Here is a 144,179-nt window from a genome sequence, read left to right on the forward strand (position 1 = left end):
GACTAGATGGAGCATAGGGCACATCAGGTGAGGTTTTAGATTTCTGGCTAAACTGCTTGACTTTAGTTAAGTTGTACTCAGTTGCATTAACTATGGGGGGCTAGTAAAAGTACTGGTCATAACCGCTGGTTATTGTCTCAGCTTTAATTAAGTTGTACGTAGTTATATAACTGTCGGGGGCTAGACAGGTAGTGCTAGCATAACGCTGATTATTGTTTTGAGCTTTAACTAAGTTGTACATGGGTAACTGAGGAGGACTACTAGTCATAACCTCTGGCTACTGTTTAGACTGGCGAGTTTGTGATCGTGGGGCACACGTAGAAGAACGGCCGTCGTGGGGCACCCTGAGCGACATAGATTCCTAATGAACGAGTAAAATAAAGTTAAGAGTTAAATTAGAATAATCAAATGTCAGAGAATAACAATAATAATTAGAGACCAACAAACAACCAATTTGCCTTTTAACCTAAATTCGAGGTCATACTAAAATGGAGTCAGATTAGATAAGAAAATGGAGTCAGATTAAATAATTAAATGGAGTCAGATTTGAGTTTAACCTAAACTGAATAACTTTACGCGCTGAAAGACCGAACACGCAGGAAACCTTCATCCAGCACCGGATACTGCCTGGACCTTACAGGGTAACCATACTTGGCTGTATGTCACATCACTAACTATTCACCAACTAACCAACAATGAAACGACTTCTGGACACACTGAAAATGTTTATGCTCTCTCAAAGTGCAGTCTTTGTGCAGGTACAACAGTAGGTGGGCGATTACAGGGTATATGCAAAGAGTTTCTATGTAACCACACGTCTTTCATATATATGCACAAATATATAGTGTTTCCCATGTACACGCAAGTGTTTCACATGTACTGTATGCGCAAGTGTTTCAATGGGTTTCGTCTCAAACGGCTTCCCATTATAATATATTTTGCTTTTAGAAGAAACAATAGACCTAATTCAGAACTTTTAAATTTTTTTTTTAATCCACTCCATGTTGCAGTCCCACATCTCACCTCACCTCAGCGTGTCTCTGGTGAAGCAGCGGTTCATATCCGTGTCAATGTATCTTCTGCACTCTTTCACAGCCATTGGGTTTGACAGCACAGTTGTTACAGGAATCGGCCACACACCCTCTCCCTTCTCTTTCCGCTGTCGCTCCATCTCCTGCACAACATACACACCGGACAGCTCGTTCCCATGGGTGCCGCCACACACGGCCATACGAGCCAATGCTGGCAGGAACACTAACGCCATCTACAACAGAAAAGTACACTTTGAGTTTTCAAATGGTATGGCAATATTTTAATGTCTGTCTAATTCAGATTAACCCATAATATAATAAAGTTATGTACTTTACTTATGATTTGTAGTTGTAGATGATATGTAGAACTGATGAGAGAGTAACCCAAAAAAAAAAAAAAAAAAAAAAAAAAAAAAAATTATAATACCATGGAGGAGGTCAACAGAACATACGCTGACTATTTTGCATGGTTGGCACAACAGACTGGAAACTGCACTCTTAACAATAACAAAAGTGAATTGTTGCATTTGAGAAAAACAATTATTTAATGAAAATGACTGAAAATGAAAATAAAGCAATGGACAAAGGGTTATTATTGTTTACTACAATTTACTAGAGAGAGAGAGAGAGAGAGAGAGAGAGAAGATAGCTTTCATACATCACACTTCACGAATTCCATTCAAACTTTGTAATGTGGTTTCTAATAAAGTTATGCCTGCAGCCTGACTAGTGGGTAACTTTATTATGTCTGTGTTTACGCTCATTTGTTGAGTGTTTATCCATGCGTGTACACCTTTAAGAACATGTGATCATGGTATTAGTTTAAGATCTGCTGTTAGAGGGAGTTTTGCTGTTTTCCTTTAGAAGGAAGTGTTCTGTAGCTTTCTTAAATAATATGCATTTATTGAAGACCATTATTACCAGCTGTCTCACATTTTACAACAACATGCAACATATCAGAGCAACAGCTCTAAAAATGAAAGGTAATCCTACTGCTATTTTTAATACAGAAGTAATGCTGTTTCACTTCTTCTTCCGGCTGCTTTCCCTCTAATCGTCTTACTGAGTGAAGCTGCACAAGGGACAGCAGACCTTTGGACACATACGTGTGACAGAGTATGCATGCAGACACACATTCAGTCGGTACAGGCCTAATCTAACCTCAGGGGCCACAACACAGCAGGAGCCGCATCTGCACATACCCCCCCCACACACATTAATAGTTTAAGACATTCTTCCCCAGCTGCTCAAACACAGTAACGTATATGCAATGATTTACCGCGACCTTCTCTGTCTGCTTCAGTCACCAGCCCTGGATCATCTTCCACACATGACTCTTACTTCCACTGAAGCTCCAGTATGAAGCAAGCATTTGCTGACTCATACATGCACTAAAAAGAAAGGGTGTGTGGAATAAAATCAATGGGGGAAGGATAAACATGACAAATGAGAGGACCGCAGAACTGGCTCCTGCCCGACTTTCATAACAAACCGGTATTTCCTGTCACAGTTTCCTACTACTTCCGATCTCAGTGCATAAACACCCGCTGTTAAAAAACAGCCAATTAAAAAAAAAAAAACTTCTTTGGTTGTAATCACTGTTTGTGCTAACTTATGATACCTCTATAAGCATTGAAAATTCAGTAAACTTAACAAACTTCCTTATAATGTCCTGTTGCCCTGTATAGATCTGCTAGAGGGTGTAGCAGTCTCTAATCTATCTGTGTATGTTCATGTGTTTGGGAGGAGGCGTGGCTTTGGAGAGTGATTTATAGGGAGGATGGGATCTTATGTTTTTAAAGCTAGCTTGCTATTGCTAACCTCTCCGAAATGCCTACTCTACCTGTAAAGATAAACTGTTAAGGGCAACTTAAAGCAAGGGTTCTGAAGTTGCTTAATATGGAGCCACCTTGTGATCAAGTTTCACAAACTTTTCTATGCACACTTGTTTTTACATGATGTACGAATCTTTCCATTTTTGTAATGGTAGGAGATTTAGATTTGACATTATTAGGTGCTGAAATTTGATTGGATGCTGGCAGACTTGTTTTTTTATGTATTGGAGTCATATTACAGAATAGGACTGTTCGACTTGAAGCAGTGCTTCGCAGACTGATTGTTGTATGACATCAAAATACAGTAAGAGCTATACAGAGAAGACAGCCCTTCATGCTTTTGAATCACTCTTGCAGTACTTGAATGTCATACAGTCGAACACACTTAATATAATAGGACATCCACCAAATACATTCATGCGGTTGCGATGTCATTAAGGATTTTCAGTTGTAGTGCCCTCAATTGGTGCAATTCCCAAATAACTTGCCGTGCGTCCTCAGTATTTTCTGGAGTTTGTGTATCAAGTTTTAATATATTTGGACGTGCATGCTTATACATACACACACCACTTTAACAAATAAACAATATTTTAGTAACTTTTTAGGGATAAAAAAAATTGTTTCTAAACTTAATATAGCACCACCTAGTTTCCACAAGACATGTGTTAGCTTGCCTGATTAGCAGGTGTTATAATGAACTTTCCTCTTAAGTTTTGTGTCTCTGTGATGTAAGGCTCTGACGGCCAGACATGTTTTCACACTATCACTTTGATTTGTGGTTCTCAGCTGGTTTTGCTTCAAGGCCGAATGAAACGAAATGTCTTTAAAAAGAAGCAATAATATTTATTATAACCATAAACTGCAAAGGCCCAACAATATAAAAAATTAATAACATGACATAGGCTGGGAAATTCACAATTTTGTAAATGCCTAAACAGCAGAAGTTACAGCCTTACATGTATAAGACATGTGGGACTAAATATTGAATTTCATTTTTAATAATGTGTAATATGTGACTGAACGCATTGATTTTGACAACTTAATTAGCTTTGAATTTTCATATAACTACAAATATGTATGTACATGATGTCTACCTGAGTTATAAGTGATTGCAAAATTGTTAAAATCATTTAAGTGGCATTCGGTCTTCTTAAAATCATCTGATTGATGTTAGATTTTTTGGGTTTTATATCCTTTCCTCTCCAATCCTTCAGTCTTTCTGCACTTGCACTGTTGGAATTGTCAGTGTCAACTTCTTAGCCAAGTGAAAAGCAATTCCTTTTTCATAATAGGCAGCCTCATTGATAAAGAAAGGATGAAGCATCTCTTCTTCATCATACTTCACGGTTTCTCCAGAAAATGTAAGAAACAAAGGGTCTCCCTGCTTGAGGAGACAGAAGTCTTTGTCCTAGGGAAACAAAAAACATTTTAGATGAGATCTTTTTTCTCCATCACTAATATAAATGGTCCTAAAGCGAGCTTGAGCTCAGGCATGAAATATGATCTGGACATGTGGTTCATAGCATCATCATTGCCGATTCTGTGTGTAAATATCATAAATAGCAGAATGACTGGCACCTGCAGCTGAGGATGAATGGCAGCAGTGAGACCCCGAGTCTTTGGATCTCTGGGATAATCAACAGTTTTGATAAACTTGAAGGCTTCTACATCCCCGCCTTCAAACACCGTTCCTGAAAACAACATAGTTTGAAATAAGTCACAATTACAACAGTCAAATATAAACCAAAATGGTTTATATCTTACAGTACCTGAGTTGAATTTGTGGATCCAGTCTATTGTCAAGTCGACGGCCTCTTTCATAATGATATAGATGTCAGCTCTGATGACCCCATGCGGCTGCGGCCCGACCTCTAGAGCTACAGAAGCACAGCTCATCTGAATGTGCATTTGTGGTTGAGTACACAAACAAATGCACTGAGATGATCACCATCACTTACTAAAGCCATGCTTGGATACCGACTCCAAGTTATAAGCGTCACAAATAGGGAAATCCAGTACCAGAACTCTCACAGGCACATTGGTTATCTTAGTCTTAAATGTGTACATGACAACACAAAGCATCAAAACACACATGCATAGGCACAAAAAACAAAACAAAACATGTTCTACTCATGGAATGGTCAACGCAGTTAAAATGGAACATTTACAAAAACACAGGTGTGTGGTTCTTCACTGGTTTTGCTTCAGGAACCAGATTCTACACTGAATATTAAGTACAACTGTTTGTGACGTGTACAACTTGCTGTCTGTTCAATTTTGGGTCAAACCTCCTACCAGTTGAGAACGACTGCCCTTAGTTTCTAGTACGGCATTTATTGAAGCACACTAGAAATGTTCTTGCCTGTAGGTATTTGCAGATGTGCAGGGTTACACAGTCACTAGTCGTGTAATGGATGAGTGTGAGACCCATGTTGGATGTGGTGTTATGAAGGTCACAGATCATGTCTGTTGCATCGGTTGATCCTTTCAGCCCCAGCAGATTGTTCAGTTCCTGAGCACGCCGGACTTCATACGGGCTGCTGTCTGTAATAGGAGAACTGCAAGAGAGAGGTGATATTAGATTCACATCAATTCACATTTTTACATATATAAATACAGTTAGGCCCATATATATATATAACACAAATGTGAACCTTTCATTACCCATAATGGGGCACTTTAATATACTATTTGTTCGAATAATAAAATCAATTTCTTTATGGTGGTGTTGACTTCTTTCTGTAAGTTAGTAAAATGAAGATGGCAGCATCGCGGAAAGTTATCAGGAAAGCCTCGTCTGCGTTTAAATCAGATGGAAGACAATGGTTTATTTACTTTAAATTTAACACTAATTTACTTTCAAATGACCCAATTGCTGAAATGTCTGCACAACTTTTTTGTACAAGTTCAGGTTACATTGTTCCAAATACCTGTAGCAGCACAGCAGTGCATACCTGTTCACATTTAATTAAGGTGGACTAGAATAGACTGTAATGCAAATAGTTGAGTTTGCCAGGTGCATACAAGATTTATGACAGGTTTTCAGGTCAGTTTGTCTGCTTGACAATCCCATTTTGCACTGCAGCAATAAAACTGAAGTGAGATGTTTCTTTTTAGTTAAAACAGCTATTTCCAAAGTTTTCCTTTGGGGACATAATTTGAAGTTGGAAAAAAGTATAAATTGCGATATAAATCGCAGAGCATCGCAATATATTTAAAATTGCAATATTATTGTATTAGGATGTGATAATATCGCGATAATACCGTATCGTGGGGCCTCTGGTGATTCTTACCTCTACTCAGCAACATCTATCCTGCTGACAGCATCCATAGTATTTCTTTCCACACAATTAATTTCAGTGGCTACTGTCAAGTATTTGGTTACCAAAATTCTTCCAAATAATTCTTAGATTGACTAACTGATGATAGAACTTTCATTTCTGGATTTCCTTTTAAAAACTGGGGAAGTCTGATGCATTCAAGTGAATTGGTTTGTCCTAAAGGGATTTCTTTCTCATTTTGTAAAGTCAGATTCATTCTAGTGAATAAGCTTGTTCTAAACAGAGCCTGCTTTTTATTTCTTTATCCATTACTACTGTATATAATTATCTAACTATCTTTTTTTAAATAAATAATTCACTCACACAACTACACTCCATGTTGCAGTCCCACATCTCATCTCACCTCAGCGTGTCTCTGGTGAAGCAGCGGTTCATATCCGTGTCAATGTATCTTCTGCACTCTTTCACAGCCATTGGGTTTGACAGCACAGTTGTTACAGGAATCGGCCACACACCCTCTCCCTTCTCTTTCCGCTGTCGCTCCATCTCCTGCACAACATACACACCGGACAGCTCGTTCCCATGGGTGCCGCCACACACGGCCATACGAGCCAATGCTGGCAGGAACACTAACGCCATCTACAACAGAAAAGTAATTACACTCTTATTTTGTTTTCAGAGGTTTTGTGCATAATAGATTGCATCCCTTATAACAGATTGATACATCTCAGTATTCAGAGTTCAGGAGGGGAAAAACCAACACAATCTAGATAAACTTATCTAATGAGAACAAAAAACCTAACCTGCCTTTATTAGTAGACTGTTAGTATGTATTTGGCTTTCATACATCACATTCTAGAATTCCAAACTGTGTAATGCACTTTCTAATAAAGTTATGGCCAAATAGTGGGTAACAATTACACCAGTATACTCCCATTTGGCAGGTATTTACCCATGTGTGTATACCTTTAAGAACATGTGACCATGGTATTTAGTTTAGCTCTGTTGCTAGTAGAAGTTTCGCTGTTTTACTTCGATTTTGAAACTAAGTATTATGTTGCTGTTAAACTGTGTTCATTTATTGAAGAATATTACAGAGTAGTAGTCTCTGTACTAGAGTAAAGGCTACAAATGTGAAAGGAAAAGCTCCTACTGTTGTTTCTAATGTCGTTATATGCTCCTTCTTCCAACTGCTTTTCCTCTAATAGTCTCACTGAGTGAAGTTTGGACACATGAGGTGTGACAGGGCATGCAAAACACGAGACAATGATTTACCACGTCCTTCTTCTTCTTCTCTGTCTGCTTCAGTCACCAGCCCTGGATCATCTTTCAGACATGACTCTCACTTTCATTGGAGCTCCAGCAAGAAGCGAGCGTTTTGCTGACTGGAATATGCACTAAAAAGAGAGCGGTGTGTGATTATTTTTACCTAAACATAACGACTCTTAACGTTACATAATGACAGAGAAAGCGGGGAAGCGTTTCAGTATTTCCTGTTACTGTTCCCTCGCACTTCCTCAGGAGGAGATGAACGGATGCTGTTTAATTATGTCTCAACAAAATGAGAATAGTAATTATTAATATTATAAATTATATAAGCTGATATTCATACATGTTTTCCATGTCCCCTGAGTGCACTGCGCATGTCTAAGTCTCAGTTCTGCGGCGATAGAGAAAGGGGGCGGGTCTATGTAGCAGTTTAGCCAATGGCTGATTGAAGACATAAACATATTCAAGATATAACATAAAATCTAGCCAATCAGCGTCCTCAAATCTTATGTCTACAGTAGAATGATTTAAGATTATTTTATTTTTCCTCACAGTTTTTGTTATTGCACTGTAAATTATGAATTTTGACCAATAAAAATATTTTTTTATCTTACCCTGGAAAAAGCTTGCAGAGAAATACTGTTTTTAGGAATCATTCTCAAACGTAATCCTGAATTTAGTAAAACAATGATCATTATTTAAAATATGTTGCTAAAATTGTTGGATGAGCACAGCCCTAATTTGAAAATGTCCCACAAGCCCCCACTGGCCAATGTGGCCATGATATGATCTGTTGTTGTGTGGAACTATTGGAAGAAATGCATTAAGATTGTTCCACGGGGTAAATAAATACATATAAAAGCATATGGTCTTGAAATGCACGATGGTGAAAAATGATGGTTGCTGGTTTATATGGTTAAACTATTTCAAGGTATGCTGCAAATGTTTAAGTTTGCATACTCTTCTTGAAAGTAAATTACACTATATGACGTTATTCTGAATTCTCATACACAATTTTAGTATTAAGTATTTTCTCCAAATTCACACAGCACTTGTATTTTTCGATTCTTATTGTTTATAGATTCTGAAACAACTAGTTTATATAATGAATATTTCCCAATCATCTCCCATAATTGGTATAAATGGGTGTCGACTCAAACTATGAAATTACCAAAAATAATACAGCTCTTGTTCAATCAGCTTGATGGCACAATGCCACATGAGAGCACAGGAGCGGCTGGTTTTCCCATCCATTTTCTCTTTCAAACTCAGCAGCTGTACCACTCAAACTGGCAATTGCACTCAATCAATATGATTGAAAGGAGTAATTTAACCTAACCTAGAGTTGATTTAAAAAAAAAAAACAGAAATTAAAGATGTAAGACTGCAGAGATCTTGAATGAAATCAGGTTGTTCTTTTGAGAACTGGGTCTTCTCTCGTTGTAGCAGCAGAAAGCAATCTTTAAACTAGCTGTGTGCACAATGGATGTAATCAGTGACAGAAGGCAATCTCTGTTCTGAAGTGCTAGAAACATGGGAAGTAGAAACCCACCTGAGAGCTTTAGCAACAAGAGTGTTGTGAAGACAGACAGTGCTTAATGTGGCCCGGTATGCAGTACCAGCACTTCTATATTTTGTCTTTAGAGTACCTGCACTTTTTGTGCATACCGCCACTTCTAACATGTCGCTGGTACTCTGAGTAAAACATCAGTGTCTGGGTGATTAGAAATGACACTATATAAATCACACTACCCAGACGGGATCACCTCTCATTTCGACTAAACATGTTGCACTCCAAAATGCACATTAAGCGGATGCAGAGACAAACTTGTTTGCTATTTTGAGTAATCGTGCAGCCCTAACTGCATCCCTACGCATGAGAATCCACGTTTTACAACATTCACCTGTTGACTGGTGATTCCCTGCTCAAGAGTCCACTTGCAAAACAAGCTCACCTCAATACACAGCCACACACTTACATTGTGCCATTAGTCATTATTCCCCCTTGTGAAGTAGAGGAAGTAATTGATGATCTGATTCATTAAGTGTGCTTCAATCAGAGTTTAATCCCTTTTAATTGGAAGAGCTTCTCACCAGGCACTAAAAGCGATGTGATAGCAGGACTCCTCCAACAGGCATTAGTGGAGGTTGCCAGATCTGCATGATAAAAGGGCAGCGTCTTCTCGGAGAGCTCAAACACCTATGGAAGCATCAAAGGATAAATGGTCGAAGATGAAAGGTACAAAACCACCTGAACCGTGAGTGCGTGGTGAGATGTGTAACATGGCCTTTCTGTGGTTAGAACACACACAGGTAAACAGGCATGAGCGTAAATGCACAAACATGTACACACTCCCACTAGTGAAACTGTGTAGGTACAAACTGATAAAAACATCACAATAATACACACGACTTTAGTCCATCAATTGTCTTGTGAAGCCAAAAGTTGTGCGTTTATTAGAAACAAATCCTGTATTAATCATCAGACTGATGTTGTTTTCACCTAAAATAGAAATTCTCTATTGCTTTCTCCAGTGAAAAAGTTGTCTTGCCTGCATCAAGAGCGAAAGGACACAAATCAAGCAGTGTTTACAAGCAAAAACAGTAGACAACAGCTCGAAACAAATATGTTGGTATATTGTGATGTACTTGTGTATAGACTCGTATTTTGGTCAGAAGTGATGGTTTGGTTTCAGGGTTGGTGTTTTTTTTTTTTTTTTTTTTTTTAAACATGCAGCTTGTCACTTCACTAAACATGAATTGATGGACTGGAGTGGTGTGGATTATTGTGATGTTTTTATCAGCTGTTTGGACTCTCATTCTGATGGCACCCATTCACTGCAGAGGATCCCCTGTTGAGCAAGTGATGCTATTCACAAGGCTTTGAATTGCTATTTTAAGGTTCTTTCATTGTGTTTTTATATATCTTGACAGATCTGTTCTTGTATTGAAAATATCTATATGAATATTCCTCTAATCTTGCTGTAAATGTTAGTAAATAATAACTTTTTTTATGTCTTTTTGACATCCAAATAGTTTGACCATTATATAAAATTGTTGCACTATTGCTGGACAAGATGTTCTTCTCGCACTGAATATAAATTCTCGTCACACAAGCTGTTTTGCGTCATCTGTCAGCTCAGAGAGAAAGATGTGGAAAATGTTAAAGAATGTTGTGAAAGTCATTCGCAGACAGTGAATATTGCTCATTTGAGAAGTACCAGAGACCCCAAGTTCAGGCTTTTTAAAAAGTTCCAAACTACTGACACTTCACATGCCTTGTTCAAAGACTGTGAATTAATGCAGGGTGGCATTACAAAGCAACTCTATTGCCAATTACAGTTTATACCAGCTAGACAGCGACACACACTTGCCTCACCATTGCCTGCATCCTTTCAGTCAGATTAAGATGAACCTCAAAGGACTTTAAATCACTCATTGTCCATGCTATTTAATCACTGTCTGTACAAATGTAACATTGGCTTAATAACATTTTAAATATCATAATGTCTTCAGTGAATGCTTGAGTGCTATAAGACATATTTTGTAACTAGATAATAGTTAGCATATGCAAATTTATTGTAATGAGGAGGATGGGCTTCCTGAACCAAGTCTGGTTCCATTAAGGAAGATCTTAATACTTAGCAAAAAAGGGGTTCGTGTAAATTACATGTGGAATTAAGAAACCCAAATGTAGTCTATACTTACAAAGACATTTTGAATTGCAGATAACATCGTCATTCGTAATTATGCTCACCATATTTTGCACAAAAATACCCTTACTAGCTGTTTTTACTACAATACAAATGTGGTGAGGGGTACTGACATGATATCATGGTATATATGTTACTTTTATAATAACAGCTGGTTTTCCATGGTTTAAAGCTGATCGTTTATACTTAAATGAATAGTTCACCCAAAAATGAAAAATCTGGCATCGTTTACTAAGCCTCAAGCTGTTCCTATGAGTTTTTATTTTCTTCTTTTTAGCACAAAAGAAGATATCAGCCATTGAGTTCCATTATATGATTATATTCCTGAACCCATAACGAAATGTCTAATGGACACATAAATTGAACAAATATAACTTTTTATCACCTTTTCAAAAAAGAAAATGATTAATGATCTAACTAAATTGCGTTAAACTCACATAAATGCACATTTTATATAAATTCGACGCATAAGTGAAATGAAACGCCTCGTTCAGAAGTCGCATCACACTGAAATTGTTTTGTAAGGCTATATTTAGGTCGAAATTATAAAGCATTTGTCATTCCTCCATCGCAAATCTACTAAAATCATACCACATTTGCCTGTTTCTCTATTCATTGAGCAGCAACACGTGGCAGGGGCAGCAGCATCTCCAGACGTCTGTCATATGAAGCATGACTGCACGTCACCGCTATTTGGACACTTTGGATGGAGCGCATGAGGATGCGCAGATCTATACTTAACACTAGAGGAGTAAAAATATATGTCTGAGATCGTATCCTAGCTTTTGTAGAGGGATATCACAGTAAGGTTATCATGGCTGGTCCTCAGAGCGGCTCAAACGTAACGCGCAATTTCACAAATCAGTTCGTGCAGCCGCCGTGGCGCGTCGCGATCTGGTCGGTCGCGTACAGCTCCGTTCTGGCGGTCGCCGTGTTCGGAAACCTCATCGTTATTTGGATCATTTTGGCCCATAAACGAATGCGCACCGTGACCAACTATTTCTTGCTCAACCTGGCGTTCTCCGACGCCTCGATGGCCGCCTTCAACACGCTCATCAACTTCATTTACGCCACGCACGGAGAGTGGTACTTTGGAGAGGTTTACTGCAAGTTCCACAACTTCTTTCCCGTGACCGCCGTGTTTGCCAGCATCTACTCCATGACTGCGATTGCAGTCGACAGGTGAGGCTGTTTACGATTAATTATAGACTAATATTTTAATCGTGCAGTAGCCTATTCACCATTCAGCCTACGATGGAACACTGGATTTGTTCTCGTGGGAATTTTACACATCTGGAAAAGTGGTCATAAGTCTATAAAATATAGGCTGATCTAGCTTATAAAAAAATGTCACTGTAAATTATCCGGCAGCAATACTTATTTCAATACCCAAATATATAACAAATATGAATAATATAAATTCTTTGTGGAATTTTATGAATTCCAAATGTGTTTACATATGGGCTACGTGTGTTTGAATTCCTTATTGACCTCGAAATAACGTCACGCTTCATGGATCTAACGGGAATTGTACAATTTTGAATTCTTGACCTGGTAAAGTGTAGAAGATAAAATATATATATAAAGACTATAAATATCTAAGAACTAAAATGAGTTTGTAAATTAATAGGAAGCACCTCGCTCTTTCTGTCTTTTCTATCATTTTATCTTATATCAGAATGTCCAGTCAATGCATGTGTACCGCAAAATTTATAATTTAATAAATGTGTTAACATTTTTATGTTGATGAGTCAATATACATTTCAAGGCTTGAAAATGTCTTTAAAAGTCATAACTTGGTCGGTCTACTTTTAGTTGATAAACTTTGCTCTATAATTAATTTAGTTATTTTGTATCTCTTAAACCGAAATAATCAACATTTAATTCATTTTACCTTATTTTTTTTTATGTTTAGTAGCTGCATGTGAATATAAAAACCAACCAGCCTCTGTAAAATGATTTGCTCTGCCCACACATAAATTATAACAAGACAAATCAAATCATTTACATGTCAAACGTTGTTTTTGAGAGTAGTTACAATGATTGGATTTTGAATCTATGGCAGAACTATGGCAACCCAACCTTGTCTTGCCCCGTTTCACCTGACATCACCCTGCTTTCTGAGTGTCTGTAATTGGAATCTGAATGAAGTCATCATTAAATACTAGCAAGTCATGGGAATTCATTGCTCAGAAGGTGTGAGAATCCTGTTGATGTACTGATGAAAAATTGTCCTGCGGGGATTGAACAGCACTTTGAGAGCAACAGGCTTTTAGTACCACCAGCGAGGCGTCTTTCTTCCTCTTCCATATTCGTCAGTAATCTCCTCAGGGAGCTCATAAATTGAACGTCTTCCGTTTGACCCCTCTGTCATTTAACTGCAATGAAAAAGATGAAACTTCATTTCCTGCCCATGAACTTGGGACACACAGCACAGACTGCTTATAATTTTACACAAATTAAGATATTTTTTATTAAATCTTAGAGCTGTCTGACCCAGCAATGCAACTGCAATGTTCCCAGGTCTAGTCCATGTGACATCAGGGATTCAACCATAATCTTACAAAGCTACAAGGATACTTTTTGTGTGCAAAGAAAAGTTTTTAATATGGATATTTATTAAACCCCTGGAGCCTGTGGAGGACTTTTTTATGATGGTTGGATGTGCATTACTGGGCATCAAAATCTCGAGCCCTATTCACTGCAATTATACATTTTGGAAGAGCCAGGACATTTATAACTCCGATTGTGACAACTGGATATTTCTTTCAAATAAAAAACACAAAAATTTCATCTGTTAAAGTTTCCTTTCAGAGGTAGAAGTCTACCCAAACTTGATGACTTCCCTTTCCAAGAGCTCTGGAAATGCTAAAAGGTTTTATTAAAACCATGTTTTTTATGCAGGTACATGGCTATCATTCACCCTCTGAAGCCCCGTCTGTCAGCTACCGCTACTAAAGTGGTGATTGTCTGTATTTGGGCCCTGGCGGTGATTTTGGCCTTCCCGCTGTGTTTCTACTCAACCACGAGAACTATGCCTCGCAGAACCGTCTGCTACGTCGCCTGGCCGAGACCTTCTGAGGATTCGTTCATGTAAGAGATCCATGTGTTACCAACAGTCCCAGATCAGTCACTAATGAGGTGATTTCATTTTCGAAACCAGATGCGTGTGCAGAAACCAAGACAGCAAGCTTTTCTCTGATGAGTTCACACTGGCTGATTGGTTTTTCTTCTGCTTGATTGTAATTTCTGTGCTTCTCAGGCTTTGCTTCCACTGTTCAAATATTGGTAATGCTCTTAGTAGCTTTACATTGCCTGCTATCTTCACACTAAGTGCCTTCTGCAGTGAGGTGAGAAGACCAAACACATTTACTATTTACCAGTGGACAAATGGTGTGTAAGAAGTACAAACAGTCTTCCGAACTCACAATCCAAATTTATTGTCTAAACACCCAAGCAAACTTGGGTTTATCATTTGACGAGGCACATAAAACCACTTGTTTTTTTTTTACAGTGGCTTCCTATCCTCTCACCTGTGCAGGTATCACATCATCGTAACGGTGCTGGTGTACATGCTGCCCCTAGTGGTCATGGGTATCACCTACACTATAGTCGGGGTGATACTTTGGGGAGGAGAGATTCCCGGAGACTCATCTGACAATTATGTTGGACAACTGCGAGCCAAAAGGAAGGTGAGAGGACATACTAACATATTTTGTACATATTTTAAAACTGAAACAAAAGTAAAATAAGCTAAATAGAAATATATAATCCATTGCATGGATCAGGGGCGTCAGACTGGGGGTAAAACCAGTACTGATTACCAGGGCCCCAAAGGAAGAGAGGGCCCTTGAAAAGTCTGGAATATATATTTTCAAAGGGAGGGGGGCCCATTAGGACTGCCTATGCATAGGGCCCGGGTTCTTGTGCAGCGCCCCTGGCATGGATAAAGTCTTTTAAAGAAAACTTTACATTAAAACTTAACGTTCTGTCAAGGTTCCCTTAAAGGGGTCATATGACGTTGCTAGAAAGAACATTATTCTGTGTATTTTGGTGTAATGCAATGTGTTTATGCAATTTAAAGCCTCGTTCACACATGGGACGTTTATTGCGCTTGCTTATCGGCAGCATTTTTCGGTGCGTCTTCTGGGTTCATACCAAAAGTGATTTTCACTAGCGATGAGCTGAGTGAAGGTCCAAATTCACTCCCTGACTTTAGATGGTGCTTAATGAAAAATAAAAGTACCCCAGTACACATTGACTCCTATTTGATCTGCAATTCCTCTCCATAACAACTCCATAACAAAATATGGAGATTTTTGTAGTCGCTGTCACGTTTATCATAAAGCCTTTTCTGTTCAGACACCAATGAGACCAGCAGCTTTACATTCAACTTGCCTTGATGCATCTTCTTTGTATACTTAATTACTCTAAATTCTTCGTTAGGTATCAATGTGTGCGCGGCAAGACCATTTTGTGCTTGAGCACCACAAAGTCATGTTCTACTGTAACTTCAGCAGCTCCAGGCACATGAACAAAAGTGCCAATCTCATTGGTCAGCCAGTTTTTTTAATGCGGTGCATCGAACCAAATAAATGACACTTTTACACCTGGCAATTTGCTCGTCGGTGTGCACACTCACAATGGCTTTTCTGAAAAGTGTCAATTTTTACAAAGCTTATCGTTCAGAAAAAGCGAGGTGTATGTTGATTGGCCAGCTATCCAGTGCATTGTGATTGGCCAGATGCCTCTAGCATGTGACGGAAATGTTATGCCTCTTACCATCCTGTGATGCCGTGTCCCGGCGTGATGAGATAAAACCCATAAAACCCGAGCATTCCGGAATGCTTCTGCATACAACAATCAGCAGAAGTGAGAGAAAAGTGTTTATTACGTTTGAAATATGGATATTTTTCTTGCAAAAATGCATGGATTCGCTACAGGAGGCCTTTATTCGTGCCCAAGAGCCATGTGAGGTGCGTTTTATCATGGATGCACACACTTTATTAAACTTTTTTGGACTGTTGAACAGAAACACCCGCACACTGCAATGATAAAGCTTAGAAGTGCCAGGACAATTTTAAATATAAATCCGATTGGTTTCATCTGAAAGAGGAAAGTTATACACATAGGATGCTTCGAGGGTGAGTAAAACACAGCCTTTTCATTTTTGGGTGAACTAACCTTTTAATGTTTTCACTAATGATCGTATAAACATGATTTTTTAAAAACTATATTTTGAATGTTCAGTGAACATTCTGAAATAATGTTTTCTTAATGTAAACAGTATGAAACTGTTAATGGAAAATATGTTTTTTAAGAATTGACTAATTTCGTATAACCTCTGTCTTAGGAGCGTCAGAATGAGGTGACTAAAGGACAGAGTTTAAGAAATGAGCGCATGCATTTGTAAATCAAAGAAATTAATCTATGTATTTACTCTTACCTGTGCTGAGGGAATCTCACTGTATTGCTATATCTACTTGATATTTTTCCACAGATTAAGGTCATGTCTGGTTTATCTGGCACGTCAGCTCTGAGCTTTTTGTGAGCTGCAGCGTTCAGACACACTCGCACATGTGGGACAGTGATAGTTCCCTCTCAAGGATGATTCTAGGACAATTCATCTCATATTGTGATCGTTCTATGTAATCCAGTACTTTTGAGATTATGGGATTGTTTCAAATAGGACTGTATGCTTACGCTGGATAAAAGCACTCGTTAGTTCACCTCTACACAACCTCACTTCCCAAAGCCCCTTCGTTGTTTTTAAGAATCTGCTTATTGGCTAGAAAGCTTGCAGAAAGCATTTCAGTATGTCTCGTAAGGTGTATGAACTCTTTCTCAGACTCCTGATGAGAAAGAAATATAGAAATGTGCACATGTTAATTATAAACATTTCTGTCACTGTTCCATAAAACTAAAAGGAAAAATTAACTTTTTATTCATTAATAAAATGTTCATTAAAAGTTATCTGGTAGAGCTGTGAATCTTTGGCAAGGCAGCGATTCGATTCGATTACGATTCATAGGTTTTCGATTCGATTCAAGAACGATTTTTGCAAATTTAGAACGATTAAATTCGATTCGATTCACAATTAAATTCGATTCGATTCGATTATAACGATTCGATTCTGCATTCTTTAAGTGCATTCATGGGATTATTTAAATGCTTCTACTAAATTCTTTAAACACTTAGTCAGGGGGCAAATTACAGTAGCATTTATGGTTAGAGAACCATAGGTTAAAAAAAAAAAAAAAAACTTTTGTCCATTGTTAAATGCTAGTTTAATGATGCGACATGGCATACGTAAAAATGTATGTAAGCCAAGTTTTTAAAAAAGAGGTTAAAGAGTATTATGTATAAGCTAACATTTTGTCACACCAGGGGCGTAGCCATAATTTCAGAAGTGACAGAAATGTCAAATACAATCATTTTATGTATGTAGCCTATATAATAATAATAATAATAATAATAATTATTATTATTATTATATATATATATATTTTTTTTTTTTACAAGGAATTATCTTCTTTTTTAATTACTTTTATTTAGCTGTAATAAATCAGATACACTGCTGGACAATAATCAATCATTTGTAATCGATATTTTTTTCCTAATGGCAATTTTATGATTGTTTTATATACTAGGCTACATTTAATTAGCAATTATTTACATTTTCTGCACAGAATAAGGTAGAAAATATACTTTATAGTTTCTGTACTGTAATAAATGTCAATTAACACTGCATCATTCATAAATTGTTTGTGTTTTTTTTTTAGTTTCATCAGTTCATTCTGCTTTTATTCAGTTTAGCTGCAGATATAGCCTGGCACGTCTATGAGAGCGAGATCGCTTCTCTTTCAGTGTGAAAACGTCTTCATCCCTATTTAACTTTTCCTCTCCATCAGTAGAGGTGGGTAGAGTACCCAAAATCTGTACTCAAGTAAAAGTAAAAGTACTTCTAGAAATATTTACTCAAGTAAAAGTAAAAGTGCTAGTCTTGAATAGTTACTTGAGTAAGAGTAAAAGAGTATCGGATAAAAAATCTACTCAAGTAGTTAGTTACTAGTTACTTTGGGTCATATAAACTGAGCCTATTTTTATTTAGATATATAGATAAAATGTATGTAATGTATGTGTGCGTGTATAAATGTATATATTTCATCAGCCTTTACTCCAATTTATGTAATTTATTATAAAACCCAGTCTGTTTACTTAAGTAACAGATATAGGTGTCATGTCATAACATATTTTTAATACGACTGACTTTATATTAAATGTGATTTTAACATTGAAAGTTAATGTGATATAAATATTGCTACTAATCTTTCATTGTTCAGAAAGAGAGCAAATAACATTTACATTATTAAAGATAATTTTCACTGACAGTCTAGATTTCAATCACTCTCAGAAACTCCCATTAAAATCACTGAAACTGTTAACACTATGAAATCAATATCTTAATTAAAGATTCGTACACACATCTGCACTTTGTTGTTTCTGACGAGAGAATTCGCCAGAAAGAGGTATTCAGTCAGGAGCGAGTGAAGGAAGCACCGGCATTTCAGCGATGACTCATCGGAACACCTCTGATTGGCCAATGCTTTAATAAGCTCAAAAGAATCATGTGTGATTTGTTATAATGCGCAGCGCTGTATAAACGCATCTATCTCTGGCTAAGCCCCAGCAAGCGATCACAGATCTGAATTTAGCAGCTGATAATATGACTCGCTGAACGTACTTGCACCAGTGTGATTGTATTAAAATTAATAAAATCTTAATCGGCTATTTTTTGTCTTTTGGAAGCTGCATTCAACTTGACTCCCCTCTGTTATAAGCCACACACGTACAACAAACTAATGTCACAGTGGTATCGTGTACTGTAATCGAATGTAGCCCAAGTTATTACCTGTTAAACAGTAGACAGCACACGCGGTGTTCATCTAATAAGGATCTCCATCGCTAGCAAATAATAACCTTTGCAGATTTCAATTCAGTGCAGTTCCAGCCACGTTTTCAACGCTCTTTCTGTTCTTAAACGTTACAACTCCGAGTGAACCACTTCAGACGCTCAGCGCGTGCGGCAGGGAACTGAACGACTCATTCAAACTGATTCATGAACCAATTCACTCGTTTGCCAATTGGTTTGATCAAGCCTTTGAACAGAATTGACTCAAAAGAATGAATCATTCGCGAATGGGCATCGCTCATTGCCCAGAGAAAAGTAGACGGCGCGTTTGGAATAAACTGAAGCATTATAACATTTATTGCATTAAGATAAAGTAACGAGAGGAGCGTCGCCCACAGTAACGAAGTAAAAGTACAGATTTTTCCCCAAAAATTTACTCAAGTAAGAGTATAAAGTACCCATCTTTAAATATACTCCGAAAAGTATTCGTTACCCCAAAAATTACTCAAGTAAATGTAACGAAGTAAATGTAACTCGTTACTACCCACCTCTGTCCATCAGCGAAATGATTCAGAGAGAAAACGTTTGCTAATGAAACAAACGCTACTTTCATGCATCTGATTAACAGATAAATCTCGCGCTCTTATTTCAAGGTTGACGTTGTTAATGCTGTGGTTAATTTTAAAGTTTCCTTCGTATATTCGGTTCATCCGCAATGTTTAAAAACATTTATCATTCAATGGATCTGTGTGTATGATTTAGACACTTACATTTCTGCTCCGTCCATGCAATAAATAGCTGTCGACGGCTCCGGTAACTCCGGAATCATTTGATTCTTAGCATTTTGAATCGATTACTGTCCAAGATCTGTGATTCATGATTTCCAAAATCATGTTTCAAGATCGATGCATATGAATCGTCAGGGTTTGTAATCGATGCATCGAGAAAACGAGTGAATCGTTACACCCCTATTATCTGGGCTTTTATAGTGTTGTGAAAAATTTTACACAAAAAACATTATTTGTAGGGATTTATTGAAGGGTCTTTTTCTCTAAAAAAGTGTGTGTTCAAATGTTTTTTTTTTTAAAGACAAATCAATTAATATAGAATTGATTTTAAATAAATATATATAACATGATGTGCTAATTTTCATTATTGCAAATTCAGTGCATCCTTGCTTAAAAGTTACATTTCTTATTATTTATTTTTTAACTAACTAACTAATAGTGTAACTCAAACAGCAGAATATAATAAGAAATTAATAATAAGAAATTCAACTTAATTGTATCAGCCCAATTTCGGAATAAAACTGTTTCTACACTAATTTATTTTCTGTGTTTTTTGGATGGTGGTTAAGGTTTTCTATGCAATATGCATCAGATGGTAAAGAACAGTCTGTGAATGTGACGTCACAGCACAAAGATCTGCACTTCATATCTTTCCCCATTGCTTTTGAAAACTAAACAGTTTATAAACTGGGATCTCTGTTGTTAATTTTCAAGCCATTAATCTAACGCTTCTGAAAACACTATACAACCAACCTTTCCTCAGTATCCTTTGCTCACTGTAGTGCATCCTTTGAAAAGCCACTCACAACGTCTTAAATTGCCTCATTAATTTGCACATAATTTGACACAGACCTTTCGGAAAAGAAAAAGAAATGCCGTCCGTCATCAATCAGTGAACACTTTCAGTGTCTTTCAGAGTCTTGTACCCTGAAGAGACCTGCTGTTAATGAGACGCAATGGAGCACTGCGAATAATTGCTGATCGACAGTTACACAAAGCAGAAAAAGGTTAGGTATGACGTAACCCTAGCAGTGGATACGATGAGCCACTTTGTGACTTGTACTTTCTAGAATGTGCTGAAGCGAGGGTCAGATGCTGCTGTTCAGAAGTCAGGCGGTGTGGACGTGAGGCTGTTCAGTGTAACAAGAACAAATGACTCCTGGACCCCTGAACAGTCTGCTCCATTCTCTCCACCTGATGCCAGTAACAACAAACCAAAACACAGTATCGTCCTTTGGTGCATATGAAATATGCAATTATGTGCTTTTCAGCACACTGCAGTTTCCTCCGGTGTTGCTCCTGCTGCTCTTTCATGATAAAACCTACCATTAAATTGAGGTTGACTCGAATGTCTGATGACCGGTGCAAAAGCTTTCAGTGTGGTGCCAAATCAGCACCCGACAGGTTTCCTCTCATCATTCATTATCAGTTTTCAGGTTTGAGTTTTTGTTCCCTAAACAATGGCAGCAGATGGCTTTGAGTCGGCAGATCGAGACTTCAAACAGAGAGCGAACTGAGCCATGACTTTCCCTGATGCTTTTTTCTTCCACAACACAAGAAGCCAAAACTCATGTGTTGCTGGCATATGCTTCACGTTGTGGCTCTAAATGATCTCTTGCTTCCTCCTCAGGTGGTGAAGATGATGATCGTGGTGGTGGTCACCTTTGCCCTCTGCTGGTTGCCCTATCATGTCTATTTCATCGTGACGGGCGTAAACAAGCGTCTGAACAAGTGGAAGTCCATCCAGCAGGTGTATCTGTCTGTGCTGTGGTTGGCCATGAGCTCCACCATGTACAACCCCATCATTTACTGCTGTCTGAATGGCAGGTAATGAAACAGTCATATACTAATATTCAATCAATGTCCAAGATTAATCTACCAATGGAGAAAATGTTATGGCCAGAAAAATTTGGAAAAGTATTATTTGCATATAAAAAGTGCTGTTCTTTTGAACATAAAATATAAAAAATTGTTCTAAAAGTAGTAGTTACTCACGAGCATGTTGGTCTTACTTAATATAACACACACACACACACACACACACACACACACACACACACACACACACACACACACACACACATATATATATATATACTGTATGTGTATATATATATATATATATATATATATATATATGTATATATGTATATTGAATTTGTAATCTTTATTATTTGAATATTAAAAAGTATCCTTCATAGAGTCCTGCTTTAAATATTCTTGCAGCTCCATGGCGAGTAACTTGGTCTTGTTTACTTGCCAAACATTTTTACTTACTGTACTTACAGGTGCTGACAAATATTAATTTGGGACCATCTAGATAATTCACATACATACAATATCTATTATCCTAGGTCATAAGAAGTCATTATGAAGAATTACAGTTATATTAATTCAAATATTTTGAGATGAACATGTAATGCATTTCAAGGAGAAGATCATTTTTTCCAAACCTCCAGATTTAGGGCAGGTTTCAAACGGGCCTTCAGGTGGTGTCCCTTCATCCAGGTATCCAGCTACGATGAACTGGAGCTCCGTCCCACCCGTCTCCACCCACACAACCAGAGCAGCATGTGCACACTGTCCCGCTTTGACACCAGCCTCCACGGCGAGGACCCGCGATGCAGCGACCGCAAGAGCACCAGGTCCCTGCAGTGTCAGGTGGAGGTCAGAGACGAAAGCAGTGCAGCGACTAAACTCTGTCTTCATAGAGAGTCCACATTCGCAACCGAGCAGCTCAGCTGAAGGGCCATACCAGACGTACATCGGATTGTGGTTCTGTTAGAAGTGCTCCATTACATTCCTAAAAAAAAGTAAATACATCCACAGGTTTTGTATAAACTAGATACTGTACATTTCAGAGCATGCATTGAGACTAAATGCACTCAAACCTGCAGCATGATGAAGTAATACTGCCTCCAAGTGGAGAACTGTGAATGTTTTCAGTGTGGTCTAGCATGCTACTTAATGCATTCTTTTTTCTTGAAATACAACACAGCATAGTACATATTATGAAATGATATTTAAAACATGAAAACACGGTATGCTACACTACAGATTAATCACTTCATTATGTTGCTTGATTATCTAAGAAATACACATTTGGTACATTTGATTCAGTTTTGTTACTTTTTTTGTGCTAAAGTCTGTCAGATAATGCTAAAATGATGCTAAAATTCATGCTTGTGATTCATTTATTTCAGTAGAATTGGTCTGTCAAGGGTGTCCTGCACATTTTGACAGCTATTTTCTTTGTTTTACAGTCACATGTGCATTCTGTGCATTTTGAACATAGCCAGCACTTCTCCTTATGAATGAAAGTTTGAACTTTTGTAAGGGAGACTTCAAAAGTTGAACTGAATGTAAATTTTACTGTAATAACACATCTGGGTCAACAATCATATGGCCAGATTTTAAACATGTGCTGTCAGATGAATCAGTGTCATGAAACAACGTCAGGAAATAAGGAGATAAATTATTTTAAATAATAGTGACAGAAATAATTGTTTGAAACTTGTAAAAGCTTTCTGGTGCACAAAGCTCTGGCTGTTTGATCTAATGAATGTATATAAAAGACTACAATAACTTAACTATACAGTTAACATTTGTGTCTTGTTCATGTTTGATATATTACAGTTTTTGCTGTATTTATAATGTGCTGTAAATGTTAAAACCACAATAATGTGCTTATGGTTTGGATTGTTCATAATGTGCAAAGTGGACCTTTTATTATCTAAAATCACAAATGTATAGTCTACAGTGGATGTGGTAAAATGCATTTTACGTTTAAATGCATTGATATTGTTTTTCCAGCTTTTAAGCCTGCTTTGATATAAACTAAAGATATTTGTTAAAACGAATCATGTTGGTATGGCAACATTGTTTTGATATTGAACATGAACATATTTATTAAAGTGAACGTCAAAAATGTGCAAAACATCAATGTTAGAACCATGTTCTTTGCAAAAACAACATTTGACTTGTTTAAAGCAATGAACTAGCATGGCGGATGGCGGTTTCAAAGCTTTAGCACAAACTTCACCAGACAGAAGTAAGTTGAAATCAAATACGAGTGACTTATTTGGACTGTAAGTAATAGGCATAGATCTTTCTTTTCAGCTCAGCATGCATAGCTTATATGGTTGCAATGCTTAGTGTTAACGATAATGATTGTGCAGTTACTGTCACGTGTCTACTCTGCACTATGTCGAACTCAAAATGAATTATTATTTCCTTTATTTTAGACTGAACAAGCGTGCGATGGTTTGGAAAACTGCTAAATGCACGTTAAGTTTAGGCATTTATGGCATGTTGTTTTAGTTCATGGCAACCACTAGACAGCGCAATTGTCTGTTTTTTTTAGGTTAAAAAACATTTCGACCAGGAACACATTGTTCCTGCAGCAACTTAAGTCCAGTGTCAAGATGTCGTAATTTTACCTTTAAACCCTAAAAGCATACAGCAATATGCAACAGATAAGAAGTTCAACGTCATGCTTAACGTTAGACTGTTAAAATGTATTCTCATATCTCTTTTTTAGTATAATGCGAAAGGCATGTTTCACATGACTTCCCGTTTATCTTCGGTACATCCCCTTCTCAAAATATCTTCCAAAATCTCCCTTCCTATTCCCTGTTGAATGAACCACTGCCCATCTATTGACTTCTGATCTGGTGAACACAGGAAAAACGAGCCTTACTGCTACCGGGCATATATATATATATATATATATATATATATATATATATATATATATATATATATATATATATATATATATATATATATATATATATATATATATATGCATGCATTAAATCTATGTTTGACTTACGGAAACATTAAAAATAATAATTATTGTAAAATATGTTCGTTTTGGTAGGACCCTCACAAATGCATCGTTGTATGCACCAACTGCCTTCAATTAAGATTTGTTGAGTTTTTAAGAGAAATGGGAAGATGCCAAATTTGGGTGTCTGAAGGGGATGCTGAGTTCAGTCTGTCACGTGTGCACATGTACTGTATGAACCAACCCCTCTTATACATCCATCCAAACACAGCTCACAAATAGTGCAGCGTCACACCAGTGTCTGCTCACACAGACCATCTGGGAGGGTATCGATTAATGTGTTATTTTGGTCTCCTCTCACTAACCTTCAAGGCCTTTGTACGGTCAGTAAATTGCTCTGATGGGTCAACAGCTCCCACTTCAATCTGAACAACAATGCCAGGTCTAATAATTGTATGATCCTGTAATCTCAGACCTTTTGGTGAAAAGTCTGAGTCACTTCCTGGACTTTATAAAGAATATATAATAATATCCAAGGCTCTTTTACTGCATTCTGTCTATGTGCTGAAAACTCTTCACATTGTAAGACTCTAACATACTAATTTAGTTTTTTATTACTATTATTATTTATTAATATATGTAATAATAATAATTAATGACCACTGTTATTACTATCATGAATACCAACAACAATAATAATATATATGTATTTATTTTATTTTACTTTATTTTTTTAGTTTATTTATCTATTAATTTATTAGGATCATTTAAAGCTTTTCAAGGCCAATTAGTATTCAATTAATTATAATATCAATAATCATTGTTATTATTACTATTATTAATTAGTATAATAATAACTGTTATAATAACTTCAGCCTTATGTCTCTCATGGGACAAAGAGGATTAAGTAAGTAAGTAATTATTATAAATATTATTGGTTGCATAATAATACTTAATTATTTTATAAGTATTTATATTTTATAAAGCCCTGGCATGAATGTTAAGCTCTAATAGTTTATGGGATGATTTATGGGGACAAAAAGCTTGAATTTCATGTTCCTGTGACAGTAAATAGTCACTACTGTGCATGTTAAAAAAGGTACATAAAAAACAAATATGCACAAACTTAGGCACACTATGTATTGAATTGACATTGCGTATCTGAGCAAACATAAGCTCATCATATTGTCTCTTAATCATCAACAGTGTATTTCAGAGATGATTATATAATTATTGTTTTTAATAAATGTGTGATAAAGTTAAGCTCTAAGGGACCCACAATCATGACACAATTTAGAAAAACTGTAATGACACAATAGCTGGCTTGTATCACAGAAAGCCTTTGTGAGAACTCATATTAGATCTCAGCTGGAGTTTGGCCCAACACATGGGAGACTCTCAATGTTATTATCTGATCAGCCCAAAACTGAACTTTTGAGCTTCAGTTCTGTGAGTTCAAATCTAATAGAGCATATGACTGTAGAAACATCATCCCTACAGTCATGCAATAGCACTGACAGCATCATGTTTCTGGAATTTCTTCTCTGAGGAAAGAAGAAGGATGTTAGGAGAAATGTTTGAGTACAAAACGTACAAAAAAAAAAAACACTCCCTGAAAAGATTATGCGTCAATCTGCATGAGCTCTGGGACTGAATATGAGTTTTATTCATATCTCAACAGGATGATGACCACAGAAACGCCTTCAGTCCTAAAAGTGGAATGTCCTGGAGCGACCCAGTCAAAGTCCAGACTATGATCCAACCTAGCATCTGTGGAATGACGTAAAAGCTATGGTTCACATTCAGTTCCCATTTAGTCTAATTGAGCTTGAGCAATGCTGGAACAAAATGGACAAATATTCCAGTGTCAAGATGTGCAATGCCGATAGAGACTTGAGCAAGGGAAATGCAACTTCTGGCAAAGGTAGCCCTACTGACTACTGAGGGTTTTAAAATTGTATTAAATTATGTATACATCTTATATACTTTTAAAGTATTCTGATTTCTTATTGTTCTTATACATTTATTTAAAAAAGTATAATTAAATAGTATAATTTTTAAATAATACACATAAATAATTTCTTCCAGTCAACTTTGCATTTAAAATGCTTTGATACAGCACTCTGTGAATAGCCACTTCTTTCAGTAATGACCTTCTGTGACTTACCCTCTTTGTGGAGGGTGTCAGTCATTTGTCTTTGAGGAACATTTTCATTAATCAAAATATGATCTAATCAAGTATAATCAATCTAGACATTTATGTATCAAGTTATTCTACTTTTACAACCATGTATCTGTCTGTGTGTGTAAAGGCCTGCATGGGAATGGAATGTGCAGACAGTGCAGGGGTACAGTGGTGGAGCTGCACACTCTACTTGGACATTAGACAAAATATATTAGGAGTTCTCATGGTGCAGATATTACAAAAATACAGTATATGGTAAAGTTGCACGTCCTGTTTAGACATTGGACAAAATATATGATTAGGCCTCCTCGTTTCACTTAAAATAAATTCTACTGCTGGGTGGCAGGCTGGAGACACAGCCAAAAGAGGTAAAAGAGTTAATAAACAATTACCATATGTATAAAATGTATTGAACATGAACACGCCTTCAGGAAAAACTGTATAAAAGACTGCATACATAGACTCTGGAGATTGTTCTGCAGAGCTTTCTAGGTTTTATTGTCTCTTGATAATACAATTTAATTCTGGAATCAAAACCCCAAGACTCTGAGAATGATTCTTCACAGCAGTGGCAGAAGCCACCACATCTTCTGGACCATTGCCAAGTCAGCAGTCTTCCCTGTTATTGTGGTTTCACAGAACAGAAGATACCCGGGATTTATACTGTAGGGATGGCCATTCAATGAAACTTAAACTTAAATCTTCTAATAATTTGAGATACTGCATTTTTGACTTTCATAAGCTGTAAAATATTTTGAAATCTTTTACTTTACATGTAATGAATCTAGAATATATGAAAGTTTCACCTTTTGAAATGTTACCAAAAAAAAAAAAAATTCTAGAAAAAATCAAGGGCTGATCTACTGGGATTTTCATGCACAACCATCTCTAGGGTTTACAGAGAATGGTCCAAAAAAGAGAAAATATCCAGTGAGGGGCAGTTGTGTGGGTGAAAATGCCTTGTTGATGTCAGAGGTCGGAGGAGAATGGGCAGACTGGTTAGAGATGATAGAAAGGCAACAGTAACTCAAATAACCACTCATTGCAATGCAGAATACCATCTCTGAACGCACAACAGGTCGAACCCTGAAACAGATGAGCTACAACAGAAGAAGACCACACCAGGTGTTGCTCCTGTCAGCTAAGAACATGAGACAGAGGCTACAATTCACACAGGATCACCAAAATTGGATATATACACACACACACACACACACACACACACACACACACACACACACACACATATATATATATATATATATATATATATATATATATACACACACACTCTTAAAAATAAAGATATGTCACGATGCCATAGAAGAACCTTCTTGTCTAAATGGTGCAATAAAGAACCTTTAACATCTGAAGAACCTTTCTGTTAAACAAAACGTTCTTTGTGGTGACATAAGGTTCTCCTGATTATAAAAAGGTATGAAATAGATGGTTCTTTAAAGAAACTTTACCTGACTGAATGATTCTTAGTGGAACCAAAAATGGTTCTTATGTCATCGCTTAAAGAAGCTTTTGAAGCACCTTTTTTTAAAGAGTATATATATATATATATATATATATGTGTGTGTGTGTGTGTGTGTGTGTGTGTGTGTGTGTGTAATGACCTACTGGTTTTGAACATCCAGCTGAATTTTTTAAAGACTATTCACCAGTATAATACATCATAAATGTTAGTGTCTCTATATGTTTGACTTCAGTGTAAAACACAGATCCACACAAACAGATGGTGAACTTTGCGGCATCATTTCAGCTGGATGTTCAAAACCTGTACACAAGGGAATCAAAGGTTCAAGCAGTAATGTATGTTCAGGTATGTTCAGCGATGTTTGTCTGGTTTGAGCAATACTCAGATTCACATGAAGTCGATGAGGTTCAAGTGAAGTGACACTTACACATACATTTTATCCAAATGCATCACATGGAACTGTAGGAACTGCATCTATTAACCTTAAATGCCATGTGGCAAAATTTGTATAACCATATACCGAACAATCCACAGTCCAAGATTTTAATAGTTTATATTTTCCAAATAAACTCATTAAGAACCCATAAAATCAGAATGGCTGTGTGGCTTTTATAATAATTTTTTTTTCTGTGAACATCAATCTAATGCATATTAGGTTTGGTTAAGAGAATGAAGCCTATTTTAAATGCTAAAAATGACACACTTGGAGGTTCCTGCTTGCATGCATACTTTAGATAGAATTGCATGACTAGCCCATTTTTGAAGGACAGAATAATGTTCTTATTCATAAATCAAAAGCAATGCTGACCATTGCTCATAAGCTACACTGTATCTCTCTCTAAACAATAAGTTGGAATCCAGGAAAGGCTGCAGTTGATGTGTGCATGCAGTCAGCATATTTGTGCCCTGTTGAGGGGCCCTTCACCAGCCCTCCAGCCTCAAAACCCACACTGATGAGGTAGGCAAAAGGCAGAGCAGGGAAACCATATGCATTGTGAGCGGGGTGTTCATGACAGCTGTTTTCCCTATGAATGTCTCTCTCTGTCTGACCCCAGCTGCTAGGCCTTCAGAGAGCACATATGTCACACAGAGGCTGTCAGACTTCACTTCTGTCAGTTTAGCCACTGTTTTAAAGTCACTCTCTGTTATCATCTGAAATGAGGCTTAAATGTGGTGCAGAGATAAGAGGGAATGTGGTGTTATGAGTCAAAAATGGAAGGTTTGCAAGGGGGGAAAAAAGAAAATAATAACCTCCAGATTGCATAAGACTTGTCAAACTGTGTTGTTATTATTAAAAAAGTATTTTACATAGTAGTAATCTCTTAATTCATATTTGTATTGCTAAAATATTCACATGATAAAATTATAGTACATTAAGGCCAGATTTAGCTAGAAAGAAAGTAAACCAACCTAAACAATAAGGTATCGCAACATGAAATAAATCATCAGTCATTCTCATTATTTATTTGCCTTAATTTAATCACATTACTTTATTTTATAAACAAAAAATAAACAAAAAACCTTGCTATGTGTACCGCATTAAACTAACCCAGACTTCTCAAAACATTGCTCTTGTGTTTGTTTTGATTGTTTCTGTTGTCCTCATTGTCCTCAAATCGATTTGGAAAAAAAAGCGTCTGCTAAATGACGAAATGTAAATGTAAATGCAAATTTTATAGAAAGCACAATCACTTTTCACAGCAAAACATTTCAAAATACATTTAAAATTACAAAAAAATAAATTTTAACATTTTAGTAACCTTTTTTTCCATGTTACAACAAACTGTTTTGTGACAACGTAACACTTTCAATTTTGATTTTATATTAATTTAATGACAATCTGACTCTGAAGTCTGACTTAAACAGGGTTATTATTATTAAAATCATACTTGAAATAAACATTTAAAAACGAATTTTACTACAGCTAGTTGCAACATTTCTCATTTTCTTTTAGTTTTAGTCGATACTAAAATAAATAAAACTAAAATTAAAACTTAATAAAAACTATTGTTTAAAAAATAATAAACAAACACACAACATAATTACAAAAAAAATTGCAATGATAACATTTCATTGAAAAAAATTATAATAGTTTATCTGAACTTAAGTGTTGAAAAGAATCTAAATACTTGTTTAGTGTTAATGTTTTAAGGATGCACAAATGTGACCCTGGACCACAAAACCAGTCTTAAATGTCAATTTTTAGAAATTGAGATTTATACATCATCGGAAAGCTGAATAAATAAGCTTTCTATTGATGTATGGTTTATTAGGATCTGACAATATTTGGCCGAGCACACAACTATTTGAAAATCTTGAATCTGAGGGAGCAAAAAAATCCAAATACTGAGAAAGTTGTCCAAATGAATTCTTAGAAATGCATATTACTAATCAAAAAATTTAATTTTGACATATTTATTATAGGAAATTTACAAAATATATTCATGGAACATGATCTTTACTTAATATCCTAATGATTTTTGGCATAAAAGAAAAATCTAAAATGTTGACCCATACAATGTTTTTTTGGCTATTGCTACTTAGGACTGTTTTTGTGCTCCAGGGACACAAATCTATTTTTAACAAATATCCCTAGACCTCCTGAAGGCCATGCAACATGACAGATCTGATCGATGCTACTCAGAATCAGTAGGCCCTATGTGGCAGATAGTTCAGCCGGGACTGTAACTTTGAGAATAATAATACCATGAAATCTTCCCTCTGTGAGCAGGTCATGGACACAAATGCTGTTTTGCTCCACAAATATAGCCTGCTGATCACTGACAAAAGATTCCAGCATAAAATGATAAAATAAAATGAAATATTTTGAATGGCATTTCATGTTTTTGTGTGTGCTTCTATCATGACGTAATATTTTCAGCATCACCTTCAGCTGACCAATCAGCGCTCTTCCTCCAGCTACCTGTGTTAACTGGCCTGAATTCAATACAGAGGCACACCAGGAACTAGCTACTTGTATTTGGTGAATGCATAGCTGTAAAGAGCATCACATGCCTCACGGCTAATGAGCATGTAAACGCCGCAGTCGAGAAGGTTCGTCACGAGTGACGTCACGTGCCCTTTCCCCCAGTTTCTGGCTGCTGCTCGCGCTCTGAGGCGAGGTTACTATCGGTCATTGCAGCACTGCCGTGCTTCCCTTTAAACCTGCGTCTTTCTACGCGTTCCTCCAATAACAACGCCATTACACGAGCGTTTAATACATTTCATGCACTTAATTAACTTGACAGATAGACACTCATACACTAAGTTTAATAGCCTATGTAGCTACATATAGCCTATGGAATGAGTTGCTATCGCGCAATGGCAAGTCAAAGAATGAATAGATTTCGGGAAAGAAACGTCGAATAAAACGTATAATGCATGAATATGTGCTTTCAAAAGCAAGATGTTATGATGACCGAGTATACAGAACTATATTTATCCATCCAGCCCCCCTCCCGTCTCCTCCCTTCTCCCATCGCGGGGTTACTATCGGACAAATCGGGTCTTTGTGTTCAGCTGCTGCAGGAGCCTGAAAACAAGTGATGGGATTTGCTTCCCCTGAAAAAATATTGTTTAAATTCGCATAATTCTTTCATTTTAAAGCATTTTAGACTGTTGCATTTGGGAAAATCTCGCAGCGAATGTGTTTATATATATATATATATATGACGCGCGACTTTGAGAAGATCGCGCCTTTTAAAAGAAGATCGCGCCTTTGTTTGACTCGCTTTTTACGAATTTTAACGGAGATACTGTGATTTAGCAAGTGTGTCATATAGTGGCTCTGTGTTTTAATAGACCCCCAATTGCATCTCACGTGTCATAACAGACATGTAGCCTATAGGCTATTAATGATGCCACAATAAATCGTTTTTTTTTCTTAGCATGCTGTAGACAACAGAAAAGCACGATTTTTATGTCTAACGTTATTAGAAATGGATCTGTTCGCATGCAAAGGCAACGTTTGCTACTGTGCAATTTAAGACTCATCGGAACCGAGGCGCGTGCTCTTAAAAGGGCGACAGATTATGCAGGTCATGCTGGGAAGTTTTGCAGTTATGTGTGTCAGTGGCCATATAAAGCAACTCAAGCAGTTAAACAGTTCATCCTCCCGTGACATATCAGTTGATAAGTGACTTAACACCAGAAACTTGTGTTGAGTGTGCTGACATTGCTTTATACAACCAGGTGATGTGATGATGACCCTTTAAAAACACTTTGCTATAGTACAATGGTATTGGATGGTAATACTGAATTATTAACCTATTTGTGTGTATAGTTCAGAAAATCACCATGGTTTTTCTCTATAACAAGAGGATGAGTAAATAATGACAAACCTTTTAATTTTTTGGATGAACTGCTCCTTTAAGTCTCATAAACTGATCTCACATGTCTGCTGTGTTTACCATGCAGTCTGAATATTAAACTTCCTCTCTCAGCGCTCAGGACCATATTGTGGTTTCTTCTGCAAATGTCACGCTCGGGTGCTTTGTTTATCTCTCTCTCATTCCTCGCTCTCGTTCTCTGTGTCATCAGTACAGTGTCGCCCCTGAGGCTCAACTCCACAAACCTGGCAGAGATACTGGGGCAGGAGGACAGCAGCAGTATTCACTTGGCAGCCTCATGGCCTGTGCGAACACAAAGAGGTGAACGGCATGAAAAACAGGATGAGAGTGCTGATCATATGACCAAAAATACAAAAGGCACAATGTTACCTTTCCTCGGTCAAATCAGAGTCACAGTGTTCTTTTGGACTGTGGTTAGAAACTGACCGGACAGATTCTGCTTCATGGATTCACAATATATATAATGTCACAATGTCACTGGATATAGTGAAAATATATAACAATTATCAATATAGATATATCTTATCTATATTATATATCTATATGTGAGCATGGACCACAAAACCAGTCTTAAGTGTAAATCTTTTTGAACTTGAGATTTATACATAATCTGAAAGCTGAATATAAAAGCTTCTATTGATGTATGGTTTGTTAGGATGGGACAATATTTGGCCGAGATACAACTATTTGAAAATCTGGAATCTGAGGGTGCAAAAAAATCTAAATACTGAGAAAATCGCCTTTGAAGTTGTCCAAATGAATTCTTAATAATACATATTACTAAGTTTTGATATATTTACGGTAGGAAATTTACAAAATATGTTCATGGAACATGATCTTTACTTAATATCCTACTGATTTCGGCATAAAAGAAAAATCTAATAATTTTGACCCATACTATGTTTTTTGTTTATTTTTTGGCTATTGCTAAACATATACCCCAGCGACTTAAGACTGGTTTTGTGCTCCAGGGTAACATATTATCTTATTAAAATGATTAATTCAACAAGAATTAATTCACTTAGTTTAGCCAATACTAATACTAATTACTTTATAAATTTATTCAACAAAATGCTTAGTTTAAACATTTAAACGTTTGTTGGGCTCAGTAATTTTATGTTGTATCAACTTGGATTTAGTTTGGCACAACTTTCTTGTCTTTTCTTGTTGGGGTAACTAAAGACGTAATGGTTAGACAAAGTATAAAGTTGATTCAGCTTCACTCTTGTTGCCCTGAATATTAATTATAGGTTTAAGGAACTCCAACATATGTTTACACTTACATTTAATCATTTAGCAGACACTTTTATCTAAAGCAACTTACAAATGAGGGCAATGGAAGCAATCAAAATCAACAAAAGAGCAATGTTATGCAAGTCTTATAACAAGTCTCAGTTAGCTAAACACAGTACAAGTTAGTTTTTTTTAATTCTAAAATAAAGTAAAAGAAAACAGATAGAATAGAAAAAGAATGAAGCAAGCTATAGTTAGAGGCCTTTTTGCATTTGTTAATTGTATAATAAATAAAAAGAAAACAGAATAGAAAAAGATTATGGGAATATATATCATATGCAGAAATGTATGTAGTTGCATGATATTTCATGAAATACTTTTGGTAGATGACATGCTATATTCCATTTAACACTATTTTAAAGTGAATTTTGCAATAAATTTATAATGCATTAACTTTTTTATGACTTAATATTAAAAACTAAATGGAATATTTGTACTTTTATTAATTCCTTTATCATATTGCAAGGAATAATGCCCCCCCCCCCCCCAAAAAAAAGAAAGAAAGAAATATGAATCAGTTATTAGTAGGCTACTTATGCATCCTAAAGTATCTTAACATCTAAAAGATTAAAAAAATGATATGTGATGTGTGGTTCAACTACACAAATGCATTTCATTAATGGATGACTTTTCATGGTTATCCAGACCAGTGATGCAGAAAGTCCAGGCAATAGGTAAACAGAATACATTTCCTGTATCTGTAAGTTTAAGAATAGACAATCCAAACATCACTTAAGATAAAAAAAAAGAAAAAAAGAAAAAAAAAACCTTGGCTATTGCAGAAAATGTGTTTTAAAATGCATACTTTACTCACCTGTGCTGCATGTTTTAGTACTATACATTTTATTTTGAGTGATTTCTAGGGGCAGTTATCAATTAAATTCCTAAACTCGAGCTATATATCTGTCTTGCTGACTATCTTCCCTCAAGGTCAGTCCTGGGTTCTGTCTAAGTGTTTTACAGCCAGCCTTCATTTTTCCAGAGGTCCTGATGACCTGGACAGAAGTTTTTTTCTTTCTCTCTCTCTCTCTCTCTCTCTCTCTCTCCATTCCTTTCATTCCAGGTGGAAATCAGTGTGGGTAGATGTTGATATATTTACAGAAGAAAACAGAAAACACTTAAGTTATTTGCTTGACATGGCTGTTTTACTTAGTTTATTTTGGATTTATTAATATAAAAAAATGCATGATTTTCTTTGTTTAGATTTGGTTTATGCTGAAAGAAAAACAGCGTAATATATTTTGCAAACTAGCTGAACATCAGCTAGACTGTAAGACCATCTTAAACCAGCAAACCATCTTTCTTTTCTTTTTCATGAAATACACCTATTTTACACTCACTTTAACATTTTTAAACATCTATACATGTCTGAAAATCAGTTAGGCTGAACACACCAAACACTTGTATCTTTGTAGCAACTATGAACCAGTTAACCTTGTGCCATCCAATCACTGCACACCCATGTTTCATTCAGATTATACAATTACTATTAAATACATAATATGTGCAGTATAAACTTACAAAAAGCTCAAAACAAAGTAAAATAACGCATTTTGAGTGAATCCGCGTTGCCCTTTTAAGAGCTGTTTTGGGTCCGCACGTGCTTTCCATATATGGAGGCTCGAAGACAAACAGCAGCGTTTGACCGACAGTAACCTCGCTCGCGCATCGCTATAAAAGCTCGGAGGAGAGGAAAAAGGTCCGTCCATAAGAGCACAAAGCACCACCGTTAAAATATCGCTTTGAGAGAGTTAGAACAGCTGTTTTTCTCTCGTCTCAAAAGGAATTACAGTTTATATGAAGTAAGGAATAATTATTTCAGAGCAATAACGGTGAGTAACGTAGAGGTTTTTTTTTTGAGCAGTGAGCTCTTTGCCAAGTTTAATTTTATACTAATTCATGGATACATCATTTTGCATAAACCTACAAATTTTGTGACAAGATGCACGCTGTTGTTTTTCCACAAATTATACGCGAGCGACGCATTTGCGTCTTTTTTAATTTTATCGTAAACACTTGCTGAGTTGCGATGTTCTGAAAGCTTTGTGGCATTCTGTTATGTTGTAATTTTATTACAAATTGTCACGTATTATCGTTTAGTAATTGTGCTAGATAAGTAGGCTATATGAATATTTTAACTTGCCAGTTCCTTAATCCGGAACGCGCTGTTGTCGATCGGGTATTTTATCGAAAACACTTGATGAGTTATTTTGAATGCTTCGTGGCAGATGTGTATGTTGAAAAGTTGTGGATTATTGACTGTTATTTGCATTCGTACGCTACTGAGAAAATGACAACTTAAAAAACAGAGGAACAAAGAAGACTTAAGTGCTGCGTGTCGCTTCAGCATCTGCTCGTCACCGAGTCTGCGCGAGATGACCGAGAGTAACCTAACCTCTCCTCTGCAGAACAATGACAAAGAACTCTCCAACTCTTCTTCATCTGTAAAACATCATGATTATAAACACGTTTCATGGTTAAAACAAAAGCTTAGATCTATAGTTCAGTGTCTGAGTCGGTGTCATTTCGTATTGTGCTCCATATGTAGGCTAAATCGTGGCAAAGATTGTGTAGTATAGTAAACAAATGTATGGGGGACTCTTCTTATCATGTCTTTCTTGGACAAATTTTATGTCAGTCTTGATGGACAGGTTTATTTTTCGTGCTTTAAGTGCACAGTAAGCCTAAAATAAACTGATCTTTGATGTATGTGTAAGAAATGATAGAGTAGGCTACGACGCGAGAGAAGCGATATGATGAAGAAAATGGTAAACAAGACGAAAAATAAGAAAATGGAAACGTCCGCAAGGGACGCTCTTTTTAATGTTGTGTATGAAAATCAAAAGCATGAGTATCAGATTACCTAGCAGAGTGCCATATCTGCATAAACTGTACAAAAATGACAGAGGCAAAACACATTGGCTGCTAATGAATGATCAGAGACTTTATGGTTCAGCGATAAATAAATAAAAGGAGAAATATTTTATAGTTCAAAGCACATCCACATTTCCACTCACTCCTTGTTGTCTCCTCTACAAGATAAGATGAATGGCTTGAATACACTATATCAATGCCAAAACATTGTGTTTAAAATAATATTTTACCTTGCTATATTGAATGAATCCCCAAGCCAAAATCCTTATGTAGCCATTGTAATACACTACTTAATTATCTGCCTTAATTATATAAAATACACAAGAAAATCCGCTGAAATGTTAATGGGAAATTCTCACCATACATTCAGTGTTTACTCATCCAAATGTCTTGTTTACTGAATTGCAACACTGTATATTATAAAGTCCCATCTGGATAAAGGTGGCATGGGATAATTGATCAAAAACAGCTTGCTGTCATTAGCTTTATCTTTTTTGCTTGCTTCTTATTGTCTTGCAGAGAGGAGCCACGGACAGTTGGGATCCGTGGCAAGATGGCTGTCTCCACTCAGTTGGGTTTGCTGTTGTGGAAGAACTTCACTTACCGACGGAGACAAACTGTAAGTTCATATCACATGCATTGAGCAACTGAGTAATCAGTCATATACCAAAAATAACAATGTAAACAAAAATGCAACAAAATGAATGCCTTTTAAAACATACATTTTATTATTTTGGTGGTGATGCTTATGCATGCTTATGTTTAAAGCAATGAATAAATACATAAATAAAAAGACCAGTTGCTTAGGATTTGTGATCATTCAGTGTGTTTTATTGTGAAGTGATTTTAATATATATTTTTTTCACTTACCATACTTAATGTAAAATGATAGCAAACCAAACAGAGTTCTGTTTCAGCCTTTGCTTAAAGCAACAATGTCCTGTAAGTGAATGTACTTCAAAAAGCTGATTAAATGATGATGACAAAATACATGCTCTTGGCATTGAACATATGAACAGCAGGTTTAGCAACGGGAAAGCAATTAACCGTCATGATAAACTGGATTTTCTGGACTTCGCTAGAATAGTTCATTCAGGATATGTGAGCAGCAGATATGTTGTGCTGTTGAGTTCAGATTCAAGTTCATAAGGGAGAAACCAAAACAATTCAGGATGATGAACAACTGTATACACACACAATTATACACACCTTTTTTTTCCAGATTCAGTTGCTGATCGAGATCATATGGCCACTCTTCATCTTTTTCATCTTGATATCTGTCAGACTCCACTATCCTCCATTCGAGCAACATGAATGTAAGTGGCCTAAGATGGTTTTTCCCCAAAACACGAGCATAAATTGAATGCAAATGTGATTTGAGCTTAGTTTAGATGGTGTCTTTTGTGCCCCAAGAGTTCAATATAAATCGGATTAAATTAGAATAATAAAACACCCATTGGTCTGATTTATATAATTTTGATTGTATTTTTCTAAAGCCTATTTTGGCAAAATGTTTGCACTAAAAAAGATCCTGAATGCATTGTGTCACCACATCTTACTTAAATCAAGCGTCAATATTTGCTCCTCTTTGGAAATCACACAGTCAACAGGGGAGGTCAAGGACAGCAAAACAGCTCCAAGAACAGCATGACATTTTATATATCACAAGATCTCAGTTCCTGTACTTTGAACTGATATAACTAAATGTTAACTATTTTTGATTTAGTTCCAAATGATAAAATGAGGACCAGACGAATAGGAATAAGAAAACAGTATTACTGTAAAAACATACACTCTTTAAACAAGCAGAATCTATTTAAGGGAAAGAATTTCTCCAAGGATGTTTCCAGGAATTGTGTGTGCAACCTGTCATTTTGATGTGTAAAATGCATGACATTTGCCTAAATATAAAATAAACTTAATTTCATTACATTCAATGCATTAGATTGCTGAAATATGGTTGCAATGGGCATTTTTTGTTGTTGAAGATTTAATATCACACATTTGTTCTAAATCTGATTCCTTTTCCAGGCCACTTTCCCAACAAGGCCATGCCCTCTGCAGGGACTTTACCATGGGTACAGGGCATCATCTGCAATGCCAACAACCCCTGCTTTCGCTACCCCACCCCTGGAGAGACCCCCGGGGTGGTGGGCAACTTCAATGACTCCATGTGTGTATTTCATGTTTTGGGCATTAGATTTTACAGACTATATATGGAAGTTTCCCTCATATATGTTTCACTTTCATCATTTACAGCATCTCCCGACTGTTCATCGATGCCAAGAAAATTCTCCTCTATAGCCAACATGACAAGAGCTTTGACGGTTTCAAAGGACTTGTCTGGGCCTTGAGAGAACTGCAGAGACACACTAAAGGTACGTCAAACACCTTTGTATCTTCAACATATACTATAGTTCAAACAATTTGGAATGAAGACTTTTAGGCTGCATTTACTTGATTTAAAATACTGTAAAATCATTAATAATGTGTAATATTATTATAAATGGAAATAACTGTTTTCTACTCGAATATATGTTAAAATGTAATTTATTCCTGAATTTTCTCCAGTCTTCGTTGTCAAATGATCCTTCAGAAATCACTCTAAAATGCTGATCTAGAGCTCAATAAACATTTCTTTTTATTATTAATATTAAAAATCGTAGCACAGCTTGGAAACCATTATACAATGTATTTCAAGATTTGTGTTGATGAATATAAAGTTTAAAAGAACAGCATTTGTTTGAAAAAGAAATCTTTTTGGAAAGTGATGAAAGGCTTTGAATCTTTGCTGATAAGAAATCTTATTAACCCAAAACCTTTGAACAGTAGTGTGTGTTCATTTTATGTAACTTTAGGTTTGATACTTTTATTGTATGTTGCACTAAAAGTAATAAAAGGATAATTTATGGTCTCATTAATGAACCAGAATCAATACATGGAATTATAATCTCTAGGGTTCCCTTCATTTATGTTGAGATTTTTTTGAGTAATATGCATTATGTCTTTATTGAGTAATATGCATTAAAAGGTCATACGTTCTTCTCTTGGTTTCAGTTTTTAAAGTCACTCTACTACTTTAGCACTGTTTACTCTCACATTGGTCTCGGTTTAACTAGTTGGTTCAGTGTGCAATTAAGTTGAAGTAGTGAGTCCGTACACCCTAATTTCAATAAGCCTCAGTGTATTCAATAAAAGACAAACACCAGGGGGGTTTGTCTGTCTTGTCTGTTTCCTGTCTGATAATCAGATTAGGTCTGGTTCCTCATTTGAGATTCAGTGTTGAAGGTCAAAAAGGAAACATACTGTATTAGTTATTTTTTGACTGTTGAAGACTACAAAAGCGGTCATTAGTATCTGCTCATCTTTTTCTCTTGCCTAGAAGATTTTCATTATAGCATTATATATAGATCTATGATCTTTTAGATACATTGCTATGCAGTTGACAAGTGGTTGCATTTCTGCACTGCATAAATCTGTATTATATTGTGGTCTTTAGATCCTTTTTTGATAACCTCAAGGACCACTTGCAGAAGTGTTTCTTGCAAAAACCACTAACAGTCACAATACACTTGCTTATAAATGGATAACTTTGTGACCTTTATTTAGACAGACAGCTCACCGTAATGGTTGTTGAAAGAGGCTTGCGGGAGTTGCATGTACTCACAGTTGACAGCATTTAATTAATGTTCCCGGAGGGGCTGCTGTTGGCACCTGGGGCATGAGAAATAGGATGCTCGCTTTGTCCACTTGGATTAGAAAGCCTCAAAAGTCACAATGGTTAAACATGTTCATTTCATCCCACAGAGATGCTTACGATTCATATGTGTTAATGCACAAATGAGGAGGGGCTTGTGTCATGAAACTGATGATTGCATTGCTGCTGCAATTGTTTTTTTTTTTTTTTGCCATTTTGGAACCTTCAAGAGTGTGTAGCAAATGAGATGTCTTTGATATCCTAATTGTTACTTCTTGAAGAGAAATGCATTCAATGGAGATGTGATGTGATTCTGATCTAAAGATCTGTCAGATTTGTCTTCAGAGGAAAAGTGTTAGTAATCCTACGTGTCTCAATGAGTTTCGTAAAAGTTTCAAAACTGCTTCTCAGACATGACTCAAATGATCTGAGCTATATTTTGAGCTTTTCTTTTATAGCCCTATACTCTTTTTATTGGCAACTATGGTTCCATGTAGAATTTTGAACATTATTCTTTTAAGAAGGTTCTTTTATGGAATCCCTATGAAAACCCTTGTGTGGAACCTCTTTTTCAAGCGTGTGTTTGCAGATGGATTTGTGGGTGTTTGCACTGTGTTTGCACAAATTCTGGACTCTGTGTCCTCTGAAATCTTGTATAGCTCATTTCCCCAAGTCTTCCTGAATAGTTAAACAACAATAAGTGTTCTCTGGTGGTTTCAGAGAAGCGGCCTGGGAATGACCTGTAGTAACCCCAGAGGAAAAAGACTGACTCAAACCAGTTCATACCGATAACTCTTCTGGAATGTTCTGACACGCAACACAAAGAGCTTTGTGAGGAACACTGCTGTAGTTGCGTTCTGGCTTTTGTTGTTCCTCCGTCCTTTCCCATGGACATCTTGCATGATGAACTCAGAATTGAGAGCTAAATGAGCAGTTCTCTCATGACTGCAGCAGTAACCGAACACGATAGTTCAGCTGCATTACCTCACTCCCTTTATCATTGAGTTGGAAATTGCGTTGGAGTCATACTCATCACAATGTTCTGAACGACACCCTTTGTTAAAAAATAATATTATTCACGGCTGCTGATGAGTTCAATCAAAATGAAAATTTGACCTGTGTTACTCAGCATTATTCTGACATGATACTATCAAGTATATACATTATATAAATTGCTTGTATAATTTATGCATATATATTTAAATAATAACTTACAATTTATATTATTATTTGTTTATATTATTTCTAAGTAATGTAATTATGTATGTAAATACAATATTTATTATAATATTAATATTATGATTAATATTTATTATTATTTATATAACATTTATTTATTTGTCAGCAGTATTCTGATGTGATGTTATCAAACTCAAATATTTAAATTAGTAGTTATATACACAATTTATAAATATTTACATAAATTCTAGTATTATAGATACTATGTACTTTATAGTATTTTTATTTATATATGTATACATATATATAGAGAGATAGATAGATAGATAGATAGATAGATAGATAGATAGATAGATAGATAGATAGATAGATAGACTATTTATTAGTGTATTTAAATTATTATAAAAACAATATAAATATTATATATAAATAAATAAATATGGTATTTCATGTTTATATCTTAAGTCTTAAAGGTTTTTTTTTCTTTTCTCCTAGGGTTCAAGCTGAAGGACTTCCTCCGTGATAATGAAACGTTGTCTGAGTTCCTTGAGAAAAATGCTACCCTGCCCAAGCATGCTGTGAGACAGATAGTGGAGGCTAACGTCAACTTGGAGAAGGTAAATGAACTGCACAACACGAGCTGTTTAAAAACCTTTGAACGACCAAATCATCAGACATCAGGAACTTTTTTTTTCATAAATGTATGTTGTTTCCCCTCCCGGTGTTGTTTTTAATTACCTTCACACATGTATAGACAGCACTTAAAATATGCCACACACCATCTGGCATAGTCATTAAATTGCAGCCTGTCATCTATCTTGGGACCGTTATGTAATGCACTGGTTCGTGCAGATATGAAGCGATCTGTTTTTCAAAGCCCTGTACATGCATCCGTATGCTCTCACATGCGGATGACCTTGGTGTGGAGGGGTGCGAGATCAGGGCCAGAGGCTGCGGATGATGCATGTGCTGCTGTGTTCTGGGGCGGAGTCACATGACTGTTGCAGAACAACAGCCACAGGACAATTCCTGGAAAACTGACACAGGCCGACCGATTCCCAGCAAGATAGAGACAGCTTTTATAACACTTCAGTTCAGCTGATTGAAAATATGCCCAGCATTTCATTCTTCACATAGCGTAAGTCTAAAAATAGATCCATCCCATGTTGCCCAGCTAAAACCAAAACAATGGCTCAAAAAATAGTTGGATACATAAGCTGCAATGATTCATATGCATTAGAAACATTCCTCTAACATTTGGCTACCAGAAAGTGTTAAAATAGTTTTAATCTTAATAATGAATATCATATCTATTGTTGTATAATTTAAGTGATACGTTTTTTTTATTCTCTTACTTTAAAAATGATAGGTATGGTAAGATAAGATTTTGTTTAAAAATAATTATACTTTAATTTAGCAAGGACCAATTCAGTTGATCAAAAGTGACACTAAAGACAATTTTCTTCAACATTGATATTAAAGATAAATGTTTCTTGAGCAGCAAATCAGCATATTGGAATGATTTCTGAAGGATCATGTGACACTGAAGACGCTGAAAATTCAGCTTTGCATTTCTGGGATACTGATTTTTACAACATATCCATATTTTAAAAGGCAATAATATTTCACAATATTGCTGTTTTTTTATTTATTTATTGCATTTTTGAACCACATAGTATATGCATATATTATGTGCATATAAGAAGGTAGTCTTAAATCATATCTTAACCACATCAACTCTGGGGACCCACCGGTGGGTCCAATATTGCATATGCCTAATTCTCAAAAAATCAAAATAACAGCTGAAGTGGTTAAGTGTTTCCCAAATTAGCCTTAACATCCTGTTCATAATAACTGAATGGTGGATTGTGCAGAGTCTCTGAGTGAGTAACGGAGCTGATAGAGAGTCACGATCTTACAAATAAAGTATACAACAAGCCTTCTTTTTTTGGACAGGCTGTGTTTTAACCTGTCTTTTGGGCAAAGGCTGTCCATTGTCTCGTTCACAAAAGTAAGAGCGTGTAATTACGTGATCACGTAATGTTCCTTCAAGCATTCATTTGCACCCATTCTCTGGAGATCTGCAGGCTTAAATGCATCATTAGAATACAAGATCCTCACTGAGAGTCTCACAAATGTGATTGACTTGTATTTAATAGTCACGTGGCATTTATAGCTCAGATGATAGGCTTAAAAAGTGCTTCCAGGTTTTGTACTTAAAAAAAATGATTGCAGAGAGTTTGTTTAGTTGGTTTCAACTGCTATTTGTGATCCACAGGTTCTTATTAAAGGCTTCGGTGTTCATCTCAGAGACCTGTGCAATACCACCTCTCTAGAGGATTTCGTGACTATAGCCGATAAGAACGTGTCTCAGCTGACGCAAAACATCATCTGTCAGTCATCTGCTGAATGGCTGAACAACGCAGAGAGCCACTTCCAGTCCAACCTGGACTTCCTGAAGCCAATACGGGTACGTAAATACAAGTGTTAAATAATAAATCCCTTCCATAGGACTTCATTATTAACCAACATCACAGGAACTAAAATACAACAATGAAAATTACCATGTTAACTATTGCTTGTGAAGATGTGTTTTATGGCCCTTATATTTCACATAGAAGTTGCTTACTGGACTATAATAATGCAATAAATGCTACGATAAACAAAGGAATCCACCAGTTCAGTAAACCAATTACACACAAACTAGGACAAGTGTCTATTTTTGTATTTTAGACCCGGTGAACTTTGCAATCTTCAAGCATAACAGAATAACATTGTGGTCACATAATGGTCACTTTTACATAATATGTTTTTGCCAATCAGAATAATTATTTCAGCATATTTGTGCATGAAAAGGGAACTGTGATGGCCATCAGCCAGGAGTCTTCACATATTGATGTCTTTGTGTATGTTCGCTTTAGACTCAGTGTTTTCTTTGTCTTTGAATAATGAGATTTCAAGATGCCAGGTCACTGCTATCTTTGCACCGTGATTTAGTTACGAAAGCAAGGGGACATTGAGGGCTTTGACATTTTTTCCTGAATCGCAACGTTATAGTCCACTCCAGAGTTAGTGTATGTGACTTGCATGCATTAACATTGCCTCACTAGCAGCTCACGACTTAAAAAGGATGCTTAATGCATGTTAACACAAATGTGTATCCTCCTACATTGTAAAAAGATGTTTGTCATTTTCACAGCTAAAGTAAAAACCTGATAATTGGTTAAACTGTAAGTTACCAATTGTGTATACAAGTATTGTTCATGTTGTATGGACAGAAACTTACAATGTACTGTAATTCATCATGTTGCTTTACTGTATTGGTACTGTCATATTAACATTATATCAACATTATGTCTATAAATGATAAAGTATACAGTATTTTTGTCACAGTATTTCTACAATGAGTTTCTGGCAACAACAGTTGCTATTTTTGCAGTAAATTTCTCAGCATAATGTTGACAGTAAAATGTGTAATTCAATATGATTACTTTGATTAGCTAATAATGTTTTTTTTTATATTTTGGTCATGCAGAAAGATGTCAAGTCTGACCTGAAGATTATCCAAGATGTGTCTATAGCAACAGACAGTCTTCTGGAGAGTTTGGGAGCGTTAGCGATGGAGGTAAGAGCCCCGGGAAATATCTCTCACCCTGATTTTAGGGACTGAACTGGACACCACCAGAGTGAAGGGTTTCATTCCCACCCCCATCTTCCCAAATCTCCTTATCCCGTATTAGACCAGTGGATTTGGCTAATCAGAAAAAAAAACAGATTCATTAAAATGCAATAAGCATCAATGACTGTTTAACGACTGTTTTTTGATGTGCAATGTTCCATTATGCTAGTCCTGAAAATGTTAATATTTTGTGCTTTGGTCTAACGAGTCATTAAGATGTGTTGCCCCAACATTCTTAAAAAGAAAGGATCTTTAATGATGGTTCCATGAAGAACTTAAAAAAATCCATGGAATCTTCTCACTCCACAAAAGATTCTTTATAGATTCTATAAATGATTCAAATGTTCTTCACATTAATAATAATAATAAAAAAGTCCTTTTAAAAAATGTTCACTGAAAGGTTCTTTGGGTTTAACACCAAACTTGTTTTGCTTAAAGAGACAGAAAGTTCAGAGCTGTTAATAGCTATTTCGGTTAGCATCCCACACGTCTGTGTCCCTTAGAAAAACCACAGAGCTGACGCTTGACATTTCAGCCGTACACTCAGTGTTGCCGCTCGCATGTATTTGGTGTCCAGCGTTTAGAAACCAAACCTGGGTGTTAAGTGAGTTAGCAGCAGTAGTTCGGCCCATCATAAGACTCCCAGTTCCCGTCAGCGCTGGGCAAAAAGTGCAGAGCTCGGCAAATGTGTAAGTTACTTGCTCTAGAAATGAAACAGGGACACACTTACTGTTTCCACATCATTTCACAGGGCATTTGTTCATGGGGAATGTGCCTCACAAGCAATCTCTTCCCGGTTTTATCTCTTGAAACAGAAACAGAAATCGAGTCGACGCCAACCCTGCCCTGACCGGCATTAGTTCCTCTTTGTTCTCACATAAGCGTTGCAGACATGCGAGCTGAACTCCAGTAACCCTCGCTAAAGCCAGCGGCAGAGAGGTTACTCCAGGTCGTGCTTTATTCTTGTTTGCATGTCTGTGTGGCCTCCAGGGCTTCCTCAGACACCTCATGATAGCTTACAGTGAGACAGCTATAACAATAGATCTCTTCTATGACTAGCAGTCGCCTGTGCAAGAGAGGGAACAGATGAATCCTTTTCTAATGAGACCCCTGGATGAAGTGGGCAAACTCATCTCATTCTTCTAGCAAAAATACACATTAGCTTTGGATTAAAGGATGGATGTATTGCAGTATTGTTTACTTTTGCAGATTTGAACTAGTTTTTTTGTATTTATTTCCATTTTCATTTTAATATTAGTTAAAGTTCTAGTATTTTTTCTTTTAGGTTTTTGAAACGTATTTATTTTATTTGAGATATTTTAGTACTTAAAGCTAAACTGCATTTTTTTAAAAGTTAAAAAAAAAAAAATTCAGTTAACATTTAATTTATCACAAATAATATAATATTATTTTACAAAATAATATAACAAATATTATATAAATATGTATAGTAAAATATAAATAAAATACAATTTTAATATAATTTTTAATGGTTATCTGCTCATGTGAATCCTATAGGCTATACATTTGTGGTTAAGTGAATTAACCGGGCAGTAAAACTCTTTGTTTGCTTCTCAGATGTGTTGATGGTGATTTTGGAAATTGCACATGACAAAAGCGTTTACAGCCCTGTGAATCATATTGACTCATCTTTTACAAACCTGACCGACTATAACCCGATCACACAAATGCTTATGTAGCACCACGTAAAGCCATCCATTTATCTCATAAAATGGAAACGCTTTCATTATCATCATGCCATAATTCTCATAGCTTTTTCAGCATGCATCCATTAATCCAGCATGCATGCACTTTTTCAGTGTGCATCCATTAATGTGCTGGAAATGTTAGAAAGTAGGATATCTTTTGTGCTCTTGAGGTCTCTTTCGGTTTCATCAGGAGCATGACCGATAGTAACCTCGTCCTCAGCAGGTATGTGTGAGCGTGTCACAGCAGCGCCTCTGTTCTTGCTGTCGGGCGAGCGACATAAGATACGGTTTATCATAAACTCCCTTTCATTCCTCTCCACGCTGGGGATTGCCCTGGAGACACTTATATTCATCGTCTATTTTTATACTTTTGCTCGGTTTTTCTCTCAGTACTTAAAAATAATTAACCATCCTTATTTATTTAGCCTCATTTCCAAACCTGTGTAGGCCGTTTTGTCCATTTAGAATGCGAAATGAGGCTTTTTGATTGATTTTAAAATGAAAGCATCATGACGGCAGTCCATGTGCTATTAGTAGTAATTATGATGCACTTTATGTCATGATGATTTATGACTTTGACCTTTGACCTTTTGACAGGTTGAACTTCCGGTGACCTTATGATGGATGGGTTGAACTTCCGGAATGAGTTCATGGGTTAACCTATGACCGTTTCCCACGCATCGATCATGTGGTTTTGACAGAAAGTTTTACCCTATTGACCTAGTTAGTTCTAAATTATATATTTTGACGGGTAGTTTAAAAGGTATAGGAAACACTCCCCACGCATCGATCATGTGGTTTTGACAGAAAGTTTTACCCTATTGACCTAGTTAGTACTAAATTATAGTTTTTGACGGCTAGTTTTAAAGGTATAGGAAACACTCCCCACGCATCGATCATGTGGTTTTGACAGAAAGTTTTACCCTATTGACCTAGTTAGTTCTAAATCATGGTTTTAGGAAACCCTCCCCTACGCTGTTTGAAGTTTGTGTCAGTTATACGGTTATGTGTGTGTGTGTGTGTATGTGTGTGTGTGTGTGTCCCCCTCCCATTACATTCCTGAGCAGTGTATAAATGGGATCGGTGTGTTCTACGTTTATATATAAAACATCCTATAATTTATGTAATATTTATATAATTTATAAAATATAATTAATTATCATGCTAAGGTTGAAAAACATTTAAGTTATTTCACATTCATATATAAAACCTTATATCATTTATATAATATAGTAATTATCATGCTAAAGTTGAAAACATTTTAGTTATTTCACATTTATATATATATATATATATATAACATTATATAATTTATATATAAAACATTATATAATTTACTAAAACAATTAAAGGTTTAAAACACATTTTAGTTATTTCATATATGAGACATTCATTTCACATTTATATATAAAACATTCTATAATTTATATAATATAATTATCATGCTAAAGTTGAAAAAAGAAAAACATTTAAGTTAATTCACATTTATATATAAAACATTCTATAATTTATATAATATAATAATTATCATGCTAAAGTTGAAAACATTTTAGTTATTTCATATATGTGACATTCAGTTATTTCACATTCACATTTCAGTTATTTCACATTTATATATAAAACAGCCTATAATTTATATAATATAATAATCATCATGCTAAAGTTGAAAACATTTTAGTTATTTCACATTTATACATAAAACATTCTATAATTTATATAATATTTATATAATTTATATAATATAATTAATTATCATGCTAAAGTTGAAAAACATGCCGTTCTTTATATTCTATCTTTTATATAATATACATAATCTAAAAGCAATTTAACTAAGGTTGAAAAACATTGTGTTCTTTTAAAAAGGTTATAAATGAAATGTTTATAAAAAATATACTGAAACCGACTGTTTCAGATAAAACAAGATCCATTTTTTTAGGGGGCAGAAGAAGCTGTTTTCACATCAGCTTTGATCCTGACCCTCTGTCTCCCACTGTCTACGTGCACACTCGTCCGAATTTACTACAAAATCACAATATCTTCAAAGCCATTGCTAATTAAAACTAACGTATCTCACGCAGGAGTACCGTGTTTTGACAGTTTTCTGACGGTTCACCTATGAATTACAGTTGGTGCGCGGCTAGCATCTCTTGTAACCCTCTCTCTCTCTCCCTCTCATACATTCATTCGTCTCCAAGTCTTATTTTCTTCTTTTAATGAATATAAACACATTATACATTCACAAACAATCTAAAACAAAACATTTACATTAGTTTTAGTCATCACTAAAAATATACATTTTACCAGGATCGGGGAAAAAATATATAATTAAACAGAACAAAGAATATGGTCTATTGAGGAACCCGGATGTGTCGTTGACACAATTCAGTTAAATTCATTTCACATTAATCGTTGCAAAACATTTTCTATATTATATTTAAAACCTTTTATATCCATCTTTATATCATATCTTTTTCAAAAAGCTGTTTAATTATTTATTTTAACCGTACACCTACAGTACCACCACACACTAAAATGCTGCATGCACGTACATTTTTTTAATTAAATTTAGTTTTTAAGCGATCTGAATTATGACTACCCTATACATTTAATCATAAACCACACGAACCCTGATATATCACTATAATATCCATTCCACTATACAATTTTGTATTCTGATAAACCAAATAAACAAGCGGACATACGCATGAACATATCAAGTTAAAAAGAGACTTATCTCTATTTTAAAAAATATGAAAAAATAAATAAATACAATTATATATGACAACGTGTTACTAAACCAGAACACACGTTTTAAACAAGTATTCATCATGTTTATAAAACACATCGCAGTAACAGACATGTTACTAAACCAAACCAAATCATTTATCATACATTTTTAATCATGTATTCAACATATACTTATAACACCAATGTCTGGGGGAGGGCAAAATACCTCCAGTCACCCCAAAACCCACTCAGACTTCAGGGGTTAAAGAATATGGAAATAAATAATTATATAATGACATCATCATCCTAAAGCAATTCATTAAACAAAAAAAGTATAACTTAAAAAAAATATCACTTATTTTAAATGTGATAGTATATAAAATAAACATTTCTGATGATACATATAAAAAATATCCCTTACATTTTTTTAGACCGGGGAGAGATGTCCAAACATGAATGAAATATCCCAAAATAAAATAATACGACTTAAAAAAATAAAGTAAAATGTTTAAATCATAAACAGAATCTCACAGGTCCAAGTTGGGGTATTCTCCTGTATGTGAGACCTGAGGGGGTGCTTCACACACCCCGCGCGCGGCGAGGGTGGGGTTCCAGACCGCATGATCTAAGCCAGAGGGGTACATTATTTCAAAGATAACATTAATGTAATGTTTGAATAATCAGTACCCTCACTACATCTGATGTAATTCATTACATCTGTTTAAATGTTTCTTAATTCAACAAAATGATGATATATATTACCTAAAATATTTAGATTTTTATATAATATTATATAATAATTATTTATATCATATCATATATATAATTATATTATATTAGATGCGTTATGCATTAATCACTTTATATTCTTTAAAGTTCTTATTTTTTGCATGATCTTCAAAGTTTTTAATACCATCTTTCTGTCTCCCTCTCCCTCTCTCACACGGACACACACACACACATACACACACACACACACATAACCGTATAACTGACACAAACTTCAAACAGCGTAGGGGAGGGTTTCCTAAAACTATGATTTAGAACTAACTAGGTCAATAGGGTAAAACTTTCTGTCAAAACCACATGATCGATGCGTGGGGAGTGTTTCCTATACCTTTTAAACTACCCGTCAAAATATATAATTTAGAACTAACTAGGTCAATAGGGTAAAACTTTCTGTCAAAACCACATGATCGATGCGTGGGGAGTGTTTCCTATACCTTTTAAACTACCCGTCAAAATATATAATTTAGAACTAACTAGGTCAATAGGGTAAAACTTTCTGTCAAAACCACATGATCGATGCGTGGGAAACGGTCATAGGTTAACCCATGAACTCATTCCGGAAGTTCAACCCATCCATCATAAGGTGACCGGAAGTTCAACCTGTCAAAAGGTCAAAGGTCAAAGTCATAAATCATCATGACATAAAGTGCATCATAATTACTACTGCTATTTTCTAAGTCATACAATAGTGTCATGTGAGGAGCTGACTGAAATTGAAATCGTTATTCACTGAAAGTGAAAGCAAATGAGAAGTTCCTTGTTCCTTTAGAAACCGTGAAATATGTGCACATTTCTCTTTTCGTGTTTCACATTAAAACAGCAGTATATATCATGATAATGGTGAGGAAATAATGACATAATAAAAATGAATGCAAAATACAGACATCCAGGAGCAATAAGCATGCTTCTGTATTATTATTATTGTCGGTAACACCCTTCAGCTGACAGTGACAACACTTCATAATAGTACACCCTCTGACACATAGAGGTATAATGTACCAGATGCAGGCAGGCACGTGAACTGCACACTTGAAGACACTCAGGTCACTTTTGAACAAGACTGTGTCTTGAAATGAATATTAGGCTCTCTCTTTCCTGAAGCATCTGTTACAATGCATGACGTAATTTGAGAGAACTGAGTAAACACAGTCCAAGGTGCTGCGGGGTTAACGTTTGCTTTTCTCAACGTCAGACAAACAGTTTTAAGCAATTCTTTAGCATAGGCAAATGTTTTGTGACGTTTGACCATCACGCAGTTCTTCACTCATCCGTGTCTCTTCGACGTCATTTATTTATTCTTTTGTTTTAAATATGTAAGATTCAGTAAAATTAGGTTCTTGAAATGCACAAATCTCTGTAAATAAAAAGGTATTTTATGATATTTCATGAAAAATCAGTCCGAAATTAAAAATTGTATTCAGCAAAGACATTATATTGATCGAAGGTGACAGTAAAAACATTTAGAATGTTACAAAAAAAAATCTACTTCACATAAATGCTGTCCTTCTGAACTTTCTATTTATTGAAGAAACTTAAAAAAACTGTTTTCAACATTGATACTAATAATAAATGTTAATAATAGTAATAATACAATTTCTTTAGCATTAAATCAGCATTTTAGTATGATTTCTGAAGGATCATGTGACACTGAAGACTGGCGTAATGATGCTGAAAATACAGCTTTGCGTCGCAGAATAAAAACATTTTAAAATATATTCGAATAGAAAACAGTTATTTTAAACTGTAATGATATTTCACAATATTACAGTTGTTACTGTATTTTGATCAAATAAACTTTGGTGAGCAGATGGGACATTAAAAAACAGTATCAGCGGCAGACTTTTGAATGGTTGTTTATATAAAGACTTCTGAAATTTAAGGACGTTTTGACTCTTTTTTTCTGACTCTCAGCTTGTGAGTATGAAGAGCTGGCGGGACATGCGCAATGAGATCCTGTACCTGACGGGCAACAGCACGCAGTCCCCCAACCACATGTACCAGGCCGTGTCCCGTATCGTCTGCGGTCACCCGGAGGGCGGAGGCCTGAAGATCAAGTCCCTCAACTGGTACGAGGACAACAACTACAAGGCCCTGTTCGGAAACTACGGCAATGACAGCGACAGCGAGCCCGTCTCCGTTTACGACAATTCCTCCAGTAAGAGAAGCTGTATTGCTCTTTCTTCCATTGTTTGCAAATACTGAATATTTCACGTACCCTGCTAAACTGATGAAAAAAACTTGTTTCTTTAGCGCCCTACTGCAACAGCATGATGAAGGGCCTGGAGTCGAGTCCCATATCCCGCATGATCTGGAGGGCTCTGAAGCCGCTGCTCATGGGGAAGATCCTGTACACCCCAGACACCCCTGCCACCCAGAGGATCATACAAGAGGTCAGCAGACCCTAATGAGAGAAACGAATGCTTAGTGTTGACCAGGACTCAAAGATTTGGACACACATTCACATTCTGTATTATTACTGTTTTAAATATTTTATTCTAATAGTAAAGTACATATTACATATTTTATATGACTTTTTGAATCTAGAGGAGCATCCTAACTGTCTCTCTGTTTGTCTCAGGTCAATAAGACGTTTCAGGAGCTCAGTGTGCTCAGGGACCTCGGTGGCATGTGGGAAGAGATGAGACCCAAAATATGGAACTTCATGGAGAGTAGTGAGGAGATGGACCTCGTTCGGGTGCGTCTCTCTCACACACACACACACACACACACACACACACACACACACACACACACACACACACACACACCTGTCTGAACACAGATAACCTTCCTGAAACAAAACACACTGTTCCTGTTAGTCGCCTCTGAGAACATGACTGTGCTGCGAGAAGCTCCAGTGGTGAACATCACACTGCCATCTTTTGGAAAAAAGCCATACTACATTTTAACCTCACTACTGAACTCAAATGGCACACAACGTGCGGCGCTCTGCAGGACGCACACTTATTGCTGGAGATCTTCATATCCTTGGAGAATTCTCACGACCAGTTTGTAGCTAAACGAATGAACTCGCTGTCACATTGCTATGTGCATGACTTTAATGCAAGGTCCTGCAGAAAAATTAAGCAAGCAAGCAATTAAGTAGATAAATAATTAACATTTGATAAAAACAAATATAAATTGGATTCATTTTTATTAAACTGTTATTAATTTAATTACTGATGCACATTTACTGTACTGCACAATAGCCTAATGAAATGATTTATAAAATATAATATAATAAAATGTAATAAATATAAGACTTTATAGAAAAAAACTTTGTTTAGCTTAAAAATATTTTAAAAATATTTTAGATATTTTTATAGTATTACATTTTTACAACATAAAGTTTTAATTATAATTAAAATATTGTAATATTTAGGTTTTTTTTTTACATTTACTTTTATATTTGCAGTCATTTATAGTACCATAAATAAATACATTAAAATTTGATTACAATAAATATTTAGATAAATAATGCATATAAAAGTATAATAAGTATGGAAAAATTTTACTTAATGTATAATAAGTATTTTCCAAATAATATTTTAGACCTCTTTATAATATTACTTTTCACAGTGTAAAGTGTACTTGTATAAATGTGTAAAGAACATTTTTTATTATATGATAGTTTTAACTTTTTTTTTGTCTACATATATTGATGCACTAATTTATACTACCAGAAGCCATTTGTCTTGTATGGCCATATAATATTTCAGTAATGAATTGAATGCTATTTCTCCTAAACAGACGCTCCTCCAGAACAATGCTAGTGCTCGCTTCTTTAACGCCAAGCTGAGTGGGACGAACTGGCGTGTGGAGGACGTGTCCAGCTTTCTGTCCAAAGCTTCAGAGGACACGCGTCCCCATAGTTCAGCGTACACATGGCGGGAAGTGTTCAACGAGACGGATCAGGCCATCCAGACCATCTCACGGTTCATGGAGGTATGCATGCATACACACTCGTCTTCATCAGATCTGACTGGTATGTTTATTATAATTGACTCGACTGATAATGGCACTGATTATGTGGGCATCTGATAATCGCTGCTAATCAATTAAATGGATCTAGAAAAACTGAATCTGTGTTTTCAGTTCGTGTCTTACTTTTCTGGGTCAGTGTGTTGCTCTGTTGAATAAAGAAACACTTCTCAGTTCAAATCAATTATGCTGCAAACCACCAATGGAGGTCAAGCCAGTCCAAAGTTAGCCGAACTGACTGATTATTTCATTAAATACTCGTGTTAACTTGCCCAGATTTGTTTGATTGCCAGAATTGCATCATTCGGTCACCCTGCCCCCGACTTCTGTCCAATAAACTGTTTATTTTCATTCTCCCCCGAAGTGTGTGAACTTGGATAAGCTTGAGCCGGTGGCTAATGAGGAGCGTTTGGTAAACAAGTCCATGCATCTACTGGATGACCGCAAGTTTTGGGCTGGGATAGTGTTTCCTGACATGCAGGCCAACACATCTGACCTGCCGCCCAACGTCAATTACAAGATCCGCATGGACATCGATAATGTGGAGCGCACCAACAAGATCAAGGACGGGTAGGAGACATGCGTTTCTGATTATGGAGGAAATGAAGGGGGTTTGAACTGAAGTCTTTGAGAGCTGATGGTTGTGTTTCGCTCTAGATATTGGGATCCCGGTCCTCGAGCAGATCCGTTTGAAGACCTTCGGTACATCTGGGGCGGCTTCTCCTACCTGCAGGATGTGATTGAACACGGGATCATACGAGCTCTGACCGGCAGCAAGGAGAAAACGGGCGTTTACATCCAGCAGATGCCTTATCCCTGCTATGTGGATGACATGTAAGAAACAGCATTCTTCAGCCTTTAAATTGAGCTAGAAATGAACTCTGAAACTCGGGTTTCATTCACAGTTTCATGCAAAAACAAATCAGCAACAATTAGGCTCTGTGCTGCATTGCTGTCTTGAAAGGGTTTTCGGTCCCTTAGATGTCACAGGATCCCAAATATGATCGTCTTCATGTAAGAGACTGACCCCCATCCTAATATCCTCAAGAGGCAGCTGTATTTATTCACCTATATTTCAATTTAAAATGTGAAAAATTATAAATGTGTTTATTAGTTTAGTTATTTTTCCTACTCTACTTTCTACTTTATTTATTTAATTACTTTTTTTCTTTTCTTTTTTAATCAAATTTGTCTCATTTTATTTTATTATTTATCTTAATCAAATTGCTGTTATTATTTGCTTGTTTCAATTTTAAATTGTATACATTTTTTATTAATTTTAAATATTTTACATTTACTTAAATTTTTTTGTTCGTTTGCTTGTTTATTTAAAACTCGTTTATATTTATTTAAATCTAATTTGTGTTGTTTGTTTATCTTTTTATTCTAATCAAATAGTTTATTTCATTTGTTTATCCATTTTTAATTCATTTAAAAATCTAAATCTATTTAATGTACTTTAATTTTAATTTTATTTATTTGTTTGAATCTAAATCTGTATATTTTTATTCTCTTTAATATAAAATGTATTTATTTATTTAAATTTAACTATTTTTTTATTTTGATTTATTTTGAAAAGTATCTTTTTTAAATAATTTATTTATTCATTCATTAATTTCACCCCTCTAATGCATTTAAAGTCAGCTGATTACTAAGTTATTAGATTAAATTAAAAATTAAATTAAATTAATGCATTTAGCAGACCCTTTTATCCAAAGCGACTTGCAGTGCATTCAGGCTTTCAGTTTTTACCTATCATGTGTTCCCGGGGATTCAAACCCCCAACCTTACGCTTGATATGGCAATGCTCTACCAATTGAGCTACAGGAACAGGAAGTTATCTCATACCAATTGAAGTAAAACCTCAAAAGGGGCCAATCTGGTGTGCTATACATTTGATTTCAGTAGAGTTAGGATGTTGTCAAGCTATAAAAATGTGATATTATAATAAGCATTAAAACACAGATGTTGGGTATAACTGCCAATTACTAACTATACTGAGCTTGTTTCAGTGCATTGTGAGATTAAGAGACGCGCATGATGCTGATTATGCCCTAAACTGTATCTTAGCAGATATCTTTTGAAACACACGTGCTCTTGTGTGTTTTATCAGCACCGAATCAGCTGTTGATTATTTTCATGCTGAAGGTGTAACCCATCCTGTCTGCTCTGCCCTAGTTTCCTGCGGGTGATGAGCCGCTCCATGCCTCTGTTCATGACTCTGGCCTGGATGTACTCGGTGGCCATCATCATCAAGGGTGTGGTGTACGAGAAGGAAGCCCGGCTCAAGGAGACCATGAGGATTATGGGTCTGGATAATGGTATATTGTGGCTGAGCTGGTTCATCAGTAGTCTGATCCCACTGCTCATCAGCGCTGCCCTGCTGGTGCTCATCCTGAAGGTGCGTATTGTCAAGGACTGACATAAAAATATAACCCTAACAACTATTTTACATGATTTTGTTTGTCATGTCTTGCTCAGATGGGGAATCTGCTGCCGTACAGTGATCCTGGTGTAGTCTACTTGTTCCTGGCCTCGTTTGCGGTCGTGACCATCATGCAGTGTTTCTTGATCAGCACGCTGTTCTCCCGCGCTAACCTCGCCGCGGCCTGCGGGGGCATCATATACTTCACTCTCTACCTTCCCTACGTGCTGTGCGTGGCCTGGCAGGATTACGTCGGCTTTGGAGCCAAAGTAGTAGTGGTGAGTGTAGATGTTATTTCTTAAATGTCATTTGCTTTGCCTTTTGCAATACCTATTGCAATACCTCAACATTATAGATACTGCAGACTATATAGTTCATGTGTTCTAAAGACCCAGTTTATTCTGTGAACAACTTATATTGCAGGATGTTTACATTACTGTAGATACTAGATGTACTAATGTTTAATCAAATGTTTATTTATACATTTGTTTTTAATTTATTTTAAATTAAATTTATATGCATTTATTTTAAACTAATATTTATTTGTTTATTGCATATTTATTTTAATCAAATTTTTAAATAGAATGTATTATTATTTATTTTATTATTATTTTTATTATTATCTATTATTGTTTTATTTTAATCTTGTTGTTATTAATATGTTTATTTCAGTATAATTTTAATGTATTTATTTAAGCATTTGTTTATTTACTTACTTTTTTATTATTATTAACAATTTTATTAAAATTAATAAAATGTGTATACACATTTTATTGAGTTACTTTAATAACATTATTTTTAGTTTAGTTTTTATACATTTATTATCACATTTTTATTCATTTAGTTTCATCTAATTGTTTATTTTTATTATTTTAATCAATTTCTATTCTTTATTTTCATCTTATTTTTTATTGTTCATTTGTATTCCATTTTTTACACGCCTGACTTCTGCAGTAAATGGATGTTTCCTGTCGTCTATTGAACGCCTCTGTCCATCTTTCCTCAGAGCCTCTTGTCTCCGGTAGCGTTCGGCTTCGGCTGTGAGTACTTTTCTCTGTTCGAGGAGCAGGGTGTGGGCATCCAGTGGAGTAACCTGTTCTCCAGCCCCATGCAGGAGGACAGCTACAGTCTCACCACTTCAATCTCGCTCATGCTCTTCGATTCTTTGCTCTACGCCGTCATGACCTGGTACATTGAAGCTGTGTTTCCAGGTACGTGGCTATTTGAAGAGATGTACTTTCAAGACATTGACAGCTTGGGGAAGTTTCTCATGGTCTAAAAACGTCACATTTTGACAGGTCAATACGGCATCCCACGACCCTGGTACTTCCCCTTCACCAAGTCATACTGGTGTGGAGAGAAATGTGGGGGGATTACATCAGCACCGACCAACAAGAAAGAAAATGCTGAAGGTACAGAAACCAAAAACTAAAATGTATATATACATATATCTTAACATTCCAGAATGCTCTTATATACATTAATGTTTTCAAAATTGGTCGACGTGAAAAATCTAAATACTGCATGCAAAGACTGATGAAAGTTTGATCTGTGTTCTAGCTGTATGCATTGAAGAAGAACCGGCTCACCTGGATCCAGGTGTTTTCATCGAGAACCTGGTGAAGGTTTACAGCAACGGCAAACTAGCAGTGGACGATTTGACTCTGAGTTTTTATGAGGGTCAGATCACCTCCTTCCTGGGTCACAACGGTGCTGGGAAAACCACAACCATGTACGACAACTCGGATCCTTTTATATCTGACGTTAATAATGTGATGATGTAAATAAGATAAGCTCAATATTTCTTGTTTTCTTAGGTCTATCCTCACTGGCCTGTTTCCTCCCACCTCGGGCACTGCTTACATCCAGGGCAAAGACATCCGCACCGATCTGAACACTATACGGCAAAACCTGGGCGTCTGTCCGCAGCATAACGTCCTATTTAGCATGTATGCTACACCAAAAACTGATTTTAGTAGCTCAGGTTTTTTGTATGCAACACAAAATAAAAAATAATAAGCAGCTTTAAATTTTAGACAATGTTCTTGTTCATGTGTTTCAGGCTCACCGTGGAGGAGCACATCTGGTTTTATGCAAGTCTGAAGGGTTTGCCTGAGGAGAAGGTGAAGTCGGAGATGGAGCAGATCGTGATGGACCTCGGCCTGCCTCATAAACGCAAATCTCGCACCAGCCAGCTCTCAGGTACGGAAAGTAGACTGTGTAACGGCAGAGATTTTGCTGTACCATTTATAAGATATGTTATTTTTAGGCTCATAAAAAGCTGCATTTATTTGATCAAAAATACAGTGAAAACTGTAAGATTGTGAAATGTTATTATGATTTAAAAAATATTGTTTTCTATTGGAATATTTTGTAAAATCTAATTTATTCCTGTGATCAAAGCTGATTTTCTGCATGATTTCTCCAGTCTTCAGTGTAACATGATCAATTTCATATGCTGATTTACTGCTTAAGAAGCATTTATTATTATTATCAATGTTGAAAACAGTGATACATTTTTTCCCTGGGTTCTTTGATAGATATAAAAAGTTCACAAGAGCAGCATTTCCTAAAAACAGAAATATTTTATTACATTGTAAATGTCTTTACTGTCACTTTTGATCAACTTAATGTATCCTTGCTGAATAAAATTAATATGCACAGTAGCATATGATTTGTTACTAATGAGAAAAATAACTTTACTGTGGTATAAAAGTAATCACTAGTGTTACACCCCAGGACATAATGTTTGTGTATTATGTTTGGCATATGTAAATTAAATTGTTGCAATGTTTTGTATTGTTTTGTTTCTCTTCTTTTCCTTCTCATTCCTCCATGTGGATTCATATCCCGGACGAGCCCCCGATTTGTTTCGTCTTTCTTTCAAACAAATTGTAGGACGTAACATTATGATGAAACTGTAACAGAACTAAGTGTTATTGTTCTTATAGGAGGAATGCAGAGGAAGTTATCAGTAGCGCTGGCGTTTGTTGGAGGGTCAAAGGTCGTGATCCTGGATGAGCCCACAGCTGGAGTTGATCCTTACGCTCGCCGGGGCATCTGGGACCTGCTGCTCAAGTATCGCCAAGGTAGGCAGATTCTGTTTTAGCAAACAGTGTCGTGTTGATCTTCCTGAAACGTCCATTAAGTCGTGTGGTTTTACCTTCAGGACGCACCATCATCCTGTCCACCCACCACATGGATGAAGCCGATATCCTGGGGGATCGCATTGCCATCATCTCCCACGGGAAGCTGTGCTGTGTGGGCTCCTCTCTGTTCCTCAAGACCCAGCTGGGAACTGGATATTACCTGACACTGGTGAAGAAGGACTTCGATCTCTCGGCCAGCTCCTGCCGCACCTCCAGCAGCACCGTCTCCTTCTCCAAAGCAAGCCTCAAGAAGGTATTTGGCTATAAGAGAATCTCCATATTTATATTACTGAAGCAGTCTAAAGTTTTCTTGGTGCCATATTTTGTGATTTGCATTGTCTATGCAGGAGGACAGTGTATCTGAGAGCAGCTCTGATGCTGGACTGGGCAGCGACCATGAAAGTGAAACCACCACGATAGGTATATAGCTGGGTCATTATAAAAATGACTGGAAATTAATCGAAAATTAAATCGAAAACCAAAAATCTAAAAATTTTAATCTATTACATTTTTTTTATTAAAATACTATAAAGAATACAAAAATAACACTGATATATAAAGTTAATAAACCCTTAAAGAGATAGTTCATTCAAAAATTATTATTAACTCACCCTCATATTATTTGTAACCCATTGGTTTTGGAGCAAAGCTCTAGTACTACACGCATTTTTTATGTTTTCTCAACTCTTTCCATATTACAGACATCTCCTTGATCTCCAATGTGATTTTCAACCACGTTCCTACAGCCAGACTGGTTGAAGATCTTGGGCACGAGATCACTTACGTTCTGCCTTACGAGTCGGCCAAAGACAGAGCTTTTGTGGAGCTCTTCCATGAGATCGACGACCGGCTCACTGACCTCGGCATTTCTAGTTACGGCATCTCTGACACAACCCTGGAGGAGGTAACGAATCATTGAAAACATTTCAAATCTCTTTACTTCATTCAGTTCGTTTCATGCAAGAGTGTGAAGATAATTGATTTGCATTTGATTATGTTGAGCAGATTTTCCTCAAAGTGGCAGAGGACAACGGTGTTGATGCTGAGATGTCAGGTGAAACCGAACACATTGTCAATGCTTTATGTAAACATTTAGCAGTAGTGTCTCTGGAAACACATGACTTACTCCCGTTTGTTGTGGATCAGATGGGATTATACCCGCACGCAGGAACCGCAGACATGCTTTTGGTGACCATCAGAGCTGCCTGAAGCCTTTCACTGAAGACGACTTTGATTTCAATGACTCTGAAGGTGATCCAGGTAGTTACTTTACCCATCCTTCATCCATCCCACTTACTTTAAATATATTTTGAAATCTGAACCATCTACAGCATGGCTGGTATTTTCAATTAGAAGTTAAAAAAAAATTTTTTCATTTGAATCAGTGTAATTTTACACTATTGTAGTGTTTTATTTTTATTTTTATAGTTACTTTTACTTTTATAGTTACTTTCATACTTTTTATTACATTTTAGTAATTTTGTTATTTGTTTTTATAATTTTTTTTTGTTTCTTTTTTCATGTCAGTTTCAGTTAGAATTTTCAGTGAAAATATAACTAAATTTTGAAATATTGCCTTGTTATGTAACTAAAATGAAGTCATTTTTATATTTCATTTTATTGCAGTTAATGTTTATTTGATATCAATTAGTGTAATTTTTTACAAATATATATATTGATTTTTTAGTTAATGATAACAGTAATTATTTGAATGCGCTTTTGTAAATATATATTTTTTATGTTATTTATTTATTTTTTGGAATTCATTTATTTCTGTGATTCACTTCAAACTGTCTGTTTTAATTAATCAGTTTGAAACTGATTCAGAAATTCATTTGTTCATTCATTTTATTGCTATGTACTCTTATTTTGGGGTATGTGATTTCATATGACTGAAAATAAATTATTATTCCTTTTGCTTATTTACTGGAAGATATGGCATTTGGTAAGCAATATTATGATTCTTAAACTGTTTGTGGTTGATGTGCACCTGCAGAATCTCGTGAGACGGACTGGCTGGGCGGTGCTGATGGTAAAGGTTCGTACCAGGTGAAGGGCTGGAGTCTGAAGAGACAGCAGTTTGTAGCTTTGCTCTGGAAACGTTTCCTGTACGCCCGACGTTCCCGGAAAGGTTTCTTTGCTCAGGTATGGTCTTCATATAATATTCTGTATTGTCTGTTTGCAGATCCTTAAATGTAATATAAGCCTACTTAAAAACGCATCTTTCCAGATTGTGCTTCCCGCTGTGTTCGTGTGCATCGCTCTGGTCTTCAGCCTCAATGTCCCTCCTTTCGGAAAGTATCCCAGTCTTGCTCTGGAGCCCAGCATGTATGAGGAGCAGTTCTCCTTCATCAGGTATATGCTACCATCCACACACTTGCATCTGCGCTTTAATTCCCATCATTCTCTGAGAGTCTAATGACTGGTTTCTGACTACAGCAATGACGCACCAGAAGACAGACACACAAACAAGTTACTTGAAGCTCTGATGGACAATCCCGCTTACAATGAACAATGTACAGACCAGCAAAACGCTGCGTGAGTCTTTAAATGTTTTTCCAATATTACTTTGTTATAAATGAAAAATATTAATGAATCAGCTTGCATCTAGAAGAGTCTTATATTTAATTGAATCTTTATTTTATTTGAAAATCAACTATGAAAATTCCTGTAATTAAAATCCCAGTCCTTCATTTAAATTATTTAGTTATTATCAGATAATCTCTCTATTTAGCGATTTTTATAACATTTATCAATTATCAGAAATTATCTATATAGATTTGCATGAAACCTGGTTTCTGCCACCGAATAAAAATTTTGACTTTTTCCCCTTTGAATTTCAAGATATTTTCAAACTAGTAATTGTGCATCAAGAAGTCAGTATTGCATGATATAAAGTCACAACTGTGAGAAAAGAAAAGCTGAATTGCGAATTTGTATGCAATTGCGAATTATGAAGTCAGAACTGGATAAACTCACAATAAAATAAAAAAATCTATATTTGACTTTAAGATTCGCAAATTTAGTTTTTATCTCACAACTTCGAGAAAATAAGTCAGCATTGCAAGAAAAAAATTCACTTGCAATTGCAAGTTCAGTTGAAAGAAAAAAGTCAGAATTGTCAAATAAGAAGTCACATCTGCTTTTTTTATTTGTTATTCAGTGGCAGCAACAGGCTTCCATCATTTTTTTAGTATCCAATAAGTAGAATAATTTTTTTTATTTTTTTTTTTGTGTGAAAAGTAGCAAATCATGTCCGATTAAAGATGGAGACTGGATGGTTCCAGAGATTCCCAGGACCATTCAGGACATCTTCGTAAAAGGGAACTGGAGTATGGAAAACCCATCGCCTCTGTGTGAGTGCAGCTGTGAAGGAAGCAAAAAGATGCTTCCCGATTGTCCACCAGGTGCAGGGGGTCTGCCGCCGCCTCAGGTAGACATATTCACCAAATACTGTGCTTCTTCAATAGCAGTATCGCTTTATCATGTTTCAATGTCAGTACAACGATCTCTTCTGATTTCCCTTAGATCAAAGTCACCATTAATGAAACCCTGCAGAATCTGACCACCAGAAACATTTCAGACTACTTGGTGAAAACATATGCACAGATTATTGGGAAAAGGTAAATTAAGACAATCCAGAAGTGAAGGCTTGCATGGTTCTCCTGGTTTTCATTCTCCTAACTCTGTGTTGTGTTGTTTTGTCTGTTTAGCTTGAAGAACAAGCTCTGGGTCAACGAATTCAGGTAAACTTATCAGTGCAGATCTATTATGATGAGAATCCAGTGGAAGATCAGGGCCTCAAATCTGTTTCTCATTGGCTGTTTTGCAGGTATGGTGGATTCTCATTGGGTGCTAGAAGCTCTCAGGCCCTCCCCCCTGGTGATGAGATCACTAATGCAATCGCTCACATTCGTAACCGTTTCAGTCTTCAAACGGTATGTCACCTGTCTTAGGTTTATGACTGATGTTTAAACACCAGCTAGGGCTCATAATCATGAAAGCAGCTGTTGCCCAATGTTTGGGATTTACCAGCTTTCAACCTGTTTTTATTGTGCAACCCACAGGGAACCGCGGCTGACCGCTTTCTGGGAAGCCTGTCGACTTTCATCCAAAGTCTCGATACCAAAAACAATGTGAAGGTGAGTACTGACAGGATGTACTCTATTTGTCTGACCTTACTGACATAGATGTCATGTTTGTCATGGGCATGATGAAAGCACACACATTTTTTTATAAGTTGTAAAATAAAGACTTCAGAAAACTTACTAGTGCTTGATTATGTAAGGTATTTATGTCCTTGTTTTAAGTCTATAATGACTAATATTATTGATATTTAAATAATGGAAATATATAAAGAAATAAAAGTAAATAAATAACTTGATAAAATAAATAAAATAATTGTGTGTGTGTGTGTATATATATATATGCATGTGTAAAACTGCAAAAAGAAAATACATTTATTCACAGGTCTTAATATCCTTGTTAGAGACACAATGAAACATTGTCAGTTGAGGCCAGAGTTAATCTATTTTTGTAGATGGACAGTCTATTATTATGCCTCATAAACATTGCTGATGGCACAATGTAAAGCAGGTGTAAGGGCTTTTGTTGGTTTATAAGAGTGAGAAGAGTAACATGATTGTGTGCTTTTGCAGATCTGGTTCAATAACAAGGGCTGGCACAGTATCGGAGCCTTCCTCAATGTCATGAACAATGCCGTCCTGCGTGCTAATCTTCCCCCCGGCCTGGATCAGTCCAAATTCGGCATCAAAGCATTCAACCATCCGCTCAACCTCACCAAAGAGCAGCTCTCACAGGTGGCGCTGTAAGTAACCCGGAGCGCAGATCATACTCCACTCCATTTACACACACAGTCTTGACATCTCTGACCTTTGACCCTATCTGCTTCCCAGAATGACGACCTCAGTCGACGTGCTGGTGTCCATCTGCGTCATCTTCGCCATGTCTTTCGTCCCAGCCAGCTTTGTGGTGTTCCTCATTCAGGAGAGAGTGAATAAAGCCAAACACATGCAGTTCATCAGTGGAGTGCAGCCCTTCCTCTACTGGCTGGCCAACTTTGTGTGGGACATGGTGAGGATTTTGTCAAGTGTTTTTATTCCAAACGTATCAACATCTTTTCACATTCCCTTTGTCTGATTGCATGTTTGTCCTTCAGTGCAACTACATTGTCCCAGCGACCCTGGTCATCATCATCTTCGTCTGTTTCCAGCAAGAGGCCTATGTGTCCTCCACCAATCTTCCTGTTCTCGCCCTCCTTCTGCTGCTCTATGGGTAAGACGCAAAAGATCAGCCCAGTAGCCTTTACTATTTATTATACACTACTGTTTAAAAGTTTATGGTCAGTAAATTTAAAGAAATCAAAATTAATCAGAAAGTGTCAGAAAAGACGTTTATAATTTTACAGATGATTTCTATTTGAAACAATGTTGACTTTTGAATTTCCAGTCATCAAAAATCCTGAAAAAATGTAGCAAGGTTTCCACAAATATTGATAGATAGATGTGCATATTAGAGTGATTTCTGAAGGATCATTTGACACTGGAGACTGGAGTAATGATGCAGAAAATTCAGCTTTGCATATCAGGAATAAATGATATTTTAAGAATATTTTCAAACAAAATACAGTTATCTTAAATCTTAATAATATTCCACATTTTTACAGTTTTTACTGTATTTTCGATCAAACAAATGCAGCCTTGGTGACTTCTTAAGAAAACATTAAAATCTTACAGACCCCAAACTTTATAGACTAGATTTTTATAGACTATATATATGATATATCTAAAAATATGTCACTGATATGCATGTGCATTTCTTTGTGTCCATCTAGGTGGTCCATAACACCCCTGATGTACCCAGCGTCATTTTTCTTTAAGATTCCCAGTACAGCGTATGTGGTTTTGACCAGTGTTAACATCCTCATTGGAATAAATGGCAGCGTATCCACGTTTGTCCTGGAGCTTTTCGGCAGCAATGTAAATTCATATTTCTCAGCTTTCCTGGATTATATATGTTACGTAATCCAAAACCCCTAAATTAACCGTGGTTTCTCCTCAATGTTTTTTTCAGGAGATTGGTGGCATCAACGACATCTTGAAAAACGTGTTCCTGATCTTCCCTCACTTCTGTCTGGGCAGAGGACTCATTGACATGGTGAAGAACCAAGCTATGGCTGACGCTCTGGAGAGATTCGGTGTGTATCCTTCTCACAAATACACTCTTTAGTAGAACTAATCAAACCTTTTTCATTTGTTAGAATAATGTTCTTTTTAGAATGTTCATTTAGAATTCCCGCTCTAAGTGTTTTTCCACAGATGTTGTTTGTTAAATGATTGCTGATGTTGATTTGGTTAGAGGCCCGGGTCAAAGTGATATCTAGATGTGGACATAACAAGTCCTGGATCATTTCCATGGAAAGGCATTAGGACTGCAGCTGCTCAAACATGTTTTCCTCTGAACATAATCGAATTTTAAGAAACACATCAAGGCCGTATGAAGCTGAATTTAATTTGTAGACCTTGGCGTGTTTCCAAAACCTAGCGAGCAGCCTTCTTTGGCAGTGTTTTTCAAAAGCAATTCATTCAATACCAAAAAATAATGACTCAAAAGTTCAGTCTAATTACTGACTGACTGAAAACTGAACATTTTGAACCCATATTTGTGTGTGCTGTGTATGTCTAGACTTACTGGAGCATTGCATCATAACTTCAGCAGCATGCACGCAACACATCATACTCTGTCTCTGCTTCTACTGACATATTTGTGCATGTTTTCAGGCGAGAATCGCTTCCGCTCTCCTCTGGCGTGGGACATGGTGGGCAAGAATCTCTTTGCCATGGCCATAGAGGGCGTGATTTTCTTCTGCATCACCGTCCTTATCCAGTACCGTTTCTGCATCAAGGCCAGGTGATGATACGTTCATACTTCAGTGCACAACAAGGGCATGTGAAACTGTTTGTAATGTATGTAATGTTTTGGTATTGATATAGGTCGGTCAGCACTAAACTGAAGCCGATCGGAGAGGAGGATGAGGATGTGGCCAGAGAGAGGCAGAGGATCTTGTGCGGAGGAGGACACACTGATATCCTGGAGCTCAAACAGCTCACCAAGGTCTGTGACAAACACACACACACACACACACACACACACACAAATGTCTTTATGTAATTTTTTATTTATTTATAGAAGATTCCATCTACATTCTGTTTTTTCAGTTATTTTTCTGACATTTACTAAAGTGGCTCAAGCCAGTAATTATTGCATCAGTGTTGTTGTTCAGCTCTATAATAATATTGCTCATCCTGCAGGTTTATAAGAGAAAGCAGAAGCCAGCTGTTGACAGACTGTGTGTGGGCATCCCACCAGGGGAGGTGAGATCATCTTCTTAGTAAATAAATAATAGCTTTTTGTTTAGTTCAGCCTGGTGTTGTATGATTAAACCGATGTTGATTATATAATGTTCTCTCGTCAGTGTTTTGGGTTGCTCGGTGTGAACGGAGCTGGAAAGACGAGCACCTTCAAGATGCTCACAGGAGATTCGGTTGTCACTAGCGGAGAGGCCTACTTGGCAGGAAAGAGGTGCATAAATTAAAACGGTTCAATTAATACTTTAAACACTGGGTCTTGTGACATTGAGGTTGTTAATATGATAGCGTAATGTGTTCCAGTATTAATGGCACTTACATAACATTTCAAAAATGTGTTTCATAATTTCACATTTCATAAGCACCAAACTCTTGGCTTGTTTTCTGCAGTGTGCTGACAGAGATCGATGAAGTGCATCAGAACATGGGCTACTGTCCGCAGTTTGATGCCATCAACGACCTGCTGACTGGACGAGAACATCTGGAGTTTTACGCCATTCTGCGGGGCGTCCCAGAAAAGGAAGTGTGCGAGGTCAGTTTTTAGGGAAAGTCTGACTACTGATGTTGCAGCTGGTTATCGAGGGATCTGATTTGTTGTTTGTTGGTTGCAGGTGGCGGATTGGGGCATTCGTAAACTGGGCCTGATGAAATATGTAGACAAAGCTGCTGGAAGCTACAGCGGAGGAAACATGAGGAAGCTTTCCACCGCTATGGCGCTCATCGGAGGACCGCCAGTGGTGTTCTTAGTGAGTGTGCAACTAACTGTATGATCATTTATTCAGCTTAGTGCATCATAATTCAAAAATGCATCACAGGTTTGTAATGATTTGTTTGTAGTGGAGCGCAGGGAAGAAGGCTACATGTAAATAATAAAATGTATAAAATGCCAAATAGAATACAAATGCAGACGCAACTATAAAATTGTGCATAATTAGTAAAAGTATAGCGAAATGAATAAATAGAAAAAGCTCGATGTTATTGACATTTGAAAGGAAGGACAAATTATGCAGTTGTGCATATTGCCAAGTATAGCAAAATAAATATAAGCTAAATAAAAAAATAAAAATAAAAGCTAAGTATTATCAACATTTTAAAGAAACTAAAGAAATTGTACATAGCTTTCAAAATATAGAAAAATATAGAAAAGCTAAATAGAATAAAAAAGCTGTGTGTTTTGTGAGGTGAATTATTGGCTGCAAAGAGCATTAACCATCAAAAAAGTTATTTCAGTCAATTCAAAACTATAAATATGCATTTTTACTCTCCAAACCCCCCAAAACACGGGTCTATATAGGTCATTTGCATTTCATGGAAAGACCTTATGTGCTGTTAAGTGCTGTTGTGTAACAGATTGGCCTTTTGGCAGACCTAGTTTTCCCAGAACAAAAGTGATACCCACACATTGGCACATTTTAATACACCATAAAGCATTTAATTCCTAAGGAACCGGGTTGCATTTAGCAGGTAAAGCGAGGCAGTGCAGTGCTCCAGTTTCCTGCTGGCCGTCAATCAGAGCAGAGGAACATGATCACACTCTTCCCGCTCTTTATGGTGTTCTGCTTGTGTTTCCTGCTGAATTTGTGGGCGATGGTTAACCTGGCTGTCGATGTGGTTACAGGACGAACCCACCACTGGGATGGATCCCAAAGCCCGGCGGGCCCTGTGGAACTGCATCCTCAGCATCATTAAAGAGGGACGCTCGGTCGTCCTGACCTCACACAGGTGAGAGAGTACCTCAGTCAGGGTGATCTATTCTTTCAGTCTGACTTCTTTGCATGACTTTGCTGTGTTTTTCTGCAGTATGGAGGAGTGTGAAGCGCTCTGCACTCGCATGGCCATTATGGTGAACGGCAGGTTCCGCTGCCTGGGCAGTGTGCAGCACTTAAAGAACAAGTATGCAGTTACACAACAGCATTTTGAATCATTCTAGAGAATCGACTCTTTTGAATCTGTTGGCTGAGCTCTTTTGCTGTGGCGCTTCCAGGTTCGGTGACGGGTACACCATCATCCTGCGGGTGACGGGGGCCAATCCTCAGCTGGAGCCGGTGATGGAGTTCATCGAGCGGGAGCTGCCGGGAAGCACGCTGAAGGAGAAGCACAGGAACATGCTGCAGTACCAGCTGCCCTCGTCGCTGACATCCCTCGCCCGCATCTTCAGCCTCCTCTCCAAGAACAAAGAGCAGCTCCACATCGAGGACTACTCCGTCTCACAGACCACTTTAGATCAAGTAAGAGAACTCTATGGGATATTAAAAAATATCCCATATATTGCAATATATATATATATATATTTAAAAGAAATCAATACTTTTCTTTCCACAAGGATGCATAAATTGATCAAAAGTGCCAATAAAGACATTTATAATAAAATATTTCTTTTTCAAATAAATGCTGTTTTTTTAAACATCTTTAAAGAATCCTGAAAAAAGCAAGTATCACTGTTTCCACAAAAATACTAAGCTGCACAACTTGTTTCAACATTGATAATCAGAAATGTTTCTTGCGCAACAAATCAGCTTATTTTAGTGATTTCTGAAGGATCATGTGACACTGAAGACTGGAGTAATGAGGCTAGAATTTCAGCTTTGATCACAGGAGTACATTACATGTCTATATATTACAACAGAAAACAGTTATTCTAATAATATTTCAATATTTTATAATAGTACTGTGATAATAAGCAAAAAAAAGATAAAGTTATTTATTATTTATTTTAAATTGTAATATTTCAATAATTCATAATATTACTGTTGTTAGCAAACACAACACACACACACACACATATATATATATATATATATATATATATATAAATAAAAGCAACAATTCAAAAAAGGAGAAAATTAAACCAAAAAGCTATTATAAAATTACATTATTTTAAATTTTGATATTATTAAAATATTACTGTTATAATAAGCAAAGATAAATAAGCAAACAAATTAATTAAGCACAAAAAATAAAAAAAAAAGCAATTATAAAATTAGTTTGAAATGGTAATATTTTTATATTTTGTAATATAACTGTTATAATAAGCAAAAAAAATTAATGAAGCAAAAATTTAGTTAATTTATTTCACAATAATATTGTTCTACTTTGTTTTACCAAATATAGGCAGCTTTGGTGAACACGAGAAACTGCAATCAAAAACATCTTGCGAACTTTTGACCGTTAGTGTAAATAAAATAAAACAATAATAAATAAAAAAAACTGAAGTTTGCTGAATAGCAAAACCTACAAATTTGCAGTAAAATATAGAACAAAAACTCAATTAAAATTACCGCACTATAAAGGTAATCTGTCGTGACTCACTCTGTTTGTCTGTTCATTTTAGGTATTTGTCAATTTTGCCAAGGACCAAAGTGACGAGGACCACTTAAAAGACATTTCCATTAACAAAAACGATGCAATCGTGGAAATGTCTCACCTGAATGCCTTCCTCCTGGACGAGAAGCCCAAAGAGACGGTGGTGTGATCCGCTGTTCGATGGATACAACAATCCACCTACAATCATGGGACTAGCGTGTCATTTTTTTTTTTTGTACTATTCAGTTTTTTGTTCAATTTTCAGCTGTGTGTGTTTGTGCCCACAAGAGGGCGCTGGACCTGAAGCACACTACTGAAACAGACAATGCAAATCAATGCAAAAAAAAGAAGATTGAAGTAAAATGAACGCTGATGACAAGGAGGCAGAGCCTGGTGCTCGTCTCTCCGTCGCGAAGAAACTTGAAGCTGTCCGCAGTGAATGTTTGATTGACAAGACATCTGCGAAAATATCAAGCAAACACTGCCAATGAGATCTAATGTTAATTCAGGGCCGAAGTTCATCTCATTTGGCGCAGGCTTCAAACTTTGCAGTTCAGCTACTACTCTTGGTCTTTGTACTTTACTTTTTTTAGACATGCATTTTATAACTATACTCAAAAGATGTTTGATGCAACGACGTGCAATGTTTCACTATTGTTATTACTGTCAAGTGTTTGAGAGTGTCGTGCCTTGAAACAACACTCCGCTAATGGACTCGAAGCGTGGAGCACACACTGTCATCATAGCTTCGGTGGTATTTACGTCTACTGTGAAGACGGAGCGGACGACTTAAGAAGTTAATTGCATGCTTTTTACGTGGATGACGTGTTTAGGACTCCATCGTAAGCTCAAGCATGTTCCAGCTTTGTTATCCTGACTTATTTCTATATGGGTTTCAACAGATGTTCACTGATCTTGAAACGAGTTTAGTGGGACTTTGTGGTTGTTTTGTGTCCACAACGGGCAGAAAGCAGAGGCGTGTTCATATTGTGTGAAACTGTACAGAAACAAATCATGTCCGTGCCAAACCAGGTCAGGTGGTTTAAAATCATAGCAGATGAACGTAGTATCAAGCAAATATGTTGTCGGTGTTGGATGTTATGGTATAGTGGCTCTCAGCAGGCTACTAAATGTTACTTTTTTTAGTTGTTTTCTACACCATGTGATTTGAAACGAGTTTTATTGTACAATAAGGCATTGAGAGACAAAAAATGACATTCATAGGCCTCTAGTACAGGAGTTAATGTTTCAGGATGTGCCTCCCAATCCTAAAAGCTTAAGTTTAGTTTATTATACCACTTTTATGATCTTGACCAATAGCACCGGTGTTCGCCTGCAGCGTGAAGTGACCAAAAGCAATGAGGTGCTACAGATTGAGTTTATTTTTCTAAATCTACAAGGTGCTTTTCAGGTAAACACCTTCAGAAATTAAGCAACAATCCCTGCTGCACATTGAATGACATGGAAGAAGCAGAAAAGCGTACTTTTTTGGTCCAAAACTGAAGCACTTTATAATGTTAAACTGGTCTTGACCTTCATAATTCACAAACAGGACATTTTGTGTTTAACAAAAGGTTAATAGACAATTTTAGATGTCCCATCGTGGCCATTATTTTCTGTGTGACAATGTATGTGTTTACATTTTAAATATTAAAAAGCTATTTCAGTCAGTCTTGTGTCCCTTTTCTGTTATGAGAGTAGAAAAAAAAGAGAATTGCAATAAATAATGTTACATAATGTTACTGAAATGTTAGTCAAAGACAAACTTTCTGGAGGTGTACTTGTAGGATAAACGCAGATTTAAAAAAAAAAATATATATATATATATATATATATATATATATATATATATATATATATATATATATATATATTGATTGATTTGTTTTTTGTTTCAAAGAAGAGGCTTAAGAAACATGCAGCCAAACATGCATAAAAAAGAATAGAAAAATTAAACACTTTTTAAAATATGGCTTAATGCATATTTTCTTAAAGTACATAAATGTTTTTCTTTCTTTCTTAATTAAAAAAGTGTAGTTTCTAACAGATAGATTAATCGGTTTACTGATTGATCTAGAAAGAAAATTTTGCATTTAATTTTAAGTTCTTTTGGATTCTTTCCACGAAGGAAAAAAAAACATAGATAACGACTTTATCAGAACAAATTGTAACATCAGTTAACTCTACAGTCTTGTATCTCTGCGCAGGAACTCCATAATGTCTCCCATAATGTGACCATAAAATGGTCGCAGAAACTAAAAACTTTTCGCACTACTTTCTTCTCGATAGATGGCGCTAAAGTCACAGTAAACGAGCTCAACAGTCCGAATCGTTGTAGAGAATCGGCTCGTTCGAACGACTCGTTTATTGAACCTCTTCAAAGACGTGATTCACTCATTCTTTCCAGGTAAATTAAGTGTTCCCAGCGGTATTTTAATTTACGGTTAATAGGTTATTATTTTGTAAATTATATTACTGCTTATCACTGTTGTCGATTAGGTTACTATAGATCACGTTTGTGTATTGTAACAATTTTGTCAACGCCACAATTAACGCCATTACCGAGATTAATACCGTTGATCAATCCCATGCATTCGAGTGATTCGCAATTCCTTGTGAATCATATTAACCGAATCGTTACAAAGAATCTCTTCAAACGAGCATTCAAGATTCCTTCAATGTCATCTAGGCATAACAGACGTGAAACGTGTGCTAATAGTAACGTATCTACGAGTTTGGACAGTCAGAGTTCAGTAGCTTGCGCTAATGTCACACCGAGGGAGCTGGAGAGTTAAATAAGATCTGTTTCTAGTTTCCCGTGTGACCGAAGAAAAGGAGGAGAGGACAGTTCCGCCTTATTCACCTTGTCACGAGAGAATTACTGCACGTCAGATCCTGAAAAAAAACAGACCCTAATCTATTTACTAACACTCACGTTAGCGGCTCGAGTGTGTTTATATTCATGCGTGATTGCTACAACCTACGTATCTTTGTTTCTAAGGGCGTTTATGCGTATTAATTACCTATGTGCAACTTTTACACCACATTCATCGGAAATTGCAGCAGGACACGCTGAGCGCGCGCTGCCAACTCCCTGATTAACTTCCCGCGCGCGCTTGTGATTTTCATCAACTCAGGAATTATGGGATGCTGCGGTAGCACACAGGTAAGACATCATAAAACACAACAAATACATCGAGCAAATGCATGCGGATTGGAGTCTGGAAACTTTTTGACTTGAACGAGTACATGCACTGCATGAAGTTACGAGTGCAAGAGCGCAACCCTCACATTAAAGTCACTCATATACAAGCAAGGGTCTTATAGATTTATAATTAAGAAAGATGTGTGCTTTATACAGCGAGCTATTGCTCCTATCGCCTTTATCACATCAAACTAAAGATAAATGAATGCAGAGCTTTGTTTGTCAACAGTGTAAAGCTCATTTCCGGTAGCATGATGGTGGCTGAACACACCCAGGGTTACAGGATTAGTTTTGAGTTGACAAAACCAAACCGGTCCAATCCGGCTTTGTTGGTACCATGAAGCCCATCATCAACTTTCTCTGTAAACTCAGGTTTAATTCTGAGTTAATGGAGTGCACATGAAAGTGTGACCTCATTAATGAACAGCCAATCACATGCCTTGAATCTGTGATTCACTTCTCACGAGAGAGTCACTACCAAAGATTACAAGATTGAAAAATATGAAGACACATTTACAAGATGACATGATCTATACATGAAAGAGGGAAACTTAAAAAAACATCATATATATTCACGTTTAAAGCTATTATTATAAATTATCTATATGTTTATATTAATTTAATTTTTTTCTAATAATTATTATTGAACTAAACTTGCTTGTGTAATGGATTAAGGGTATAATAATTATATAAATCATATCAAACAATTATAAAAAAAAAATATTCATCTGTAGAAATCAGACAATTTTATCTTTAAAATTGTTTTACTATGTTGCGTCCATTAGCGTCCTTTAATTTGGAGTCAGAGAAACTGGGGTAGTGGCTTTATTGCATCAGACGTGTTACTTTGCTTGATGCTGATTGGTCAAATTTCAGTTTGAGATCTCTAAACCAGAACATAACATAACAGAGAAGTAAGTACTATGGTGATTAACACCACTAAAAGCCAAGCCACTTTCATGGTACTAAAAACCCAGGATTGGTGCAAACTAAACTGAAACTTACCTGGATAGCCAGCTAAACCAGCTTCATGGTACTGGCCCCGGGTTTCACTGAGAACAAGTCCGGTGTGTTCAGACAGTCCCATTCACTCACTACGGTGCTTTCCTACTGTTTTATTCCTGCTTTGTGCTGCTGAACTTTTCCCAAGTATCCCCAAGATTATAGGATAAAAAAAGAAGCTTACAATTTTGGAAACTGCGACTGGTTATTTTTATTTCAAAACATATTATAATAGTTATAGTGAATTAAAATAAAGTTGAAAAAAAAAAAAAAAAAAATATTAGATATAAATAAAAAAAGTTAAATACAATTTTTAAACGTTACCTTTGCAACTTACTGAAATAAAACATGTTTAAGTTGAGTACTAAACTACTAAAACTAACAATATATAGACATAATTAATAAAAACAAATTAATAAATGAAACAAAAGCACAAAAATTTACCAAAACATACATGAGCACATAAACACACACACACACACACATATATATATATATATGTATACTTGATCCACACAAAAAAATTTCTTTATGCATGCATGTGTGTATTTATTTAGCTATATTTTTATGTTAAAAGAGAGTTTGTATATGTCAACTATGTCAACTTCCCTTTACAGAAGAGCCGCGAATGGAAACCCTTAGAGCAGAGGAAGTGCACAGATATCCCATGGCTTCTTCTGTTCATCCTCTTCAATATCGGCATGGTAGGAAATACAGTTCACATATTTAAAAACAAAATTAATTTTAAATTAAGTGTATTTAATTAATTTGTTAAACTTAAGTACTTGAATTAAATGGACAGCATGCTGTCTGTTTTATATGGTAAAAATACCTTTATTTGTGACCCTGGAGCACAAAAAACAGGCTCAAGTCTCTGGGGTTTATTTTTAGCAATAGCCAAAAAAAAAAAACATTGTATGGGTCAAAATGATCTTATTACGTTTCTTTTATGCCAAAAATCATTAGGATATTAAGTAAAGATATTTTGTAAATTTCCTACCATAAATATATCAAAACTTTATTTTTTGTTTAGTAATATACATTGCTAAGAATTCATTTGGAAAACTTCAAAGGTGATTTTCTCAGTATTTAGATTTTTTTTTTTGCACCCTCAGGTTCCAGATTTTCAAATAGCTGTATCTCGGCCAAATATTGTCCGATCCTAATAAACCATACATCAATGGAAATATTATTTATTCAGATATTCAGATCAAATCTTCAAAAAACCAGTTGTGTCCCATGTGCTGATCATCATCTTGTGTTTCTGTGGCAGCTCTGCATCTGTGGCTTTGCCATTGCGACAGGGGCTGCATCCAGACTCATATCAGGGTACGACAGCTACGGGAACACCTGCGGTCAGAAGAATGCCAAAATCCCGGGAATAGAGCTCAGCGGCCTCGACCACACCTCCAGAAAGTATGTGAAGAAACACAGCTACCTCCTCTGGAGGGTTTCACAAGTGTTGAGTGACAGTTTCTTCAATGGTTCTGTCACAGGTATGTGTTTTTCCTGGACCCCTGTAACATCGACATAGTGAGAAGAAAGATTCAATCTGTGGCTTTGTGCGTCTCGAAGTGTCCAGACACCGAGCTGAAGACTTCTGAGGATCTCGTAAAGTTCTCAGAAGTTAACGGTGAGCTCAGTGTTGTCACATACGGCTGGAGGCCCTCGAATGTGATTCCTGCCTAATGGGGTTTTGTTTTTCTGTGTTGTTTTCTCTAGGATCTAATTTGTGCTCCTACGATGTACATCTGGACTCGTATTCCTCTGATGCTAATATGGGTACAAAATGTCCAAAACTTCCGGTCTATCCAAGGTAGTCCATGTATTTATTCCATCTGTGTTAGTTAGGGGACTGTAAGATTTTTTTTTTAGGAATGTTTTTGAAAGCAGTCTTTTCTGCTTAGCAAGGCTGTATATATAAAAAAAATTATGTAAATTTATTATAATATTATAAATTAGAATATTATAATTTTATATGCTTTTAAAATAAATTATAAAAAATATATATATTTACAAGAAAATACTAACCCCAAACCTTTAAAATGTAGTGCAGATATAAAGATTATTTAAATATTACTGTTTATTAAAATATTTCCACAAAAAAAGCCACTGACTAGAGATGGCAAGTTTCAAATCATGATTCACAGCTAAAATAAAAACTTTTGGGAATTTGAAACAATTTATTTCCACCCAGACATCCAGCGATGAAAACAAAGGTTTAGCTTGATCTTTGGTTTGTAGGTTTGATTAATTTCTCTTCAGACTAACCTATATTCTGTCTTTTTTGGGGGTTGTTTTTTGTGTAGTGCATCCTTACCAGTGTTTCACCGCTGTGTGCCAGTTGACATTTCCTGCTACGCCAGGTTTGCCGAGGCCTTCATCACTTTCGTCAGTGACAACAGCGTGGTGCACAGAGTCATCGCTGGAGTGATGACATCCAAAGATATCATCATGGGCCTGTGTCTGCTCGCTCTCGGTCAGCTCATGACACAGCGCTCTTCTCATCAAAACATCAGACATCATATTTTTAAGCAGTTTACTAGTTCAATTTGAATATATATATATATATATATATATATATATATATATATATATATATATATATATAGCAGGGTTTAAAGCGTCGTTCTGTCTCTGCTCTGTGCTGCAGTTCTGTCTCTGATCCTGATGGTTGTGATCCGCTACATCTCTGTGGTTCTGGTCTGGATTCTCTCAGCCGTTGTGGTGGTCGGGTCAATTGGTGAGACTTCAGTATTTAATTTAGATCAATGACAGGGCCATGGGCCGCTGTCCCGCTGCAGATGTGTGAAACAGTGCTGTGTTTGTTGCAGGTGGGACTGGGATCTTGTGGTGGCTGTATGTGGATCACAGTAAATCTGTGAATGCCACTCGACCGGCTCTGGAACTGGAGGTGGCCGAAGACAACCAGAAAGCCCTGCTCATCTACGCCATCGCTGCCACGGTCTTCACTGTATGTTTGAAGTCACATGCTACTATATAAACTGCCAAATTAGAGTACCGTGGAGATATGTAATCCTGAATAACGGCGCTCCTCAGGTGATTCTGCTGCTGCTGATGTTCTTCATGAGGAAGCGTGTGGCGCTCACCATCGCTCTGTTTCATGTGGCTGGTAAAGTGTTCACCCATCTGCCTCTGCTGGTCCTGCAGCCCTTCTGGACCTTCCTCACGCTCATGCTCTTCTGGGTTTACTGGATCACCGTGCTCCTCTTCCTCGGTTCCGCAGGTCTGTCAGAGCAAACCAATGAAGGTCTGGGGTGGGCCGCATTTCTAGGAGTATTCATATGTGTATATATATATATATAAATATATGTATGTGTATATATATATATATATGTATGTGTATATGTGTGTGTGTGTGTGTGTGTATATACATGTAATTTATGTGTTTGTGTGTCTTTGCAATTGCAATCAAAAATACTTAATATTTTTAATATTTTTTATACTTAATAAACTTAAAATATAATAATACTGCTTTATTATTGTTTTTTATATATATATATATATATATAATGTCAGTGTTATAATGAGTACATAACATTGATATTGATTGAATATATTTATATTGTTTTTAAATAAATTATAAAATCACATATTACATAAATAACATTTATGTATATTTGCATATTTATTTTTAAATATTATTATATACTCTTGTTTTTAAACTGTGTGTGTGTGTACAAATTACCATTTAATTTTTTTAAATGTGAATAATTATATAAAAATGTATTGCATTATGTGTGTGTATATATATAATATTTTATTTTTATCGTTTTTTTTTAGAATGGACAGTAAAATGAATTAAACTTACTAACTCTAATGGCATTTTGCTGAAGTTCACATCTGAAAAGCTATTAAAAATGTATCTTTTTCTCAAAGCCGTCCAAATGATCGCTGTAGTCACAATGTGCTTATTTTATCTCATAAGAAATATTATCATAAATATCTCACAAACATTCATTATATTCCCCAGCCTCATTGAGATGGCTGTTGTATTATATTTCAGTGCTTCTCCAGGAAGTGTTTGAGAGCTCTGTTTTCCTCACAGGAAGTCCAGTGCAGAATAACCAGACGGGTCTGGTGGAGTTTCGAATGGACGGGCCGCTGCAGTACATGGTGTGGTACCACGCCGTGGGCCTCATCTGGATCAGCGAGTTCATCCTCGCCTGTCAGCAGATGACCATAGCCGGAGCGGTCGTCACTTACTACTTCACCAGGTAAGAGGTCAAAGGTCATTCACGTTCCTCCACCTGTCCATAAAGGACAACGCTCTATGGTTCTACTGGTTTCTCTGTCTGATTGTAGAGATAAGTCTCAGATGCCCTTCACGCCCATCGTGACGTCCGCGCTGCGTCTGATGCGCTATCATCTGGGCACCGTGGTCAAAGGAGCCTTCATCATCACTCTAGTGGAGATTCCCCGCCTCATCCTCACCTACATCCACAGTCAGCTCAAAGGAAGAGTTAGTCACCGTCAAATAGAAACCTTTTCTAACATTATGAATATATCTTTACTTGCATTTTGATCAATTGAATGATTAATTAAAGAGCTGAGACTCTTAAACTTGAGCTTGTTTTGTTGCTGTAGGAAAACGGCTGTGCGCGCTGCATGCTGAAGGCTTGTATCTGCTGTCTGTGGTGTCTAGAAAAGTGCCTCACTTACCTGAACACGGTGAGTCTTATGGCACAAATATATGAATTAATTTGTTTTCATTTGATACGTTAATCATGTGGCTTTTCTTCAGAACGCATATACGGCAACGGCCATCAACAGCACCAACTTCTGCACGTCTGCGCGAGACGCTTTCATCATCCTCGTGGAAAACGCCCTCCGGGTGGCAGCTATCAACAGTGTTGGGGACTTTGTGCTGTTTTTAGGAAAGGTATGTGCAACTTCCCTTTATACTGCGGAGAAATCAGTGTTACTTTAGTAAAGATTTATATACTGTTTATAGTATTTATTATCATTTTTGTTTTCATTTGCATTATTTTCATTGTAAATTCAGTTTATTTTAGGAAGGTTTTCACAATTATTAATATATATTCCATGTTTATTTTAAGAGTTTTATTTCTATTTCAGTTTTGTTCATTTTAGTACTTACAGATATTATTTCAGTTAGTTGGCAAGGCATCATGTAGTATTTTCGTGAAGGATTTATTTTCCCCATTCAATTTTTTTATTTATTTTTTTATCTAAGAATTGTTCTATCATTACACTTAAATTTCAGTCCACAAAAAACATTTTAATCTGAGTTATCATTTATATCCTTAGTACAAACGTGGGACAATTTATGTGCTAAAGATCCCTAAGTGATAAGCCTGGTCATTGTTAACTAAAACCAACATTTTGATACTTGAAACAAAATATAAATAAACAAAAAATAAAAATGAATATATATATATATATATATATACTTCAGCTAGTTGTTAAAGCAGTATCTCCAATTTTTGTACTAAAATGACAAAAAAAATGAACTAATAAATAAAAAAGCATTCTATATAAAATAATAAAATGACAAATGTTACTAAAATTAAACAAAAAACAAAATAGAAAATGTAATTCTGTAATCATGTAAAAATGTAATCATTTTAAAAATGGTGTATTAATGATGCTAAAACAGATTCCAGAAGGTCTAAGAGTTGTTTCTTGTGTCTGGAGGTGTTGATAGTGTCGTGTACAGCGTTTGCGGGCATCCTTTCACTGAACTATCAGCGGGAATACACCGTCTGGGTGCTGCCGCTCATCATCGTGTGCGTCTTCGCCTTCCTGGTGGCACACTGCTTCCTCTCCATCTTTGAGATCATAGTAGACGTTCTCTTCCTCTGCTTCGCCATCGACACCAAGTACAACGACGGCAGCGCGGGCAGAGAGTACTACATGGACAAGACCCTTATGGTGAGCGAGTTACCCTTTAATTTCCTCTTGAGTATTGTGTGGTTGTATGTCACATTAAATATGTTATTGGTGTCAATCTGTGATCATTCATGTAGGAGTTTGTAGAAAACACCAGGAGAGACACGGAGCGGTACAGCAAAGTAGAAGGAGAGAGTCGGGAAATGAAATCCATGGTGAGTTTAAAAGAAAACATTTATTATTGAATTTTTTTTTCAGGTTTCTCATTATTTACTCACCCTCATGTTGTTCCAAACCTGTCTGAGTTTCTTTCTTCTGTTGAACACAAAAGATATTTTAAAGAATGTTGACGGTAGCCATTGACTTACACAGTGTGTTTTTTTTTTCGTCCATACTATGGAAGTCAATGGCTACCGTCAGCATTTTTCAAAATATCATCTTTCGTGCTCAACAGAAGTAAAACTCATATAGGTTTGGAGCAACAACATGATCATTTTTGGGCCAACTATGCCTATTAGACTTTTGGAAGTTGGAGATTCCAGCAAAACAAGCACGGAATTAAATTCACGTTTCTTTACTCGTGTCGTTTATTATATTTCAGACTGGAGGTACACTGGCTTGATGAAGACCAGCGCTGTATTACATCAACTGACACGCCTAAAAAGTGCTACTGAGATGCACAGAAGCTTCTCTTCAGGGAATTCAATGTGACAGACATCTGTCATCATGACTGCAGGGCATTTGACATTAGAATAGCTCCAGGACAGTGAGCTGGGTACATGCACAAAACAACAACAACAACACAATACTGGATGTGTGCATTGCTACTATATCTGCTCCTAAAAAAAAAAAAAAAAACTTGCATGGAAAAGACTTCAAAGGATGAATATTTGCAAGTTATTTTAAAATAAAAAGGTAGGAGCATAAATATCAGGTTTTTTTATGTTTTATTGGGGTAGTCGATTTTATACAGAAGTTATGGACTAGCAATAGTATTTTCGATATTTTGGTTAAAAACACACTGTCGTTATCTTCTGCTTTAGTTGTCTTACTTAATTTTTTAAGATGCTTTTGTATTTTATCTTATGTCCTTTGATTTTGAAAGATTTTCTTTTGTAACGGATGTGAAATACACTCCTGTCTGCAACTGTCAATGTTTTTCTATGTACGCAATATTATTGGATCCCCTCTCCTTGGTTTCAGAGCAGCTGAATGATTCCTTGAGTGTGATTTTATTATTCTACAGTAGTTCCTGCCTCTATTTGCTCTGATGATTTTTTTGTACAGCAGTATTTTACAAGCAAAAATAATTTGTTCTCAGCTTCTAAATGAACATCATAATGATTTTCCTCATGCCAATAAACTGAAGTGTGTAATTTATACATCACAAACATCACTAAACAGAATTGCAATCTGTTTGTTCAAGAAAAACAAGACTGTGGATGGCCTGTTTGTACCAGCAATCAAGTTATTTGTGTAATTCCATTTAGTGCAGAAATTACACTTTAGCTTCAATCAATTGAAGTGTGGGTGAAAGGAAAATGTACTTTTAACTACCATCTTTAAACACTCAATAAAACCAGGATTCAATGGGCAGTTTACCAAATGAATTGTAATTTGACAGACGTTTAACAGATTTAAGAAGGCAGGTGAGTTTTGAGATGTTCGTTTAGTTTAGGTATCGTGGGCTGCTCTTTATGACACAAGTGAGAGCTCAGAGGCAGCTTCAGTAATTCACTAGTGCCTTCTTTCACTGGCACTTTCCCATCATGCTCCAGCATCGCAGTGACATCTGTGGAAAGATAAACATGAATTATACAGGGAAATGCTTGTATCTAAACAACTTTTAGAGGTTTTTTTTTTCAATTTTTTTAATAAAGGAATAATCACTCAAAAAGGAACACTTGCAGAAAATGGACTCACTCTCATGCCATTAAAGGTGTAGACGAATTGTTCTTAGGAATGGATTTGGAGAAATTCAGCACTACATCCCTTGCACTGCAGTGAATGGGTGCCATCAGAATGAGAGTTCAGACAGCTGATAAAAACATCACAATAATCCACACCACTCTAGTCTACCCATTAACATCTTGTGAAGTGAAAAGCTGTGTGTTTGAAATAAATCTATTATTAAAGACATTTCAACTTTGAACCATCGTTTCGGGTCAAAATACAAGTCCACAATTACCCATAATAATGCTTCCTTTCAGTCACAGTGAAAAAAGTCCATCCCCTCTCACATCGAAATCCACCCACATATTCGTTTAGAGCGGTTTTGGACTGTTTTCACCTTTAAACAGAGCTTGACCTGTGCAGATTTCACTCAAGATTCAGACGAAATTATTATTTCAATGGAGAAAGCTATATTATGGATAGAGGATTTGTAGTTTAGCCAGAGGAAACAGTCTGAAATGACAAGCATCTTAATAGATGTTCATTCTTACAAACATGCACCTTTTCACTTCATACGATGTTAACTGATGAAATAGAGGTGTGAATTACTGTGATGTTTTTAATCGGCTCTTTGGACTCTCATTGTGACGGCACCCGTTCACTGCAGAGCATCCACTGGTGAACAAGTGATGTAATGCTACATTTCTCCAAATCTGTTCTGATGAAGAAACAAACTCATCTACATCTTGGATGGCTTGAGGGTAAATTGTCAGCAAATTTTCATTGTTCAACTATTAAAAATGATTACATATTGATTAAAGGACTACAAAGACAGTTATCTTTAATTATGAAAAACCGTCTGCTTTTGTGTATACTGTACCTCAAGACCTCACAAAATAGTCAGTAGTGAAGGAATTCCAGTTTCTTGTTCTTCAAACACGGCAAGTCAAAGTCTTGGCTGATTACGTGCAGGTGGACATGACTGAAAAGAAATAAACATCCTAAACACTGCATTCACAACAAACTCCGCCCTCCCCGCATCAGCAGCCAATCAGGACGCAGATATCTGTACCTCATGCTGGGGATGGCGTGATATCCCAGCCGGAAGCGCAGTTTGTGAGTGTCAGGGCACTGCTGCAGGATCTGATCTCCCACACGCTGCATGTGTTTGAGCAGCTCCACGTGCTCCGAGCGCTGAGCCTCCAGACTGGAGATCGAGTCCCACAGCAGCACCAGCCAATGGTATCGCGCCTTTGGGCGCTTGTCCTTGATGACCACAACCCTGTCATCTTTATACACCGGGGGATAAAAACAGGTAGCTGTTAATATATTTAAAATGTAATTCATTTCTGTGATGCGCAGCTGAATTTTCAGCATCATTACTTTAGTCTTCAGTGTCACATGATCCTTCGTAAATCATTATGATATGCTGATTTGATGCTCAAGAAACAATTATTATCAATGCTGCAAACAGTTGTGCTTTTTAAAAAAAAAAAAAAAAAAAAAGGATATTTAATAAATAGAAAGTTCAAAAGAACAACATTTGGATGAACAACATTTAGGAATCTTTTGTAAAGATGTAAAGGTCTTTATTTGTCAGTTTCAGTATTTGATTCATAGGATAACAACTTATACCTGCATCTTAGGGTCCTGCATTGACACTTTAAGCCCTTAGCTCCAATGGCCAGCAGATTCCTGGGAAACAAGAAAGTTTGCGGTGTTAAAACAGAAATTCAAAAAATTAATATAGACCTTCAACATTTCTCTAAACAGCTCCAAAACTTTGTTTTAAGTTTAAAAATAGGCACAAATATAAGTACAATACAAAACTACGCACTAAAAGTCCTTAATTACAAGTATAACTATCATAGAATTTGAATTTTATTGGCAAATTACTGAAAACTCCCGACCAAATTTAACTCACAGGTTTATCAGATCCAGATGGCAGTGTCTTTTTTGGGGGAGGCGAATCGTATGGCACTCTGTGATGGTCTGATGGTCTTCCCTCCATGGGCTCTTTTTGAAGGTTTGCTCAACTCTACTCATAACATATGAATGACAGTTGTGAACATGCTATCAAATGTTAAAAGTATTGCTTTGCATTACTTTGTTATATAATTATAAACCCCCCTTTGGTTTTTTTAGTGGAAATAGTGTGGAAATCTGATTTGATTATTTTAAAACAGAATTGTCCTGTGCATGAAGGTTTGAATTCAACATTTTAGTCTACTGCACAAAACATCTGTTTGACTGAAATTATGTTTCTGATTTAAAATAATAATAATAATACTGAGATAATACACTGGGAAAAACCTGTGTTTGCTTATTTGATGACACTGTACCTGATTCCACAACCACATTGTCCACATTTGTAGGATTGACACCCAACTGTTAAAAAGCAAACAAACGGTTCAAACATGCAATTTTATAATTTACAGATTTCCTTAATATTAAAATATCTATTATACCATACAATGTTCTTTTAATATTTTCTATAATATTCTAGCATACCTGTTTAACAGTGATAAATCATCTGATGCAATCATGTCTCAATTTAACTGCAAGAAAATAAAAACGCATTAGTTTATAAGAGATCTCTCAAGTGCTCTTATAGAAAATCACCTCAACCTTGTTCTCTGGAGCACTTTTTGTCTTTTATCTTAGTTTCAGGCCCTCGCCCCAGAGTCACGGACTGTTGGTGATGAAGCTGCATGGGTTTATGTGAAGAATCATCTTCACTTACTAGTAAGCACACAGGCATCGCCCTGAAAACATGGAAATAAAAAGTTTGATTCTTTCGTCAAACTAAAAGCATACTCTGTATAAAGTGCTTCTCTAAACTCAGCATGCACCTATAACTTACCTGCTAGTGTAATATGTATAATAATATAACAAGAACAGAATGTGTTGCAGATGAAAACAAAACACAGGGAGCTAAACTCACATGACGCACGATCTTCTTCATGGACGTCAACTAACAACAGAAGCGCAAGGACTGCCACCTAGCGGTCAAATACAGCGCTGGCCTCACACTAGAGGGGTGGGCGTATATTTACATAAACTACATCAAATATATTATTGTTTTTTTATATAGAATAAAGTGTCTTACAGTGTTAACAATATTTTACTGTAGCATGTTACATTCAGGGTAAGGCATAGGCCTCCACTTAATTTTCTAACAAATGACAAAATAAAATCCCGCCTCAGACAATTCGAAACAAAATGGCAAAAACTGAATGATGCTGAAATCCTTTTTAAATGTTGTTTTAATTGAACATCTTTTCTACAATGAATGAATAATCTATTGAATAATATTTTAATTAGGCCTACATTAAAATATACACAAATGCAGATTTTTTTTAAGGTTGCTCCAGGTTTTGTGACTCAATCTCAAACTCTCAAATTGATAAATATTACATATTATAACATTACATGTCGATCAACCTCCTTAAACCTTTGCTTATATTTTGATTATTTGTAAGCAGTTTTTAAATTATAGGCTATTTATATAAATATTTCTTTATTTTCTCCTCAGTGTATGCTGCTTGGCTTTTTTGTGTTTGGCAATGATAATAACTGGTTGTTATTTAAAGAGGTTTAACCGAGATTTAAGAAATGATGCCACCTGGCAGGATAACTGTACAATTAGCCTACAATTACATAATGAATTAAATTACTTGGAAGGAACCGTTTATCCCGGTTATTATGAATAATACATGTTGATGATTATTGTAAGCCTGTTACTGTTGCCACCGTTTTATGAAAGCAATAAACCACTCGAAGTCATGCATGACAGTGATTTTACTATGAATCAACTTCTTGTAAATTCACTGTAACTCGGGCCGCTTTATTGATATATATTTTTATTACCATATTTAGCATTTACACCCAAAAACAAACCCCATCTCGGCTGAAATCTCATTAGCGAGTAAGTCTAATCATGCAGGCACAGGCACTGCTCAGAATCAGGACGGTTTCTGTAATGTGTGAAGGAGGAAAGAGGTAATAATGTGACTTTTAAGCAAGTTTTGTGGAGTAACTCGCTCCTGTGATCTGCTGTCACTGACTTCCTTCTTCAGAGGGGATCATTGAGAGAGCAGGTAAGAGCTGGCCAGCACCCACAACACACTTTAAACCCTTTCAACACTGGGGATTTCAGATTTCCATGTCTTGTCATGTTGCTTTGCGTTATTCCCCCGAGGATTCATCTGATGTTATGCACGAATTTACGGGATTTCTGTCATTCTAGCTTGAAGGTTAGCGCAGGCTACGTTAGTTAGCTTCAGTTTGACACACATCCCCCGCACGCTGACATTATTAAAGGACCTTTAGAGGATAAACGCGTATTTGAGAGACCCACAGTTGATTTCTCATCACGTAAGTGTTGTATTTACAGAAATAATAGTGTTATTGACTTTCCGCGTCCGTGTCAGTTTCTTTAGCCGTTAGCTGAATTAGCCGTCAAAGTCATTTTACGTCTATGCACATATTTATTAGCGAACAGGATTTTTATTCAAACATTAAGAGTGTTTATATTGTCTACTTTGTCATTAAACGTCGTTTGGACTCGTAGTTGTGTGTGAATGAGTCGTACATACAGGCCTAATCAATCTAAACAAAGTTTAAGATAGCCGGAGTTATCTTTGTTTTCATTTATCGCGGTCGTAAACGCTGCTGTTTAAAGAGTTTTGTTTTTATTCGCGTCTGTAAATGTCATGAAGTGTGTTCAGAGAGTGACACGTAGGCGAAACGAGTCCATTGACGTGATATGAACTGAGTATAACACAGTCTTTATGTGGAGGATTTGGGCTGTGTTTCAAAACCTAGTGTGCTGTCAACCAACACACAACCTTTACTGTCTATGCACACAACCCACAAAATGCTGTCTAGGTGGGGAACAACACAACTTGTGTGTTTATGTAAACATTTCAGGCGCCTTGGCTTATGAGTCTTGCCCGTGCAGGTGTGAATCACTCAGGTAAAGGTGTCAACTAACCATTTAACCCTTTGTGTTCACCCCCAGACCCCCTTCAGACACTGTGAAGCCACGGGCCATCCTGATGTCGGAGCCCAAAGCGCCCACCCCGGCCCCTGGGGACACCTATAAAGGCTGGCTCTTTAAATGGACTAATTACATAAAGGGATACCAAAGGCGCTGGTTCGTCCTGAGCAATGGCTTGCTGTCATATTACAGGTGAGTTTGTGCTGTGTTTTTGTTGTTTATCGACCTCCAGGAATTTTCAAGTTTTCAGGATTTATTTTCTGTCAGACAACAGGTCGCCTAGAAGTTGATGGCAACGTCTGTTGTCCTAATGAACGTTTTGTGAGTCTGAACGAAGTGTTCTTTGGCCTTTCAGCAATATCTGAAAAGGTGCTAAGCTTTAGATGTTGAAATAACTTGATATTTTTGAATAAGGCAAGCATCTCTTTTGCTTTTACTTATGCATATAAACTTTCTTGGTTTGGTTTGTGCTTTATTGATGATGTCTCATCAGACGACTTCAATCCATTGGACTGGATGGGCCAGTAATGCAATACTATTATAGTAGTTTTTAATTCATTTTTATACTAGCTTTATTTTTTAGATTAAAATAAAATGTAATTTATTGTTTCTTTTTTTCATTTGTAATGTTTGTCATTATTTTGTGGCTTAAAAATATATTTAAATATTTCTAGAATTTTTTTGTTGTTGTTGTCATTTTTGTAATGTAATTATTTTTGTACTTATTATTAAATACCACTATTTAGGTTTAATTTTATTTCAGTTTTTATTTAATTTTCATTTAGTAATTTCAGTGCATCAACTTAAAATTAAATGTTGATTTGAACACTAACTGAAATAAGTTAAAATTTTAATCTAATATTCATATTTTATTTTATTTCAATCAACAAAACTGTTTTAATAGTTTTAGTTTTAGTAAAAACTCAACACCTGGTGTTCGTCAGTCTGTAAGATGATGCCATTTTACGTAATTCGATTTGAGTGGGAGTCTGATCTGGTGGTGAAGCCACATTCATCTCATTGGGCTCTGTCAATTATTAATACTGCGTGAGAGAGCGCACGCATGTGTGTCTGCTTGTGCGATCCTCACTGTTTGCTCAACAGTTTGAGATGAGAGGATAACACATTGCTTAAAATCCACCCTTGTCACCTGATGTTCAAATATACGATAAAATAACAAGGTCCAACGCCTCAGCAGTTGGCTAGTGAAAGTGTGTGCTTTATTTTTGACTACTTTACTTATGTTGTAATCGTTTCTTGAATACGAAAATTAAATGTAATCATCATTAAATAAATACTGTGTTGATGCCACACCAAAGCAAATAAAAAAAGATCTGTAGTGCATCATTCAATTTTTTTTCCTTATACAGTTGATTATTATTTGATAATCTAATGTAAATGCATACACCACCGGTGTTTGGTGGCAGTAAGACTATGAAAGGAATGAATACTTTTATTTAGCAAGGATGCAAAATTATCAAAAGTGACATTGTTTATAATGCTGTTCTTCTGAACTTTCAATTAATCAGAGGACCCTGAAAAACTGAATCAGTTTTCACAAAAACATGAAGCTGCACAACTGTTTTCAACAGTGATCATAATCAGAAATGTATTTGAGCAGCAAATCTGCATATTAGAGGGATTTCTGAAGACTGGTGTAATAATTCTGAAAATTAGCCTTGCATTGCAGAAAACACAGAAAATTGAACCTGATCCGAATTTTTTTTGTAGCAGATGAAAGTTTCGGAGGCAGTGTGTAAAACATGATTGTCGGATTTATTTTTTCAACGTGCGAAAATTTCGGACTAATATTTCGGACTCGGTGTGCTATAAATGACATACTTTGGAAAAGACTTTATTAAATGTTCGCCGTACAGTCTGTTACATATGTAACTTTTAAATACTGAATTTAAGTTGAAACTGAGATATCAGTATAACAAGGTGTGGCAGACCTCACCGCAGCAATACGGTGTAAATGAAAGACACAAGTGCACATTGTCATGTCCACCTCCACATGATTGGCTGAGCGAGTTTGGGTCACGTGACTATCTTAACCGGTCATCTCTGTTCAGGAGGATCACACGCTCGACTGAAGGCTTGATTTCTGCACTTCCTCTGCTCCTGCAGGCAGACCTCAGTGGTTTCTCATCGTGTGTGTGAAAGATTCATCAGGAAATGTAGAGGGCGACTAAGAGATTTCACAGTTTCATGGGTTACAGGCTCAGGACTCTTGTGTCATGTCATAGCCCATCCAAACTGGTCTTGCCTCATTTTTTCCTGCTGAGTATAAAAAAAATCCTGGAACTGGTGATTCATCAGTGTTGGCAAATTACAGCTGGAGATGAATGAACTTCTGACAGTTTTACTGCTCCGTTTTATAAAATGCAACAGCGTTATTTTTTACTGTTATAGTATTTATAAATACTTCGAATTAGCTTTTATTATTAGATTTTCAGTATCTAGTCTTAGTTGGGTTGGGTTTACGAACTTGGTACTTTTAAGGCCACCGACTGAATTACGTCGATACTCTCGAGTACATGATTCAAGTTTTGGACTGCTGTCTTATTGAGATGAATGTGACACGTCGGGTTTGCAATAATAACTGCGAGTTGTTCTAAGCATGTTGCAGCGCCTCTTGTCCGCTGTGTGACTGCCTTGTTTATACTTCTGTCTGGCTTCGCTTCGCGAGCTTCTGCTGATTGCACTTTTGTGCATGCAAGGCCGTTTATACTTGTTGCGCTAGCCATTGTACTAGGGCTGCAACTAACGATTATTTTGATAATCGATTAATCTGTCGATTATTTTTTACGATTAATCGAATAATCGGTTTATGTACTTATATTTTAGTTTTTTCCATTTTTTCCCCCAAGTAAATTATTAATAAATGGTCTTTATCCTTCAGCATAGATTTTTAAGAGATTTTAACCATTTTGCACTGTCATATCCTCATCAAAAATATACCTGGAGTTGTTTTATTGTGTTAGTAATCCTTTGTCGAACTCTTCTGCAATCAGAACACTGACCCATACTCATATTGAAATTTCACGAGGAGATTTCAAATAATGTTTTCACCATGGCAGTCCTTAGAGCTCCTAAAGTAGTTTAACATCCTGAACAAAGCTTATTAAGGAATCTTTCAGAACATATTTTCACAAAGAATAAGAATAAAACAGAATAAAATTGCAGTGCATTGTATTTTATTATTTACTGGGAAACAGCTTTGTAGCTTATGCTGTGAAATTGTAAACAATCCTTCGAAAAAAGTGCCAATGGCATGAAACCTGAATGGAACTCACAATTTAAAGTAAAATCCATCAGAAGGTTGTCCAGAAAAAAAAAGTTGGACGCACACAAAAAACCTGCTGTGTGAAAAAGAGCAGTGAATACTTAGAAAAAAAAAAGTGCATTTCAAATATCTTTAAACATTTACCTCTCTCATTCAGTCATAATTAAGCTGCACGACTGAATTTTGAACTGGTAAACGACAAACTGATCACAGAACATGTTTGTAAAGCTTTAAATGTTAACTGTTAAAAAGCAATGTTATCAGCTTTTACGACTAAACATTTGCAAACAACATTGTACTGGAGAATCTGCACAAATGAAAGTCTCAGGGGCCGTTCACAAATCGCGCCTAAAAACGTGTGGAAAACGCTAGGCGCACCGCTTTCTCCTTCTTTCCAAAGCGCTCGCGCAGAAGCGCCCCTGAGTCGTCTGCCTTTGTTAAGCAACCATGACGTGCTCTCTCCTTGAAGACGCGGAAATTTCAGCAAAGGATAAATGGATTTGCAGCTCAAAAAATCGCTTGCAGTAGCTCTGCTACTAAATTTATTTCAAAATGGAAATCCATATACAGCTATGATCAGCTGTTCCTTCATCTTGACTGAGCTTTTAACGTTACGGGAAAGGATGAAGCTGATTGGTTAGTTCTTGTCACATGACCCGCGATGCGCTTGCAGCATTCTGAAGAGTTGAAATGTTTTTAACTCGATGCGGTGCGGTGTTGGAAATAACGAACTTGAGCGCGCAAAAGACGTGATATGTGAACGTCCCCTTAAACAGTTCAGTAGTGCAGAGTTTACAGGTTACTCTTCTTTTTTGAAGGCTCAAAGTAAAGTACTCCCACATCACGCTGAATGCTGCAGAGACACTGTTCGGGAAGCACGTGACATAAAACGAGGCCAGCTATTGGCTATTCGCTACTTCTCCTGCTGTACTGGCTGAGTAAAACCTCCGGCGGCTCATTACTGCCACACTTTAGTCACCGCAGATTTGAAATATGCACGAAATGAGCTGCTTACGGCAAATAAAAGTTATTTAGCAACGAATCGATGATTAAATTAGCTGACAACTATTTTAATAATACATTTTAATCGATTAAATCGATTCGTTGTTTCAGCTCTACATTGTACTATTCTTTGAAACGACATGGCAAGACTAGGAGTAATTGTCCTCTAAAACCATCAGGAATCAGTGGAGAAGTAGTAGTGAATGAATTAATTTCTTTATGTAGCCTACAAACCGATTAGGTTGTGGGTCAGTTTGGAAGACTGTGAAAATGTTTGTTTTTAGTACACTTCACCAAACCCACACTACAAAATAATCAAAGAATCATATAAAAAACGGTAAATCTTGAGTATATTATGTGTGACATTGGAATTATTGTGTGTAGTTGCTGTATAGCAAAATGTTAAAATTAAGAGGTTTGGACCCCCCCCCCCCCCACCACCACCACCAAAATAAATGTTTTTGTTTTTACACAGAGAGCAAAGTACCGAAAAAAGATAAAAAAATTTGGTTAAAATGTGACGGTACCCACCCCTTAGTTTGAGTAATTTCATTGTGTTTTAGTCATTATTAACTAGTTTTGCAAAGCTTTAATTTATTTTCATTTTAGTTTGAATAAATTTAGTGCTTCAGATTAAATTCAAATTATTTTTAATTGATTTCATTTTAGTTAACAATAAAAACTCTGCTAGATACAGACCTTCAGCCAAAAGCGCTGAAGTTAAGAAATTATAACAAATCAGATTTCAGCTTTCATAAAGTTTGTGAATGATGTTTCTTCCCCATACTCTCTCCAACAACTTGCCTCTTTATTAAACATGTATTGGGTTTATTAAATATTTTGCAATATGTTTTTAAAATGTTGCACTTTGTATTTGCAATCGGAGTCTTGCAGCCTGTAGCTTTATATTGTTCACGTTGTTTGTCATTTGATTGATGGATCTTGGAGATGGTTGGTTTGATTCATGGCTCAGAAATGTTCATTGAGGTAAATATTTTTCTGTGTATCTGTTAAGATTGTAAACATGAGGCTCTTTTCTAATCTGATACCAGATACTATGATAGCAGCAGTAACAAGTCGTATCTTCTGTAACATAAATGCTCAAGAGTGAAAGAAACTCTACCCGAAGGCTTTTCTTGAATGCTTGTCTTTCAGTGCTAATTCATGAATATTGCATCAGATGCCGAAAAACAGCTGTCAGAGTTTAATGAGAGCCTCATGAATGCTGCTCTAGCTTCACAGAAGCAGACTTTGACTAACATTATGAAATCTGAAACACATCACATCCTGTTCTGGCCACCCGTTTAGCGATGATAAGCACTGTTTAAATCTAAAAGAGGATATAAGTATGACTAAGTAAAGTGTTTTATCTTAAACACGTCATCTTATCTCAGTTCCCTTTGCTCTTCCAGGACCCAGGCGGAGATGGGTCACACATGTCGGGGCACCATAAACCTGGCCACAGCCAATATCGCGGTGGAAGACTCATGCAATTTCGTCATCTCTAATGGCGGCACGCAGACGTATCACCTGAAGGCCAGCTCGGAGGTGGAGAGGCAGCGGTGGATCACAGCACTGGAGCTGGCCAAAGCCAAAGCTTTCCGCATGCAGGCTGAGTCGGGTCAGTTGGAAAGCAAACCACATTTAAGAAAAGCACAAAAATGCACACTTTGGGGTTTCTGTTTCACGGTTTTCGTTCCTCTTTTTTTCCTGCAGATGACTCCGGGGATGACTCCACTTCTCCTGGAGCAAGTCAGGGCTCAGGCTCACGCAACTCAGAGGTGCAGTCCACCCTCCGGACGCTGGGCAGCAAGGTGGAGGATCTCAGCACCTGCAACGACCTCATCGCCAAACACGGCTCTGCACTTCAGCGGTCAGTCCACCTTTCTCTAACAGACTGGACACAATTGACTAAATCTATTGTAGGGGTGCATGATATATATCGGCCGATGATTAATGCACATCTCGTCAGTAAAGCTGGTTTATCAGTGGTAAATACCATCAGGTGCGTGATTTCACATATAGCAGCTATTACTACACAGAGCCGTTGTTAACTGACAATCTGCACAAATCCAAGCTGATAATGAATGTGGATTTGCGCATCCTTCAGTTAACAACGGCTCCGTGTAGTAACAGCTGCTCTATGTGCAATCATGTACCTGATGGAATTAACCGCTGATTAGAGATCCGGCTTTACTGACGAGATGTGAATTAATCATCGGCCGATATATATCATGCACCCCAAATTCATTGCTCACATTAATAGCATTAGTTTGAAATCCATTTATTTATATAATTTCATATAATATGAATATATATCTTTTTATGTCATAATTTATCAATGTTTTTTTGTATTATTTTAACGTGTGTGTGTGTATATATATATATATATATATATATATATATATATATATATATATATATATATATATATATATATATATATATTACAAATTATTGTAAATAAAAGCTAATTTTAAGCTAATCTTTACAAATTATTATTATCATGTTATTAAAATCTTTAAAATAATTATATTTAGATATTATTTATATTGTTAATATTTTGATTTAGCTTTTTTGTTTTTTCTTTCCATTTTATTTGTAGTTTGTTTTAGTAATTTTGTTGTTCGTTTGCCTTTTTTTTTGCAAAACGTTTCTAGTTTTTAGTCTTCTAATATTTATATTTTGTAGCATATTTATATTAGTATTTTAGCATTATTTCAGTAAATGACAATACATGTGTATATATACTCTATCGATCGATCGATCTGTCTATCTATCTACACATACACACTTTATTTAATAGTTTTTAAGGGGGTCATCGGATGCCTATTTTCCACAGGTTGATATGATTCTGTAGGGTCTTAATAAAAAGTCTAACATAGTTTGGTTAACATTTCTCAATGGTAGTGTAAAACAACACCCTTTTTTTCTGTCAAATACAGCTTTTTTCAGAGCAAGCCGTTTTGTAGCATTTTCCATTAAATGCTAATGAGCTCTGCTGACCCCGCCCCTCTCTTCCGAGCTGCTCTCTGAGGGACTGTTTACTTTACCCGCATTGATTGTGGAACTTGCAAATTAGCACATTATTAGGAAAGACAATTTGCAAAGATTCATTAAAAAAACATATACTCAATTCTTCTGGAGTTGAAGCTGGATCACGACTGATTTGCGCGAACATAGATGCAGTTATGTAGATCAGGGACACATTCCCTTCAAAAACAAAGGTAATCCACTGCGTCTTCAGCAGCTCATATGTTGGGATTAAATGATGACAGCTATGTTCATTATTACATCCAACAATAGAATACCTCAATCGCTTATGACATTCTTGATGACAGTCAATCAGGGGTCTCCGGTAAAACACCAGTCCAGTCTGTGCTGAAACGCCACTGTCAATCAAACTATCGTGGGAGGGGCCTGTCTGCATCTGAAATCGGCTCGATTTGAGGAAGGGGAAATGATTTAACAAGATTAAAAAAAACACTGGTTTGGATTTTTATCATTCTATGGTGGTTGTGTACACACACTGCCAACACACATTTCAGTTCAAACAACTTGTAAAATTGCATGTAGCATCTGGTGAACCCTTTAAGACTTTACTGTTATTCTTAAAAGTGGAAAACAGTAATAGTCAAGAAAAAGTATGTCTAAAATTCAGTTCAGTTAAAGTTTATTTGTATAGCGCTTTTCACCATACCAATTGTTGCAAAGCAGCTTTACAGGAAGTTAAGTTTCTACAATCTGTTCTGTACTAGCTTGTCAAAGGTGACCATGTCGAATTGATGTACATATTGCAGAAATGAGACAATGAACCTTATAAACAGCAATGATTATATGTTGCAATCAAACTTGTAGCAAAATGTGGTAGTTTATGTTGTTTCAGGGTTGGCATCATCTGAGGTCCTCTGAGGGGTTTGCATCATCTCTTCTCAGGTGTTCGGTCATCTCAGGTCTTTGTAAGGGCTGGATCCAGACTGAAGCTTGTGTAAATCCTAGGTACCATGGGATGTCAAACCTTTTGTTTTGCCCTCAGATTCTGAAGTAGTTTCTTATGCTTTCTTTCAGTTCCTTGTCTGAGCTGGAGGGAGTTCGGCTGGGAGGAGAGACGAGTGAAAAGATTCGGCAGGTGACGGAGCGAGCCACTCTCTTCCGCATCACCTCCAACGCCATGATCAACGTAAGACCTCAGAGCAAATCATCTACTTTAGGGGAAAAAGCAACTCACTGCCTTTTATTCACTAGTGGTTGTTTGTTTACAGCACACAGAAACCACAGTTAAATGATTCTTAACGATGCTCTAACGATCTGATACCCAGGCCTGCCGGGACTTCCTGGCGTTGGCCCAGGCTCACAGTAAGCGCTGGCAGAAAGCCCTGCAGGCTGAGAGAGAGCAGAGAGTGCGACTGGAGGAGACACTGGAGCAGCTCGCCAAACAACACAACCATCTGGAGAGAGCCTTCAGAGGAGCGACCGTACTGCCTTCATCCCAGAGCAACCCTGCCATAGACAGCAAAGGTGAAGTACGGCTGATGCAGAAAGACCGAACAATTATATAGAGACTACAATGCATTAGAAATCTTTGTTTATATGTTAGTTGCACACAACAATGAGAAAAAAAAGACAACTAGTGGTTTCGAACTCCCCAATTAATGACTCTTCTAAGCTAATCTTTTTCAATTAATCTGTCAGTTGTTTTACAAATCAGTTTTTAACACAGCACACAATTTTCACTAAATGTAGGCAATTGAGAATAAGATTAAATCTTTTCAATTTTGTTATACAAATATAGCACTATATGGTAATAAACATCAATAAGTATCTAAATGCACACAACCATTTAGAAGTCTGGGGTTGAATGTTTCTTCTGAACTTCTTCCTGTGATGCAAATCTGAATTTTTTTGCATTATTACTCAGAAATCAGAATTGGAAATCATTCTAATAAACTAATTTGCTTGCTTAAGAAACAATTATTATTAATTATTATTATGCTGCTTCATATTTTGGTTGGAGCTTTTTGTGATAAACTTTTTTTCAGAATTCTGTAACATTATACATGTCTTAATGGCACTTTTGCTCTATTTAATGCTTGCTTGCTTGCTTAATAGAAGTATACATTTTACAGTATTGGTAGTGTGTTTCACAATTTAAATAACTAAATTGTAAAAAAAAAATTGGAAAATGCAATTTGTCATTAAATCAGAATTTTTAAGCCGTTTGAATTGTGCAAGTTTGAACTGATTAAAATACTTTTTTTATTATATTCTTTTTATTTTTTTTATCCAATTTAAAAGTTGCAGTGAAACCTTTGGAATATTCAAAGTATTCTTTATTTTTCAAATTGGCATCCAATTCCTTTTTTTTGATCGTTCTAACTAATTTCTGTTTAAAAACGAAAAAAAAAAATCTGTTTAGTCATATATTTGAATACTGATTTCCTGTATATAAAGCATACTTCTTCTTTCTCTGTCCTGTAGGCCCAGTTCCAGGAAAGGGCGACGTCAGTGACGAGGACGAGGAGAATGAATTCTTTGATGCATGCGAGGACGTTCAAGAGTTTATCACTGTACCAGCAGACCCCAAATATCACAGGTCTGTATTTACTGCCTCGCTCCTGTCGTTTACCTTTTACCCCTCTGTCCCTTAACTCTATTCTGATATGAGTGTTACTGGACCTAAGTGTGTGTATCCTCTTTCTTCCCTTCCCCTTCCTTCTCTCTCTCACTCTCTGGCTCTCTCATATGCTCTTTCCATTTCTCTCAGGAGATCCGGCAGCAATGTCAGTGGAATCAGTAGTGAGCTGGGAATGGACGACGGGACGACGTCGGTAAGGCGTTTATGTACACTGGCAGAATAATTATTTTAATAATGATTTTGAAAGAAGTCTCTTAAGCTCACCAAAGCTCATTTATTTGACCAATAATACAGTAAAAATAGTAATGTTATGAAATATTACTACAGTTCAAAAACATTATTTTTTTTTTATATTTCTTAAGCAGCAAATCAGTATATTAGAATGATTTCTAAATGATCGTGAAAAAAAAATTAATTATTCCAAACATTTGATCACCATTAAAAAAAAATATATATATATATATATATATTTTTTTTTTTTTTTTTTTTTAATTTAAATTAAATTTTACAAATCAACATATTGATGAATGAAGTTCATGTTTAAACACCTTTTTTTAATCTTTCCCAGCTAGATGAGCAGTCTCTGGGGTCCAATCCCGAATCTCCACAGTCCCGGGAAGTAGTGCCTGTGAGAAAGAGGCGGAGCCGAATCCCAGATAAACCAAATTACTCTCTCAATCTATGGAGCATCATGAAGAACTGTATCGGAAAAGAGCTCTCCAAAATCCCTATGCCTGTATGCCTATCCGTATCTTTACAAGAATCCCAACCAGCCCAGATTCATTTGCTTTCAACACATCCTTTCTTTTCACAGGTGAACTTCAACGAGCCCTTGTCTATGCTGCAGCGTCTCTCTGAGGATCTGGAGTACTACGAGCTGCTGGACCGGGGCGCCAAGTGCCAAAGCTCTCTGGAGCAGATGTGCTACGTGGCAGCTTTCACCGTGTCCTCTTACTCCACTACAGTTCACCGCACGGGCAAACCCTTCAACCCTCTGCTGGGCGAGACATTCGAGCTGGACCGTGTGCAGGACACTGGCTACAGGTCCCTCTGTGAGCAGGTGAGCCTTTGTTTATCTTGAGATAGATGAGTTGTGTATGATATTAATCCGTTCTTCTTCCTATCTCTGTCTTCAGGTAAGCCATCATCCTCCGGCTGCGGCACATCACGCGATCTCCGAGCGAGGCTGGACCCTGAGACAGGAGATCGCCCTGGCCAGCAAGTTCAGGGGAAAATATCTCTCCATCATGCCCCTGGGTAACTATTTATCCTATTCTGAGCCTTATCACAATGTTCAAGTTTGTAAAGTAACATGCAGCTTATTCATTCAGGGAAGAGTTGTTCTCATTAGTTCCTTTTCTGAAAAACAGCATATAAAACAAGAAGTGCAATGCAAAGCCCATTAGAAACAACAGTTTTTGGACACTTTTATTAGCTATGAACATATTCAACTAACATTTCACAACCACAGAGTGTCACAATACGGTTGGTCTTTATTTTTAACAGTAGCAGTTTCAACAGTAGCAGCTGTTTTATAATGAAAAAAACATAACTAAAATGAAACTAAATGTTTTGCCTTTAGAGTGTGCCAGTGCTGTATTTAAAACAGATAAGCCATGTGATTTGGTATTTTATTTAATGCAACAACATTTGGACACTTAATTATGACTTAAATATCCAAATACTTTTTTGATATGCCCATTTAAATGGCTGCCCAAACTAGGCTTAGTGATTCGATGATAAGCTTATAATGAAAACATAAAAATTTTAAATGTAAAATGCATACATCTAAAATTAAAAACTTTCAATTTAAAACACTAAAAGAAATAATTAGATATTAAATACAAATTTGTTTTATTGATGTCATGTAACTATTAACCAACATCAGAGAACTGTAAATGCATTGTTACATTTAAGTATTAAATTCAAATCTCTATGGGGCATTTAAATTAAATACTTTAAATCAAAGGGGTTCGGCTGACCAAAAAAAAAGTAAAAAGGTTGGAATCCCTGCTTTAATGTATTAGTATATTCATATTAAAAGATGGATATTAAAATGTCATATGCTTACATTCATGTTTTTAAGCAAGAGTTTTCAAGTTCTTTTTGAACTGCTTGTTTGTTTGCTCCAGGTTCTATTCATTGTATCTTTGAGAAGAGTAACAATCACTACACCTGGAAGAAAGTCACAACCACAGTGCACAATATCATTGTCGGGAAACTCTGGATAGATCAGGTCAGAACACACGCTACTTATTTACACATATTTTCATATAATCAGCATCAGTGTGTCTGGGTATAAAATGAACTGATGGACTTGTTAGTGGATAATGCTACTGTAATTCCTCTTTTAATTGTACAAGTGTAAAAACTGTGCTCATTTCAACAATTTTTGGTATATTTCACTTGCTTATGTCATTTTAAATTATATTATGTAAATAAAATGATTGTCACCCAGCTTTCTTGTGCATTAATTTTTTTCTGGTTTTGCAAATTACATTTGCATTATACAAATGCAGCCTTTAAATTACCTAAATATCTGTAGTGGATCATTTTATTCATAAGTGATATTGGTGTCTCTCTCTCTGAATTCAGTCGGGAGAAATAGATGTTGTGAACCACAGAACAGGGGACCGCTGTCATCTCAAGTTCGCCCCGTACAGCTACTTCTCCCGAGATGTGGCCAGAAAGGTGAGTCAGCAGCCGTTTCACTGACTTCTTTCTCCCAGAATGCAGACGTGTCAGTTTTTTCCCCTTTTATTCGTCACCCTTTGCATCTTTTGATGTTCTTTTTGCCCATTCTGTTATTTTTTTGTCCGCTTTCGCTTCCTTCTTGTGCAATACCTCTCTCTGTAGGTCACGGGGGTAGTGACGGATAAAGACGGGAAAGCGCACTATGTTCTGTCTGGGACGTGGGACGAGAAGATGGAATGCTCTCGTGTGATGCAGAGCAGCAGAGGGGGAGAGAACGGCACCGACGGGCGACAGAAAACCGTCTATCAGACGCTCAAAGCCAAAGAGCTGTGGAGGAAGACACCGCTGCCGTAAGAAATTCCCTGACACGTACAATATTTCCCAAGTTCAAGCTCAGTCGACAGCATTTGTGCCTCGATTTCTTTAAAAAAGCCAAAAAGAACAGTAGCAGTAACAAAAGAGATGAATGAGCCACTCTGTAAATGTTCAGTCATACAGCCACAAAAAAATTTCAGTTATATTTAATATATATAAGGCTAATTAATAAATCTGTTTTGAGCTCTCCTTTTTATTTTGTGCAGTTTGAAAGCAAAGAAATTAAGACAGACTTAAATTAATTAGAAAGAACAACAAACATTTCACTACTGATATTTATTTATTAGTAGTAGTAGTATTATTATAATACTGCTTTTTTACAGTATTATTATTGCACGTTTTATTTTTTTTATTTTTTTTTATTATTATTGTATGCTCATATTTCTGGTGAAACAGTGCATTCTAAAATTATAGGATTCTCATTTCTGCTTTAAAATCCTCCAAAAATTGGTCCCACACATTTCAGTTGTGTCTCATTGTAATCTTTTGCCTTTTTCAAGAAAACAAGGTTTGGTTTTCAACATTATGCCACAAATCCTGTCAGTTTAACTTGTACTGAGTCTGGAATAGACCTTTAATTAAAGAATATGAATTAGAATGCATGACACGATTATTCATGAGTAGTTGGAGCTATGGCTTAGTGTTTAGTGAATGTTTCTGGCACATCATGTTGTGGTGCTCAAGAGAGATTTCGACTGGAATTTCTTAATCTCCATAATTTCCTGTCCTTTCTCTCTCTGTACTTTGTAGGGAAGGTGCTGAAAACATGTACTACTTCTCGACCCTGGCATTGACATTGAATGAGCCGGAGGAGGGCGTTGCTCCCACGGATAGCCGGAGGCGGCCGGATCAGCGTCTGATGGAGCAGGGCCGCTGGGAAGAGGCCAACGCTGAGAAACAAAGACTGGAGGAGAAGCAGCGCACCGTCCGCCGAGAGAGGGAGAGAGAGGCCAACCACAACGGCAGCCCTGCAGAAGAGGTTAAGGAGCCAGCGGACAGGGGTAAAGTGTCCTTTTATTTGTCATTCAGCTCGTCTCCTCGTTTCCTCCGCCTTCTCGGCGTCTCTCGTTCACTCCTCTGTCTCTGTCTTTCACTCAAGCTCTCATTGAGGACTTCATATCTGACTCGCCACTAAAAAGCAAGTACTCCTGTTCTACTACCTTTTCTTTCCTATTTTTAATTGTCGTCTTCTGCGTTTTCTCCCATCTCACACACGCACGAACACACACACACACACACACACACACGCATGCAGACAATGTCATAGTGCTTATTTGCTTGACATTAAAGGAATAGTTCACCTAAAAATTTACATCTTTGTCATTTTCTTCCAAATCTAGGAATTTTCTTGTGTCTAGCTTTTCCACAAAATCAGTGAAAGGGACTTAAACTTGAAAGCTTTAAGCAGTGTTATATTTATTTACCTAATACAGTACAGACCAAAAGTTTGGACACACCTTCTCATTCATGACTATGAAAATTGTAGATACACAGTGAAGGCATCAAAACTATGAATTAACACGTGGAATTATATATGGAATTATATACATAACAAAAAAGTGTGAAACAACTGAAAATATGTCATATTGTAGGTTCTTCAAAGTAGCCACCTTTTGCTTTGATTACTGCTTTGCACACTCTTGGCATTCTCTTGATGAGCTTCAAGAGGTAGTCACCTGAAATGGTCTTCCAACAGTCTTGAAGGAGTTCCCTGAGAGATGCTTAGCACTTGTTGGCCCTTTTTCCTTCTGTCTGCGGTCCAGCTCACCCCTAAACCATCTCGATTGGGTTCAGGTCCGGTGACTGTGGAGGCCAGGTCATCTGGAGCAGCACCCCATCACTCTCCTTCTTGGTCAAATAGCCCTTGATGCCTTCAGTGTGACTCTACAATTTTCATAGTCATGAAAATAAAGAAAACTCTTTGAATGAGAAGGTGTGTCCAAACTTTTGGTCTGTACTGTATATCATAATGGTATTTTTGTTTATTTATTATTTTATTATTATTACTGTATATTCATAGTAGTAAGTCTGGTTTTTAAGTTTCTTTTTTTATTTTAAAGTTTCAGTTTTGTATATTTTTGTTAATAGTGAGAGATTTTTTTTTTTTTTGCGTTTTAGTACTTGCCTTGACAACTCACTGACATTTTAAGTTTTATGTTTTGTTTTCTTTTATTTTAGTTAACATTTATTTTATTTCAATTAATACACGTTTTAATAGTTTTAGATGATTCCTAAAAACCTGGCTCCAAAATGACAACCAAGTACCATAAAAGTAGTAGCACACCTGTTTTGTAATACTTTGTTGTCTATGATCCACGTATGCAAAAAAGAGTCATATTGAGGTTTAGAACGACATAAGGGTGAGTAAATCATGACAGGATTTTTATTTTGGGGTGAACTGTCTCTTTAATATCCAGGATCACTTTCCCTGCCTCCATTATGCCATTCACTCATTGTATTCTTTCTTTTTTTGTTTTTGCCTTAATTTGCACCCCCCTTTTAAATTTTTGGCTGCTCGTCTCTCAACTCTGATCAGCCGAAGAAGTCGAGATTGCCAGTGAGCCCTCTGAGACCACTTACAAAAGCAAGTACCATCCCATCCCTCTCTTCTAATCAGTCTGTCTCTCACATTTATCATCTAATCATCTTCACTTTCCATCTGTCTGTCCCTCCGTCAGCTGACACAGATGAAACTTCTTCTGATCTTTCACTATCAAGCAAGTAGCAGAATCAGCACAGACTATAGCTTTATAGTGTAGTTTAGTCATTTTCATACTTGATTTGATTGCCGAGTCCTGAGTTCGATTTCACCCCTGAAGTTTTTCTTTTCTGATTGTTTTGCTGCATTCACATCATCAATATTAACATAATTGCTAGAGTCAAGAAATACAACAATTATAAACCATACTATAGTCCGTGTGAACTTTATCCTAGATCACATTTTTTGAGGAGATTCAGGAGTGAAAAAACTCTATAGAACTGTCATGACTGTCATTCAATAGAAACCAGACAATTATTAGTCTTGGTTCTTATTTAAATGTATTCTTTTGTCATGCATTTTTAATTAGATGCCAGTGTGTGTATTTTTTTCCACTAGTGGGCAGTGTGAAGGCATAAACTAGGAGTATATACAATATCAATTACAGAGACTACAGTCAGTGTAGACTTTAATTTCTTCAGTTCACTCCTCCCATGCATGCTAACCTCTCTCTCACTCCTCTTCTCTTTGCCCGCATCCCTCGATCTTCATCTGTGTGCTTCTGCAGCTGAAACACTGCACGGCTCACACCCACCTGCATATTCAAGCAAGTACCACACACTCGCTCACATCACACAGAGATGCATACAAAACCAGTGTTCGTAATGAAGTGGAATTATCTCATTGTAATTGAGTGGAAACAGTTGTTAGAGCTACATTTTTACAGCTTAATTGAGTCATATTATACATTATACAACATTATATTTTTGCTTATAACCACAAGATCCACAATTCATGTTAATGTAGTTATAATATGACTTTCTTAACTATTGCAAACGTACAGCGTATGCATTGGTTATCACAGAAAACTACACACCAACATGTACCTCCATTTAAACTTTGTGCATTTTTGAGCTGATGGATGAGACTCTCACTGTCTCGTTATCTGCTCTGTGTCGCTCTAGTGGAGGGTCCTTATGGAGCTCCGGTCAAAAGCAAGTAACATCCACCCAAAACCCTTCCAGCCCCTCCATTACTCACATATGATAGAGCTAGGTGGTATGATCAAGCAGAAAACTGTAGTTTAACAATTACATTGACATGCTACTCACATTGAGTGTGGACATGTAAGATTTTTGCACATCTGATTTTGCACACCTGTGCTTTAATAAACTATAATTCAATATTTAAAAAGAAATGTACTTTTGGCTCATAAAATAAAATATTAAAATAAAAAAATATAGTAAAAAAAATATATGTATGAAATTTTTTTTTTATATATATTTGAGTTAGACAGTAATGTTATGTTCTTATGTAATTATGCTCATAATATTAAGTTTTACTTTATTTTACTAAGGTCCTTGTTACAGTGCAATTATACATTTAAGTAGCGAGTTATATTAATTAACTGCATGTATTTACTATATGGTTAGAGTTAGGATGAGCGTTTGGTTTCATGTTAGTTGCATGTAATCATGAATAATTTATTGTTATTACTATAGAAAGTACACATAATGTGTAACAAGGTCACTGTAAAAGAAAATTGTTATTAATATTTAATATATACTACCTAGATATTATATATTATGTAGCTCATTTTCCAGCAAAAATAACTGCACTATTATTTATACTCCATTACTAAAATATAAAGTTGTATCTTGGACTGTGATATAAAATGCTGGTCATGCTGCCCACCTCTAAACTTTACCAATATTTTTTCCTTTATTTGCTTTATTCTTCTTCCTGAGTTGTCCATGTGCCTCTTAGCTGCTGTTTATCAGCCTGTTGTGTGAATATTGAAAGCGAGACATGTTGAATCAGAGACTGTAGCTGATTGTTTAACTATAGATTTAATAGTTTAGTCAGCGTATGTTTTGCAAGTTCCAGGCTGTATTTGAAATAGTTTCTAATAGCTTTGTAGAAAAGGGCTCTATTGAGTTACTAGCACCCTCATATATGTTCTGTTCTCTAATTAAGTGACTGTTTGTTTGCTTTTGTATGTATGTGTCCGCTTTGTTCGATCAGGTGGTCACCAGGACAATTACAAGCCCATGTGGTTCGAGCGGCAGGTCGACCCGATGACAGGAGAGCCCACGCACATCTACAGAGGAGGATACTGGGAGGCTAAGGAGCAAGGCAACTGGGACACCTGCCCGGATATCTTCTGATCCCTGTCACACACATGCCCCAAGATGTCTTCACTGTCCCGATTCCCGGAAGATAACAAACAAACGAAAGCTCAGTCAGCTGCCCCTTCTCTTTTCCCGTATCGTAGTATATCGAGATGCGTGTCCTCTCTTTCGCCAGCCGTGCTCTACTCAGTGGACAGTAAGGGACACCGAATTGGACACCACCATCCACTGTGTGTCTCTCTGTTCTCCTCTTGTTCACGGGATTATTAAAGAATAGGGTTCACCATTCAGTAAACGCTAGCGTTAAGAAAACATATCCTTTCCCGCTCCACACATCTTCCTCAAGCGGTGGACGTCATATCCTTAAACATCCGGGGGATATGAAGGCTTGTGTGTGTGTGTGTGTGTGAATGAGTTCAGAGAAGCACTGTAGTGCTCTTTCTTTTCATTGAGCATGTTTGTGTGAAAGATGAAGTTTATGAAGATGAAGAGCTCGCCTTGGTTTGTGGATTTTAAAGGAATGGTTTGCGTAAATATGAAAGATCTGTCATTGCTTACTCACCACCTTATTTCTTTTGCAAAACAAATATGTTTGTGCACAACATGTCAAGTGCTAAAAAGTATGATAAAAGTACCATTAAAGTACTCTATGCGATTTGAGGAGCTATGTTCCTACTGAATTTATACAATAGCTTTCTGTGAGAAGTTCTTAAATTTTTTGAACGCCAGTTGAGACATGATTTTTTTTTTGGAGACAAAATAGTCAAACTGCACCATTTTTTAAAACTCTAATCAAATTTAATATCAGAGCTTTGACATATTAGAAGATTATCAGTAAATTGCACTCTTTTCATTCACACTAAGTCAATGCATTACTTCAGATAAAACAAACAAGTCATATGCATCACTTTTATGGTGGTTTTAAGGCATTAGTTTGGTCCCTTTTGGAGTTTGACAGCCTATAAACTGTTCTACAGAAGAAAAACCCCATCAAAAAGTATAATAAAAGTAGAGATTTGAGATGTTATATTCTTTCTGAATCTACTATACAGTGCATAAAATTCTCACTTGTTTGATCTGGTACAGCATTTACGACACACAAGAACCATTGGCATTTTTGAGTCGCTAGTTATCAGACTGCAAATGTTTTTGAAACCGTTCGCAAATAAGATTTCAGAGTTTCGGCAGATTTGGAAGATTGTCAGTGAATAAATCAGTCTTTTCTGTCAATAAGCAATCATTTTACTTGAAATGTAATTTTTTTTTTTCGGGGTCCTTTTTTGGACCTTGATAGCCTATAACCTGTTGTTCAAATAAAATAAAAAAAAAACATTATTTATCATGAACGTAGTCTAAGTCATTTGTGATGCTATATTACAAGTCTCCTAGTTTTATGCAAGTTTTCTTTATTTGTTCAAACTGGCATGATAATTATAAAATGCAATAATCAATAGCATTTTAGAGTCGAGGACCATCAAACCACACAATTTCCTCCCAAATGAATGTCAGAGCTTTAACAAAAGAAAAGATTTTCAGTGAATAATAATGTAAATTCCAGACTTTTCATATTACTTGAAATACAACGCACAATTTGTATGCATTACTTTCATGGTGCCTTTAAGTCATTATTTTGTCTCTTTTTTTTTCAGCCTTTGAATAAAAAATAAAAAAAAATCAACAATGTGGGTTTGAATGACCTGAGGGCGAGTAAACAATGGCGTCATTTTCATTTTTGCTTGAACTGTTCTTTTGAATCCCATCACAACTGTACAGTCCTCTCGATCCATTCTGTCCATTTTGATCTTCTTACTAACACCCGCTAAAATCTCTTAAAATGACTAACAGGTGTCCAGAGCCTGTTTGTTTATAGCCTCCAGAACAGCAGATTGTGCTGTTATAAGCAGGAGAGCCATGTAAGAACTCGATGTTAGCTGCACTGCTCGAGTTTAGCTTCAGCGTTTCAAACTGACATGTCACTGTGATGTGAAGGTTTCCCCTTCAGCCTGGGCACAGATGCATTATAGGCCTCTCCTGCTCGCGTGGAAAGGGGTGAAAAGAGGGACTGTGTCCACAAACTGAGGCACTCGAGTGTGTGTGTGTGTGTGTGTTCAGATGAACACGTGAGGTCAAGGGAGTCTCAATCCTGTGTGTGTATGTGTGTGTGATCATGAGTGATGTATTTGGGATTCGTTGAATATTCCAGTGAAACAAAAGAGAAAAATCGCATTTTATTTTCAAGTGTACTTAAACACATGCGTGGGAAATTAAAGCAAGGATACAGCAATGCAAAAACATTGCAGATACTTGTGTATATATATCAAATAATGAAGTAAAATATTCAAACTATTAATACCAATTCTTCTTATGCTGACACTGATAGAGTTATAATCATGATGGTAATTTTGATGTAGTTTGAGGGTTCAGCACAATTATTTTTATTTTTTTTATACAAAACGCAGTTGTTCTTTCTTCATGTCAAAGACAAAACGTTTTGCTCATTGTCCTTCAATGGATTAGACTAATGGAAATTTTATATTTGTGTATATATCCCATCATCCAGTTCTGTTAAAACCACGGTTTCAGTCTGAATTCACAGTTTTACTGCTGTTTGTAATAATTACAGATTCTATTTTCTTTGTTTGCAGTCTTTGTACAACTGTAGAACTTCTTTCTTCATTGATTTCTTTCCTTTGACTGTCATTCCTGACAGTTTTCCTCACTAACGCTGGTTGGCATCCTTTCTTTTTTGTTTGTCCTGTTGGTGTTGTCCCTCTCTTGGCCTCTGATCATTGTGTTGCAGCACAGAATTGCTCTTGACTGTCGTCATGGTGCAGATGATGGTGTAATAAAAGCTGGTTTGATAAGGAAATGATCAAATGAAAACAGCCTGTCATGCCTGTCTTTTTGTATTTTCACCCTTTGCATAATTTGCAAGTAGAGATAATGGCTGAAATGCAGTTAAGCAGTAAGTTTCAGTTTCCTCTCTTTGCTCTGGAGGACAAGCAGTTTTAGTGTGCACTACATACTTTTTGCATTATTCCCTTCCAAAAATCTTAAGTTTCTATTTTCCAGCTGTGAGCTTTTCTAAGGAGGCGTGTCTCGAAATATTCATTTTAAAAAGAACTCGCTCTAACTATAACTCACTATAGGTCAACAACCAGATCACTGCAAGAAACTTGGAGGACCAGTCTTCACCAAACAAGGTAAAAATTAAGACATTTGTGTTTTCCACAAGGACCGCACATGCTTAAAAATCTTTCTCTTACATGGTTTTAGAGGAATTGTATATGAGACACAGAAACATCAAATATAAATTCAACCATAATTTCACGATCAAGAATGTATATTTACAACATTCTCAAAATGTCTTTATTTTAATTATACAATTTCAAGAGAAAAAGAGCTGTCTTTTGTACATATTTAAATACTAAAAAAAGTTTTTTGTTTTTTTTTAAACCTGTGTTGATGTTTAGTTGACTGGTGTTTCTGACAATAATGTATATGTTTGTAGCAAAATAAGACTCGGAAATGTTAAGTGTTACCTTTAAAGCTATAAATTGGCTAAAATTTATTCAGTAGATTGTATTATAATACATTGTATATTTAAAAAAAAAAGTATTGGAATTCTAAATTCAACAGAAGACTAAGAATGTTTGGTTTTTTTATATTTAATACTTAAATTATTTGTCATAACATGACCATTGAAATGGTGGAAAACATAAATGTTGAAAAATTGCATCATCTAAAATGCACTTTCCCTTTAAAACAGTTTATATTTACTGCCTCATCGTTTGGTTTTACTATTATTCTATATATTTCTTCATTGTGTCTTTCTCTTATAGCTGTCCATCATGGTGCAAACTCTGAATGAACTGTCCCAGCTAAAATACTCCGGCTACGGTCAGCCGTGGCCTAGACATGGCTTGAACCTGTTGTATTGGTTTGCTCATGACTACATCGACTTCAGAAATGGGCAGATTGTCTCCATCTATAGTCCTCAAGATGGAGACTTTGGTTTCCACAAGTACCATAACAGAATTGAAGATGATGATGATCACATTGTACCCCTTCAGAATCTCCCATACTATGAGGTGGGCAACCTGAACGCTCCAGGAGCAGACGTACTCCCAAATGATGTCAGGGCCAATTACATGCACAGCAATCCTGACAGTAACAAGGATCGCATTATTGTGCGTCAGGACGCCAATGGCAACTTCAACAGAGTGTATGTGACTGAACACAGTGACCCGAGACGCTTCGACAGCAGCAGAACCTACAGATTGAGCCAGGGCCTCCTCCTGATCATCAAGAACATGACTCGAGAGCAGTATCTCAAACAGACATACCACACCCAGGAAGATCGTGCCAGAATCACACTACAGAGCTGTAACGTTAATGAGACTGCAGCTGACAACAACTCCTGGTGTACCATTCAATGAGCCATTAAAAAGCTGCTGAGATTAACCTGCTTTCATTATATCTGTGATTATTATATACATTTTATTATTATGTAATGGCAAATTGATAAAAGCATCTTTTAGTGATGGGTGAGTTCGAATAACTGCTTCAAGAAGCGTCAAAACCTTTATGAATCGTGTTTCTGAGTGAATCGGAGCAAGTATGCCTGCTGACAGTCACGTGATTTCAGTAAACGAGGCTTTGCTACATCCTACTGTTTTGAAGCGTCTGTGGTTTGAGGATAGGGTGTTAAATGCATTGAACGTGTGGTTGTAAATGATCTTGAGTCATTTTTACGAGATAAAGCTGCAGTCTGTAACTTATTTTGGTTAAAAATTATCCGAAGTAATCTTATAATGTTTTCTAATTTGTGTAGTACTGGTTGAAATTCTAGAAAATTCGTGCTTGCTGCTGCGTCATTACATCACATCATACTTACATTTATCATTTTGATGGCAGATTGTAATCCAGAAAGGATTATGTGTTTACAGGGGCATCGCACGCAAATCTACATGCTAATACACATGTAGTCACGCAATGCCGATGTTGACAAACAATTTGACAAAAAAGTATAACAATAATAGTAATTTGCATGGTTTTATTTGAAGCTAAGTGAATGTTAGATTTTTAATCACCATTAGTAGTGCGATGTAATGCTTTTTTCCTCAGTTGGTCAGAACAAAAGTGGCAGACTTGTTCCGATGACAATATCCGGTGATTGTTTTTTATTTGGGACATATATTCCAAGATATAGAATCTGTTATTCATAAGTACAGTATTCACACCGGCGCAGTGACTGACAGCCACACATTCACCTTAAAACGTTAGATTCATCCACGCAAGAGTCTTTGCGGTGCACAACCCACTCAAAGATGACAATTCTGCAAACATCTGCAGTTGCAGGTTTCAAATATAGATGGCGACAAAGAGGCAAAACTAACAGACTTCAGCTTTATATTCATTAGAGTTTATTAGAATGCATTTTCATGACTTTAACCAGCAGATGTGGAGATTCCAGTGCTTGGATTCATTTTGTGAAGCAACTGGTTCGATTGAACAGACGTTTCCAAAAACATTGCGTCTTCCGTCACTGTTATAAATGCATGTTTCCTGTTATATAATCAAGTTTTAATTCATTTACTGGTTTCCTTTGATTTCTATTAAATGTGTGGTTTCTCTGGCTTGGCTTGAAATAAAATGACTTTGGAAACTCTTAATTTGAAATGTTCTTTTTTGTTTGTGCAAATGAATCTCTTTAGTAGCCTAATATCAGATGCCCTTCGAAAACAGGTGACACTGGTGATGGTTCACACAATTTTCATTCCTCATTAAGTATTTCTGTCTGAAATGTTTTGATGAAACAAGATTATTCCACTGTTACTCAGTTTTTGGCTGGAAATGTCTGGCACAAAGCAACATAAGTTTTTGTTAACCGAGATTTCTCCCCCCATTAAAGCCATTATCCGAGTGTGAACACTTCTGCAGGATAAGTGGACTCGTGTTCATATTGCTGATTTTTTTATTGCTTTATTAGTTACAAAATCAGGTTAGGAGTGTCTATATAGCAGTGTCTTTGCCCTCACACAAGACAATGTGTAAGCTGCTACATACAAGGAGCTGCTGGATACAACCATTCATTACCAGATACTTACAGGTATTTATTTATAAAAAATGATGTATACATTAGCTGGAATATGGCAGCCAATCTTGAGGTGCTTGCAGATTAATCCTTCATTTTACTGCAAGATTCTTAGAGGATCAGTTTTTCTATTGCAAGGCCAAGAGATTTCTGATCATATTTCTGTAAAAAAGTGATTAATGCATGCCGACTTTATTCTGTTGATATTGAGAGAAAATAGTCAGAATGGATTTTAACATGCCTAAAAGTGAACTGATATTACTGCACTTTTATTAATGGTTAAACATCCCATCAAATAAGAAAAACTAATTACTTACAGGCTTTTCATTTCAACAGTCTTAGTTTTGCATTTTTAACTGTATATACCTGTACATTTACATTACATATGCACTTTTGTTCGAGTAAAATCAATACAGTTCTTCACTTTTTCAGCATATTTGTAATGGACACTGTGAGAACCCTGAATGACTTGTCTGATCTGAGAGAGACCAGGTTTGGTCAGCCGCCTCCCAGACACGGTCTGAGCTTGTTGTGGTGGTTTGCTCATGATTGTGTTCAGATTGATTTCAACGGTCGTATGACTGCAGAGTGCAACCCTAAAAATGGAGCTTTTGGTTTCCACCGATTCCATAATAGGGATGGACTGCTTCCTTACAGTGACCTACTATACTATGAGGTGGGCAACCTCAACTTCACTGACTCACTGCCTGATTATGTCACTGAGAATTACACGGGATATTCAGACAGCAGCAATAAAGATCGCATCATTGTTTCCTTTGACCCAAGGCGGAGAAGATTTGAGAATATTTATGTGACACAGCACTCGGATCAGGTGCACTTTGACCAGAATCACACCTACCGCATTAGCACTGAACTCATCAAGGACATTCAAGACTTGAACCGTGAAGACTTCCTCAGAGAACCCTCTATAGACATATATCAGTCAGTGCAGGGAGAAAGCTGTCAGAATATTAGCAATGAACTCATACAGGACAATCAAGACTTTGATCATTCCATAGACATGCCTCAGTCAGAGCAACACAACCATACAAACTGCAGTCAGAGAAAGAAATGCTGCTGTGTGCTGCTTAGCTGCAGTCTGCTGGTACTGCTGCTCATTGTTGCTACTGCTGTCTATTTATTGTTATTCTAGATGATTTGAAATGGCATGTTGCAGTTTGTTCCCTTTGAGTCAGTTGTTTATTTAGATGAAATTGAACACGTTTATTATTATGTTGAATAATACAATGTTGAGCATTGTAAATTTATGACAGCATTCTTTTTAATGGTTTATTGCAATGATGTAAATCAATTTTAAGATTTAGAAGGAACAAATCTAATATATATATATATATATATATAATACATTTCTTTATTCATATTTATTTGTGATTATTCTTTGAAATATACAGACTGTATTAGAACTAAAACTCCAAAACCATTAACTTGTGTGTTTGTGCAATTTTTATTTTATTTTATTTAAAAATGTGAACTTGTCTATTACTTTGCCTTGAGTGCCAATGATATTTTAATTTCATTGACTATAAATCCTTAAAAATTGTAATACACTGTCTGTTTCCTTCATTGTCAGATGCTCTCTCTTCCTGTTTAATTTTGGATGAATTAAAGTGCTTATTATACACTCACCTCTGACTCAGACAAATTTGTAGATTATTACCCAAAACTCCTCTTTACTCTTGTGCTACTGTATGCTGTCACAAAAGGCAAGTGTGTGTTCATTGAATTGACCCTTCGCAGGTAGTTTGACAGGCAACCTGACCAATCATAATGTGAAATAATTCATTTTTGAATGAGAAACAAACCAGACTTGAGAGCAGATCACTTCAGTGAACTTGAAAAATGGTGTGTATTGACGTCTTTCCGCAGTTGAAACAAGATACCTTCTTATGTTCATTCATGTTTATTTAAGAGGAAGAGATGAAGTGTTCATATCATCTGTTTTAGTGTTAAAAGGGAAACACAATTACTCCACTTAAAGGGGTCTTATGATGTGATTTAAAAATGTTCTTTCTCTTTGAAGTGTTATAAGCTCTTGGTGCATAAACAAGATCTGGTTATAGATTTTGAATTATTTAGCTGGTCATGATCCTCAATAAATGTGTATTTGAATTAATGCATAATTGTGCCACCATACTGTAAAGTGTTACCAGTTTCATAGTTTCTGTCTTGTAGCACTGGGACACAAGGCCGTCACAGGCTTGAAGCATTCGGCCAATCACAACGCACTGGATAGCTAGCCAATCAGAGCACACATTCATTTTTTTAAGAACAATGAGCTTTGTAAATTTGACGCCCAGAAAGGCGAGGCATAGAGGAGCAACAACATTATGTGGAAATATAAACACATTGCATTACACCAAATACACAAAATAATGTTCCTTTTAGCAACATCATATGACCCCTTTAAGACATAATTGCCTGTGAGTTTCCCAGCTAAAAATATCTGGCATGAAGCACCATCAGTTTCTCTTTGAAGAACGTTCTCCACCCACAAAAGCCATTATCAATGTGTGAACACTTCTGCAGAATAAGGTGGATTTATTTTATGTGTGGACTCGTGTTCATATAGCTGATTTTTATTGCTTTATTAGTTCAGGCTAGGAGCATTTATATAGCAGTATCTTTGGCCAAATACAAGACTCTGGGGAAGTTGCTACATACAGGAAATGCGTGACACAACAGTTCCTTTCCAGATACACGGTAAGAGCACTTGAATTGTTCCAGCTGTCTATTTATTCACAAATAATTATGTATGATTTAGTATCAAATTAGCTGGACTACGACAGCCGATTTTGACTTCCTTTGTTTTTACTTTTTGTATTGTACTCCAACTGCAGATTAACCCTTCATCCAGCGTTGCCAGGTTTTCACAAGAAAACCGCCCAATCTGATTTTTGGCGGGGTTCCCTCTGCCAAAATTCGCATTTTAGGGGATGAATATCATGTTATTGGAGTCTCTTAAACAAGCGGACATGAAAAGCAATTTGTGGCAACAGTGTTAAAGTAGAGGACTTGGCAACACTGCCTTCATCTTACTGCAAGATTCTAAGAGGATCAGTCTTTCTACTGCTACCGAGATCTTTCTGATTGTATTTCTGTGTAAGTAATAAGTGCATGCATATAGTCAGTCTAGGACTCTTACATACTTTATTCTGTTGATACTGAGAGAAAATCATCTGGATGGATTTAGCATGTCTAAAAGTGAGCTGATATTACTACACTTTTAGTGATAGCTGAAAACCCCATCAAATGCGCCTATACAGTATTTTTAATAAATGAATATTCAAAGGGCAGCAGATCTGAAGGAAATCTTTTGCATAACACGCTTTCCGATTTTGCAGAATTCCTGTGTGTTCCAATGTGTTGTTCCTTCTTAGTTTTTTTTTTTTTTTTGTAACTTTATTAAAACTTTACATTTTAAATATAATCTTTACATTATTTAAATTACATGCACATTTGTTTGAGTAAAACCAAATCTGTTATTTAATTTTTTTTTGCTCAACAGGATTGTCAGGAACATGGAGAGAACCCTGTATGATTTGTCTGATCTGAGAGAGACCAGGTTTGGTCAGCCGAGTCCCAGACACGGTCTGAGCTTGTTGTGGTGGTTTGCTCATGATTGTGTTCAGATTGACTCGAGCAGTCGTATGACTGCACTGTGTGACCCTGAATATGGAGATTTTGGTTTTGATCGATTCTATAATCGGGAAAGACTTCTTCCTTACACTAAACGTCCATACTATGAAGTGGGCAACCTAAATAACCCTGGATCACTGCCTCGTTATGTCACTAAGAATTACACTGGATATTCAGACAACAGCAACAAAGATCGCATCATTGTTTCTTTTAACTCCAGATGGAACGGATTTGAGAAGATTTATGTGACACAACACTCAGATGAGGTAAACTTTGACCAGAATCACACCTACCGCATTAGCCCTAAACTTCTGAAGGACATTCAAGAGTTAAACCTGAAAAAATTCCTCAGAAAAACTATTAATAATTCTTATCAGATTTCTTACCAAATGCACTGCACACCATGTCCATCTCCAGCTCAGTCTGTAAAGACTGAATCCAACCAGAGGCAAGGGTCTAAATCTGTCAAGGATTTCTGTGCAGAATTCTGCAAAATACTTTTTTGTATAATATGTTTGTTCATTTTGTTCATTGTTGTTTTATTGTTTTCAAAAATGAAAATATAGTTTTCATGCTGTTTATTTTTCATTTTGAAGCTGTGTATTATTAGAGCTGTGACTTATTTGGATGAAAGGGTCTCCTAAAAGAATATCTGTCTAATCTGATGTATGTTCATATAATTATAATGAGATGTTCATAAATGCGAGATATGATGTTAAGCTTAGTTTTTTTTATCACTGGATTCTTTTAATGATGTATTACAATGATGCAGATAAATATTCAAGATTGAGGTAGACAAAAGATAAAACTCTATCATTAAAAAAACTGAATAAAGACATTTAATATATCATAAACTATGATTTGCATCTCATGTCGTTGATAACAGTTATGAATACTGTATAAAATAAATACTTAAACCTAAATATGAGTGAGACATTATAGTTTGATATGAAGTAGCTTTCATATAAATCTCCTCATTGTCTGTCTTATTTGCACTAACGTGTTTCTGTAAGTTTTGTTTTCCATAGTATGAGTTTCTATTCATCAAAACAGAAACAGATAAACACATGTGCAACCTGTAGGACAACTAGTGTGTTTACTACAGTGTAGTTCCTGTCATGAATTCAGTGACATCAGCAAACATGCTGTCATGTCATGTAAATGAAGCAGCCAGAGCCAGAGACCTAGACTCGCTTCTACAAGGTAAGACGTGTCATTTTTATTCCTTTTATACACACACACACACACACACACACACACACACACACACACACACACACACACACACGCACACACACGCACACACACGCACACACACACACACACACACACACACACACACACACATATATTGATTCTGGACCCTGTTTATTCTTTTATAGAATTACAGATTAACCCTTCATCTGACTACAGTAATCCTGGAAGATCAGATTTTCTGAGTTTTGTGGAAGTGATCAGTGTCTTTCATTCATTTTTGTACTTGCTGTTTGGTTTTGGTCAGTCTAGGACAAAACAGACTTTAATGTGCTGCTTTTGAGAGAAAAACTTCTAAACAGATTCAAAAACAGAGCTGAGAGCTCTGTACTCTTTATTGTTAGCCAGGAACACCATCGAATTAGCCCAAATATTTAATAAATGACCGTGTACGAGAGGGTTTTGACTGAACATTATGAAAAACATTTGTTCCATTTCTGCAGACTTAACTGATGATGAATGATCAACTAATGATTTCAATGAAGTCCTGATGAAGAACTGATTCATGTTCCTTCTTAGTTTTACATTTTGCAGTTTTCCGTAATTGTACATTTTATATTATAAAACACAATACTGTAACATTTATTGCAATAAATGTGCACTTTCTTCAACAGGATTGTCGGGAACATGGAGAGTCCCAGACACGGTCTGAGCTTGTTGTGGTGGTTTGCTCATAAGTGTGTTCAGATTGACTCGAACGGTCGTATGATTGCACTGTGCAACCCTAAAAATGGAGCTTTTGGCTTTCATCGATTCTATAATAGTGATAATCTTCTTCCTAAATCTAACCTTCCATACTATGAGGTGGGCAACCTGCACAATGCTGATTCACTGCCTCCTTATGTCACTGAGAAGTACACTGGATATTCAGACAACAGCAACAAAGATCGCATTATTGTTTCCTTTAACTCAAGGCTGAACAAATTTGAAAAGATTTATGTGACACAGCACTCAGATCAGACACACTTTGACCAGAATCACACCTACTGTATAAGTACTGATCTCCTGAAGGAAATTAAAGAGATAAGCCGTGATGACTTCCTCAGAGGACGCACAAATCGTTCTGAACAGGTCTTTATAAACATGCCTCCGTCAGTGCAGCGCAGACAGACAAACACCTGTCTGAGCTGGAAATGCCGCTGTGCACTGATTGGCTGTACTCTGCTGTTCACTGCTATTGCTGGTGTTACTCTCTATTTTTTGTTTAAGCCAAAATAGATTGAATCTGTTGCAGTTTGTTGTTCTAGATAATTTGAGTCAGTTGCGTATTTAAATAAACTTTAATACATTTATTAACACATGTTTATTATCATGTGTGAGGGTTGCATGTTAATCACAGCATTCTTTTTAATGGTTCATTGCAAGACTTTGAGTGACACATCACATATTAATAACTGATTAATAATAATTTCTTTTGTGCTTATTCTTTGAAATATATTCTTTGTATTCCCTTAAAACTAAAACTCCCAAAACCTTTGACTTGTGTTTGTGTGATTCTTTTTATTGAACAATGTAAACTTGTCTAATAATTTTGGCATAAGTGTCAACAATATATTTAATGTCATTAACTATAAATTATATTATATTATATTAATAATTATAATACATTTCAATATTAATAATATATAATATTACATTTTGATATATGAAATATATGAGATTTTAATATAAGACATTACACAATTAAATTATGATCCAGCAATAATGTGTTTCTGTTTCTACACTGATGAGTTTCTGTTCATCACCACAGAAACACACACCTGCAGTACAACTAGTGTGTTACTAGTTCCTGTCACGAGCTCTGTGACGTCTGCAGATATGCATTATCGATGTCACAAAAGATGTGGCGGTCAAAATCTATTTATACTTTGGGAGTTTTTATTTTTTATTTTTTTTTATGTGTGTTTTCCTCGTCTGCTTTACTTTCACTTTCCTGTTTTTTCCCCTTCCTCCGCAGCTATGGAAGATAAACACTTGCTGTCTTTATTTTAATAGTTTAACGAGAAAGGAAAGGAAAAGGAAAAGAAAAAGAAAAAGAAAAAGAAAAAGAAAAAGAAAAAGAAAAAGAAAAAGAAAAAGAAAAAGAAAAAGTAAAAGAAAAGAAAAGAAAAGAAAAGGAAAGAAAAGAAAAGATATGCACTATTAAAAGTCGAAAAAAAAAAAAAAAGAACCATTTACAATTAACAATTTTATATAGGCCTATCCTATATATATATATATATATATATATATGACTATTCTGACTATTCTTTGAACAAGGTTGTAATTCATTAATCTGTTGTATTCTTGTTGAAGTGTTGAGGTTCAAGTTTGTCTCCGCCCACTGACAGAGATATGAATAATAACAGGAGCGCGCGCGCTGCACAGACGCAGATCCTTCATACGCTTGAATAAGGTACAGTATTCTGTCTATTTATCTGATTTGAATTTCTTTTTTGTTATTAAGACTTTAATTACATTACAGGATCGTTTTAAAATTAACGCGGGTGTTTAAATGTGCGTTATTAGACAACAGCAAACAGCTGTTCAGTAAATGTTTTGTGTTGATATCATCTGCAGTCTGCAGCAGATGGGCTGAGCTGTGTGTGTGCGTTTAGACAGAAACGAAACCTAGTCCACTTGTTGGTCAAATAAAACTAGAGTGGATTAAGACTAGAGTGAACATGGATTGAAACTAAATATCTGGGCAGACTAAAGCAAAAAGTAAACTCCATATAAACTTTACATAAAAAATAAACACTTTTTTCTTTTTATATTTTTGCTTTACATTTAGCATTTTTCTTTTTCATTTTGATCTGTACCCTGCAAACTTGTTTATGCAAACAATATCTGTCATAGGCCTATAATTAAATTGTATTATTTATAATCAATATAAAAAAGATAGATACACAGAACATGTGCCAAGCTGAAGGCAAGTTTGTAAGAAAAATGTCTTCTTCAAGGTCAACATGAGGGACAATTATTGAGGACATGAATGAAAGCTGATTATTTTAGTGCTCTATTATGGTCCTTCTGAAAATTAAAAAAAAAAAAAAAATTAAATTATATATGTAATACATCACATATATAAATTATATAATATTATAGGTTATGTTATTTAATACATGATACGTATTATACCATCACACTTCATTCTATTTAATTAAGTCCTGCAATTTTGCACAATGCAGTCACATTTATTCTTTTACTTATTTATTTCCCCCCTGTCTGTTTTCAAGACGCAGACTGGCCCAAATGAGGACGCTGAATGAACTGTCCCATCTGAGAGAGACCAGGTTTGGTCAGCCGTATCCCAGACATGGTCTCAGTCTGCTGTGCTGGTTTGCTCACAAATGTATTGAGATTGATGACGATGGCATTATGATTGCACTATGTGAACCAAAGGAAAGAGATTTTGGTTTCCGTCCATTCCATAATTCAGAAGGACTTCTTCCTGATACTGACCTAGAGTATTATGAAATGGGGAACCTGCACCATCCGGGCGCAATACCTCCTTATGTTACTAAGAATTACGACAGAGATGTGCGTGACAGCAATGCAGATCGCATTGTTGTTTCAGTCGACTCAGATGAGAATGACACATGGTTTGACAGGATTTATGTGACACATCATTTAGGTCAGGGGCGCTTCGATGAGAACTCCACCTTCCGCATCAGCCAAGGCCTCATTGACAAGATTCAGAGGATGGACTGGTCAGACTTCATCGGGGAGGTGAAGATCCGGCAGCAGCGTAAGCGGCGTGCTCGTCGTTGAGCTTGTGTTATGTGTGCACGCTCATCTGTGCAGTCTGGATCCAATCCAAACATTCCTGTGCATCCAAAAGAAATGCATTTCTTCCTGGACTTTTCATAACAGATAAAAAATTTATGTTCAAATAAAACATATAAAAAATTAATTGTGAATTGATTTGGGTCATAAATGGCTCATTTGTATCTTGAGGAGAAGCTTTATGATACTTTATGTATAATTAATACAGTGCATTGTGTTCTCTCTGTTTACTTAAATGTTAATTTTTTTTTATTAAAGGGGTTGTTTGCCCAAAAATGTAAATTCTGTCATTATTTATAAACCAAGGCTTTCAAAACCAAGCCAACACAGAAAAAGTTCACTGCAATTTACATTCATTAATATAACTTAAATAATATTTAATATTATATATTAGGATTACATTTTATGACACTGGCCGGTGGGTTTATAAACAGTTTGTTAACCTGCACATGTGTGTCGATCATCTCATGCTATTAAAGTGCAGCAGGATGATGTATTAAAAATAGGCCATGTCCCCATTTCTCAAAACGCTTACAAATCATACAGAATGAGTTTTTTGAGAAAGTAAAAATGCACAAAGTTTCCTGTGAGGGTAAGGGTTAGGTGTAGGGTTGGTGTAGGGCCATAGAATATAGTTTGTACAGTATAAAAACCATTACGCCTATGGGATGAACCCACTTTTCACAAAAACAAATGTGTGTGTGTGTGTGTGTGTGTGTGTGTGTGTGTGTGTGTGTGTGTGTGTGTGGACACACCCACAGGATTGTCAATCTGGTTCAGTCTGTTTTCTGGAGTTTGTCATTCTCCTCATCTTCTAAAGACACTAACACACATGACATCTCTGTAATAAGAGCAGCAGCTGTCAAAGAAAACAGTACAAGGTCAGGTAGGTTTGGATTTTTATTTCTACTCTACTAAATTGGCTGCTTGATTTTATAAACCACATTTAGCTGTTTCTGTGAATTTCTGTTTTTGCCAACCAAGAGCGTGAATAATTTTGTTAAAATTTTAAACAGCCATAATCCTTAAAACTCCTCTATTTCTCTTCCACATGGTTTTCATATGTTTCCTTGGAGAAAATTCAGTTTTGTTCAAAAACTTGAAGGATTCGTGTTTATACAATATACATTTACATTCTCAATGTAAAGTTGAGATTTTCAACTTTCTGCTATATTCAACTGATTGATTAGTATTTACCGTCTCATTTAAAGTTTTATTTGTTTAAATGTAGTTTGAGTCTATTCCTATGTCTTCGTCTTTGACACAGTCGTCATCATGGTGAACGGTACACTGAATGACCTGTCTCAGCTCAAACAATCAGGCTTCGGTCAGCCGTGGCCTAGACATGGCTTGAACCTGTTGTATTGGTTTGCTCATGACTACATCGACTTCAGAAATGGGAAAATGGTCTCCATCTCTAGCCCTCACGATAATCGCTTTGGCTTTCACAAGTTCAAAAATGATGATGATGATCACATTGTGCCTATTGAGAATCTCCCATACTATGAGGTGGGCAACCTGAACGCTCCAGGAGCAGACGAACTCCCAAATTATGTCAGGGCAGAATACAACCAGAGCAATCGTGACAGTAACAAGGATCGCATTATTGTGCATCAGGACGCCAATGGCAACTTCAACAGAGTGTATGTGACTGAACACTTGAAAGATAACTTGAAACAGTTCGACAGCAAAAAAACCTACTGCGTGAGCCAGGGACTCCTCCAGATCATCAAGAACATGACTCGAGAGCAGTTTCTCAATAAGACATCCAAAACTCAAGAAGTGCATGCCAGTCAACCCCAGATCTCCAAACCTGAAGTGGGGGGTGTCAGAAATAGACCGCAGATACGTGAAGTGACTGCGCCTCTAGACAATTCCTGCTCATGTACCATTCTTTAAATACAAACATCTGTTAACTCATTAATAAGTCGAATAATACTATGTTTTATATAAAGAACCTGTTACTGGGACTTCAAAAAGAATCTAAGAAGATTCGAAACCTTCATGAAGGTTATTTGTATTTGTTTTGTTTTAGTTTTTTTTTCACAGCAGACGTATGCAACTTGACCAGTTCACATGATTTCAGTCACCAAGGCTACTGTTTTGAAAGCAGGCTGACAATGGGTAGTATAAGTTTATCTAGAGTCATTTTTATAATTAATAAAAGCTGAGTAGAATGCATTTACGTGGCTTTAACCAGCAGATGTTACCAGCGTGTGGGGCATCATTTTGTGAAGCAATTGGTGCAATGAATAGAAGTTACAAAAAAGCCGCACTTCTCCCGTCACTATTATTCATGTTCCTCTCCTATTATAATCATTTTAGTTATTAGCTGGTTTTCTTTCTCTTATATTTTATTTATGGATTCTCTGTAACTGTAACCCAACTATGTGCAAATGAAAGTTTAATTCTCATAAAATGTATTTTCTTGATTTGGCATTTGGTCTAGTTTTTAATGAAAGCAATATACATAAAATAAGATTTTTTTTATGATTTATATGTTATATGATTAATTTGAGCTATTTTGTAAGCATTTCTTGTTTTTTTTCATTCTGGTTTTGATGACTGATCACTTAATCAGAGATAAACTGTAGATGTTGCTTGCTTAACCTAAATATAAAAACATTTTAAGATTTTAAGACTTTGGGTGACAGGTCACAAACTAATCATTGTCTTGATTTATAATAATTTCTGTACTTTTTGTGCTTATTCTTTGAAATACATTCTTTTTTATAACCTTAAAACTAAAAATCCAAAAACTATTGAATTTGGTTTGATTATTTTTATTGAACAATGTTAACTTGTCTAATAACTTTGGCATAAGTGTCAACAATATATTTAATGTCATTAACTATAAATCGTAATAAATTATAATACATTTCAATATTAATAATATATAGTATTATTACATTTTGATATATGAAATATATGAGATTTTAATATAAGACATTACACAATTAAATTATGATCCAGCAATAATGTGTTTCTGTTTCTACACTGATGAGTTTCTGTTCATCACCACAGAAACACACACCTGCAGTACAACTAGTGTTACTAGTTCCTGTCACGAGCTCTGTGACGTCTGCAGATATGCATTATCGATGTCACAAAAGATGTGGCGGTCAAAATCTATTTATACTTTGGGAGTTTTTATTTTTTATTTTTTTTTATGTGTGTTTTCCTCGTCTGCTTTACTTTCACTTTCCTGTTTTTTCCCCTTCATCCACAGCTATGGAAGATAAACACTTGCTATCTTTATTTTAATAGTTTAACGAGAAAGGAAAGGAAAAGAAAAAGAAAAAGAAAAAGAAAAAGAAAAAGAAAAAGAAAAAGAAAAAGTAAAAGAAAAGAAAAGAAAAGGAAAGAAAAGATATGCACTATTAAAAGTCGAAAAAAAAAAATAAGAACCATTTACATTTTTTTGTAACAATTTTATATAGGCCTATCCTATATATATATATATATATATATATATATATATATATATATATATATATATATATATATATATATATATATATATATATATATATATATATATATATATGAAACAGAAAGAGAGGGGAGGGGGGGCTATTTTAGTAGGTCAAGAAATTAGACTAGTTTAAACTTTGAACAAGGTTGTAATTCATTAATCTGTTGTATTCTTGTTGAAGTGTTGAGGTTCAAGTTTGTCTCCGCCCACTGACAGAGATATGAATAATAACAGGAGCGCGCGCGCTGCACAGACGCAGATCCTTCATACGCTTGAATAAGGTACAGTATTCTGTCTATTTATCTGATTTGAATTTCTTTTTTGTTATTAAGACTTTAATTACATTACAGGATCGTTTTAAAATTAACGCGGGTGTTTAAATGTGCGTTATTAGACAACAGCAAACAGCTGTTCAGTAAATGTTTTGTGTTGATATCATCTGCAGTCTGCAGCAGATGGGCTGAGCTGTGTGTGTGCGTTTAGACAGAAACGAAACCTAGTCCACTTGTTGGTCAAATAAAACTAGAGTGGATTAAGACTAGAGTGAACATGGATTGAAACTAAATATCTGGGCAGACTAAAGCAAAAAAAAAAAAAAAAAAGTAAACTCCATATAAACTTTACATAAAAAATAAACACTTTTTACTTTTTATATTTTTGCTTTACATTTAGCATTTTTCTTTTTCTTTTTGATCTGTACCCTGCAAACTTGTTTATGCAAACAATATCTGTCGTAGGCCTATAATTAAATTGTATTATTTATAATCAATATAAAAAAGATAGATACACAGAACATGTGCCAAGCTGAAGGCAAGTTTGTAAGAAAAATGTCTTCTTCAAGGTCAACATGAGGGACAATTATTGAGGACATGAATGAAAGCTGATTATTTTAGTGCTCTATTATGATCCTTCTGAAAATAAAAAAAAAAAAAATTAAATTATATATGTAATACATCACATATATAAATGATATAATATTATAGGTTATGTTATTTAATACATGATACGTATTATACCATCACACTTCATTCTATTTAATTAAGTCCTGCAATTTTGCACAATGCAGTCACATTTATTCTTTTACTTATTTATTTCCCCCCTGTCTGTTTTCAAGACGCAGACTGGCCCAAATGAGGACGCTGAATGAACTGTCCCATCTGAGAGAGACCAGGTTTGGTCAGCCGTATCCCAGACATGGTCTCAGTCTGCTGTGCTGGTTTGCTCACAAATGTATTGAGATTGATGACGATGGCATTATGATTGCACTATGTGAACCAGAGGAAAGAGATTTTGGTTTCCGTCCATTCCATAATTCAGAAGGACTTCTTCCTGATACTGACCTAGAGTATTATGAAATGGGGAACCTGCACCATCCGGGCGCAATACCTCCTTATGTTACTAAGAATTACGACAGAGATGTGCGTGACAGCAATGCAGATCGCATTGTTGTTTCAGTCGACTCAGATGAGAATGACACATGGTTTGACAGGATTTATGTGACACATCATTTAGGTCAGGGGCGGTTCGATGAGAACTCCACCTTCCGCATCAGCCAAGGCCTCATTGACAAGATTCAGAGGATGGACTGGTCAGACTTCATCGGGGAGGTGAAGATCCGGCAGCAGCGTAAGCGGCGTGCTCGTCGTTGAGCTTGTGTTATGTGTGCACGCTCATCTGTGCAGTCTGGATCCAATCCAAACATTCCTGTGCATCCAAAAGAAATGCATTTCTTCCTGGACTTTTCATAACAGATAAAAAATGTATATGTTCAAATAAAACATAAAAAATTAAATGTAAATTGATTTGGGTCATAAATGGCTCATTTGTATCTTGATGAGAAGCTTTATGATACTTTATATATAATTAATACAGTGCATTGTGTTCTCTCTGTTTACTTAAATGTTAATTTTTTTTTAAATGTTAGGTTTCACTGCATTAAAGGAATTGTTTGCCCAAAAATTTTAATTCTGTCATTATTTATAAACCAAGGCTTTCAAAACCTAGCCAACACAGAAAGAATTCACTGCAATTTACATTCATTAATATAATATAAATAATATTTAATATTATATATTAGGATTAAATTGTATAACACTGGCCAGTGGGTTTATAAACAGTTTGTTAACCTGCACATGTGTGTCGATCATCTCATGCTATTAAAGTGCAGCAGGATGATGTATTAAAAATAGGCCCAAACCTAGAAACATGATCTGTGGTGAACACAGACCAATTTTTATCTTTATTTTTTATCTTTAATCTACAACATAAAATACCTCAGAAATAACCTCTTGTGATTTTTTTTAAACCTTTTCTTGTCTTGAAAAAGATGGTTGCTAGAAAGTGGTTAAACAGGACCACAGAAATGACAGAACAGGTCAACTAATACCCACTAGTTGCTTTCACATCTTCATTGCGTTTATAACTGCACTCTTTCAAGGTATTCTAACTCAAATGTTGAATCGTAAGTATCCTAAACTTTTGTTGATCACAGATCTTATTTCCTGCAATAATCCAGTGGAAAATCCTATCAGGTTTTGTTGATGGAACAAGGGAAAGTAACTTAAGGCCTACAGAAATATGTCAATCTTTTAAATAAAATACCCATTATATCCCAACTCTCCAAATCATTTACAGAAATTACAGAAGGACAATGGGAGATAGCCCTTAAACAGATTCATAGATCATTGGTATGTGCAAAACATACACACAGTTTAAAGTAACACACAGTTTACACTGGTCTAAGCAAAACAGATATTTACAGATTTCCAGGTGTAGACCTTTCACGTGATCATTGTGGGCAGGTACCGGTATCATGTCTCATTTGTTTTGGAGCTGTCCAAATGTATAATTTTACTGGAAAAAATGTTTTTCAAAAGGCCTATAGGTCTAGATCCCTTTGAAAAATTCAAAACAATTTTAAAAAAAATTGTCAACAATTAAAAAAAAATTCAAAACAATTTGGCAACCTTTCATAGATTCTACTGGAAATAGTTAAATTGAACAGGATTAGATTAATACTTGAGGTATTTATAAGCTTATAAGTATCTCCCATACTATGAGCAGACAAACTCCCAGAATATGTCAGGGAAAACATATTTTCCTGTGTTTTCACTTGTTACTGTCAGCGAGTACAATCCTGACAGTAACAAGGATCGCATAATTGTGTGTCAAGACATCAATGGCAGCTTCAACGGTGTGTATGTGACACTTGAAACATGACTTGAAAATGTTTGACGGCAGAAGAAAGTTCAGAGTGAGCCAGGGCCTCCTCCAGATCATCAAGAGCATGAGTCGAGAGCAGTTTCTAAAACAGACATCCAACACTCAGGAAGAGTGCCCTGGTCACTCCCCATTCTCTGTAAGAAGATTACTATCGTCAATCTTTCTCTCCAATAGCCATATCTAATGCATTAAAGATTCACTCACCTGCATCTTTCCTATACTGCCATGCTCACTACCTGCTTCAATAAACTCCTGCATTATACTAACCTTCTGTTATCGAGTCTGTTACAATTAATGAAAGATTCGAAACCTTCATGAATGTTTTTTTTGTTTTTCACGAAGCAGACGTATGCAAACTGACCAGTCCAGGTGATTTCAGTCAACGAGGCTACTGTTTGACAGCAGGTTGACATTGGCCAGTATAAATTGATCTCGAGTCATTTTTATAATTCATAATATCTGACTAGAATGAGTTACATGGCTTTAACCAGCAGATGTTAGCATGCGGGGCATTATTTTGCAAAGCATTGGTACAATGAATAGAAGTTTAAAAAAAAGCCTCACTTCTCCCTTCACTATTAAGTGACATGACATGACATACAGCCAAGTATGGTGACCCATTCTCAGAATTTGGGGGTTCGTTGTCTTGCTCAAGGGCACCTCAGTCGTGGTATTGCTGACCCGAGACTCAAACCCACAACCTTAGGGTTAGGAGTCAAACTCTTTAACCACTAGGCCACAACTTCCCCAATTATTCATATTCCTCTCCTATTATAATCATTTTAGTTATTAGCTGATTTCCTTTCTCTTCTATTTTATTTATGGTTTCTCTGGCTGATTTGGTAACACACACTTTGAAGGAAATTAGATGCCCTTGAAAGCAGGTACAAGCTCCGTTTTAATACTTTAAGTAGCCTTTTCCTTGAAGAACAAACTGTAATCTAACCATGTGCAAATGAAAGTTTAATTCTCATAAAAACCTTTTCTTGATTTGGCATGTGGGCTAGTTTTTAATAAAAGCAATAAACAGTAAATAATTATAATTTTTTATGATTTATATGTTATGTGATTAATTTGAGCCATTTCTTGTTTTTTCATTCTCATTTAGATTTTTACATGTGGTACACTGTAAGCAACGTTTTTGTTTAAGAACCTAATTACCAAAATTGCTTTGGTGAAAATACTGAACTGTTATGTTCTTGTTCATTTTTGCTGTTTTCCTCTTTGTTTTTAAATGTTTGATTTTAAATCTGTGTATTAAAGCTTGTCTTACAGTAATTATAATGTCGATTATTCTTTGAATTTAAGATATAATGTTGAGCCTGGCATGTTTATCACTGGATTCATTACAATGATGTAGATAAATATTTCTGATCGAGGCAGACAGAAGATAAAGCTTGAGACTCAGTTAAAAAGCAGAGATACGATACATTGTATACTCTATATGTTTAATATATCATAAAATATAAATCGCATCCCATGTAGATGATACCAATTATGTATACTGCAAAATAAAATAAATATTTAATACGAGTGAGACATTATTATCTGCCCCATCTGCTCTAATGTGTTTCTAAGTTTCAGTTTCCATAGTATGAGTTTCTATTCATCAAAACAGAAACTGACACACACTCGTACAGCCATCGGACAACTAGTGTGTTTAACTACAGTGTAGTTCCAGTCATACGTTCAGTGACATCAACAAACATGCTGACGTTTCTTAAGAATGAAGAAGTCGCTGCCAAAGATCTAAATTGGCATCTACAAGGTAAGACGTATCATTTTTTTCTATATGTATGTACACACACACATACACGTATCAGTTTTGTGTAAGTGATAAGTTTCTAAAAAAGTATTTTATCTAGTCCCTTTTGAGCTTGCTGTTTGGTTTTGTTCAGTCAAATGTGCTGCCTTCGAGAGAAGCCTGCAGAACAGATTCAAGAGTCAAATCAAGAGATCTAAAACTGAGCTGAGAGTAGTGTGAACAGCTGATGGTAGCTGAAAGTACCATCAGATTAGCCCAAATGTTTAGAAAATGAGCATGTACGTGGCAGGAACAGAACTTTATGAATCTCAGCTGTTCCATTTGTGCAGAACTTATGATGAAATTAACTGATTTAAATGAAGTTCTAAAGAAGAACTGATTTATGATCCTTCTTGGTTTTACAGGTGTTTTTTTTTTTTTTTTGTAATTGTACATTTCATATAAAAAAATCTTAATATTATATATTTTTTGTCTTTCTTTCAACAGGATTGTTGGTAACATGGTGAGAACCCTGTATGATTTGTCTGATCTGAGAGAGACCAGGTTTGGTCAGCCGAGTCCCAGACACGGTCTGAGCTTGTTGTGGTGGTTTGCTCATAAGTGTGTTCAGATTGACTCGAACGGTCGTATGATTGCACTGTACAACCCTGAAAGTGGAGCTTTTGGCTTTCATCGATTCTATAATAGTGATAATCTTCTTCCTAAATCTAACCTTCCATACTATGAGGTGGGCAACCTGCACAATGCTGATTCACTGCCTCCTTATGTCACTAAGAATTACACTGGATATTCAGACAACAGCAACAAAGATCGCATTATTGTTTCCTTTAACTCAAGGCTGAACAAATTTGAAAAGATTTATGTGACACAGCACTCGGATCAGACACACTTTGACCAGAATCACACCTACTGTATTAGTACTGATCTCCTGAAGGACATTCAAGAGTTGAGACGTGGAGATTTCCTCAGAGGACGCACGAATCGTTCTGAACATATAACCATAGATATGCCTCAGATTCAGCCTCCTCAGAGACAGTCCACTTGTGAAGAATGCTGCCCTCTGCTATCTTGTGTATTGTTTACTGTGATCTTTATTGCAGCTATTTTCTCGTATTTGAAATAATGAAAATATAGTTTTCATCCACTGTTGTTTGTTATTCTAGCTGACTACCCAGCTGTCATTAGGTGCCTGTCTCTTTTGGATGAGCTGTTTATTCATTTGAATACAATGAATTACATGTTTTTACATGTTAATTATATGAAACAAGAGTGTATGTTTATTACTGCAGCATACTTTTTAATGTTTAGTCATTTTAAAATATTAGGTGAAACTTCCCAATCAGTGTCTTAAGTGGTTATGACCAGATTTATAGCAATTTAGTTTAGTATCTTTATTCATATTAGTTGTGCTTATTGTTGTTACATATACTGTACAAACAGAGGCAGTATTACCTTGAAATAAAAGTCCAAAAACCATTGATTTGTATGATATTATTTTACTTTAATTAAACTTGTCTGTTAACTTTGCTGTACGTTTAATATTAAATATTATAGACTATAAACCTGAATAAATTATAATATATTTTAATGTAATTAATATTGAATGCTATTAAATATATATGAAATCTGGATATGAGTGAGACATTATACAGTGTAGTGATACTATAAAGATTGTTTTTAATTCTTTTTTTTTATCACTTCATCTGTAGACAGACTGTAGATGTTTTTTGAATCCTCGAAGACTGATTCTTTGATCGCTCTTTATTTGCCGATCAAATATTCCAGTCACTCGTCCCCTGACACATGATGTGAAACAACATCAGTTTCTGTTTGCAGATCTTTGCACAAAGACTTGTCAGGGTATGAACGCTCCCATCACTTCAGTAAAGTGAGTTTGATTCTCTGTATCATGTGTTTATGTATCTTATTTCATTATTAAACTAAAATTATTAACATGTGGTACACCACACTATAACCAACATTTTGTGTAAAAACATGTTTACGATGTTGAGCATCATGTTTTCTTTGAATAACTCACTGCTATTATTAAAATAAATATTCAGCATTTAGAGGCATCAAATGTACATTAGATTTGATATTAAAGTCACCATGAAACCAATATTTTATTGTCTTATTTTATATTTGCTAGAGCTGTTTCTTTCAGATGATTTATCTGCACATTTGTTTTTTATTCCTATACCCTTGTAATATTTAGACATAATACATTGCTCTTTCTTTCATAAAAGTTGATTAAACAACAGTTATATGACTTTAACCTGCAAATCTAATCAGCATGCAGAGATTTGAGTGCTTTGATTCATTTTGTGAAGCAATGTCTCAATTGACTCGAAATTACAAAATAGCCTCACTTCTCCAGTCGGTCAGTGTTATTGATGTTCTGTCTCCTTTTCTAATCACACATTATAAGTTGTTTGTTGCTTTCTTTTGTATTATATGATGCTGTACTCTATTTGCCAGTCAAATATTTCCCAGTGGAGTCACTCTTCCCCTGATATTGCTAAGGAACAACAACAACACCAGTTTCTGTTTGCAGATCTCTGGACGTATCCGTATGAACGCTTCAAAAAGGTAACGCAGATTTGATTTATTATACATTTTGCTGTTTGTTTTATTTATTACGTTATTATTGAACCTGAATTAACTTTACATTGAACTGTCCAAGTTGAGTTGACTATTTATGTATTTGCTAATTGAAATAATATCATTCATTAACATTATTTATGTAAAATAATTCACTAAGAACACAGTGGCTGTATTCCACAACAGAAATAAGAGGAACATCTTTAAACTGTATGACACGACTTTAAAAGAGAAAAAAACAGGTTCTTTAGAGTAAAAATATTGTTTTGCTTTAGTATTGAAGCATTTTAATCTTGCATCTTAAATGTATGCCAGAAATACATTAGTCCTTCAAATTACAGTAGTTTGCAAATGTTTACTGGTACTGTTTCCGGTGTTCATATCTGGACTTCATTGTTTTTATTTTACAAAATTGGTAGATCTTCTGACGAAGGGTTAACCAATCATCTTGGAGGATCAGCCTTTGTCTGCTTGTAGTTCTGTGTAAGTGATCAATATCTTCAGATACGTTTTACCAAAAATGTTTAATACCATTTTATGGTTCTTGTTTTTACATTTGCAGTGTTTCTGTAGTTGTGTATTATAATTAATGTATAATTAGAAACCTTTCTTTAAACAACAGGTGAACTATTGTGGGAAAAATACCTTTCTTTTTTTTGTCTGGAACATGGTAAGAACCTTGTATAAGTTGTCTGATCTGAGAGAGACCAGGTTTGGTCAGCCGCCTCCCAGACACGGTCTGAGCTTGTTGTGGTGGTTTGCTCATGATTGTGTTCAGATTGACTCGAACGCTCGTATGATTGCACTGTGTGACCCTGAAAATGGAGATTTTGGATTTCATCGATTTTATAATAGGGATAGACTTCTTCCTTGGAGTGGCCTACTATACTATGAGGTGGGCAACCTCAACTCCAATCGCTCATTGCCTCATTATGTCACTAAAAGTTACACAGGACAGTCAGACAACAGCAACAAAGATCGCATTATTATTTCCTTTGACTCAAAGAGGAAAAAATTTGAGAATGTTTATGTGACACAGCACTCAGATCGGACGCACTTCGATCAGAATCACACCTACCGTATTAGCACTGATCTCCTGAAGGACATTCAAGACTTGAGCCGTGAAGACTTCCTCAGAGAGCCCTCGAATCATTCTGAACATATATACATAGACATACATCAGTCAGTGCAGAGACAAACCTGTCCGAGTACTAGCAACGAACCCGTGAAGTATATTAAACAGTTGAACCATGAAGACTTCTTTAGAGAACCCATGAACTGTTCTGAACCTGTACCTATAGATGTACTTCAGTCAGTGCAGGGAGAAACCTGTCAGAGTACAGACACTTTACTCATCGAGGAGACTGAAGAGTCGAACTGTGAAGAACCCATGAATCGTTCTGAGCAGTTATTCACAGACATACATCAGTCAGCACAGAGACAAACCACTTGGGCAAAACCCTCCACTCTACTGAGATGTGCATTGTTTACTGTGATCCTTATTGCTGCTATTACCTGGTATCTGAAGTAATGAAAATATAGTTTTCATCCACCTTGGTTGTTGTTCTAGTTTTCATTAATTTGGAATTTGGAATACAATAAATACATTTACATATTAAATCTACATTATTATTATGAATACTAAGTGACACATCACATCCCAAGTTTCTTTCTTCATATTTGTTGTGCTTATTCTTTGTCAAATACAGAGATTGTATGACCTTGAAGTCGACTTGTTTGATATTGCTGTTTAAATTAAACTTGTTTACTAACTATGCTACAAGTGCCAATAATATACTTAATATCAATATCAGGTTTTAAACTGTAAACCTATAATATATTTCAATGTGAACAATATATAGGCCTATTGAATATATACAAATCTGAATACGAGTGAGACAGTTCAATGTATCTTTAATGTAAATCTCCTCGTAACTCTCCAGAGGTGTCAAACTCAGTTCCTGGGAGGCTGGATCCCTGTAGAGGTTTCTTCCAAACCTGCTCCAACACACATGTAGTTTTCAAACAAGCCTGAAGGACTTGATTAGGTGGATCAGGTGTGTTGAATCTAAACTCTGCAGGGCTCCAGTCCTCCAGGAATAGAGGGTTTGTCTTAGCTATGTTTCCATCCACATATTTTTATCCACATTTTTTATTGCAGAAAAAAACACTGGATGGAAATGCCAAGATGCGCATAATTCTACAAATGTGCACAAAAATCGTATGCGCACAACTGAGTAGGATAAACCTTTATCCAATAAAAAAAAATAAAGTAAAATGGAAACAATTTGTAAAAATATATCTCAGATTTCTTGTCACATCTATTTGTGTCTATCTGACCTTCTGCAGCTGTAGAAAGTAAACACTCAACAACAATAACAAATACTGTTTGTTTAATTACTAAAAGATGATTCAAAAATAAGATAGGAACTATTTTAATTTTTGTAACAAGCGCTTGTTACAGAAATTATTAAAAGACTGGCCTGTACTTTCTTACTCAAATTTAGGTTTCCATTCACTCATCTGTTGTTTAGTTTCACAGAATATTTTACTGGTCCTCCTCTGATATCATTCCAGCATTAAGAGTGTGTGTAAATTAGTTTTGCACACCACCCACTTACACACAGAGATATGAAGAATAACAGCATGTTTGTCACTCGTCACAGACACACATCCTTCTTACAGCGAATCAACTAGGTGCAGTATCCTATTTTTATTTATTTATTTATTTTGGCCAAATTAATTGCTTTTTTGATTAAGACCAACTTCATTGACATTATAGGATCATTTTAAACTTTAATTGTGTTTTATTTTTTTATCTACACCAGACAGCTGTGACAGCCTATTGAATTGTTTTCCACTATTTCCTTTCAGACTCTGATTAGTAATGGGCTGTTGGGTGTTGGATGTGTGTTTTTTAAAAAAGAAAACCAATTTTACATTGTATTCATCATATTTTACAATAAGGTATAGATTATTGTTGCTAATTTTACATTTTAAATTTGACCCTGTAGTCCAATCCTATTTAGCATATAACTTTTTTTTTGTCTGTCTTCTAGACACAGAATGGTCCGACCAAGGAAGCTGACAAAACTGTCCCATCTGAGAGAGACCAGGTTTGGTCAGCCGTATCCCAGACATGGTCTCATTCTGCTGTGGTGGTTTGCTCACGAATGTGTTGAGATTGACAACGACAAAATGATTGCATGCTGCGAACCAGAAGACTTTGGTTTCCATCCGTTCCAGAATTCAGAAGGACTTCTTCCTGATACTGACCTAGAGTATTATGAAATGGGCAACCTGCACCATCCGGGCGCAATGCCTCCTTATGTTACTAAGTATTATAACCGATATGTACATGAGAGCAATGCAGATCGCATTGTTGTTTCAGTCGACTCAAAGCGGAATAAAACCTGGTTTACAGAGATTTATGTGACGCATCATTTAGGTCAGGGGCGCTTTGATGAAAACTCCACTTTCCAAATCAGCCAAGGCCTCGTTGACAAAATTCAGAGCTTGAAATGGCCAGATTTCATCAAAAATGTTCAAATCAGACATCACCACTATTACTAAGTTAACATGATTTGCAGACTACAGACACTATGTCTGTGCATCCAAAATAATTTCCTTTTGGATTAATCAATTGTGGTTTTAGACTGATATGTGATCCTATTAAATTCCACCATCAGCTGCATCACATGCATGTCCATCATATTCATTGTGTGGCTTTATTAGTACAAATGAATGTAAAGGTCTGTGTGAAGTTTTATTAGTTCCTTTATTCTGTGCAGTCTTGTGTTCATGTAGTTTGTCACTTTCTACCTGGTTTGCATTCAGCTTATTGGTTTGCCCATTATCTTTGAGTATTTCTGATCCTGGATGGTTTGATTTGTGCTTCAGTAAATTTCTTCACATGGGTGTCTGATTCATAGTTAATGTTAATGTTAAAAAGATTTTCCTCATGGCAAATTTGGATGTTTGTAGTGTGATGATAGGACCATTTTCAAATTACATTCATTAAAAACTGCTTCAGTGATCGATTTCTGCATGACATTATTTCAAACAAAACAACTATTAAACATTTATTAATAATACAAGTTGTGTACCGCCACATTTTATAAATGCTTGCTTATCTTTTCCTGTATTTGTGTGAAGCTTGTCTCCTTTAAATTAATAATTTACTAGGATATAAGTATGTAATAAAATGATAAAAAGACATGATGTTCAGCTTTGCTTATCACTGGATTTAAAACATATATTTTATTACAATGATATATATTTCAAGTCAAGGCAAACAAGAATCTGTCTCTTAAAAAACATAAAGATCAAACATTAACACATTCAGAGCCTCACAGTTTAAACAGTAGACCTAGTGTAAACTGTCAAGAAGAATATATTAAATATAATAAAAACTATACACTGTATTCCATGCTAATAAATTAATTATTTATAATATGAGTGAGGATGTAAAACAGGCCCATTATATAGTCTAAAGTAGCTTTAATCTAAATCTCATTATCTGCCCTCTCTCCAACAATCTTTCTGCATAAGTTTCTCTTTCCACACTGATAAGTTTCTGTTCATCAAAGTAGAAACAGACACACACACACCCACACACACCCACACACACACAAACACACACACACACACACACACACACACACACACACACACACACGTACAACCTGTAGGTGAACTAACAACCGTTTCTAGTTTAGTGACATCAGCAAATATGCATTGTTATCAGTGATGCACTCTGGACCAAAATGCTCTACATTTGCATATAGCCTATAGAATCTCTCTCTCTCTCTCTCTCTCTCTGTCTGTCCATCTCTCTGTCTATAGATATAAAGCCTTGCTTCTTACTACAAGGACTTCAAAGTTGGTGGTTTTGGAAAGATACACACAAAGTATCTGGTTCAGCTGAAAGGAGCGTTTCATTCTCCTCAACACCAGCACCAAATACAGTTCTGCATTAAGTGTAAGTAACAATTTGACCATTGACAAAGAAAAAGAAAAAGTACAAGGATAAGACTGCTTTTTATCTCTCTTGCTCTAATAAACTGGTTGGTTATTATTTTTTTACAAAAGGCAAATTCTACTGAATTTCTGAATTTCTGCTTTTGTCAACTATAAAAGTGTGGACTTTTTGTAGTGTTTTCGATCATTTTAAACACCTGTATTTCTCTTTTCAGTGATGCTCTGTTAGAAGAAGGAAATTCAGTTCACCTCAGTCATTGCCAGAATCTTGAAGAATCCGTCTTTACACGAGCTACATTTTGAGATTTTTAACTTATCTCACTCAAGAGTCTCAAAGGACCAACCTTTCTTCTGCTGTAGAGATCTGAGTAAGTGACCAATACCTGAAGATGTGTTTTATTAAAATAATGAAAATAACTATCATTTAACTATATGGTTCTTTTTGTTTTGGCATAACAGGATTGTCAGGAACATGGAGAGAACCCTGTATGATTTGTCTGATCTGAGAGAGACCAGGTTTGGTCAGCCGAGTCCCAGACACGGTCTGAGCTTGTTGTGGTGGTTTGCTCATGAATGTGTTCACATCGACTCGAACAGTCGTATGATTGCACTGTACAACCCTGAAAATGGAGCGTTTGGTTTCCACCGATTCTATAATAGTGGTGGTAGACTTCTTCCTTACACTTATCTTCCATACTATGAGGTGGGCAACCTCAGCACCCCTGGATCACTGCCTCGTTATGTCACTGAGAAGTACACTGGAAATTCAGACAAAAGCAACAAAGATCGCATTATTGTTTCCTTTGACTCAAGTTTGAACAGGTTCGACAGCATTTATGTGACACAGCACTCAGATCTGACAAACTTTGACCAGAATCAAACCTACCACATTAGCATTCAGCTTCTGAAGCAAATTAAAACATTGAACCTCAGAGAAATGATAAATAATCAGATATATTCTTGGTTGTATGTCCCACATAGTTCCAACATACACTCATACTCTACATCTTCACTTCAGTCGCTGCAGGGTCAAAGGTCATACCAATCTACCTGGGATGTCTGTGATTGCAGCTCTGAGCTGATTTGCACACTGATTTGTGTACTGATGCTCTTGTTTGCACTTTTCCTCTTTCTTTTAAAAATGGCAAATAAAATTTAGTTAACTGCTGTGTATTTTTTCAGCAAATGTTTTGGATTGTAAATCTGAATACATGTAAATGCTTGACTTTATATATTTACAGTGTTGAGCATCACATATTTCTTTAAAATGGTCACTGTAATGATAAAAAAAATAAACATTTAAAGATACCAAATGCAAAACCTCAAGATTTGATATTAAAGTCACCATGAAAAGATTCTTGTGATGTTGGGGATTATTCCACTGCTTTATATATGTTTGTGTGAAATCTTAACTCTTTATAATACATTTTAATATGAGTACAATATGCTTTAATATGCAATGTGAAGAATATAAGCATTTAACTTTATGAAATTCATCTAAATTAGCTTTCATGTATACCACTCATTAACTATTAACACATTTCACTAGTTTAATGACATGAATAAGCACCCATTGTTTTTTTTTTTAGGAGTAGAAATATAGAAGAGCTATTTAATGCTGTACATTTAAAATGATGACATCATGACTTCATGAAGATTAAGATCTCTGATGTGGGACAGTCCAGAATCAACACTTATAAAGACATCTGATGTTTTTAAAAACAGCTACTTTTAATGCTAGGCTACATTCTTAATAATAGTTACACATGTTTAACAACGGAAACGGAGCAAATGTTCCTGTTTTGTGCATTTGTAAATACTATGGTGTATAATGAAAGAACATCAATTTATTGTCCTGCCAAAGCAAAGAGTAATGAAATCAAACACAGTTTATAATATCGTTTTTAGTTTCAGTAATAATATTTAAATTGACAGTTTATTTGCACTTCACTAATTATGACAATAAAAATAGTTTGTTTATTAATTTATTTTACTTTTTTCACTAGATACACTTGCATGCATTTGCGCATTCTGCAGGTAAAGTATCCTATTAAAACAATGGCCTGTAATTTCTTCCTCATATTTCGGCTGACATTCATGATTCTTGTGTAGTTTAGTTGCTCAGAAACATTTCACCAATTCTTCCTTGAGAACAATACGTAAAACTCCAGTTTCAGTTTCCGTGCACAGAAGGAGGTTTGACTTGTTTTCTGCTCTCTAACAGAGATATGAAGAATAAGAACAGGAGCGCTGACAAAGATCAGCTACAGGTGCAGTATCTTTATTAGATCTGATCAGGTACAATTATTTGATTAGAACAAACTACCAAATTACTAATTTAGCATTTATGAATATATAGGCTATACTTTCACATTTTAATGTTTTTAATGAAAACAACAAACAAAAATGTAATTTTTTTTTTTTTTTGCATAATTAATTTGAGCCATTTTGCAAGCTTTTCTCTCTTTTTTCAATCACTTAATCTGTATAGACTGTAGACTGACAGGTGGCTACCATGTATGTGAAAATAAATATTCACCATTTAGAGGGATCAAATTAGGATTTGATATTAAAGTCACCATGAAACCAACATTTTCTCATCTTATTTTATATTTGCTAGAGCTGTCTCTTTTAGATTATTGATCTGCACACTATTATAGATTTTTTTTTATTCCTATACCCTTGTAATATTTAGTCAAAATAACTTTTCCTTTCTGCAAGTAACAAAACATGACTGAAGAGGATGATGATCACATTGTGCCCAGTCTGAATCTCCCATGGGTGCGGTGGTTGCTATTTAATATAAAATGGGTTAATGTGTGGTTGTAAATAATCTTGAGTCATTTTTGTGTTTTAAGTTTATAAAAGTTGATGGTTTCTTGTTTTGAAAAAAAAAATGCTTTGGGAACTTACTTTGTCGTTTCTTATTGTTTAAGAAAATATGAATCTTCTCTCTTCTTTGCAAAAATCCAAATCTTCTTTGAATAATGCTGTACTCTATTTGCCAGTCAAATATTTCCCAGTGGAGTCACTCTTCCCCTGATATTGCTAAGGAACAACAACAACACCAGTTTCTGTTTGCAGATCTCTGGACGTATCCGTATGAACGCTTCAAAAAGGTAATGCAGATTTGATTTATTATACATTTTGCTGTTTGTTTTATTTATTACGTTATTATTGAACCTGAATTAACTTTACATTGAACTGTCCAAGTTGAGTTGACTATTTATGTATTTGCTAATTGAAATAATATCATTCATTAACATTATTTATATATAATAATTCACTAAGAACACAGTGGCTGTATTCCACAACAGAAATAAGAGGAACATCTTTAAACTGTATGACACGACTTTAAAAGAGAAAAAAACAGGTTCTTTAGAGTAAAAATATTGTTTTTCTTTAGTATTGAAGCATTTTAATCTTTAATCTTAAATGTATGCCAGAAATGCATTAGTCCTTCAAATTACAGTAGTTTGCAAATGTTTACTGGTACTGTTTCCGGTGTTCATATCTGGATTTTATTGTTTTTATTTTACAAAATTGGTAGATCTTCTCACAAAGGGTTAACCAATCATCTTAGAGGATCAGCCTTTGTCTGCTTGGAAAGATTCTTCCTAAAAATATAACCTGCCATACTATGAGATGGGCAACCTGGATACCACTGGATCACTGCCTGATTATGTCACTGAGAATTACACTGGATATTCAGACAGCAGCAACACAGATCGCATCATTGTTTCCTTTGACTCAGGTTGGAACAGATTTGAGAAGATTTATGTGACACTACAATCAGATCAGGTGAAGTTTGACCAGAATCACACCTACCGCAATAGCTTTGATTTTCTGAAAGACATTCAAGAATTAAGCCTAAAAAATACCTTTCTTATCAGACTTATTTCGAAAGGCATCGCAGACACACACCGTTTCCATCTCAGTCAGTGGAAAATGAACCCTACCAGAGTCAAAGGTCAAATCCAGCTATTAAAAATGTCTGTGCAAAATGCTGTCTTGTTTTGGTTCAATTTTACGGTTTTCTTCTTGGTTTTAATAATGAAAATATAGCTTTCATGCTGTTTGTTGGTCATTTTGAAGCTGTGTATTATTAGAGCTGTGACTTATTTGGATGAAAGTGTCTCCTAAATGAATAACTGTATAATCTGATACATAAATGTATTTATAAATATATGTTCATCATTCTATAAATGTAAGATATGATGTTGAGCTTTGCATATTTATCACTCACTTGTTTTAATGATTTATTACAATGATATAGATAAATATTCCTGATCGAGGGAGCGAGAAGATAAAACTTTGGTAAGATGTTTCATATATCATAAACTATAAATGGCATCCCACGTTGTTGATAACATTTATGAATGCTCTAGAATAAAATGAATATGTAACATGAAGTCTGAATATGAGTGAGACATTAAAGTTTAATATGCAGTAGCTCCTCACTATTTGTCCCATCTGCACGAATGCGTTTCTGCAAGTTTTGCTTTCCATAGTATAAGTTTCTATTCATCAAAACAGAAACAGACACACACACACACACACACACACACACACACACACACACGTGTACAACCTGACAACTAGTGTGTGTAACATAGTTTCTGTCATGTGTCCAGTGACATCAGCAAACATACATTGTTATCATGTCATATAAATGAAGCAGTCAGTGCCAAAGATCTAGTTTGGCTTCCATAAGGTAAGATGTATCATATATACATATGTATATATATATATACTGCTTTTATACTTTTACAGAAATGGTAGATAAGCGCATGGCAGATTAACCCCTTCAACTCACTTGTGGTAATCTTGGAAGGTCAGTTTTTCTCAGTATTGTGTAAGTGATCAGTATCTGTAAATGTATTTTATATAGCTCCCTTTAAGCCTTTTGTTTGGTTTTAGTCAGTATAGGACAAAACAAACTTTAATGTGCTGCTTTTGAAAGAAAAAATCTGCTGCTTAAAATTTTTTAGCACTATTACTGAAAACACTATCTAATTAACACAAATATTAAAAATATGAACCTGTAAATGGCAGGAGATTTACAGGAAATTATGTTCCAACTCTGCAGAATCTGAAGAACTGATTTATGTTTCTTCTTCTGGTTTTGTATTGTGCAGTTTTCTGTAATTAAAAAAGTGCACTTTTTTTCCCCAACAGAGCGGTCATGGACATTAGAATCCTGTATGATTTGTCCGATCTGAGAGAGACCAGGTTTGGTCAGCCGCCTCCCAGACACGGTCTGAACTTGTTGTGGTGGTTTGCTCATGAGTGTGTAGAGATTGTTTCCAACGGTCCTATGACTGCACAGTGTGACCCTAGAAGTAGTGTTTTTGGCTTTAAGCAGTTCAATAATTGGGAAAGACTTCTTCCTTACACTAACCTGAGATACTACAAACTAGGCAACCTGCGCACCCCTGGCTCACTGCCTAAATATGTCACCGAGAATTACAAAAGTAAGTCAAAGAACAGCAACACAGATCGCATCATTGTTTCCTTTTACTCAGAGTTGAACAAATTTGACAAGATTTATGTGACACAGCACTCGGATCAGACACGCTTTGACCAGAATCACACTTACCGCATTAGTGTTGGTCTCATGAAGAAAATTAGAAAGTTGAGACGTAAACCCTTCCTCAGAGAGACTATGAATTATTCTGAAAATATATCCATACATCATTCAGAGCAGTCTAACAGCTCTCAGAATATTATCAATGAACTCATGCAGGACAATCAAGACTTGAGCCATGAACTCCTCAGAGAAGACACGGATCATTCCGTAGACATACCTCAGTCAGAGCAGGAAGAAACCTGTCAGAATATTAACAATGAACTCTTACAGGACAATCAAGACTCGGATCAATCAGTATTCATACCTCAGTCAGAGCAACACAACCAGACAAACTGCAGTCAGAGAAAGAAATGCTGCTGTGTGCTGCTTTGCTGCAGTCTGCTGGTACTGCTGCTCATTGTTGCTACTGCTGTCTATTCACTGTCAAAGTGAAAATATTGTTTTCATCCACTGTTTGTTATTCTAGCTAATTTTGAAAATTAATGTCGTAGTTTGTTTTAAGTCAGTTGCTTATTTAAATGAAATGAAACAAATTATAAATATTATATAGAATAAAATATAATGTTTATTTTTATCAGCATTCTTTTTAATGGTCCATTGCAATTCTGTAAATAAATGGTAAAATTTAGAAGGACCAAATGTAAAACTATAAGAATCAATATTAACATTGATCTTAATCTGAATATTGGGTAATACATCACATCTCAATCAGTTTCTTAATTTTTACAGTAATTTAGTTTATTGTATTTGTTTGTGCTCATTCTTTGAAGTATAGAGACTCTGTATTAATAAAACTCCAAAAACGATTGACTTGTGTGTTTGTGTGATATTGTTTTTTTATTTAAACTTGTCTATTACTTTGCAAAAAGTGCCAAAAAAAATGTATATTAATATAATTAAGTAAATCAGACACACACACACACACACCTACTAGTTCAGTGACATCAGCAAACATGCATTATCCATGTCACAAAAATGAGGCGGTCAGGAAAGTTTTGCTAATTAAAATGCGTTACTAATTAAAGATGCAACAACAAATTACATATTTCAATAGACGGTTTCAAAATAATGATGTTGTTATATGTTTTTATTGCTAGATACAGTCATCAAGCTCAAGACCTCTGATAATAAGCAAAAATAACCATTACAATAGTGTTTTATATTTTTTTTTTATAAAGAGTGAATGCCCAAAAACATGGATGTAAAAGATTAAATACAATTCAAACTACACACTTAAACCATCTGTCTGTCTGAGTTGCTTACAGTATTATACACTCACCTCTGACTCAGATACATGCAGTTATAATTCACCTCTGCTCACTGTAGATTATTACACAAAACTCCTCTTTACTCCTGGGGTATGCTGTCACAAAAGGCCAGTGTGTGTTCATTGAATTTGACCTTTTTTCAAGTGTCTGGAAAAGAAATTGACTAGAAAATGAACCTAAATATTTACTGGAGTAAAGCAGTGACACATCAGACACAGGGGAGAGTGGGGTAAGATGAACCAGTGGATAAGGTGACCCACCCCCTGTATCTTGCCAACTGTACACATTTACTGTCATCTGACATTGTATTTTCCAACAGCCCATCACTTCTGCCAGACTATGAAAAAGAGAAACACATAGGAGGAGTGGAAGGCACCCATTTACTTTAAAAACGGTTTTGGCTTGTAAAAGTTTAGCATAACAGATTGTTGTATGACTGTATTTACACAACTATCAATACTTAGTCAGGCAAGTATACCCTTAGCCTTAATGACTGTCTGGTCTCTTGGGCATGCTGTCATCCAGCTTCATGCAAACCCAGACTAGGTCTAAATCATTTTTGGTCCCAAAATGATATGGGTTTTACTGATAGTCCACTGTTTGAAGACTTTTTGGGTATAATTTGACACAGTTTACTTTATTTTGCTACTTACATGCACTATAGTACGGTGGCCGAGACAGCTCAACACGCTGCAACTTAAGAAAACACATGCACATTGAAAAAACATCAGCAAATGAAGAAAACATCTTCATCAGTTTGACAACACAAGTGTTGCAAATCCTCACAACACATGCATTAACGAAATGCGCTCAAAATCCTCACAACACATGCAATTAACAAACGCGCTGCAAATAGCACTGACCACAATGGAAATG

The 144,179-nt window shown here is 36.0% G+C and overlaps 8 protein-coding genes, 1 long non-coding RNA gene and 1 pseudogene across 16 annotated transcripts in view; 7 read left to right on the forward strand and 3 right to left on the reverse strand.

Annotated features, from left to right (window-relative positions):
- LOC132144013 (N-acyl-aromatic-L-amino acid amidohydrolase (carboxylate-forming) B-like) overlaps nt 1–1,417 on the reverse strand; it is a 7,378-nt gene extending 5,961 nt beyond the window's left edge. Inside the window, exons 1-2 of the mRNA XM_059554707.1 lie at nt 1,368–1,417; nt 1,029–1,264 (exon numbers count right to left, since the gene is read on the reverse strand). Of these exons, the coding sequence (XP_059410690.1) occupies nt 1,029–1,264 (236 nt within the window). The 5' untranslated portion in view covers nt 1,368–1,417. The remainder of the gene's footprint in view (nt 1–1,028; nt 1,265–1,367) is intronic.
- Nucleotides 1,418–3,684: 2,267 nt separating this feature from the next.
- On the reverse strand, nt 3,685–7,793 carry LOC132144014 (N-acyl-aromatic-L-amino acid amidohydrolase (carboxylate-forming) B-like). Of its 2 annotated transcripts, none has more exons than XM_059554709.1 (7): nt 7,423–7,793; nt 6,551–6,786; nt 5,229–5,424; nt 4,825–4,918; nt 4,636–4,743; nt 4,445–4,557; nt 3,685–4,274 (listed from the first exon to the last, which is right to left on the reverse strand). In XM_059554709.1, the coding sequence occupies exons 2-7, from the start codon at nt 6,784–6,786 to the stop codon at nt 4,077–4,079; spliced, it is 945 nt and encodes a 314-aa protein (XP_059410692.1). In that variant the 5' UTR covers nt 7,423–7,793; the 3' UTR covers nt 3,685–4,076. The 2 variants fall into 2 exon arrangements, with proteins under 2 accessions (XP_059410692.1, XP_059410693.1); XM_059554710.1 differs by lacking the exon at nt 7,423–7,793 and adding an exon at nt 7,301–7,412.
- Nucleotides 7,794–11,617: 3,824 nt separating this feature from the next.
- LOC132143190 (neuromedin-K receptor-like) lies at nt 11,618–22,974 on the forward strand. The gene is made up of 5 exons (XM_059553336.1): nt 11,618–12,311; nt 14,034–14,222; nt 14,671–14,821; nt 21,460–21,656; nt 22,289–22,974. Exons 1-5 carry the CDS (start codon nt 11,944–11,946, stop codon nt 22,572–22,574), a joined length of 1,191 nt encoding a protein of 396 aa, XP_059409319.1. The 5' UTR covers nt 11,618–11,943; the 3' UTR covers nt 22,575–22,974.
- A 12,627-nt stretch (nt 22,975–35,601) lies between these two features.
- On the forward strand, nt 35,602–72,498 carry LOC132144015 (phospholipid-transporting ATPase ABCA1-like). 3 transcript variants are annotated; one of them, XM_059554711.1, is made up of 50 exons: nt 35,602–35,760; nt 37,322–37,421; nt 38,025–38,118; nt 38,834–38,975; nt 39,062–39,180; nt 42,174–42,295; nt 43,957–44,148; nt 45,214–45,303; nt 52,494–52,737; nt 52,833–52,972; nt 53,161–53,277; nt 54,333–54,527; nt 54,928–55,133; nt 55,221–55,397; nt 56,742–56,964; nt 57,045–57,266; nt 57,995–58,199; nt 58,287–58,400; nt 58,549–58,720; nt 58,806–58,937; nt 59,051–59,190; nt 59,940–60,077; nt 60,158–60,390; nt 60,485–60,557; nt 60,839–61,041; nt 61,143–61,191; nt 61,284–61,397; nt 62,134–62,282; nt 62,368–62,492; nt 62,577–62,675; nt 63,381–63,570; nt 63,666–63,760; nt 63,851–63,883; nt 63,970–64,075; nt 64,205–64,279; nt 64,796–64,965; nt 65,054–65,231; nt 65,317–65,432; nt 65,992–66,136; nt 66,231–66,354; nt 66,938–67,067; nt 67,151–67,271; nt 67,469–67,531; nt 67,633–67,739; nt 67,916–68,057; nt 68,137–68,271; nt 69,144–69,247; nt 69,326–69,418; nt 69,510–69,753; nt 70,857–72,498. In XM_059554711.1, the coding sequence occupies exons 2-50, from the start codon at nt 37,356–37,358 to the stop codon at nt 70,995–70,997; spliced, it is 6,807 nt and encodes a 2,268-aa protein (XP_059410694.1). In that variant the 5' UTR covers nt 35,602–35,760; nt 37,322–37,355; the 3' UTR covers nt 70,998–72,498. The 3 variants fall into 3 exon arrangements, with proteins under 3 accessions (XP_059410694.1, XP_059410695.1, XP_059410696.1); XM_059554712.1 differs by having other exon boundaries at nt 63,384–63,570; XM_059554713.1 differs by having other exon boundaries at nt 61,284–61,388.
- Nucleotides 72,499–73,498: 1,000 nt separating this feature from the next.
- Nucleotides 73,499–82,491, forward strand: LOC132144016 (choline transporter-like protein 1). Its single transcript, XM_059554714.1, has 16 exons — nt 73,499–73,994; nt 75,653–75,739; nt 76,309–76,451; nt 76,532–76,668; nt 76,758–76,851; nt 77,345–77,514; nt 77,689–77,778; nt 77,870–78,009; nt 78,096–78,282; nt 79,105–79,273; nt 79,362–79,518; nt 79,644–79,727; nt 79,801–79,938; nt 80,715–80,951; nt 81,047–81,124; nt 81,511–82,491. Exons 1-16 carry the CDS (start codon nt 73,971–73,973, stop codon nt 81,529–81,531), a joined length of 1,956 nt encoding a protein of 651 aa, XP_059410697.1. The 5' UTR covers nt 73,499–73,970; the 3' UTR covers nt 81,532–82,491.
- Nucleotides 82,492–82,496: 5 nt separating this feature from the next.
- Nucleotides 82,497–85,563, reverse strand: LOC132144017 (aprataxin-like; annotated as a pseudogene).
- Nucleotides 85,564–86,747: 1,184 nt separating this feature from the next.
- Nucleotides 86,748–106,342, forward strand: LOC132144018 (oxysterol-binding protein 1-like). Of its 5 annotated transcripts, none has more exons than XM_059554719.1 (17): nt 86,748–86,902; nt 87,826–87,996; nt 93,505–93,713; nt 93,809–93,965; nt 96,161–96,272; nt 96,412–96,610; nt 97,571–97,685; nt 97,857–97,920; nt 98,296–98,463; nt 98,542–98,787; nt 98,864–98,984; nt 99,860–99,963; nt 100,323–100,418; nt 100,584–100,771; nt 101,547–101,797; nt 103,333–103,380; nt 104,063–104,684. In XM_059554719.1, exons 2-17 carry the CDS (start codon nt 87,863–87,865, stop codon nt 104,158–104,160), a joined length of 2,310 nt encoding a protein of 769 aa, XP_059410702.1. In that variant the 5' UTR covers nt 86,748–86,902; nt 87,826–87,862; the 3' UTR covers nt 104,161–104,684. The 5 variants fall into 5 exon arrangements, with proteins under 5 accessions (XP_059410702.1, XP_059410698.1, XP_059410701.1 ...); XM_059554715.1 differs by lacking the exon at nt 104,063–104,684 and adding an exon at nt 105,520–106,342 and having other exon boundaries at nt 86,751–86,902; XM_059554718.1 differs by lacking the exon at nt 104,063–104,684 and adding an exon at nt 105,520–106,342 and having other exon boundaries at nt 86,751–86,902; nt 97,860–97,920.
- A 14,837-nt stretch (nt 106,343–121,179) lies between these two features.
- On the forward strand, nt 121,180–122,307 carry LOC132143191 (uncharacterized). The gene is made up of 2 exons (XM_059553337.1): nt 121,180–121,288; nt 121,670–122,307. The coding sequence occupies exon 2, from the start codon at nt 121,678–121,680 to the stop codon at nt 122,299–122,301; it is 624 nt and encodes a 207-aa protein (XP_059409320.1). The 5' UTR covers nt 121,180–121,288; nt 121,670–121,677; the 3' UTR covers nt 122,302–122,307.
- A 9,820-nt stretch (nt 122,308–132,127) lies between these two features.
- LOC132143250 (uncharacterized) lies at nt 132,128–132,996 on the forward strand. The gene has a single exon (XM_059553377.1). The coding sequence runs from the start codon at nt 132,133–132,135 to the stop codon at nt 132,994–132,996; it is 864 nt and encodes a 287-aa protein (XP_059409360.1). The 5' UTR covers nt 132,128–132,132.
- A 3,317-nt stretch (nt 132,997–136,313) lies between these two features.
- Nucleotides 136,314–137,674, forward strand: LOC132143192 (uncharacterized). The gene is made up of 3 exons (XR_009434215.1): nt 136,314–136,446; nt 136,661–136,813; nt 136,905–137,674. It is a non-coding gene; the product is annotated as an uncharacterized LOC132143192 (long non-coding RNA).
- The last annotated feature ends 6,505 nt before the right edge of the window (nt 137,675–144,179 follow it).

This window comes from Carassius carassius, chromosome 7 (assembly GCF_963082965.1).
Source record: "Carassius carassius chromosome 7, fCarCar2.1, whole genome shotgun sequence".
NCBI lineage: Eukaryota > Metazoa > Chordata > Actinopteri > Cypriniformes > Cyprinidae > Carassius > Carassius carassius.

Bases quoted from the DNA above. Each gene is read 5' to 3' on its own strand.
- LOC132144014 (XM_059554709.1), bottom strand. From the start codon at position 6,786: ATGGCGTTAGTGTTCCTGCCAGCATTGGCTCGTATGGCCGTGTGTGGC. The intron at 5,425-6,550 runs GTGAGATGAGAT...TCTCTCTTGCAG, and splicing joins TTCACCAGAGACACGCTGAG to TTCTCCTATTACAGACAGCA. The intron at 4,275-4,444 runs GTGCCAGTCATT...TTGTTTCCCTAG, and splicing joins CCATTCATCCTCAGCTGCAG to GACAAAGACTTCTGTCTCCT.
- LOC132143190 (XM_059553336.1), top strand. From the start codon at position 11,944: ATGGCTGGTCCTCAGAGCGGCTCAAACGTAACGCGCAATTTCACAAAT. The intron at 12,312-14,033 runs GTGAGGCTGTTT...TTTTTTATGCAG, and splicing joins ACTGCGATTGCAGTCGACAG to GTACATGGCTATCATTCACC. The intron at 21,657-22,288 runs GTAATGAAACAG...CCAAACCTCCAG, and splicing joins TACTGCTGTCTGAATGGCAG to ATTTAGGGCAGGTTTCAAAC.
- LOC132144015 (XM_059554711.1), top strand. From the start codon at position 37,356: ATGGCTGTCTCCACTCAGTTGGGTTTGCTGTTGTGGAAGAACTTCACT. The intron at 67,272-67,468 runs GTCTGTGACAAA...CTCATCCTGCAG, and splicing joins AGCTCAAACAGCTCACCAAG to GTTTATAAGAGAAAGCAGAA. The intron at 69,754-70,856 runs GTAAGAGAACTC...TGTTCATTTTAG, and splicing joins CACAGACCACTTTAGATCAA to GTATTTGTCAATTTTGCCAA.
- LOC132144016 (XM_059554714.1), top strand. From the start codon at position 73,971: ATGGGATGCTGCGGTAGCACACAG. The intron at 77,515-77,688 runs GTCAGCTCATGA...TCTGTGCTGCAG, and splicing joins CCTGTGTCTGCTCGCTCTCG to TTCTGTCTCTGATCCTGATG. The intron at 80,952-81,046 runs GTGAGCGAGTTA...TCATTCATGTAG, and splicing joins ACATGGACAAGACCCTTATG to GAGTTTGTAGAAAACACCAG.
- LOC132144018 (XM_059554715.1), top strand. From the start codon at position 87,863: ATGTCGGAGCCCAAAGCGCCCACCCCGGCCCCTGGGGACACCTATAAA. The intron at 87,997-93,504 runs GTGAGTTTGTGC...TTGCTCTTCCAG, and splicing joins GGCTTGCTGTCATATTACAG to GACCCAGGCGGAGATGGGTC. The intron at 100,772-101,546 runs GTAAGAAATTCC...TGTACTTTGTAG, and splicing joins TGGAGGAAGACACCGCTGCC to GGAAGGTGCTGAAAACATGT.
- LOC132143191 (XM_059553337.1), top strand. From the start codon at position 121,678: ATGGTGAACGGTACACTGAATGACCTGTCTCAGCTCAAACAATCAGGC.
- LOC132143250 (XM_059553377.1), top strand. From the start codon at position 132,133: ATGGTAAGAACCTTGTATAAGTTGTCTGATCTGAGAGAGACCAGGTTT.